The sequence below is a fragment of the Ascidia mentula genome, chromosome 6, assembly GCF_947561715.1.
Source record: "Ascidia mentula chromosome 6, kaAscMent1.1, whole genome shotgun sequence".
In the NCBI taxonomy this organism is placed as follows: Eukaryota; Metazoa; Chordata; class Ascidiacea; order Phlebobranchia; family Ascidiidae; genus Ascidia; species Ascidia mentula.
Genome location: NC_138571.1, coordinates 9,552,606 through 9,688,599, shown reverse-complemented (window position 1 = coordinate 9,688,599; position 135,994 = coordinate 9,552,606). Strand labels below are relative to the sequence as shown.

The following is a 135,994-nucleotide window of genomic DNA, read 5'->3' as shown; positions in this document are numbered from 1 at the left end:
AAATCGAACTCAAACCAACGCTTTCATTTGCACGGTTTATTATGTAGCAATCTGCAGCAATAACAATTACGTGTTACGCCCAGGAAACCCTCTTTATACCTCATAACAAATCACAGTTACGACTCATGCCACAAGAAATTTGCCATCCAGACAAACTCCAAACTTTGTTTCATTTCGCAGTATCAGAACCTAAATGTTTGGGAAATCTTTTGTGGGAAATTGCTTCATTCTCACGCAATGCCCAAGTTCAAATAACTTGATCTGTTTGATGATTCACACAAATATGACAATGTCACTATTCAATGACACTCTTCTGTTTTGTGCGCCCTTTCATAGGAGAAGGCGCAGATATCGAATAGTTTCAAACATAGGAGAATCCACAGATAACGTCAGGACAAGGTTCACATCACACAAACATATGTCACTGTGACGTCACAAACCAAAGGCTTATTTGTCCCTGATTATCGGAAGACCATAGGGTATACCAGCACGACATTACTCTGTACCCAAAAAAAGTCTCACGTCATTCAGAAACAGAGAGCCAAATTTTTTTGTTTTTTGTTTTCTAGCTTGTTATTCAGGTGGAAGACGTTTTGGAAACAAATTTACGTGGCCAGAGGGAGTTGTTTTTTACCAGCTGAGCGTAACAGGTTTCCGCTTCAGAAATCTTTTTCATAAATTATTGGCTAACCCATGTTAATCATCATGATTAAAATTAGAATTAAAATTAAAAACTTAATTGAAAACTTTATCTCATATTTTAATTGAAGTGGGCAAAGAACTGATTGATAACAATCTTATCCTTGAAAACTCGTCACTACTCGCGCATAAACGACGCAAAATTTCAACAAAGGTGGTTTCAACGTTTACCATTCTGTCAGCTCTACCCACATTTTATCCACTCTTCACACAACTGTGAATGATGTGAGGGAATCGGGGAATTACACTTGCATGGAAACAAATGGGGTTAAACTGGAAAGGAAAACTTTACATGTGTCTGGTAAGTCAACATTTTTGTTTCAAAACTCTTCAAGTTGTAACGCACTAATGACGGTTTCGGTCACAAACAGACGTGTGACAAACAAAGCACACTGCTGAACAACAAAAATCAATTTAATGACAACTCTTTTATCTGCCTCTGCAGTGATTTTTTCAGTGTTATAACAAGTTTGAAGGAGGAGATCGTCCCTTCTTGGTTTCGTCCTGCCTTACAGCGAAATTCATTCATTTTTTTGTAGTTGCTCCAAATATACCTTTGAACCGCCATGAACATGGCTGGGAACAATTAGAATAATAGAGACAAGTTGACATTGAACATATCATTGACATATGTGTTGGTTCTACATCAAACTACCCTGCATTTTTTTGAATGGTGTTTTGTTGGAAACATGGAAGCATAAAAACGAGGTCAGATTTTATGTACCCCATACACAAAAGCGAAGTTTTTTATTTTTATCACTGCGAGAACTTTCGTTTTTGAGAAATGTGTGTTAAAACTGCCCATAACATTAGCTGACAAAAAAGCACCGTCATTTCAACCGCACACAGAACCAAAACATACCTAACAAAGCGCACTAACAGGCAGACGTGCAACAAAACACAGCGGAAATCATGTTCGAAACAGCATCAGGAAACGACGTTTCAAACAATGCAAGTTTTGCACGTTTAGAGTATGACCAGCCGCCACATAGAAAGTATCAGGTTGATTTTGTCTGCAATGAACCTCTCTCAGTGAATTGCACTGTGTGGCTCTGCTATAATCTATTACTTTGTGTCTTGTTACGTGATAAGTTAACGAAAAATTTTGGTATCTGCACAGAACAAACTTTTGCTTATCTTGCAGTAACTTAGGTGGTTGTTGTAGAATCGATTTCTAATCACTAGAGAAGCATCTTATCGTTTCGACAAAGGGAAACGTGGAGTTTGCAAATGATTTTGCGTGCCACAAAATAGAACATCTAGGTTAGCTACGGCCCACAATGTCTTATAAACTATAACTTTTGGTCCTTTTAAACGGCCAATGATAAACCAGGCAACTCCTCAGACGGTCAACAATTTAAACGGACTTAACTTCGCGAATGGCAGGATTGTTTAAAAAATGGGAATTGAATATATTACAAAATCTACGCATAATGTTAATGAGTAGATATTAAGATGTATTGTCAAAAATCGGGCATAACTTTTAATTGATGTTTGTGTTTCAAACAAGAATGTTTGTTATCTTATAATGCTACTTACCTTATACAGATAACGCAGAAGTAATACCTTGTTTTTGCATAGCAAAGCAGGATACCCCGTGAAACCACGGGAGTTGATAGAGCAATGGGCTATTTAGCCCAAGATCGTGAGTTAAAACCTCTCGCACCGACTTGTTGGGAAAAATGGCTGATCCAGCTTGGCTGCAATGCCTTACCTGCGAAGCCTGAGAACCTTATAATACGGATTTGTTCTGTTTTGCAACATAAAATGGAATGGAAATCGGGGGCTAATTTTTTAGGAATACAAGTTCATGTAAATCTAGATCTGTTAAAATGCATGCCTACAGGGCTTGCAAGCAATGCTCGCAACGAAAGTTACTCTCAACAGTTGAAATAAGCGTGAAATGCACATCCAACAAAGAAGTTTTACAGAACTGTTACCACAACAAGCCAAGTGGTCATCGATCAAACCACGTTGCGTAGTAGTACAACTTCCTGCCATTATGTCACGAACATGTGGGACATTCTTAGCAACCAAACGACCAAACTCGAGTTACATCAACGCCTGACCATATATCAACAATGAAAGCAGATCCAAGAGTGTCACATTACTGCGTAATCACGTAAATGAAATACGACCTAATAACCGAATATAAATTAGGAGCACTTCCACCCAAAATTTATAGAAACGTTATTTGGAAATCACGCTGGCAACTAAAACCTCTCCACAGCCAATACTTGGAGCATCGTGTAGTGGGAGGAAATAACAGGTCCACATGTAGGGAATTGATTGATTACCAACAAAGATTGATCAACAGAAGCAATAGAGCCGATAATGCGTTTTTTTTTTATAGTGAGCTGCAAATCAGTACGTTAATATTAAACTGCATTCTGTGCATCTGTTAATCAGTTGTAGTAAAATGACTTCGCAAAGAAGAGACTGGAGTAATGAAAAGTGGGACAACTACTATCAAACCAAAGACACAGTGTGGCACGAATCGTCCGTAAATCGCGACCTGCTCCAGCACGAAGACAAACTTTTGCCATCCAAGGGGAGAGTGTTTGTTCCTTTATGCGGAAAATCAGTTGATATGAAATATTTGGCTGAAAAGGGACATGAAGTTGTTGGTTTGGATTGTTCAGAAAAAGCTTGTGTGGATTTTTTTGAAGAAAATTCTCTTACATTCTTGAAACGAACAGATCCTGGTATTCCTTTTACTATTTTTCAAGCAAACGAGCTTGCAATCACTTTGTACCAAGGAGATATTAATGATGCACAAAAGGATATGTTTGGATCGTTTGATGCAGTTTGGGACAGGGGCGGATTTGGTTCAATCAGTGTAGGAAGCAGAATCAAGCATGCCGAAGTTCTCAGCAGTTTGGTAAAAACAGATGGTAAAATTCTGTTGAACGTTTTCTTCTACGACGGTGAAAAATATGATGGAGTACCTCACCCTATTGAAAATGATATCTTGAATGAAATGTTTGGCTCCGAATTTAAAATTAAATTACTTGAAAAACGTGATTATACGTCATCTAATTTTCGTTCTAAAGGAGTTAGTGAAGTGTATATCTGTAATTATTTATTAGTTAGACGTGATTAAGAATCTTACGTGATGAAAATCAAACTGTTATGGCGACCGCGTTGAATGTGCCATGATAATGTGCACCGAAGCGTGCAGTGTGCCTTTTCTCGCGTGTTTCTCGTCGCTTTGCATGCGTTGTTAAACTCTTTTAGAGGCGCTCATAATAAAAGCTGGAACATTTCAGGATCTCAATGCGAGTCCAATTCATCTGTGCATCATTTCTGAAAACTCTTTGGCTCTTAATCTACGGAAACATCAATTCGGCAAAACCACTATGGATTTTCTTGGGCATAGTCTAGATCAACATAAAATCAAATAACTGTCAACAAAAGTAGAAGCGATTAGGCGGTTTTCAATGTCTCATTCATTAAAAGCTTTAGAGTTCATTGGTTGTTTTTCGGCTCTGCGACAACTTATAAAGTAGAAAAATGCAACAAAAGTGCCGGCGATCACTGTTACGTCATGCAAGGAAGTCGCATCAGAAAACGAATTTAAGATGGTGTAGGTAAACTGTGTCATTAGGCAAAAAAATACTTTATCGTAACGTCGCAAACCAAAGTTACACGCATATTTGTACATCATTATCGGCAAATCAAAAGGTACAGCAGCACCGGCATTACTCTGTATATACGACGATGGTGCGTTTCTTTGCTCAGTGATAAAATGCAAATTAACTTTTGAATGAGCAGAAGTAGTAAACGTGCAACCGAGAGAGATGGCGGGTAGTGATATATTTATTGCGGAAATATATTTATTGAGGTTTAAACACACCCATAGTGCAACGTTTATCTTCCTTGAGGCTCTTAGGTCCTGCTTATACCAATAAGGTATATATGCCTTTATTAAAATCGTAAAAACCACCAACAGGTAGTGTTCAAACAAGTGCTTCGCGTTGCTGCCACACACACATAGTCTCATGTCTCCACACCCAGAAGCGGTCATAGATATCATATTAGCGGACGCTAAAGGCGGTAAGAAGACCACGATAAAAATATGCAACAAAAGTACAAAATCTACCGAATTTAGCCTTTCTTCGATAAAAACGATCCTGCTGGTATTCCATGTTACAGCAATGAAACTAAAATGTCAACAAAATAAATTACTGTTTATGTGTTGTTAAAATTCTGCAAACATAAAAAAGAAAAATTAGCACAAGGTGGAATGCACACCGTTCCGTATGGAGAACAGAAAATTTCTCAGATTTCAAACAGGGCGATCGATGGCGCCGGTAAAACACTACCATTACCAGCGTAATTGATATCAAATCCCGAGAGTCTTTTGAAGAAAGTGGTTGTTAGGTTGTTGACATGAAAAACAAATATGGCCGTACGTCTCGCCTGGCTCTGATACTTCTTGCATCGCGTAGCCTAATAAGTCTTGGCTTGCAAGGTGAGATTGAACATGTAAGGATGGGTCCCATCATGCAGATAAATGCTGAGTTAAAAATAAGCCGTTTTACTGATATTGTAAACAAACAGTAAAGTGGTTTTCTTTATTTCAATGATATTTATGGCCGTATTTCATTTAATGTTTTCTGATCATAAAAACTCTGCAGCATTTTTTGCTTTTCATAATGCTTTTGAATATCTCTAAAATTGTTTGTTGTGCCAAGAACAGTTTAGAAACATCTGTTTGAATGGGAACATTTTGGTGCTTTAAAGCATAATTTTTTAGAAAGAAATTATTTTGTTGGGAGCTATTGTGCTGATACTTTTGTAAAATGCTCTTTATTCAACAAATTATAACAATCTCTTTCATTGATCAAAGCAATCTTAAATATCTCCGTTCACTCCGTACAACGACCTATAAAACGATAACAGTTATAGCGAGTCACGGACCCATATGTTAACATAATATCCGTGAGTTCGGTAAGATCGCAAAACGTGATCAATTACTTCTTCCTGTATGGACAAGTTTCCTGTTTAACGATGAGCACACATCTGTTCGTAATGGATAACTGCTTGCAAACTATGCCTCTCACATACAATACACGAACTAATTTTATTCGGTTCATTTACGATACTGTTGCGCTGTCTTTTTGACAGTCGTGTGGGCGTGATTCTTTGCATGAGGTGGGGAATTCTAGTAGTCAACAACGGTTCTAAAACGCTTAGGACTCTGGGCGAACGGAAACATTATTCTAACAAGCAAAAGCAGTCAGAAGGGGGCTAGTGGAGGGTGTCACTTATGTAAACAGGCTGTTTGTCTACATAAGCAGACGTAGAATTAGCAAACACGAAAATTTAGAAAAATCAAAAATACAACGGTCCTCACCGTACTATTGTGGGACCACAGAGGCACAAAAACGGGCCTTTTCAATCATCAGTTTTTATCACTTTAAACAAATTACACTGCACACAATAAAACATACAATTTTACCGCAGAAACATTTGCAGCAGAAACCCAACAATTGACACTAAAATTACTAAAAAATATTTAAATAGAAAACAAACAATAGTTTCCCACGACAAATACATATCGCTTTAAAATACATCATCAGTGTCTTATTCTTGTGTACGAAGATGCCTTTTAAAGGGAAATATATATAAAGACATATTCAACTCGGAGTTCAACATTTTAATGTTTGTGGTGTTAATTTGAAATACAGTTTTTTCCTAAATGAGATTGCCTATGGGTCCGTGACGAGCATGGTTATATTGTTTAATATCTAATTGTGTGACAAATTGCTTATTTTCATTATTTGGTTCGTTTTTTGTCCAAACAAAAATTTCAACTTCTGAAAAAAGAAAAGGAAATACCATTACAAAGTAGGGCTCACTACCACACACACATACACACGTTCGGCACCAGAAAATGGACACCTTGTGTTTTGAGTGAGGTCGTATCTTAAACGACAACGCGCCATACAAGCATTTGGGAGCCAACAAATATTTTTTAACTTAAAAATGTACTGATCTTCTGGCATAAACGAACTGTATTTTTACGATGTTTCGTCTGCCATGCGGCGAGACTTCATCAGGTATAACGCAACAATTGAATCACACTGAAACACGCAGGGGGATGAAAGAAAAAGAAAAAAGGGGGAACGTTGACACCGCTTGTCAACTAACGTGCTAGAGGCAGAGGCACCAAACATTGCAAAAGACACAAATTTTTTGTACTCATTTCTATATTAAATATTTTTTTATTATTTATACAAGAACTACACTAAAAGTGCATTAGAAACGGTCATGGTAACTGTGCGTAAAACTAAAGGTACATCTACAACAAACATATATCAAACGTTTTTCGGTTCTACGTCAACAAAAAAATGTAGAAAACTGCACAAAACGTAGCGGCGACCAAACTGTTTTCGCTGTGGTGAAATTGACATCACGCAAGGTGCTCATGTCGAAAAACTGCATTGTTTACATAGGAGAAGAAACGCGACGTCGTAAAAAAGTTTCACATCACACAAAAATATGTCACTGTGACGTCGTAACGCGCTAATGACGATTTCGGTCACATACAGACGTGTGACAAACAAAGCACACTACTGAACAACAAAAATCAATTTAATGACAACTCTGTTATCTGACTCTGCAGTGATATTTTCAGTGTAATAACATGTTTGAAGGAGGAGATCGTCCCTTCTTGGTTTCGCCCTGCCTTACAGCGAAATTCATTCACTTTTTGTAGTTGCTCCAAATATACCTTTGAACCGCCATAAACATGGTTGGAAACAATTAGAATAATGGAGACAAGTTGACATTGAACATAACATTGACATATGTGTTGGTTCTACATTAAACTACCCTGCATTTTTTTGAATGGTGTTTCGTTGGAAACATGGAAGCATAAAAACGAGGTCAGATTTTATGTACCCCATACACAAAAACTTAGTTTTTCATTTTTATCACTGCAAGGACTTTCGTTATTGAGAAAAGTGTGTTAAAACTGCCCATAACATTAGCTGACAAAAAAGCACCGTCATTTCAACCGCCCACAGAACCAATAACATACCGTATAACGAAGCGCACTAACAGGAAGACGTGCAACAAAATACAGCGGAAATCACGTTCGGAACAGCATCAGGAAACGACGTTTCAAACAATGCACGTTTAGAGAATGACCAGCCGCCACATAGAAAGTATCAGGTTGATTTTGTCTGCAATGAACCTCTCTCAGTGAATTGCACTGTGTGGCTCTGCTATAATCTATTAGTTTGTGTCTTGGTAAGTGATAAGTTAACGGAAAATTTTGGTATCTGCACAGAACAAACTTTTGCTTATCTTGCAGTAACTTAGGCGTTTGTTGTAGAATCGATTTCTAATCACTGGAGAAGCGTCTTATCGTTTTGACATTTGGGCAGAAGAGACATGTGGAGTTTGCAAATGATTTTGCGTGCCACAAAATAGAACATCTGAGTTAGCTACGGCCGATGATGTGTTATACACTATATTGGGCCTTTTTAACGGCCAATGATAAACCAGGCAACTCCTCAGACGGTCAACAATTTAATCGGACTTAACTTCGCGAATGGCAGGATTGTTTCAAAAATGTTAATTGAATATATTACAACATTCACCCACAACGGTAATGACTGGATATTAAGATGTATATTGTCAAAAATCGGGCATAACTTTTCATTGATGTTTGTGTTTAAAACAAGAATGTTTGTTATCCTATAATGCTACTTACCTTATACGGATAACGCAGAAGTAATACCTTGTTTTCGCATAACAAGCAGGATACCCCGTGAAACCACGGAAGTTGATAGAGCAATAGGCTATTTAGCCCAGGATCGAAATTAAAACTTCACCGAGAGCTTGATCTCGCACTCGCACCGACTTGTCGAGAAAAATGGCTGATCCAGCTTGGCTGCAATGCCAATATAAAAGGTTCACCTGCGAAGCCTGTGAACCTTATAATACGGATTTGTTCTGTTTTGCAACATAAAATTGCACGGAAATCGGGGGCTAACTTTTTAGGAATACAAGTTCATGTAAATAGAGATCTGTTGAAATGCATGCCTACAGGGCTTGCAAGCAATGCTCGCAACGAAAGTTACTCTCAACAGTTGAAATAAGCGTGAAATGCACATCCAACAAAGAACTTCTACAGAACTGTTACCACAACAAGCCAAGTCGTCATCGATCAAACCACGTTGCGTACTAGTACAACTTCCTCCCATTATGTCACGAACATGTGGGACATTCTTAGCAACCAAACGACCAAACTCGAGTTACATCAACGCCTGACCATATATCAACAATGAAAGTAGATCCAAGAGTGCGACACAATGTCACATTACTGCGTAATCACGTAAATGAAATATGACCTAATAACCGAATATAAATTAGAAGCACTTCCAGCCAACATTTATAAAGACGTTATTTCGAAATCAGTCACGTTGGCAACTGAAACCTCTCCACAGCCAATACTTAGAGCATCGTGTAGTGGGAGGAAGTGTCACGCTTACATGTAGGGAATTGATAAATTACCAACAAAGATTGATCAACAGCTGATAATGTTGTTTTTTTATAGTGAGCTGCAAATCAGTACGTTAATATTAAACTGCATTCTGTGCCTCTGTTAATCAGTTGTAGTAAAATGACTTCGCAAAGAAGAAACTGGAGTAATGAAAAATGGGACAACTACTATCAAACCAAAGACACAGTGTGGCACGAATCGTCCGTAAATCGCGACCTGCTCCAGCACGAAGACAAACTTTTGCCATCCAAGGGGAGAGTGTTTGTTCCTTTATGCGGAAAATCAGTTGATATGAAATATTTGGCTGAAAAGGGTCATGAAGTTGTTGGTTTGGATTGTTCAGAAAAAGCTTGTGTGGATTTTTTTGAAGAAAATTCCCTTACATTCTTGAAACGAACAGATCCTGGTATTCCATTTACTATTTTCCAAGCAAACGAGCTTGCAATCACTTTGTACCAAGGAGATATGAATGAAGCACAAAAGGATATGTTTGGATCGTTTGATGCAGTTTGGGACAGGGCCGCATTTGGTTCAATCAGTGTAGGAAGCAGAATCAAGCATGCCGAAGTTCTGAGCAGTTTGGTAAAAACAGAAGGTAAAATTCTGTTGAACGTTTTCTTCTACGACGGTGAAAAATATGATGGAGTACCTCACCCTATTGAAAATGATATCTTGAATGAAATGTTTGGCTCCAAATTTAAAATTAAATTACTTGAAAAACGTGATCATACGTCATCTTATTTTCGTTCTAAAGGAGTTAGTGAAGTGTATATCTGTAATTATTTATTAGTTAGGCGTGATTAAGAATATCACGTGATAAAAATCAAACTGTTATGGCGACCACGTTGAATGTGCCTTGAATAACGTGCACCGAAGCGTGCAGTGTGCCTTTTCTCGCCTGTTTCTCGTCGCATTGCATGCGTTTTCAAACTCTTTTAGGACGCTCATAATAAAACCTGGAACATTTCAAGACCTCAATGCGAGTCCAATTCACCTGTGCATCATTTCAGAAAACTCTTTGGTTCTTAATCTACGGAAATATCAATTCGGCAAAACCACTATGGATTTTCTTGGGCATAGTTTAGATCAACATGAAATCAAATCACTGTCAACAAAACTAGGAGCGATAAGGCGGTTTTCAATATTTCATTCAATAAAAGCTTTAGAGTTCATTGGTTGTTTTTCGGTTCTGCGACAACTTATAACGTAAAAAAATGCAATAAAAGTGCCGGCGATCACTGTTACGTCATGCAAGGAAGTCGCATCAGAAAACGAATTTATTTTTAAAGGAAGCTTTCCTCATATTGAAGATACCGAATGGATCAAATAAAAAAGAGGGTGTAGGCAAACTGTGTCATTAGGCAAAAAATTACTTTATCGTAACGTCGCAAACCAAAGTTACTCGCATATTTGTACATCATTATCGGCAAATCAAAAGGTACAGCAGCACCGGCATTACTCTGTATATACGACGATGGTGCGTTTCTTTGCTCAGTGATAAAATGCAAATAAACTTTTAAATAAGCAGAAATAGTAAACGTCAACCGAGAAAGATGGCGGGTAGTGATATATTTATTGCGGTTGGTCAGGTTTAAACACACCCATAGTGCAACGTTTATCTTCCTCGAGGCTCATAGGACCTGCTTATACCAATAGGGTATATATGCCTTTATTAAAACCGGAAAAACCACCAACAGGGAGTGTTCAAACAAGTGCTTCGCGTTGCTGCCACACATACATAGTCTCATGTCTCTACACCTTGAAGCGGTCATAGATATCATATTACCTGACGCTAAAGGCGGTAAGAAGACCACGATAAAAATATGTGACAAAAGTACAAAATTTACCGAATTTAGCCTTTCTTCGATAAAAACGATCCTGCTGGTATTCCATGTTACAGCAATGAAACTAAAATGTCAACAAAATAAATTACTGTTTATGTGTTGTTAAAATTCTGCAAACATAAAAAAGAAAAATTAGCACGAGGTGGAATGCACACCGTTCCGCATGGCGAACAGAAAATTTCTCAGATTTCAAACAGGGCGATCGATGGCGCTGGTAAAACACTACCATTACCAGCGTAGTTGATATCAAATCCCGAGAGTCTGTTGAAAAAAATGGTTGTTAGGTTGTTGACATGAAAAACAAATATGGCCGTACGTCTCGCCTGGCTCTGATACTTCTTGCATCGCGTAGCCTAATAAGTCTTGGCGTGCAAGGTGAGATTGAACATATGAGGATGGATCCCATCATGCAAACAAATGCTGAGTTAAAAAAACGCCGTTTTACTGATATTGTAAACAAACGTGGTTTTCTTTATTTCAATGATATTTATGGCCGTATTTCATTTTCTGTTTTCTGATCACAAAACTCTGCAGCATTATTTGCTGTTTATAATGCTGTGGAATATCTCTAAAATCGTTTGTTGTGCCAAGAACAGTTTAGAAACAACTTTTAAATGGGAACATTTTGTTGCTTTAAAGCGTAATTTTTTAGAAAGGAAATAATTTATTGGGAGCTTTGTTAAATGCTCTTTATTCTACAAATTGTTACAATCTCTTTCATTGATCAAAGCAATCTTCAATATCTCCGTTCACTCAGCACAACGACCTATAAAACCATAACGGTTATCGAGTCACGGATCCATATGTTAACATAATATCCGTGAGTTCGGTAAGATCGCAAAACGTGATCAATTACTTCTTCCTGTATTGACGAATTTCCTGTTTAACGATGAGCACACATCTGTTCGTAATGGATAACTGCATGCAAACTATACCTCTCACACACAATACACAAACTAACTTTATTCGGTACATTTACTATTCTGTTGCGCTGTCTTTTTGACAGTCGTGTGGGTGTGATTCTTTGGATGAGGTGGGGAATTATAGCAGTCAACAACGGTTCTAAAACGCTTAGGACTCTGGGCGAACGGAAACATTATTCTAACAAGCAAAAACAGTCAGGAGCGGGCTAGTGGAGGGTGTCACTTATGTAAACAGGCTGTTTGTCTACATAAGCAGGCGTAGAATTAGCAAACACGAAAATTTAGAAAAATCAAAAATACAACGGTCCTCACCGTACTATTGTGGGACCACAGAGGCACAAAAACTCGCCTTTTCAATCATCAGTTTTTATACCAATTACACTGCACACAATAAAACATACAATTTTACCGCAGAAACATTTGCAGCAGAAGCTCAACAATTGGCACTAAAATTATCTTTATTTAAATAGAAAACAAAGAATAGTTTCCTACGACAAATATATTTCGCTTTAGAATACATTATCAATGTCTTATAGTACGATGATGCTTTTCAAGGGGAAATATAAGGACATATTTCAACTCGGAGTTCAACGTTTTAATGTTTGTGGTGTTAATTTGAAATACAGTTTTTTCCTAAATGAGATTGCCTATGGGTCCGTGACGAGCATGGTTAAATTGTTAAATATTTAATTGTATGACATAATGCTTATTTCCATTGTTTGGTTCGATATTAGTCCAAACAAATTAATCCAACTTCTGGAATAAGAAAAGGAAATACCATTACAAAGTAGGGCTCACTACCATACACACATCATACATACGTTCGGCACCAGAAAATGTACACCTTGTGTTTTGAGTGAGGTCGTATCTTAAACGGCAACGCGCATACAAGCATTTGGGAGCCAACAAATATTTTTTAGCTTAAAAATGTACTGATCTTTTGGCATAAACCTACTGTATTTTTACGACGTTTCGTCTGCCATGCGGCGAGACTTCATCAGGTATAACGCAACAAGTGAATCACACTGAAACACGCAGGGGCACGTAAGAAAAAGAAAAAAAGGGGGAACGTTGACACCGTTTGTCAACTAACGTGCTAGAGGCAGAGGCACCAAACATTGCAGAATACACAAATTTTTTATATTCATTTCTATATCAACTATTTTTTTATTATTTATCCGAGGGTAAAAAAGAAATTTTTTCTTGTCCTGTTTAGTATATTGTGTCATTAAACACGAAACATGCGTATGGAAATAAGTGCAAGACAATTTCATCCCAACCTAGATACATGCGCCAACGAATATATTGTTGTGAAAAAGCCGATTGTTTGTGTGCAAATGTTTTCACCAAAGACCTGAACAAACTATTCATCCCATGAGATTTTTTGTGAAAAAAGTGACTCAACCTTTCCCTGCGAAAAGGAAAGCACGATTACTTCCAACCATATGTTAACTCCGCTATTAAACAGTAAGTTATTCTTGTTCCCAAGCCATCAGTTGCTTTGCGTGCTAAGATAAAACAAGGTAAGAGTGTTTATGTCACAAGTAAAAATGTAAACTATTTTTTGTTTCATTTGTCGTCATTTTAAGATGAACAAGCTCTTGCTAGTCGCTCTACTTCTTGGACTCGTCCTTATGTCGTCTGAAATAGCGGAGTCTTTTCGCATCAATCCCTTGACTTGGTATCGTCGCATCCGCAGACAAATCACATTTTGGCGTCGGGTTGGTGACCAAGGTTGGTTGGTCTGTTGGCTGATAATTTATTCCGATTAACTTTTGCAATAATTTTGCAGAACTTGAATCCAACGACATCTTTGAAGAATTTACCGACGAATTTGAGTAAAATGACGTAAGTTTTGGTTATTTTCATTTAGCGATGGAAGAACATGAACATATTTTGGAAATGTGATTAAAAATTCACCTTTTTTCTTTCTTTGGAAATGATTAAACACACAGGGTTAAGCTTCTTATGAATAACAACCGATTAGTTTTTTATCTTTCTCAATTATCATTAATTTTCAGAAAAGTGACTCAAATGCATCGGATATTGATCATGCGATGAATTACGGAGAAAAATATAAATTGAAGAAAAATAAATACAAAAAAATGTGAAAAGTTGTTTAAAGAGTGTTGGAAACAGGATTTTTTCGATAAAAGCATTTCGGAGCAAAGTGGAGTTAATTTTTATTTCTTTTCATAATACACAACGCAGGCATAGCATTTTTCTCTCTTTGAAATCAAAAATAATTGCACAGTAAACTTACCATAATTTAAAAAAAAATGGTGAAAAAGTAGCATAAAAAGGTGGCGGTGTTTTGACATACTGGAGATGAAGTTGTGTTTTGACCGTTGTTAACGAAATCAAAGCAAAGCGACAAAAAATATGTGACGTAGTTGAAGGCGCAGCTCCATACGCGCAGTAACTGGCAATTGCCAGCAAGCGGCGTGCAGTAATTGTGAGTGTATAGGATAGAGAATTGTCATGTCCGGTTTTGAAGATTTGGATAGTGTTAAAACAATTTTAAACCAAGAATAAAGAGAAGTAGAAATACACAAGGTTTTTACACATGCGAAAAATTTTGTACTTGAAACTCATAGCGAACACTGGATGACGATTACTTTTACTTCCAAGAATATATCGGAAAATAACTTTCTTTCAATTGGACATGTAAAAATTTTATTGCAAAGCTTTCTCGCTCAGAATGATAACGATACTAGAGGACTATTTTCTATAGTCAGCCAGCCAGCTGGTGGATTTTGACTTTGATGTCGTCATATCTGGTCGTGTGAGATTAAATAGCATGCGTTTGGTGAGCTAGAGGACTAGTTTAAATAGCGTCCGTGTGGTGGAGCTAGAGGACTATTTTAAATAGCATCCGTCTGGTGGAGCTAGAGGACTAGATTAAATTGCATGCACTTGGTGGAGCTAGAGGACTAGTTTAAATAGCATCCGCCTGGTGGAGCTAGAGGACTAGATTAAATAACATTCGTGTGATGGAGCTAGAGGACTATATTAAAAGCATCCGTCTGGTGGAGCTAGAGGACTAGATTAAATAGCATTCGTGTGATGGAGCTAGAGGACTATATTAAAAGCATCCGTGTGGTGGAGCTAGAGTACTATTTTTCATTTGAAATTTTGAATTATGGGTATTAAAGGGCGGGTGATTGGCAGCATTGGTCAAGCCCCCGACCCATATACCAAGAAAAAAACCTGATCGGGATTCGTGCCCAGGATATCCTGAGTTCAAATCCCGGTGCGGTCAAAAAAAAAAAAAAAAAATTATGGGTATTAAAAGTCACTGTCAATGCAAACATTTACACTTTTGTTCATTCAGATTTTGGTTACACTGGTTTTATTCGGATGGGAAATTATGCTTCGAAAGTTTCTATATTACCGAATAAAAATGTTTATAAAAAATCGTAGATTTCCCACTGACGACTTGGATCGGTTTGGGATTAAAGCGTTAAAATTCTTTCAAAAAGGGATGACTAGGACTGGCCTAGATTGCTACTTAATCACCCAACCAAGATGGGTTTTTTTTAATATATATATTTCGCCTATGCGGCATCCTTATATATTACCGAATAAACTCGAAGTAATCACTTAAGTCCCTACAGCGTGTTCGTTAAATTGAGAACGTATGGTGAAACTGTCGTTTCGTTATAGGCGACATTGCTTAAGTGCCGACTGTGGTCTTACTTTAACATCTATAAAGGTATTGGTTTTCTCTCAAATAATTCATTGATCCCACGAAATCGACTTTTAATATTATAATGGGAGTATAAACAATAAAAATCTTGGATTTTGTGGGAGATAAGCCACAATATGTTCTAAAGAATTAAAATATTAGGGTTTTTTTTGTTAGACAAGCTTAGTAATTCGTTCTGTTTGTTCATGTTCTAAATTCAATGTATTGTAGTCACTATCCACAAAATACGCGATATAAATAAAACAGTGATATGTGGGCTATATATGCCTAAATCGGGCTGCGACAAGGGGACTGCTTAAAACCACATTAGGTTTTGAACTTATACTGGGATGTGGTAATATTTCAAACACATTGTACAAGCTTTTCTTGTTTTGACTACACTTACCGAAAAGAACTTATAATAATTGTTATAACATGAAAGAAACCAAAGGGATACGAGGAGAGCAAAAACCTGTTTTGATTGTTTGTTATTGTCAGGTTAATTAAATTGGCGCGTTTTTGTCATAGTCTATTGATTTGTGTCGTATGGTAACAAAAGATTTTTAGGGATGCTTTCGTCACATACATGGCATTCATTAAAGTTGTGCGGTATTAGCATAAGAATTCATACGGAAATTATAACCCTGGAATTCCTCTGTCTGAAGCATACAGTGATGTAAAAAGTTTTAAAGAAGGTTTTAGTGTCGTGCTGCTTTCAGCATAAGGACTTACCATTTTCTGAAAACACATTTATATCTAGACTGATATAGATATAACAACAAAGACAAAATGATTGGAAAATATAATTCACTTTGCATACAGGATGTGACGGAAAATTTAAAATAACTTTCTTAAAGCGCGATGTAAATTTAAGATCATATGGGTGCTCCAAAAGCTGAGAATATTTGAATAAATTCTTGTATAAAAACTTGGGAATATCACATTAATTGTCAAAACAACTAAGATGGTTGACTCGGAGTGTCGCCTTATTAAGAAAGAAGGTTCTACCGGATTTTTCTTTTATGACAATTTGAGGCTTGACGCGGGCGATGCTGATCAATATTGCGTAGATGCTCACGGCGCAAGGTTAGCTGTTTTGAACTCGAAGGAAAAGTTTTTCGATGCGATAAACTACATGCCGCATACAAAGAATTGTGAGATTGATTACTATCGTATTGGCTTAACTGAAAACTGCAGTGGGGAAGCTTTAAATTGGATTACTGGAGAGGCTTTTGAAAAGGCTTTCGATTCACAAACTGTTGTCGATTACGAGTCAAGAAAGTCTAAAAAAGATTTTGGCGAAATTAAACTGGGAAGTATTAATATCTGGCTACGTAATGGAAACCAAAGCAAACCATTCATTTGCTTCAAACAAAAGGATTCGAGTTTCATTGCAACTGCAGACGATCCGAATTCAAGTCTCTGCCCTGATCCGCCATACGTTGCAATTGCTGTTCTTGTGACGGCGTTGGTAGTTTTGATTCTGGCCGCAGTTGCATATTTTATCTACAAAAGATTAAAACCCTATTCGCCTCCAGCAAAAAACTTAAATCAGTCGTTGGTCCAGAAGACAAAGGAATCGCCAACAGCTAAATGCCACGACCAACCACGTCATCAAGATATACGTCACGACATAGCCAATGATTCTGACAACATACATCAAAATAACGCTTAGAAATGCAACAGTTGCAAAATACCTTTGTACAAAATGTATCAGCTATATAATCAGATGTTTCTACAGAAAACATTTAATAAAGTTTTCCACTGTAAATTGTATCCGCTTGTTTGTATGTTTGCGCAGTAAGTGATATTTTATTTGGCAGAAATATATACATTAAATAGCTGGATATTGGTTTTATTCGTTGGTAACTGAAAAAGAAAACGAAAATGCAATTGGTTGCTGGTGCATAAGGAATTTTGGTGCCACTGTGTGCGTTGTATTGTTCATGCTGCAATACACGACAAATGTATATTGGCAACAATGAATCCATATGGTTGGCTTTAGTAAATGCAGAAGTTGTTCTTACACAAACAATCACTCACGTTAATTAAACCGACAGACAGGTGTAATTGCACTGAAGGACCAGAACTCCACACGTCTGTGGACCAGAGGGAAGTTAGTTGACAAAAAAAATCATGCTGCTACCTCGTAAGGTGGCCGAGTAACCCGCGTTCAAAGTTTTGTTAACTGGCGATTTTTTTGTCAACTAACATCCCTCTGGTCGTCTGTAGCACGATTTTCCTTTTCCTCCATTTGGTGACGTGCTCCTTTTTTCTTTTTTTCGTTTTGCTTCAAAGATTTTGTTTCACTGCACAGTTGCAAGCCCGGTAATTCCAATAACAGGAAGCCTACTGAAATGGTTCCCAACCTTTCTGCAGTACGCTCTTGTGACATACTAATTTGAATAATTCTTTATTCAATCAAATGTGAGTGGCGTGACATGCACGTGAGAACCAAACTACAAAATAAAAGTCACGAAAAACGAAATCACAGAATATATCTGTAAATTTTAATGTGAAGATTGTTTGTTCTAAATCACTGACACCCTTAAACCATCTCACGAATCCCCAGAGGGTCCACCGACCCCAGGTTAGGCACTACTGTTCTGGTGGTTCGGCGCCACTTAGCAGATAAATTAGTGTTGGTGGACTTCGTTTCCAGCACAAGGACGTGACAACCAGGATGCTCTTGCTTGTTAACCGACACGTCACAGTGATGACGAATTGTGACGCAACCAATTGATGGAAAACAATATCATGCCAAGTTTATGTGTGAAAAATACCACGTTTGTCCAGGTTATATTGAAAGAAACTGCTGTCATTCCCCAGGACATTGGCATGGACTTATTTTTCTGCTCACTCGATTGTAATTATGATAAACAACAACAAGGCATATGTCATCAGGCGCTGGATGAGTGACAGTCGGGCGGTTGTCACTTACAATTGTTTTCTGTTTGAACAATGAGCGGATTGTTTCAGTGAGTCATCATTGTGCAGGTGATTAACTGTGTTTTCCCCACTTTCATTTCAGTCCCCTATACTTTCAACATAACAAGCAATTAACGGACAGTTGTGCAACTTCGCTGTAAATGCGATCATGTGTTTCCTTTTCAAACCAAGCACATCATACAGAGGGTCATATTTGAGTGCACACGTTTATACAAAATATGTTGCCGTCCTAGTTGTCAGGATTAGCTAGATACAGGACAGCAAAGCCAAGAATTGGGTTAAAATTGTTTCGAAGCGGCATTAGATTAGCAACAATACAAAATACAAATATAATGTTTTTGTTGCTGCCAGGTATATTGTAACTTAATAATCTGTTCTTCTGGCATACATAAAAACGTAACTTTATTCCGACGTTTCGCCTGTTACACAACAAGGCTTCCTCAGTCGGAATAAAGTTACGTTTTTATATATGCCAGAAGAACAGATTATTAAGTTACAATACAAAATACTTTTACGATATTGAGTTTTGTCACATATGCTGATATATGAATGAGTAACAAAGAGTAGCAAGTATTACTTACAATAATTAAACAAATTAAACTTTCAAGTAAATCTTTCAAATAATATGATGTGTTTCATTGTAGAATGTATATCAGTATAACTTAGCTTTTTTTGTGCCTGTAATAACATTCACTGCTCAGAATTTTTTTTTAAAATAAGGCGAAGTATTTGAAGAACAAGCTTTTTTATACGAGATATTAAAATTGTTTTATTCAAACATATGAATTCATGGTTTGACTGAATTGTCGCTGGAGATTCGCTTTGCAGTTAACAGCTGTTTCCTTTCAAATTGACACGAGAGTCAGTTTCCTTTTCACAATCCTAGTGAAACTCGACTTACAGCTAAGGATTGTTAGATGCGTATAAGGTGGCAACTAAGCAAAAACATTGAAGGACCTTGCAACCAGCAAACAATTAAAATTTAAGTAAAAACAGATGATCAGAAAATAACATAGAATTACCGATAACGTGTTGTTATCAGTTGCAGAATAATTCTCGGTACACCGCCGTTTACAGCAGAAGGTAAAACACAAGCAAGCCCGAGCAGATTAAGTTGTGGTAACTGTCATTGACACCTTTCCTAAACTATCATTTGTTGACAAGCAATAACAAGTGGAAAGGAATCAAAACCCAAAACAGAAGTAAACCGCGTTTGCCGTCGCCATGACATGAAACTTTTCAAGTGGACGATTTTGTCGAGGTCGCGATAGCTGGTAGTTAACTTTCACGCAGATCACGTGACATCAATGATGTTTCTTCTAATTGAGTTATTGTCGATAAATCAGGAAACAAAAGCCCTAATTTACTCATGTCAGTGCTACAAGTTGTATCCGGCACACTTAATGGAGTACTTTTTCACAACTGGAACTTTTCTGGCCAATTTCTGAAGGCATTTTGTCGTCGTAATGTTTTGGTACCATTTACTTCCTAGCATAACAAATGGAGAATTGTTGTGACGTCATTTCAAGTGATTTGTCTTGGTTTGATTTTCAAAACAATGACAGTAAGGATGGCAGAAATAATTTGTTGGTAGACCGTCAGGTCAGAAGCCGCATTACGCTCTATAGAGCGTCTATAATCTAGTACAACGTGATGAAATACATATCAGCCGATCACTTACTTTTCAAAACTGTTAACAATAAAAATGTACATAACTGTGTTTTAACATCTGTTCTAACAGAAGAAGGTAGGAACAAAATAAGTTATGGTAACTCACAATTTGACGGCAACCAATCGCACCGGCCCTCTCCTGAAGTCTGGAGAGCAAGCCAGCTGGTGGATTTTGACTTTGATGTCGTCATATCTGGTCGTAGTTCTGGCGAACTTTGAATTTCGCCGCGTCAAGAGGTCGCATAAGGAGATCAACAAAAAGCAGCAAAAGCAGAAGATGTGGATTTATATATTCGGCGAAAATCCCATGTGTTTGGCAGCCGCAATCTTTTCTCTTTTGCGTTGCGCTATTTTGCAAATTGAGTTAAGTTTGGGCGCGAAAAGCAACACAGCCTGTACAGCATTTCACGTGTTAAACACGGCATTGAACAACCTGAACATTCTTGCCGTTTATATCACCCTGTGGACTCGTCAGCGATCTCTATACAACAACATAGCTCTTCAGTATCTCTTCACTACTTCGCTACGACTATTCAATGCTTGCGTGATATTAACTTTCCTTGTTGCCATGGTAGTTGTGACGTCACTGGTGTACGTGGGTCTTGGACTCGTGTCGTCACCAATTGGTTGCGTGTATGTTGCTATGGATGAAACTATACGTATAGCCATCATGATAATGTCGTTTGTTACAACTGTAGTCATACAGATCTGTATGCTGGTGCTGGTGCTCTACCCACTTGTACGTCACTACGGTCTGGGGTGGAACTGCCAGGGAAGGAAGGAAAGACGTGGAAGAATCAGGGTAGGTGTCAGTTGGTGCACACACTTTTTGTTTTACTTTGTTAAACGTATTTTATCGCAAGGTTTAAAAGAAACAAATTTATTTCAGGCGGTCGTCGTCCGTTTGTCCGTTTGCACTGCTGTTTGTGTGTTTTCTGATATCATACTGGGGTTGGGGGTGTCCATCTATGACTCAATGGTACACGATCGGTCGGTGATTTCATGGTTGGTGTATAACCTCAACATGACCTTGAACACAGTGGCCCTAGTTTGTTCGTTTAAAGATTGGCCCATTCGCCTGTTTCCATGGACAAAACCAGGCATGGGCCGCCGAAGCAAGCAGAATGACACGGTGAACAGCGTCGACAGAACAGAGCTTACGTCACGCATCACCATGGCAACCGGGAAGGTTTAAAGTGGCTTTGACATGACAACAATGCTAAATGATAAAAAAGCATTGCAATTTAACTTATCCATGCCTTGATATTAAGTTATTGCTTTGTATGCACAGTGTGTATGAATTGTCGCGTACAACAGAATTCCTAGGCTATATTTCATGCTGTCGTTCTATTTGCTTTTTACTGTGCATTTTTTGCATATTTGTTTGAAACTGTATTTTGCTTTGTCTGTAAAACGCTTACAGTTCAACATGAATTATTTCCATATACAGGAAAAAGTTTTGTCAATTTATGTAAAAGGACTGAACATCAGCGATCAACGACAAAATGACCCATTGTGCAGTAAAGCCAAGTATGTCATTTCAAACCATTTTAATAGTAGCGTGGGCAGCTCCACGTTCAAATTTTGTCATGTTCCACTTCAGGACGTTCCAATTCACAATCACTTCCTATCCCACGATGGCATCGATTTGCGACCCAATGTATTGACAATCGAAAGTGATTCAGTCCGAGCAGTAATGTTGACAACAGCCATGTTTAAATTATTTGGCCACTTTATTTTCAGTACAGGAATTTGTCATACCAATTCAAGTGGCCCAAGTTGCAGCGCCTGCAGAAATAAGCATTTTTGAAAGTATTATTTTGTAGTTTATCAGTCTGCAATAAGTCTTCGTACGTCTGCCTACAAAACTTATGCAAAACAATTTTTTTGAATTTTAAACATTAAGTTTAGTGTCTTTAAGTCAAGAATCCTGCAGCACACAAGAAGATTATTCCTTGGAAACCTTTTCGCCGACATTTGATTGACTGAAAAATTTACAAGGCGTCTTTTGTTTTGCTTGGTTTGTATGAGTTTGTCGTAAACACCGGATACACGAGTCGTATCGAGAATGTTTGTTTGCTGACATCTCACGTAGACTCCTGATACGATTCCATGTTGAGCACCAGACTAAAAGCTAGACATCGTTAACATACGATGTTTAAGATACAATGCTGCAAGGTTTATTGCTTTTGCAGAAATTTAAAACGTTTGAGCGTTGTGCAAGTTATCTAACCAGGCTTGGACAATTGCACAGAATTTTTCCAGCTTTTGGAAATGAGAATGTAATTGAAGTGGGGATATGTTTAGGTTTACTTAATTAAGATGCTGATTTAGAGCTTTTTTATTAAATTGGATTTGAAATGGTTTTACGGGCATATAAGCAAGTAAAGTTTAATTCACAATAAATCGCAAATAATTCTTAAAAACAAAATAAAAATAAAAAAACAGTTTAGATCTTTTATTTGACACTTTTGATGTTTAAACGGATTTTAGGTTTCAAACATTTTATGAAACAAAACAGAAAAAATAAAAAAGTGATATGCTGCGTTTTGGTTTATCTCTGTTGTTGGTGATGACGTATGTATTAGCCCACGTCATCTGCGGCGCCAAGGCGGAAGCTGAAAATGTAAAGTTGAAAAACAACTCGTACAGCGGAATAGTGATTGCCATTAATCCGGAAATTCCGGAAAATATGAGCATACTTGCACAAATTATGGTAAAGTTTATTAGATTTCGTGTGATGTGTTTTAACTCACATAAATTCTGTTCCAAGTAAAACAATGTCATTAAAAACATCCCAAATCTGTAACTAATTTAAAGCGTAATTGTATTGTTTGGACGTTGGTAAATATTGCAGTCCAAGCTTCATTTAATCAAGAAACATTTTTTCAAAGAAGTTTTTAATCACAGAGTGTTTGGGGCGAAACTTCGCAAGTTTTGTACAAAGCAACAAGAAAGCGAGCTTACTTTGGTGAAATCACAATTCTGGTGCCGAAAAGTTGGAACTCTTCCACTTACGATCGTGCTGTTTTCGAAACATACGGCAAGGTAGGTTTTTAAATCTAATGGACTCTGTTGTCGTAGTCGCGGTGCAACTGGCTTGTCTTAGTGAAACTATTTTTGGCATTGTTCGTGGTATTGAGATTAAACTAAATAATGCTACAACAAAAGCAAGGACTAAATTGATTTGGAAAGAGTCTTTAAACACATTATATTGTTAAATTTGAAATTGTGGAGATAGATTTCAATTGCTTGCCTTCGATCGCCGAAATGTATTTGTTCAATGACAACTTGTGTACGTGATCTCGTACACGTCCCAAATATCCCAACAGTATTTGCACACCACTGGCAAACTTTTTCTGTCTCGCATCACAAATGCAAACCTGCAAATACATATTCACGTTGCACCAAGCAACGGTTACTAAATACATATGAATGCTCGCAGCAATTATGAGAATGCCCATGCAGTTCCAACAATTAAGTATAAATTACGTCAAAAATTAATGCGAATGGACCGTAACAGCCGCAAATTTATCCCAAATGAACTTGGGGTATACAACGTATAGTGCTAGAATAAAACTTACATTTAATTAACATTTTACACACGGACAATAGCGGGAGTAGCAATTTTGTCTGATAAAACGAGAGGAAATAAATGTTGTTAGGTTTTTTCATAATGTACGTAGCGAATACTTCATTGTCTCTTAGGCTGACGTAATCATTGCCCCACCTAATCGTGTCCATCGAAATCGACCTTACACGGTTCAAACAGGTGGTTGTGGAGTGCCAGGGACTCACATACATCTAACACCTGAATATTTAGTGGGTGAAAAATATGTGGAAGACTTTGGACCAAAAAGTGAGCGTTTTTTTAAATGTTAAAAATTTTTCGATGCTTTTTATTTGTTGTACGTGTTAATATTCCAGTATATCTGTGGCATCTAATGTAAGTGACGGACAAGTAAAGATAAACGTTTGACATATGTTTGTGAGCGTTAAGATACATCACTATAACTTCGGAATTCAGGCAAAACGATAGTACACGAATGGGCTCATCTACGATGGGGTGTGTTTGATGAGGTTTCCGAGGATCAACCCTTTTATTTAAGTGCAGGAGGAGTTGAGTTTACCAGGTATAAAGAAATTGCTTAAGCTGTAATCTAATCCACTCACCCTTGCATGATACTCCAAAGTGATGCACAATGCCCCTTGAAGTTGTAAAAGTAATAATTTTCATAAGAATAAATTAAGTCAGATGGAAATAATTACATATTTAGCAATAACCAATCTTGGAAAAAGAAAACCTTGGAATGAAAAGTGATATGGTTTTAATTTATTTTAACTCTGATGTCATGTCGTGTTCCGTGTAGTTTTCTTTTTTGGAACAAATATGCAACATATTCTTAAGAGCAAACGTTTGGCAGATGTCCCCAGTCACTCGAGGGAGAATATCTTCAACCTAATTATGACACCGGAGAAGTTTTAGAGTGCGTGTATGACCCGGTGACGTCATTACCCAATGCAAGTTGTCAGTTTTTTCTATATGAAGATCAACAATCGGGATTGGATGTTTCTTTAATGTCTCACTATTCACCGGAAAATGTAAGTTATTTTCTTGCCTTTCTCTTTCACTTTGTTTACATAAATTTTCACTACATATATCTTGTAATTTTTCCAATATCTTGTCCTTGTTCCGGTTCGAAGCCACAATAACTCCAGATCACACGTTGCGAAGCTAATTTCTACAAAAAGCATTCATTCATATCAGTTTTTTACTTTAATGTATGTACAACCTAAACACAAGGGTTGAATTATCAAAATAGTTCCCACATCAGTTCAACAAAAGTTTTGTTTTTTCCACAGGTGGAATTTTTTTGCCACAACGACACTAACGACCCAGTGAATCTCCACAACTCAGATGCACCGAACGAGCAAAACAGACTTTGCAACAGACGCAGTGTCTGGGACGTCATGATGGATTCTCCGGATTTCGCGGGAGACAACAACCCTCCAAATCCGAACATTACTAACGTCAGGCCCATATTTCGCTTGGTTAAACCGTTTCCATTCAGAAGATACGTGATTGTTTTGGACACTTCGGGGAGCATGAGAGGAGTAAGATCGTCTTATTTGAAATGCGTGAAATCAATGTGCAAGTTTTTTTTTGTGAACTCTTCAGTAAACTTATACTTACTTTGGTTAACACTACACGACAGGATAGAATGTCAAGCATGAGACTTGCTGTGAGTCATTTTATTAACATCTTCATGGAAGCTGGAGACCATCTTGGGATTGTATCTTTCTCCTCTTTCGCGAGACAACGGTCGCAGCTGAAAGCAATAGAAACAGACAAGGATCGAGAGGATATGTCGAATCATATTCCGAAGAGAGCACGAGGGGCAACATGTATTGGATGCGGAATCAACGCTGCGTTGTCGGTAATGATTTAGGAACCTTTTGGCTCCGAATCTAACTATGAATAAGCTGGCCTGCCATGTAGACAACAGTAGCATGCTAACACTTATATATGTGACCCACTTACACTTGCCGATAAACATGTGACAAATTACTCGAAACAGTTTAATCGAATATATTCGATATGTTCATATATGTTCTGGTTTAAGGGGCGTAATGATGTGTTAACCAGGAAAATGTCTTTTTCATTCAAAATAAAACAAGCCTGGAAATATCAATATATGCTAACAACAAGGCGTTAGACTCTCAAGGCATATATGTGGAAATGTTTTTGCAGGTAATGGAGAAGTCATCGCCCGACGCGTGCGGCGACATTATCGTGTTTACGGATGGAGAGGAGACTCAAGCACCCCATGTAGCTGACGTTATAGACAAAGTTATAAACAAGGTGCTGGTTTAAATATTCCAATTTGAGAACAAAATTGGTGTTTGGTGAAGCGCACAATTATTCTATTATGATGTATTTTAGTAACTACACAAACATACTGTAGTACATACTAATTTTGCAATAATACAACAGTGCACCGTTAAATAACATTGACAGTTAACTTGAGGTCATCCTCGTTCAACGATTAAGCCCACACGACAAAAATAAAAGTCAACTTAGTGCAAGTTTGCATTAAAAATAAATCAGATTCTGGTCTAATGCTAAACCGAAACCACGTCACCGTATAATATCATTTGGTTAAACGATATTTTGAAAAGCATGCATTGCCAACCACTTATAATTCTCAAACGGGTAATGGTTAAAAATGACTGACGAAATTTATGAACAGAAATGCCGATTAAACGCCATCTTTTTCGCCAACCATGGAAATGCAGCATTAGAAAGTTTGGTAAAACAAACTAGAGGTCGATGGTTCTTTGCCAATGCGGCAGATCTGAGCAATCTGATTGGTGCATTTGGAGAACTTGCGTCCAATGACGACGGAGATGTTAAGAAACAAACTGCAGAGGTTGGACGAGAGTTCTTACTCCTATGCATAATTATTCACAGCGTTAAATTTATGCTTTACTGGCTGCTTTTTTTGAAGTTTTGTCTGGAGTTATCGAAGTCGATTTAATGGTAACCAATTTAAAGAAGAAAACGATAATTCACTTTTTAGTATCATAAATAGAAAAACACTCATGTGTGGTGCTAACGTTCCTCGATTTAAAATTACATAGACAAAATTACCAAAATTAGTATTTGACATCCACAAATGTATTAAAGGTTCATAGCTCTTCAAAGATAGTCGAAGCTGGAGCGGCATTTAGTAATGACGTCATAATCGACAGAACCATTGGAAACTACACTAAGTTCGCGTTTTCGTGGTCACAGGGTGACGCTCCTGGTAAGTTGCGTGTGCTGATCTATATATTATTTAGTTGCATTATAGTTGTTAGACGAATCAGCATGTTGGCCGAATGCGGCCCTCGGTTACTGTCTTTAAATCGGCAATATCAGAACACTGTAAGTGCTGTATAATTTAATGAAGAAACAAGATGTCAGCTGATTTGATACTAGAAAAATAAATTTCGCTTACGTAGTGTAGGCATCTTTAGTTTCTGGGAATATAAAAGACACAGTAAATGAAAACAAACGTCCTGCGATTTTTCCCGTGTCCGAGTCTTTGCTTTTCGTATTTATTATGTAGTTTTATGAGTTCAATGACGTAAATATGTGATATGAAAAACAGACGTGACCTTGACGTCACCACACCGATGTTCCTACACAACGGTGGAAAATTTTAACGGCAAAACGTGTGATGATAATCCCATACATGACGTCAATGATCGAATCAAAATAATTTCATTTGCAATACCAGGAACTGCAAAGGTAAAATCGTGTGCTTTTATTTTAAACATTTATTAACATGTGATCAAACTGAGAAATGAAATCAACTGTTTCAAGCACACCCTGCAATTTATGATGTAGTTCAGTGAAAAGAATATTGTCATTGCAACAAACTATAAGAAGCAGTTATGTGAACAGAAATTCTATTCGGATTATTATTTACGATATTTAATACAATTGCTTTCATTTAAATATGTTTGTTTTAAATTTATCAAAATATGAAATAAATTCACTTCGGTTTTCAGCCCGGCACTTGGCATTACAATGTTTCACCTACAACCACTCAAACTATAACCATAACTGTTTCATCAAAACTCAGCGGCAAGAACAATAATCCAATCGTTGTGAAAAGTGGGTCGAAGAAGGACCCAAACATTCCCGGATGTACTGTTGTTTACGCTAGGGTGAGTGACGTCATGCTGGTTTCAAGCAGTCATATTTCTGCCAATAAATTGAGTTATTATACGCGAATGTGCCTTTTTTGCATGACGAGTAAAAACCCGTGGTTAAAAAAACTTTTTGAAGTTCTTTAAAACTCTTGACAAACATCTCATTGCAGTGAAAAAGACCTGTAAATTTAACATTGCTAACAAAGACCTCTAAGTTCAACATACGTGTAATATCTTCATTGACTCTGTTGCGTCTTGACATGATTCTAAGTTGCCCGATGTTGCAGGTTACAGTAGGCGGAGTGCCACTGACTGGGCTTAATGTATTAGCGAAAATTGCAAAACCAGACGCCAGTGAAGTGAAACTCGATCTCCACGACAAAGGAGCAGGTGAAAGCTGACCCAAAAAATTGCTGCAAAAATTTGAATATTTTTTAACATTTATTAATTTTAGTTTGTTGACATTTTTGTACTAATTAGAGTTGGCATAATATTTTTCGAATTTTAAGGTGCAGGATTTGGTCATGTTTGCAAAGTTATTTATAGCCTGTCTGGACTACATTGCAATTGATTGACTAAAAAGAGGCCGAATCCCTGCTGTACAAAATCCTTTTGTTTTTCAGCTCCTGATACAAAGGCAAACGATGGTGTGTACACCAGATGTTTTAACGGGGCGAACGTTAGAGGGAGATACAGCATGAGGGCAAGTTTAATCACCACAATCGTAAAGTCCATCTCTACATCCCGATTACATGTATTAAAACTTTCAGATCGAAGTTACTGGAAAAAATGTTGAAGAAAACAACGAGTCTTTCGATTCTTTAGCTAATTTTATTCCGGGCTACATAAAAAGAAATGGCAAGTCGATAATTTTTGCTATGTTAATTGTATGTTCTGTTAATATCATCTATGTGCACATGTGTCTGACAGTAAATGACATCTAAGTGCAATGCATTTGTTGCTACATTTCAGGCACTGTCGTCCTGAACATAAATGGCGAAGAAAACAAACCACGTCCACCTACAGAGGAGGAGAGCACAGTCGACTCATCCTATATTGGCAGTTTCTCCAGAGTTTCGGCCAGTGAAGGATTTTCAGCGGAAGGGTATCACGTTGCCATAACAACTAAAATTCATATTTGAACTGTCTCCCCACGTGCACGGAAGTAGAACTGCTTGAAATTTCTTGATTTAAAAAGTTTAACTTTGAGTAAACCCTGTATCTTGTAGTACACCATTTGCTAATTTTATATAGAATCACGGTCGATCCTGACTTGGACGATCTGCCTCCAAGTGCTGTAACAGATTTGAAAGCGGAACAGAAAAACTTGACAGATCCAGAGGCGGGAATCTACCTAAAATTTTTGGCTCCAGGAGATGATTATGACTCTGGGAATGGTGAGAATTGATTCATAAAAAATTCACATTCATCTTTGCGTTACAAATTTTATCAGGCTAGCTTACACTAAACTTCATACATTTTAGCTTCCTCTTACGTCATTCGCTACGCTATCAATGACGGAGTGGCCAGGCTTTTGTCAATGGGGGAAGGAAACTTAATTGGAGACCTGGACATAATTGAGGGTGACCTTGGAAGTCCACAAGAGGCAGGAAATGAGGAAACTTTTCTTGTTCGTGTTTCCGATGTTTCCGCATCACAGGAACCGACAAAGTAAGAAGTTTTCTCAGAAAAAAAGTTTCCTAATTCATTGTATGAACTTTAAATTTTATTATTGCAAGAAAAAATACAACTTTTTTGCCATTAGGATTGGTTTTATGATAAGAGCGGTAGACGAAAGGGGAAATGAAGGAGCACCGTCCAACATCGCAATCCTCAATTTACTCACAGCACCGCCACCCGTTCCCACTCTTCCGCCTATTGTTAAACTTCCACCGCCTCGAACTACCCCTTCCCCTACAAGCCCACCAACCACCTCTCGATTAACTACAAGCACACGTGCAATGCCGGTTCCAGTTCGTAAGTCCCTACACTCCACATAATACTTAGCATTTGAAAAATCGCGTAAGAAGCTTGCTTTGTCATTTAAGTCAGTGTCCTATATTACCAAGTTTATTATCTATTTCAAAAGCATTGTGAAAAAGGTAGAAGCAATATGCCAACAATAATCAGTTTGCTGGAGACAGTTTTGAACACGGTTTGTCGGACAGCACGATTGGTTCCCAGGCATTTGCTTGGCCATAGTAGATCTGTTTACATGATCAGGACTATTAATTCCTAAGACTATCTCCGTTTACTTGATCGGGACTTCAAATAAAGTGCGATGTATGCTGACTGGCTATCAGCAGGTCCTATTAGGGTTTATCACTAATTTATATTGAAGATTGGACAAAGCAAGACGTTAGCCATATTTGATTGATACAGCAAGAGATATAACAAAAGTTGTCGTGCGTTTATAACAAAACAACGAGCAAAAGCCGTTTACTGAAAGTCCCGATCATATAAACAGGTCTAGTGTGTTCAATTGTGATTCGTCCCCGGTAGTTCGTACCTAGTTTGGTTCCTGACAGATGGACACGTCGAAACAATGTGCACAACTATTTGCATCTTATTGTGAAAGGAATATATTATAAACAAACACTTCAGACCCTTGATAGTGAAAGACACAGCCTTGCAATATTCCTTACTTTTCCGTATATTTGTCCTTTAAACGACTCTACCCAATAGTTTTAAAAGTAATTCAAAATATTTTTTTTAAGACGAAGAAGCAAATATTGGTCGAACAACCACAAATATGTTGGGGTTATTTACCCTCAGTACTCATTGTTAAAATTTTGTTAAAATTTAGCCGTTGATTTTTGGTACTCACGCAACTTTCCCAAAAATACTTCAAAATTATAAACTATGTATTTCTATGTTAAGTCCAACACTGCGATTTTGCAGACAGCTCAGAATAAAATCCATTTATATAAGTTGAAGAAACTGATGATAGCTTTGCGCGAAATACATGTTTCCAAACATCAACCGACTGAGCTGTCTGCCAGATAAGTAGTGTTAAACTCAACATAAAAATACATATCGTGACTCGGTGCGTGATCCACGGCCTGCCAGGAGATCTTGGCTCGAACTGGTCCAAATTAGTTTCTTATTCTACAAACATAATTATCAACAATATGTTTTACAAACGTCAATAAAAAAATTCCTCTTGTTTTTCAGTCAAGATGAAGCAAACTTTTCACTGCCAGAATCTTTATTGGTCGGCGTACATAGCTGCTCATAAAACAGCTTGTCGGTATCATGCTGGATCTGCGCGCTGGTATGGCTGTGTAGCAGCAAGAAGACAACTCATCTCAATGGAGTCAGTAAAAAGTTTGTTTATCATTTGAGTTCTTAGAAACCTTCTTAGAAAAGTGGTATTGCGACCATAGGCGTCGATTTAGGGGTGACTGGGGTGACATGTCACCCCTCACAAACAAACAGGGGTGACAAAGCATGCATTGTCACCCCTGGATTTCGTTTAAATGAAAAATTATTGTCAGAAAAACCACATACATTATACTATGCGTTAAGCTAGTTTCAAACGACCTTTACTATCACCGTCACAATCAGGACTAACACAAGTGTCTCGTGGATTGTTACGCAACAAAGTTACACGAAACGGAATTTGCGTCGTTTACCGATGTTTAGGGCGATACGAATGACGAAATTTTTTTTGCGTGTTTGTAAAACCTGGAAATGTCACCCTTAATATTTTACTAAACGTTAAAAAAATCGACGCCTATGATTGCGACCGCAAGTAGAACAAACCCCAGCGGTACAGGTGATAGGATTTGAACATTTCCAATTGATGCAAACACCATTTAATCTGATTAAATTTAATTAACTTGTTTCTTCTTAATTTTTGTAAAACTTTTTAAATTGCCAAGTAATAGAAAACTTTAACCAAGTAATATTGCGCGTTTTTAAACCAAAACTGCGAAAGACAACCTGGCAAACACTTTCCCTTCTATAATAATATACACACAAAGAACACTTGCTAAAACCAGGATCAGTCTGGTAAAAATACAGAATATTTATTTCACCCTATGGACATCCTAAGTGAAACACAACGCACAATAACGAAAAACATTCTTTTCAGTCCTAATTACAAGAGTACTTGCGGGGATGTCGACTACGTGACTGCTTGTCGTGAAGGCTACAACTATGCCTGCAGAAAAAGATCTTGCCACACTTGCTACTCTCGTGCCTACAAACCACATTATTCCCTTTACAGCAACAGACACTGGGGAGGAAAATAAAGTTAGCACCTGGACGTGTTGGTGGAACTTAGTGTACATAGTTTCAATTTAATCGATCGATAACGCTTTGTAATGAATTTGTGCAACGTTGATTCTGAAAGCGTGGTAAAAAATTTACAACTTACCTGATAACGAGATCACAATCTTCCGTGTATATATTTATGTTTTTATTCTTTGATAGTTAAGATAAACTCTCACATTAAAAACAAATGTAAACTACTTCAAGAGGTAATGTACTTCCTAATATTATTACAACGTAATAATGTCAGAACGATATGCAGCATGTATTAGTATGTAGATAGGTATTGCTTATGAGAACGGATTGTGCATGACAAATTCCAACGGAAATAAACTAGCAACTTTAATTATCAAAATTAGTCATGCAAACAAAAGTAAGTGATGTAAAGTAAAAAGTTCCAGTCATGAAAGCTAAAAACTAAGAAATACAAACTTCTAGGGTAAAATAAACTTGGCCGCTAGACGGCGCCTTGACACCATTAAACGTTGTCTGGGCGAGCGCTTATTGGCACCAGCATCAGTCAAGGATTGTACGAAGCTGCACTGATACTTATCCTAACAGCTGCAATGATACTTATCTTTACGCATATCCTAACATCCGGATGCAAGCACACGTGCATGAGAGATTATAGAGGAATTTTGTTGCCAATATGGGAAAATCATCACATAACAGAAATACTTTGTTGACGTATATGTCTCGCTGCAAGTACCGCCTGTTACTCCGTGCACGTATTTAAGTTTCAATTTGAGAAATAATGTCAAATCAGAGCATATTAATATTGTTTAAACGCATAACTTGCAGTAACCATCCTTCTTAAAATGGGTGACAAATTGTCATTGACATTTTGACAATGTAGGCCTGCCATGTATGAGTTTGTCAATGACAAACACAAAGATCTACCCACATGTGTTGATATAGAAGTTAAAGTAACAACGTTCTCTGTTACGTCATTCCAATTATGAGTGGGTTGTCCACCTGTTCTGACCTCTTTGTACCTTGCTTACTTCTGTGTTGTGGTTTATGGGTAAGCGAGGACAATGGTTTGAAACCACAGCAACTTATCACCTAACAATTGTGACAACCTGCGAACGTCGTTCATGTGCCTGCGTTCGGCAATTTCACTGTCATTCAGTCAAAAAAATCTCCGTATGTAAACAGCAAAGTCTTGCGGAATATGTTGTGTTGAAGATTTGTCGACCTGCGACTGGTTCAGTAGTGACAAAGAACAACAGAGAACAACTCTTGAATGGCTTTAGTGACTGTAGGACCATCTAAAATCTCCGAAAGTTTTGGTTACATGTGAGCATTAATATAACCCTTAGTTCTTCCTGTCTATATATTTGACACATTATAAGGAGACATGCTGGGGTCAAAGTGACCAACAACAATGCAATTGTGTTGAAAATTTTATTACAACTAAAGGACAAGAAAAACAGGCGAAAAAGTTGGTGAAAAAAGGTGCCCGAAATGGTTTGCACATGACCCAGTGATGGGCGCCACTAGTGTTGAAAACGCAAAAGAAACATACACATCAATTGTGTAGTGAAACCAAACCAAGAGAAAACAACTATTTACAATTGTATTGCTGTTGCATTGCATCGAAGATTTACTTTCACACAAAAGAAAGGTTGCGAAGATCGCAGAATTAAACACCAATAACAGCAGAATGCTGATCAACAGCCTGCTTGATCAGTTCCATGTCATGCCTACCAGACAACCACAAAAACACCAGCGTCTTACGAAAGTTACCAGTGACCATGAAACACAAAACAAAAAGTTACATATTTTAAAAGTTTTTATTATTTTGCTGGTGGAATTTCTAGGTGCCAGTGAATTTCTGGGTGCCAGTGAAACCTACAAGTTCTATACACATTTGAGGTATGGGGGCAAGCAATAACATGTTTACACCATCACCTTTTCACCGACCAGAACACAAACATCATATTCCTAAACCTTGATACAGTGGACACTTGGTAGTATTGCTTATTTAGCCATTTTGTTGTTTCAAATACAAGGCTTGTGAGTTTGGATGATGAAATTGTAATTTGCGAATTTGCTCTGGATTCAACTGACAAAAAACAACTCGCCAATGCCAGATTGGCTATTGTCGTCATTTGATTGTCTTGTAAAAATGAACATTGTGTGCATTGCAGTGGCAACAAAAGAGTACATAGCTTTCCTACAAAGCTTCAACAACAGCAGGAATAGTTGCTGTAATGTTTGGACTCGTTGTCAGTTCAGTGTTCGAGTCTTCTTCGATAGAAGACATATTTACATCCACAGGTGATGACAAACCAGAGTCGACAAAATCTTTTGTGATTGGAAGAAACACTAACAAGGATTTGGATATGGGCTTTCGGCAAATAGGGCAGTTCTGCAAAAAAAAATTGTCATGAAATAAGTCTGTTGTTTGTATTGACATGTGCAAAAGATGACATAGTTCTGAATATAAATCAAGATAGTATTTGGCAAAAAAATCAAGGTCTTAACATTTAAATACCTGCAGTACTTATTTCATGCAGACTGAACCTTACAACCATGTTGTCCATGACATTTTACAATCACATGTACAATAATAGAACTGAACCCACCTGGCATCTTTCTGCACATTGGCTGCAGCAAACTTGATGACCACATGGAACAAACACACTTTCAATCTCTGAATCAAGACATATCCGACACGATAAAGCGTCACTTATTGTCTGTAATCTTTCTTGAAGAAGTTCAAGTTCTGCAGAATTGTTTGTATCTTGGGATGAATGTTCCGATGTTTCTGTCACCGTCTTGGATTGCTGTGGCGACACAGATGCAACTTTCATTTGACGATGGTACAAAATACGGCGGGCATGGTCAAAAGCTTCACGAGATGTCCGCTGTACATCAAAGATGTATTGCTTATCTGAGAATCAAATAAAAAATATTTTTAAAGTTTGTTGTGAATGAAAAACTGTGGTAAGGTTTTCGCAGATTTGCTGAATTACGTAGAGTGACTGAAAAAAGGAAAGCAAACTATACTTTACATACCCATATCTGAAACGTTTGGTCGAAAGAGTGCCAGAAAATGACCCTTAAAGTCCAAGCTGTGTTGATGTATTACAGAGGAATGTACAGTATCCCAAGTGTAGAATGCCAACATTTCAGTGATCATTCTAAAAATTCACAACAACATTGTCCAGTGATTACAAAGCTTGTTATAAGTTTGACCAGAAGTTAAGTTTGACAAGCAAATATCACATTTACAGGCAGAAATTACCTGTATAGGGCATTGCCCTGGCTCTCTGAGCAAGCTCGAAAGACAAGTGTCTTTATGGAACCATTGTCTTGGTAAACATGAATATCTATCACTTTTCCGGAATGAGTTGCAAGTTGCACAGCTTGAAATGGAATGCTAAAACAATTAAAACACTTATTTAGACTAGTTGTCAATTGTCATGTTCTTTATGATTATGATAATTCTAATAATTGATATTGAATGAGGATGAAGGGTTAAAAATAAAAAAAATGCGTACAGGTACTTATAAATTACCGTTTTGCTACAGTGTCCCCTTCATTCGTTACTTCAATGCCTTGAGGACCGATCCGAAATGTTACGTTGACAAGATGTGAGCGTGTTATTACAGGACTGTTAGTCCCCCTTGCTCCTCCACTGGGAGGAGATATTTCTTGCTTCATCTGGTAAGTGTCGGTGCCGTATGCAGGTAAAGTTGCAACAGTCGACAAAAACGTGGATATGGCATTTGCTTTTGAGGTGCCTTTAAGTTTCATATGTTGTTCATGTATTCTAAAAAAAAACACTACGGTTTGAACAAATTCAACACACATATGAAATAAAGCAAGTTTTTTTGTCTACAAGGCATATTCCTTGTTATCTAAGATTTCTGTGTTTGCTATGTGATTAATAAATAAAAACTGGATCAAAAAACCAAAGGCCCATGGCAGGCTGTCGATCGCACACCGTATCAATAATTATATATTAAAATCCCAACAAAGCGATCTTTAGACGCTCAGATGGATTTATTAAGAGAAATATATATTTCGCCCAAAACGGCATCATCAGTTTCTCCATTAACCAAAACTTATTCAAATAGAATCAATTAGAATTGATACTTATTTTTCATCATAAAAATCACACATACCTATTGAAATCAATGGCTGATAAAGAACATTCACCCTGTGGGCAAAGTGTTGTGTATCCTTCCAACAATTCAGCCCTTCTTTCATTTGAAGTAATGTCACCTCTTTCAACTTGGGCAATTAATGCCAATATGGCTGGCAGCATTTCTTGGCCGATCTCCAATTTACCATCCATGAAGTCCTGCTTCAGTTGGAGGTAAAAAATTCTCCTGCAAAATAATTATATTTGTAATCGCTGCTAGTTGTATGGCAATTTGAGCTACACACAGTAAGTGGTAACTACTAAAACATCATCAATGCTGTAAAATTGGCAGAACAGTTTCGGATAATCTATTTAACATAAAGACTCAAGCAAGTATAATTACTTTAAAATTTCAATAGATTTAACTGCTGTCTATGAAAAATGAAAGTGAAGAATATAAATTATGCACCTCGTGGATTCTTGTAGAATAAGATGTGTCTCAACGAAGTACTTCACCCTTAATTTCAATCTGAAAGGAGACTGCCCAGATACTTTTCCAATAACTCTATTTCGCAAATTTAACCACAAAGGTTCTCTCCTTGGTCCATAATATTGAAGTCCAAAATAATCATTTTCAACAGTTCCAATAGAATGGCATACCTGAATTGCAACGACAAAAAAATAATTTTGACTAAATTTTATTTTTACAGACAAATTATGCAAAGTGTTTTACAAATAATTAGTAGCCTAATTTTTTTATTAAGTAACCGAAGTTTTCGCATGATTAACAGGACATATACAACCAACATACCTTGTCCAAAATCTCTTGTCCAATAGCATTTCTATCCACTTCAACCTCAATAACCACAGAATCTGGCCTTGAGACAAGACATAGGATTGTGCTTGATTGCCAGTTCGTTAAATCCAGTTGTAAGCTCATTGTGTTTGTGTAATCCAGAAAATGTTTTTACACAAGTCAGTCATAAACAGTTCATACTTAGTTTCACTTCCTACGAAAAAAAGCTTTATGTTTATATTTACAATATTAATTCAGTCTTCATGGCAGTCCATTGAACAATTATTGTGAACTACAGCAAAGAATTTTAACAACAATATTAAAAAATAATCAGACGTCTGTCACAAACTTCAAATACATAATCATATACTAAAAAGTACCATGTACCTTCCCTTCGAAGCGAGATAAACAACATTGCTTTACAAACACAGCACAAAACACCAACCTCCGACCTTCAGCACGAATTTCATGTGTTGACTTCTTTTGTCGCAACCTGGTTCTTATACTCGCTTGCCTGCCAGACCCAATGTGACGTAACAATCCCTTGCTTCTGATTGGCTTAGATGGGCACGTGGGCAAGCAATCCACGTGAAAAAAAGCCGGTTTGTCCGACAGTTACCTTCGATGTGAACGGTAGTAACCTAACGCACAGCGGGTTAATATAGTTCATTGTGCGAAGTAACCCCGGAGCGATCAAAGGTTGCTTTGCAGTGCGCGCGTTGACCAAGGAAGGGCAATTTCTGTTCGCTAGGTTCCGAAACGGAATTTAGTTCAATATGCAGGCAATTAAACACAATTGATTGCAACTTAGCAATTCGACATTAGCAAATCACAGTTTCCCTGTGCCAAATGTTCTCACTAAACTTATTATTTACCAGTTTTAACTAAACTTCTAACTGAACCGCCTGTTGGGAATAACATTATTCTTGGAATTAGTATAACTCCAAAAAACTGGTATAAGTAAAACACAAACTTTTAACCTGAATGGGAAATTTTATGGAAAACACAGAAACAAATTGGAACAAATGTTAAGCCGAATGCAAATGTATTTACCCAACTAAACCCAGTATTGAAAAAAGTTATTACGAGATCGGCGGACAATTTAGTCAATAGTACCAAGTCATATGTGATTCATATTGCACACTGTTTAGCGTGTGTCTATGTACCAATATATGCACTAAAACTAGCACAGAAAAAAGAATTTAATACAATGTTGCGACGAAGGCTAATTGGGTTACAAAATTATTGTGTTTAAAGTTCTGTGATTTACTATACGAATAAATTGTGCAATAAATTAGATTTTTGTCTATAAATTTGATTTGACGTTGCTCTTGTAAGTCGCGAATAAAAAGCACTCTTAAATCTTGGCAAATCAGAAAACAGTAAAAGCAACAAAAAACTTTCACATTGCGTTAATCCCATTTATATTCCGTAACTTCGTTATTATTATTTGTAACATTACATAAGTGAACATATCTTTAATGGGACTTACGCATACGCACAGTCGAAATGCTCTCACGCTTGACTGATTCCGGTTTCCGACATATGAAACGTTCTCATCCACATGTATTCAGCGTAACAAAGACTTGAAACCAAAAATGCCTCCAAAATCGTCGATGGCACGAAATAAACGCCTCAGTCGCGAAACTATTTTCTTAACATTATAGCGTAATCGGTATCTCCCCACACAGCACCAAAATACAAGCACTCTGCTGCATTTTGAAGCCGAAATTGGAATTATTTTGTTTTCCCGATTTTTGTGACATCGTGTGGTGTCTGTTAGATGAGGACTTTTGTTGAAGGCGAACACCGTTAATTTTTGCAACGGTGTTTTTTCAACCCGACTGGTCCAATCATACAATGTCACCACATAATCTCCATTTAATAAAAAGATAAGCACGTTTGCATAAGAAAACTAATCACGCAAGAACAACGTACGCACATTTCTTAGAAATATGCAAATTTGCATATTCTGAGAGAATGTCCACAAACAGAAATCTTACAAAGAAGCACGGCTTGACAACTTGGCTTTAGGCCAATGGTTTTAACCACAAAGCTCACCACATTGTTTTCATTGGTCAATACCGGATGTTTTGTCCACATGTGGTTCAAGTCAGCAAGAATTTTTGAACCGCAGTACCAACACACAGAATGTTGCTTGCCGCAGGCGTTTTTATCGACCGGAGTGCGGAAAGTTTGGCTTTGTTCAGTGGTTCCTCTTTTTGGCAACAACCTTCGCAGCAGCGTCAATGGAAAGTTTAAACGGTTTCGCTGCGAGTATTTTTAACTCACAGTGACGACTTGTAAAAAGTAATATTTTTAGCTCTATGCTTATATCAACCCTGTATAGAAATATGTGTGGAAAATTTGCAGCAAATTCTCCTGAAAGATTGTAAAAGAATTTTATTGCTTTTATGGCCATGTTATGGAAACCTACCATGCAAATAAAACGCCCCTTTGGTCGGTTTGTATCGGCAACGTGGCATGTGGATTGCTGTCGGTATTTACCACAAGGTGTTTACAAGTAGGAGAACATGCGCAACTTCAAAAGTTTAATGTCAGAAACAGAAGTAAGCCGGTTTAATGAACGTTGACTGTATGTACGTTGCATCATTTGTATTAATCACGGTAACAGTCATAAAGCTTGTTGAAGCCTAGATAACTGAATGCATTTTTTCTGACCTAGATTAGTCGGTAAACTTCCTAAATTAAGGAACAGACCTCAATATTAAGCCAGCTGACGGTTTTGCCACATTTGGAATGCTTGAACTCATACTGTACAATCTTCATAAAGATTGAAACAAACACTCATGTCTAAATAGGTTTATTTGTCAAAATAGAAGTTTTTCATTCACAGAGCATTCCAGTTACATTTTCCCCATGAGCCACCGGGCACATTTACGTGGGTGCCGCCACAAGCCCTGCTGGTCCTTTACCCAACTCTTGACCCCCAATGGTGCTTTCCAGTGGTTTGAATCCTAATTCCTCAACCGGAACCCCGAAGGCGAGAAGTTTTGATTCGTAAGTTCGCAACAAATCGTTGTGCGCCTGCGTTTATTCAATGAAGGCATTAATTGCTTATACATTAAAAATACGGCAATTTCTCGAGTTTAAGCATCATACTGTTATTCATTACTGATGCTGTCATGGCATATTATCAATACAAAACGGCTCTAAAAAGGCTCTGACATTAATATTAATAAATATCAACGATCCTGGTGCTATGCAGCAGCCTTTATCATACTGTTATGCTCCAATTTTACTTACAACGAAAGATACAATTTATTGCTAAAACTACTGAAAAAAATGCAACACTTGTATACAGAGTACTTACTTTGCAAACTCGGGCCAACTCATACTGTAGGTCTTTAATGGCACTGTTTTTCGAATCAAGAACATCCTGAAAATAATACAAGCGTGTTTAATAATCTGCAAAATCTTACTCAATGTGATACCTTGTGACGTCATAAATGTTTGCTTGTTTCGTAACTATCGATCTTAGTTGCGCAATTTTTACGACTGGTTTGAAATTCCCTCCTTAGTAATTACAGGAAAACTGCTAGGAGTTACTTTCGGTTAATGACCTAGTGTAACCTAGAGGTTACGACTGGCCATGACAAATTCCATACGGTAGAAACTCGCTTCTATTAATACGTACACGCTCAGTTGATGTTGAAAAAGGCAACAAGCTTTCGCCCACAAAAATATATAGTCATGCCAGATAACAGGGGGGGAAACCGCGCTTTTGTCACAAAAGCAAATCTATCACTTCTTAAGTCGGTCAAAGTTTAAATGCGAGTGAAATATATAATAAAATAATTTTGAATTTCACGTTCTTCGATGTGTTTGCTGTAATGTGAGTGCCAATTTAACTACTTAAACTGAATATACCACAAATGCACAATATTTGCCCTAAAACGGATGTAAAACCTCTCAAACAAAACACCAAGTTTTTACCATATATCAACAACATGGCGCATGTTACTTCGTGAAGGAATATTTTACAAAATCTGTTTCTATGGTCAATCATATACATAGCAAATCAATTGATCGAAAAAGTGTTACATGTTTTGCCGAAACCATGTTGTAATGAAATAAAATTGGAAACCTGGTAAACCGGTACTTAGTCTCGTGGCATTTGTGTACGTGACCAAACCGCCGGATCACATGACCACACGTAACAATTTGGTTTATGTTCAAACAAAGGCGGTCAACCGGAGGCGAGTCGTGTGTTTGTAGCACTCACCGCCACCCGGAACAGCAAATATTTAAACGCATGTAGGTTCAACATCAACTTTTAAACCCAACGAAACGCACATGATCCTCAGCAAACAAGCGTTTGTGAGTCACAGAAAAATTGCAATGTGTATTTTGGGCACACTATATTTTAATTCGAATTATATATAACTTGCCTCCTAAACCCAAACGGTTATTTTTCTGTATCATCAACTACCCGACAACAATCCAGTGGAGCCTTCATGAACTTAGAGGATGGATTAGCATAATACATGTATTGTCATATATCCATCTTGATGAAATGTCAAAACACATACTCGATCCAATGTGTTATTAAGTATTCTTGTTAATACCATATAACTTAGTGGCGGATTTAAAGGTTGTCTGGCACAAGGCGCCTGCATGTGGCAAATGCCATATTTTTGAGGACATTAAAACTAAATTGAACTTCACCGTTTTATAAATTTCCATATTTTGCATGTATAGCTATAACGTGCATCAGTAAAAGATTATATACAACGGAACTAGACTTAAAAGCTACAGACCGAAATTTAATAACCAAATGCCGTGGCTTGATTTAATCGCACAGGCGGGTTACGTTAGGTCGAAAACCCTGAGTAACCTCACTCCCAGACTGGCAACAACAAGCGTTCCAGTCCGCGGCCTGCGCCGTGTGCACTTGAGTAAATTTACACACATGTTAAATACTGGTTGAGTATTCGTATTATAGCGGGCGTGTTTAATCAAGCCGTAAAGTTAGTTTGGAGTTCGGCACCTATGATAACGTGGAGGTTATAGCACGTTAGTGGGAGAATAAGTTCGGTTTAAACGTGGTGGCTGCAAAATTTTGCTGTGTTCATTGTGGCTTAGTGATGCAACCGAACGTTGCGCTGCTATGGTTCCGTTGCCAATTCCATGGGGTGGCAAACACCACATTACGTCAGTGAAACCAAAACAGAAACATTTGTTTTGCATGTAGGCTGCGTATTTACTCTTTCGATTCCCTACCATCATGTGTTGTAAGACAGTTATTGTGTTACGTTTTCGAAAACCGTCACAATGAGTACCAAAATCTATTTTGTTTGAAAACAGTTGGGATGATGTAACGTACATGGTTACACGCGTAAACATTTTTTTGTCTTTGTGCAGTCACGTCAAACAGACCACTGCCACGATTTCCAGCATCAGACATTAAATCATATTGAACTGCACGTTCCAAGAATTAGCTGCACGCTCAAAGCAACTGATTTTTACACATACGACAGAACAACGACATGATATTTAATTTGTTTGTTTCTCCTGTAACACACAGGATAGATAATTATGACAAGTCCGAACTTGCCTCTATGACGGAACAAACCACCGCCTTCGTAAACCATTCATGCTTAACGAGGAATTTGTCGCAATTCTGCCTACGTCACGGTGAGATAGACGTTTTCAAGTACGAATTTTGTTGGCACATTTTGTTGTTGTTTACTAAAACCAAGTTTTAAGTTCTATTTTAATTGCGATAAAGCGTAAACACTTTAAAGCTGCGGTAGCCAAAGTGATGCAAAATGATGGTTTGAAATGGCTGAATATCAACTTACGCTTGATAAACCTCTGTTCGACAATTGAAAATTCAATTAAAAAATAGATCTGAAACGAACCACAAAACAAAACCCACATAACCCATATAAATATGCAGTGCTTGCATTTACGTTAATCGATATGCAGTACAACATTGGCAAACAAAATCGCAACGAAGCTAATATAACATATAAGGTGCATTACCAGACAAAACTGATGTACGTTTGCTGGTCTGCCCAAATCAATAATTCTAATCGATATTGGCCCCGTCAGCTTTTTGTTGTTGATTTGCCGGCTGGCTCATAGGAGGACTGTGGTTGATTTATGTTCAATTATACGGTAATTGTATTACGTGCTTCAGATGAACAGGAATTAAATATTTCTTCTTTGTGTCCCAGTTAAATGAATTGGACGTTTATTCTGCAACCAGTATGCGTTAAATTTAAACACCCAAGAAAGCAAAAAAGGTTTAAAAATACGTGGGTGTTTCCGTCTATTCTTACAAATTACACCACGGTGAAGTTTAAAGTAAAGTTTTAACATAACTTGTAAGAATAACCTGTCACATGACAAGCCTTTGTGACGTTTCACCTCTTAAGCGTCCTTCGCAAACCAAATCAATTGACAGAAAACCGTTCTGTTGTGATTCACCGCGAAAAGCTATTTCGTAATGCTTTGTGACAATACCAAACAATGCGGCGCATAACAATAACACCTCCATCGATGCTATTGTCGCAGACAAAGGTTCGAACGTTTTTTACGCGGTGTGGTAAAAATATCTTTCAAAACTATTTTCCCACTTAGCTTAAACCCTGCTATGCCAGAAGGTAATTCAATTTTTAAATACAAAAACCCAAGAAAACATGATATGCAGGAACTTAATTTGTTGGGGAACAAGCAAACACGAAGGCCTATGGTTTTGGCCTTGATCGTGTACACGGTTACTATGTGTTTTTTTAATTAAGGGACATTGTTTTCTGGAAACTGGTGAGAAGGATTGCTTTTTAAAAGCGACATGGCATTGCAGAGAAGGATAAGCAAACGCGTCAAATTCAATTAATTAAAGCTCGTATATGCCCACTTAACAAATAAAACATCGGAGAATTTCATGTAACGAAATCTTCCATGTAACGGAAATATCAATTTTGCTTCTAATTTCAAGTGGTAAATTTTTTCTGCGAAAGCTCTTTATCAGCACCAAGCGTCACAAAATTTTCTGACCCTTTAACCGCGCGATGTCGCCGCGAACACCAACCTCTAATTTCCTTGTGACAACAGTGAGAGCCGTGGGGTCGAGGTTTGACGCTGAGAGGACTTCGTTCAGCTGAGCTTCTTTCTTCTCAAGAGAGTCCGCGAGAGCAGAAAGCTTCTTTTCCAGGAGGAGATTCTTGAAGTTGCTCTTCTGTTGAACTTCGTGAATCGCTTTAACGAACTTTTTGTACAACTCGTCGCGTTCCGCTTGCGTCTGCGTCACGAAAACGTCACTGTCACATTTTTTGAGTGAATGTGATGCGTCATTAACGTAAGTAAGACTTAAGTGTGCATAAAAATACTCTGCAAATTAAATCTGGCACGTTGTAACACTTTCACTGGTACAATTATGAGGTACACTGCACAGAGAGCTACCCTGAAAACCGTGATTGGCGTGAAACCAGCAGACTGTTGAAGACCATTACGTCATCTCTTTTCCCGTCATTACGTGGTTTGGAGTTGTTTGATGTCTTTCAGAACTCGTCGTTTTTGTTAATAAAAAATCGCACTGACACCTTTTTGAGTGGTTTTAGAAGCTTTTGTTAAAATAAAAAAAACTTTTAAAAACTCGCGATATTTTAGGCCAAAAGTTTAGGAATAAGTTCGAACTATAAATCGGTTATGGATTTTTTAACCAATGTACATATGTGTAACACACCTTCTCGAATCTTTGTTCCAAAACTTCGTGCTCCCATTGTAAGCCTTTCATCTCCTTGTCCATCACCTTCAGTCGGGCTTTGGCGCTCTATCGAATATTCGAATTTTAGTGAATGATCACTGCAACATTTTCTCGCAAAATGTTGGGATACTTTGTGAAACAAATTCCAATCAAAAGATTGGTGAAAAAATCCAGGGTACAATGCCAAAAGATAGGACTCCAGTCCTACACATTTCTAATAAGTTGCAGTGTTCCTGTTTTTGGCACTTTAAATTTACAGATTTACAATGGCAACATTACTAAAAGCACACAATACTGATTTATGGTGTTTATGAGCTGAATTTTACACTGTCAGAACCAAAGGTGACTTACTGCAAGGGAAGCTTTATCCTTGTGGTAATTTGTGAGTTGCTTCCTCAGGTCTTCCACTTCTTCCTTCGCTTTCTGGAGAGGTTCAATCAACTTCCTGTTCTGTTGTTGGATCTCTCCCATCTCCTTCTCCATCCTCTCTTCCTTCTTCTTCATCTCCTCAATTTGTTCCTGGAGCAAAATAATTGACATTGTATGAAATTGACATAAAACCGGCCTAAATAAATGCAGGAAATATGTAATTATTGAGTGCATTTGTTGACAACCAAATGTAATTGTTATGTTGTAAAACAAATTATCCTGGATAAAAGCTTAAACCTATGTATGCCTATTTACATTAAAACCATTACTTCATTTGGAAATGGAAAGAGATAATATGTTTGGCATGAAATCTACATTGAATGTAATAAAAAAGAAAAATGGGTTTTCTTGTCAGGAAAACAAAAATTACAACTTATTCAATAGGTTTGTTGGTTTTGCAGCCAAGGCATTGCCGGCCAGCTGGATCAGCAACTTTTTCCTAACAAGTTGCATCAATATATAAAAAATCAAGCACAAGGATACACAAACCATCAAGCTATGTACAGGAAACTTTTCACACCTTAAGTGAATTAATTAGAGCCAAGTTGTTGAGAGTGATGTCATTGTAATAATTCTTTATATCGGAGAACGCCTTTTCATGATTTTTCATTAAAGCGTTGATTTGTCCGTTCTTTCGTTCTTCAATCTCATGGATTTCTGTCTTTCGACGAAGTTCTAGTTCATCTCGCAAGACTCGCATTTTCTTTTCATACTTGGCTTCAATCTCTGTTTGAATTAAGATGAATAAGTTAAATACAAAATTTTTTTTGTAACTTATTCACATAGCTTTATAAAAAAAATGCATGTGATTTCTGCATTTCAGCAGATTTCATTCTTTTAAAAGTTACTAAAGTTTATTTCAGAGTTTTGTTTCATTGGCTGCAAACTTACAGCAGAGTGGAATGTTTCATGTGGCTTTTATCAATTTTACATGGGTGCCTGTGTCGATAATCCTAATGTTTTAATTGGTGCCCATGCCATTTTAATCCTCGTGTTAATTGTTCATTAGAGAGCACATATATTGGCAAAAAACAAATAATTCGAATTGATTTGTTTACTGACACAAAAAAGTTTAGTTTTGTATGTTTCGGATTATGACTTTACAATTTATTTTATCTAATTTATTTTATAAACCTTCTGCTTTTGGGCAAAAATTAATGATTGTTTCAGAGATGTTGTGGTTAATGTAACTAGCAGCAAGTAGTAAGCACTACCACAAGTATATCATATATACAGTAGGGTCATTATAAATAACATTTTAATAAGAATAGATAATATATAGTATCCACACATAAATGGATCAATTATCAGATTACCTCTGGCTTGTCGCTCAAAGTTTTCTCTTAATTCAGTGATATGCTGGTCTTGTTTCTAGAAAATAATTAAACATTAACAATAAACACTGGTTGCACTATGCAAATAAATTATCACTTTATAAATGGTATCTTTGATCTTTGCAATGATAAGTTCGCATTACATTGGCCATAATAATAAGACCATTGCCATTGATGATGGTATTCAAAGCCTCAAAATCTATACATAACAGTGAAAACCTACAGCTGAATTATTCTTATTTTTTACCATACATTTAGCATTAAATCAAGGTACACAAATATACCGTTATTAAATCTTTATCAGCATCCTCATGTGCAAGTTCCTGTTCTTTATTTGCAACTTTTAGTGATCGTTTATCTTTTCTTAACTCCGACTCCTGCAGTCTGTGTTCTTCCTGTGCCCTCTTGAGGGCGATTGAGCTCTCTGTCTTTAGCTCGGAGATGTTGTTTTGGTGTTCATATAATAGATGCTTCACTTTTTGCTTGTAAACCTTAAAGATATATGAATAGCATTAGTGAAAAGCATTCTAAAGTGTTGTGTGCTATAAAAAGTATGCAGAGGTGATGTAGGTTAACATGGCTCGAAATAAGGTAATTTTAAACACAAAATTGTTGATTGCCGGTACTTACATAGATCTATTATAAAATATCACCAACATAAAGTTATAACTAGTAAAGTCGTAATGATCCATTTTTATGAACAATAAACAACTCTAAGTTACAATATATTGATGACCTTGATTCTTAATGTCAGATTGACGTTTCTTATGTTGTGAAAATTGTATTAGATGGAATAATACAGAGTAAAATATATGTACATTTTTAGTGAAAAAGGTAAAGCAATCAGAAGGCAACATTTTGTGTAAAATCCACTGTGGCACAGAAACCTGATGTGACCATTCAATGTATATACACAATAAAAAAGCTGTGTTTAAACACAAGTCGCAGTCTGCCAATGGGCATAATGACAACGAAATTATACAGGACATATATAAAGAATTCCCAAAAGAGCACCTTTATTTCAATTTGATGTCTTTCCTCAGCATCCTCCATCTCCCGATCTTTATTGCGCAATTCAGCTTTTTTCTCATCAAGCTGTCGTTTTGTAATCTCCCAAAATGTGTTCACCTGATACAATGTTAGAACTGTTATGTATTTACAAATTGGTAAGGGTAGGAAAGGCTCAAATAGCACATACAAATGCTGTAGTACCATCAAAGGGTTTTTCACCTGAGGTAGTGGTAGTCATACTCCCTTGGGGAGAATGAAGACTAAACCATGATGGTTTATTATCAAACACTTCATTCCAACTATATCAAAAAGTGGTGCAATGACTGGCTAGTGAATTCACAAGGTGTCACCAATGAGAACAGTTTAAAAGAATCATTGTACTAAGTTATGTTTCATAACAAATAAATGTCACACAAGTAATTTTTTTTTGATTTCATTTGCTAACTTTCGTTAAATTAGTCAAGACAATGATGAAGTCTCCTTAAAAACCGATTACTTTTTATAATAGCACATCACCCACCCAAAAACAGCATGGAAAGTAAAGTCATTTAAACTTGCAGTATTGTATCATTTAAAACGTTCTGCCTTAGCTGCTAATTTAAAAAAAATAAACATTAATCCTGTGTTCTGGCAGTTAAATGGCACAATACTGTTTAACAATAATACTTAATAATCCAGAATGACAAAACAACCTTGTCCCTTTCTAGCTGGAAATAGTTTCTTTCTTCTCTCTCACGATCAAGTTCCTCTCGAAGTCTCCCAATATGTTCCTCCAACTAGAACAGAACATAGGTTACAACTAAGGTAGCAAATGCCTCTAAACTAATAACTAGGGATACACCAAAACTTCAGTTTGCCATGTTTAATTAGCCGAAATAATAAAAGTCAGTGTTATGCAGTTGGGCAGTAGTTGTTCTTTAGTGTCAATAAAAGGCTGGATGATAGGAGTGGATCCCACTCAGTACATCTTTTAGTTAAATTTAACGCATTTAAAGAGATGGATACAAAAATTCTTTTGAGGTGAATTTATTCAGCAACTTTCGCTGAACATTCGGTTTCGGCTAAATAAAAAATGCTGTTTCCGTGCATATTAATATAACTACAAATAAATATGTACATACACATTTTTTTTCTAAAACATTTAAAAGCAATTTTTTCCTTTCTAAATAAATTTTTAATAAACCTGTTCTTTGCTCATTTCTTCAGTAGACATTCCATCAATAACAGTTGGGGTTTTCGGTTTTGCCGACTTCTTCTTGCCCTTTTTCCCCTTCTTACCCTTTCCTTTTTTAGGTGGCTGCAAGACAAATTATGTGATAAGTACAATCAGATGTACACCATATACTGATTCAAATAACTCACCATTTTGTTTCTTCAACGAAGACAAAAATTCAATAAATAATAACAGTTTCAAGCAGTATATCCTAAAAGTTTGCTGCATATGAAATCATAGAGTTATACACACAACATGAAAATATTCCCAAAATGCGTTTGCCATAAAACTGACAACAACTTGAAACACGTTTTGAACAAAAAACAAATTATTTGTATTTTACATTAGGCCTACTCAGAATATAAAAGAAAATTTTCTGCGGATTAAAAAACTATTTTGAGACTCATCGTTTTGTGAATTGGTCACACAAAATCTCTTCTTTATAAATAAAATCGTTGCCTGACTTCTGTTCAGCAACGCAACAATAAGAAAGAACATACAAATTGTCAAAAAGGTTGAAAAAAAAACAATGAACTTTATTTGAGCAATTGTTGTCATGGAAATTTGCTAACAAACTTCCGCTGGAGGGTGTCAAGAACGTGCATGTGAGTCCAAGGATATCGGTAACATGTTTTAAAGTTAGACCTTTTTTTGAACAAAAAACGTGATTTAACGCTGTCTTAAATATTAACAATAAAAATTCAAAATAAATTCAAATCAGTTTTCTGGACGAAATCGCTTGCCTAAACACGTGATTGTCGAGACATTTAGGAAGGGGACATATTTTTATCTACGGAATGGTTTATTTAAATTGAAATCATTTTCCTTTTTGCTATTCCTTACCCTGTGTGCAGGACAAGGTACAACGTATCGTTTAACAAATCAACCGACAATGACACAGAGCAAGATATAGCGGATCTACTCTAGAGTTAAACAAAAAGTCTGTGGTGGACGAATTTATAATTAACAAGCTGAAATATTGCTGCGTCGTCACCATAAAGGCAACTGCAATATGTTGTGCAATATGTTCAATGCATGTGTGTAAGCAAATCCTGTTAACCTTGTGAACTGTCAAGTACCACCCATAAAAGCGTAAAAATTGTTTCCTGTGCTTAAGGCTGCCTGTTTTGCAGTCTGTTTTGGTCATTCTAGTCTAATTCTATTTTCTTTTGGTTGTCACGTAAACTGCTTATGTGAAAAGGATTGAGGTTAACGGCGTGCCTTATGTAAAAATAAAAAATAAAAAAACAGTTATTTAAAAATCAGAAGAAAAGAGATTATTAGATTTCAGCCCCCGGGGATCAGGCCTTTGAGGATCAAGACAATAAAGTAAAGAACTTTATGCCAAATCAAGTTAAAAGCGCCACTTATACATCCATTGTTGCCGACACAGAACACAGTGCATGGTATAGCGTATCTGCTCTGTCGTTTGACAAAGCAAACCATTGTGGTCAAAGTGCACGACATAGCGAAATTACTCGTTTAACAACCTATCGTGGATATAAACCTAGTGTCAAGGCAGTGCAATGTATGACAAAATTTGAATGCAATTTAAATTAACCCTACTGTGGATAAAAATATGTCCTCTTCCCGAATGCCACGGCAGTCATGCATTTAGTCAACCGATTTTGTCCAGACAACTGATGTTGGATGACAAGAAAGCCGTAACGTTGCAGCCCCTTTGGCAAATCATAAAAAAATGCAAAACATATTACATATTCATTCATGCGAAACGGGAAAAAAAATTTTTGATTTTATTTAAAATTTTATTTATTTAAAAGTCCAAATTTTCACGTTTGGAGAACTGTAATCAGTATTTTTCCTTTTATGACAATAAACCCCAGAATAGTCCAAAAAAAAAATTTGTAAATTCAGCTAATTCGAGTGAAAAAAACGTTAGGTCAGCATTCTAAGCAAGTTCCTTGCAAGTCCAACGAGCAAGACATTCCCCCAGTTACTTGCACCATGACCAAGGGTGGTAGCGCCGATTCGGCACAAAAACGTGGCAGAAAAACCAAGCGAGACATAACAAAAAGGTTCTTAATTTTGATTGTTGGAGTTGTTCTTGTTTCAAGTGGTTACATCTGTATGCTGCTTCTTCAATCAAGTTTGAATATCGTTGATGGATTGGGTAAGTAGGTTTTTAGTAGCAGTTGAAAAGAAATACAGTTTAACAAAAAACTGCAACTTGGTTTTATGCGACTGTGTAACGCTGCTATTCCAGGGCCTTTTGTGCATTCATTTTTGCTTTGCAGGTACTAAAATCACAGCAGTCAGTTATGCATCATCCATACTATTCAGTTTATTGGTGGTCCCAATATGCATTAGGATTGCGGGACCGAAAAAGTCGTTTCTGGCAAGTGAAGCAGCTTACATCTTCTACGTAATTGCAAATTTTTATCCAAGTACGTTTAGTTTTACTTGAAGCGCATTGAATGGGTGCTCTGCCACAACCGCAACAACCATATTTGGGATTGGCTTGCTATAGCTTTTTTGTGTGAACGATTTCAGCAGTTGCTTTGTTGAAGAGATTAGCGAGTAGCGCTTTGTTTGGTTAAGCTGTTTGCAGTCTCTTGGAATCTATAGTTCGTTATTTCTGTCGGAAAAGACACGCTTCATTAACTGTGCGTGCAAGATGCTGTGCTAAATTTCTAATCACTATGTAGATTTAAAAGTTAAGTGTTAATAGTTGTAAACTATTCCCCGCAGAAGAATGGACTTTAATGATAGCCGGTGTGGTCGCTGGATGGGCAGAGGCAACATTTTGGGTTCCAGTTGCTCTCCTTTTTGTTTACTACGGCAAGCTGTACCACCAGCACTCGAACAAGAGCGAAGAAGTGTGCGTTAGAGAATTCAGCGGAATACTTTTGGGAATGAACCAACTTAACCAGGTGAAAATTTTTGCAGTACAAGTAAAAAATTTTCGCGTAAATAAATGGGTATTGTGTTTGATTTAGAAACAAATTATTATTATGTTTACCGCTGGTGTGCGACCGCAACGGGCATTGTTACGTATATTGTGTTAAACTTCACGTTATGCGGTGACACCATAGTATAGATAGAGCAGTGGTTCCCAACCTTTTTTGTCCTGTGCACCATTTCAGTCGATATTCAAATCTAATTCCCCCCTACAAATTTAGTTTGCTAAAATATCGTTTACAGCAATAACACATAGCACAGAAAACCAGTGTAAGAGATTAATTTTGTGACACAAATCCCCTCCCCACAAATTACAAAATTCTCCCCTAGGGGGAATTCCCTCCTGGTTGAGAACCACTGATATAGAGTATACCATGGTGACACAGTTCGGCCGAACATTAATATAACACGCCTCGTGGTAATTCGATGAAAACATTCGAGTAATTAACATCTAATCATAAGCTGTTGTCCAAAAACTAGCTATGTATATGAGACAATGGAGCCAATAATATAATTTATATAAGATTCAACTCATACCTGCAGTTAATTTGGAAAAACGAAAAAATGTAGATTAGGGATCCGAAACTTTTATCCCACAGGCCGCGTCCGGTCTGCAGCGTCCTTAGGAACTATATATGCCTAATATATGCTAACTTGCTATGGTGCAAAATAAGGAGTAAATGTTTACCAAACAAGATAATCTGAACGAAACAACCCCCAAAGAACAGCACAGAAACAGCAGTAAAACCATAAAATAGTTTCCTATATTTGATACTTAGACAAGCCAATTAATTCCGACCAATTTTAGATCGTGGGGAACATTTTTGTCTTCACATTATTGAACTACATCACATCAGCACAAGAATCAACCAACACCTCTTCACCGCCTCCAAGTCTGAAAAACGCATCTTACGTTAACCAGACAACACCGTATGTCACCACGAGCGCATCGTGGACGAATCCTTACGCTTTATGTGGAGCGAACGACTGCCAGGATATTAACACAACAATGCAGAATATCGACCAATACGTTCCTCCTAACAGAGTTGCGGTTTATGCCTTGTTGTCCACCTTCGTCGTTATCATGTTATCAGGTAAAGGCAACTTGAATATGAGGCAAATTATATTGAAAACTGAGGCGAATCTGCGTATAGTTTCGAATATTTAAACTGCTTTATAAGAATAATTATTTAATATACAGTATATATACATGTAATTTGCCGCCCAAAATACGTTTTACATGAACTAAATAATTCAGTTATAACAAAAATTTGTTTTGATTCAAAGAATCTGAAAATGATTGTCTGTCACGTAAGAATCAACGAGAATTGCCAACAATTTTTTTTGGTTTCGTTTTCAATAGCATCGAATATTGTACGTAGGAATGATGATTCACATTTTCTTTATGCCTGACTTTCCGGCTAACGTGGAACCACAGAAAAAACAGCGAGGGGATGAAGAAAAGTTGCAATGTGATGGCGGAAATGACGCACGAAATGAGTTGACTTCCCCATCCATTACTGAAAATACGGTATATATTCATTAACATCTGCAACAATTATAAATGTGCCATAGCCGGAAAGTTGTTTTTTGACAATTCAATTAGTTTGCATTCGTTTTTGTTACTTCGTAGGAAGGCAGCATTGTTAACCTTTTATACGCTGCAGTAACTTGCCATTCAGTTGCAAGGTTATTTGTACAACCAGTAAAATAATCCTTTTTCCTGTTCTGCGTAAAAACAGATACATTTTCTTTGTTGTATTGAAGGTTCTAGCCGAGATGTGGATTACGTTGAAAGATGTGTTTAGACAGGTCATTGACTGGCGACAAATTCTGATATATCCTGCAAATTTCTACACAGCTTTTAGTGTCGGTTTTCTTTTTTCCGAAGCAACGAGGGCATACGCTTCTTGCATAAAGGGAGTCAGCCAGGTAAAAAAATTTTTTTTTACTTTTGACTATTTTGCCTCTGTTATGATTATAGGCTGTGTGTATGAATGAATAATGTACATTTTTTGGCAATGTAACCCTATATATAAAGAAAGCAAATTCAGGTGAAAAGTCTGTATACTGTAGGTGGGAATCTGTTCCATGTTTTCCGCCGTCAGTAGCTGTGTTGGAAGCTATTTTGGCGGGAAGGCACTTGGAAAATTTGGAGTGACACGTGTCATGGGATGTATAACTTTAATTGATCTTGTAATGCACTTGGCCTGTATTTTTTGGATGCCAACAGAATCAACCTCGTGGTTAGTCTACGTCATTTTTACGTGGTTGGGTCTTGATCATGGATTGTGGAATCTGATAGTAACGAGTAAGTCAAACAACACCATACGTAACATGAAATTTTTATTTTATTTTTTTCCACAAAATCAACATATAGCTAATAACTTGTAGGCAAAGTTGAAGGTCAAAATTAACACTCGTTTGCCACGTTTGAGCCGTATTTATTTTTTTGCTCGAATTTGCATATGGTCAGGCACGTGATTCCATACGCAGATAGAGAGGCTTGTAACATCAGCAAAATTGCTTACAGCCACTGAATTTATACCACATCATATTAATTACTTACGATGTATATATGAGCCGAGTTGTACGATTTTCTTTGCAGAAAATTTTATTTTCGTTTTTGATTTCATTCGTCTAAGTTTGCAGAATAACACAAACTTCCAACAGAAAAGGCTACAACGTTTTATCTGTGACGTAATTTACCTCATCAAACTAATATCCATTACAACATTTTATTACGCGGCAATTTTAAATGCAGACGTGTATGCTGAATCGTTCGCAGATAAGAAGGAATTATGTTTCACTATGTGGTGTTGCATCTACGGGATTGGTTTCGCCATACAGTTTGGATGGAGCACAGCCTTGTGTGTGAAAACAAAGCTTCTGGTCCAAATTCCAATCTTACTTTTAGGAACAGCGTGTGTTGGTGGGTACAAGTGCTAACATTGTATACACAGTGGGATTTCTTTTCCTATATTGGCAAAAACTTTCTTTTTTTATTTCTTCTGTTTGCACGGTTTCTTCATATTGTGATGCCATGTTAAATACTGCTTATTGTTTTTGCTGTACAGTTATCCTTCGACGAAAAACAAAACAGCACCAGACTTCTGATGACCTTTGATCAACCAGAATGTACAAAATAATGAGTTTCAGGACCATATAATTCACAATTGCATTGCAGAAAAATCCTCACCAACAACGAACGATGCTTGTTCAGCAACTGCAAAATAATGCAACACTGAATTTACAAGTGAAAAAGGACATTAACAAACCATCAGTCTGCTGATTTTTTGTCGTTTAGTGTTTGCAGTAGAAGTGTTATTACTTTAACCATCCTACAGTGTATATGATGTCCATTGTATTAAACCTCTACACCTGTTAATTCTGCGTCCACCGACAAATGTCGTTATTGCAAAACCTATGTAAGATGTAAGGCAAATCCAACTGTCTCATATACGGCGTATGTACCAGACGTTAATCAATTTATCAAGTTGAACAAACTACAATTATCTCGTTGTTCGGCAAACGCCAAGAAGAAAGTGTTTTGTTTTACTGTCTATGTCGCTGATTTAGTGATACGTTTTATCTAGCGCACTGTAATTATTGCTTTGAAATAAAAACGCTAAAATAGTAAGCCATATCATTGCGCCAACATAAATTAGGAAGCTTTGTATTTTGCCATCTGCCCAATAATTCAAAGGGCCCCAAACAACTAACCTTGAGAGATTCCTTCAGTTTGCGTCGTATGAACATACATGGAGCCCTGTTTGCTAACAGTCATCTCTATATTCGCGCTGTTCCTCGTTCGATGACGTACTTCAAAAAATACGTGAACATTCATCCACCGCCGAACTTTAGCTACGACCTGAAAGTAATAATTCACAAAACTTCTAGTTGTAATAGTAAAGAGTGTGCGACATAAAAAATCAAACCAGAAATAAAAGGAAACCTTGCGGAAAACTATAAATTGTGAGGTTATTGGCACCAAATGTGAAAACGCTCAGAAAAAAACGCAAGTTTCCTGTAAGATAAAATACGGACCTTCATCAACAGGTAATTAAGTTATATTGCACCCAGGGGTCACCAAACTTTTTTCACATAGGCTCGTATAAATCTAAACAGTAATGATTGGGGCCGGATAACCGTTTAACACAACAAAATTTTTACCAAAATGGACTGAATATAAAGCGGATTTAATAGCAGTGATTTCTATGTTCAGTGTCAAAAAGCAGGATATTATAAAACTATGACAAGGTGCCCAAAATGTGGTGACAAACGTGTTTTTATGCCATTGCGATGTAAACCATTTTTACTGTTTTGGGGCCATCAAGTTCGAAAAAACCAGTCTTGCGAGCCGTTGGTGACCCCTGTTGTAGGCTATATAAGTACTTGCCTCTTCGTGACAGAAGCAGAATATAACGGCCACACTAAACCCTTGAAGGCTGTTGAGCACCACCTGTACGTAATCGACCACTGTGCTTGCAACTGGGTTGTCTGTGAAAGCCACCAGAGAAAGTAGCACGTGGTGCACTCCAAGAAGTGGAATTAGGATTAAGGTCGATCGTACTGCCTTCATTTTAAGTCTTCATTTGAAAATAGAAATGTGTCGATCAATGAAAAGTACTTGTTATTTAAATAATGTATGTTTAGCATGACACAATGAAGATAGGCTATGTGAAAACATTCAAACAAAGACAATCAACAAAAGTTTATTTACGATCAAAGTTAAATTTTCTTTTTATACGGCTTCTGGTCCACTGTATACCCGGCGGGCGCGTGGCGCAATGGATAACGCGTCTGACTACGGATCAGAAGATTCCAGGTTCGAGTCCTGGCGTGCTCGCATTTTTACGAAAAGCCCAGGGAGCTATACTTCGTTAATTAATTTTTGGTGCTTTGCATGGTAAAGCAGTATTGTACTTAAACGTTTCTGTTTGTTTTTCGTTACCAGCTTTGTTTCAAATAGTGCAAGTGCCTGAAAGTTGGACCATGTCACCCCCCCGATGGTTTTTACACAATTTTGGTACAAATTCTACACAGACTTAGACTACAGCTAAACTTGTTGAAAAAAACCCTTCAAAACCTGATAGGAAGGAAATAGACTATGCTAATTGGGACGTGTAGGTTACGAAGCTATTTACATATAGCCTATAATCGTATTCTGCAAATTGCGTTGTGCAAATAAAGATTTAAACCATTACGGCGTAATTGTTTTGTTGTAAACTTACAAAAGTCCTCTGTAATCGTTTCGACTTGAAGCTGAAGATGTTCTCAGTTTATTTGACAAAACTCGAAGAACATTTAGTAAAATTCCTGTGTTGATCTAAAAATTGGTTCTGTCAATAATTTCCATTGAAGAAAAAGTTCCAAAAATCCGGCCGGATATTGACCAATTTTCAATACCCGGACCCGGCCGGATAATACACTTAATTTTATCGGGTAGTTGGGAAGGCATTTTTGTCCTAAAAACGGACAAACATTTCGCAAATTACTCGTTTTTGGGACCCAGTCTGTGATACTCGCCGACTTCCGATTTTTCTGTTGTTTGTTATCAAAGTTTTTCGTGACGTGTTATACCATATTAATAAATGTCCACGTTTATTTGTAACAAACCGCGCCGGATCCAAATTATTGATTGATAATTAACTATCTTGATCCGGCCGGGTCAGGTAAATTGGAACTCGGAACATCACTAAATTCTTGTATATTTGAGAATTCAAATAACTTGATTTCTATTTTCGGGTATTGTTGTTTTTTTTGGTATAATTGTTATCATAGAAAAGAGGACTTATATAGCCTACTTACCAAAAGTACAGTCAAAACTGGTCCATGAACAATGTAGTGCGTAAACGAATTTTGCACGAAAGTCCAGCACCTATATACACAACAATTTTCTTTTTTCACACAAAAAACAAATTTCACGCAATTGTCTACTAATTTTTTTATATTTGTTGATGGGTTTGATTTTTGCCTCAAATAAAATAAGTCAACTTACCCCAAATCGTCAACAAACACTCTGTCCAGCACGTAGATTAACGTTGGAAGTAGAGGCACACCTGCAATCAATATTGGATAAAACAAAATATTCAGATCATCATAGTCGTAAACCCGATGTCCTTTTTAGCAATATGACACCCTCTGGCACAAGATTATTTCGGCGAAACAAAATATTCGAAATTTTTGCAAAACAAAATTTCCGAATCCAGAAATTAAAGCTAATGTGCACTCATTGTGCATTTTTGTGGTTGAAATTTGTTATTCTAAAATTTCCAATGAATCTCCTATGCTATGTTGGGCTCAAGCCATTAAACAATTCCTGTAGAAAACCTTACCCCAACCAAGAATTAGGAAGAAAAACATATTTTGTCTGGCGCGAAAGACAGCTGCTACAGCGTAACAATGCAGATAAATCCCTTCACAAAGCATCCAGTAATAGTTGCAAAGCATGGTGTATTGATGTATGGCATTCAACCCCTTGCACCAAAACTGAACATTAAAAACAATAGATAAGTATACTTTCAATTGACAGCAAGTAAAAGTTAGATTGCAATGGTATCGATCGAATAAAATTAAGCAATCTTCGATCGTGTTTCAATAAGCGTCTGTAATTTCTTGCCTTTACACAAAATGCTACTCTTAAAATCCTAGCATCAATCTTAAGCGTTTGGCTTTGATTGCATAAATTATTAATGTAACATGTTTACCTGGCTCAAACCTGCAGTCTGCTGGGTTGAAATCAACCATGCGATTGACGTCACAGCGCTTACGATGTACGTCACAAACAAGTTTTTGTGTATTGTGACGCGTTGGCATTTAAGAGACCTAAAACCATTTTGGGCACTTCGTTTTTAGAAAACATTATTTCTACGTCACCGTTGTTAAACAACCAACAATAAACCTAATAAACTATGTTAACCAGAAACCAACAACTATATTTTGAAATGCTTGGTCAACTTTGCACGCAATACAAATCAATGGAGCAGCAAAATGCATTTGAATTGAGTTTTATGAAATATTTAGTCTGTTCGTGATCTAGTAGGCGTGCGTGTAACTGTATCTTCAGATAACTCCATTATTCCAGTTTTCAACAACGTTAAGAACACTTATATGGCGTTATAGTCTCACCTAAATGTGGTGAATATGATCAAGGCGATCACTAGGAAGACAATAGATATGGTATATCCACACACAGTCAAGTAAAACTGAATAAACGGTGTCTAAAATGCAAAAAAAAGATAATAAAGTCAACACGCAGTTTGTCTAAATGCTTTACCGCTGTGTCGACTTGACTTTTGCAAGTTGTATAGTTTGTCCAAGTCCAATTACTTAACGGGTGGCGGAACCAATTTCCGGAAGCGTCACATTTTTTTGCGGCTAAACCTAAACAATATAGGAAGACATTGCAGCTGTAGAGGATTGCTTGGTGCTGCTGTGCATAGGATACAAACATTACACAAATTTATGTGTTGTAATTAAGTCGCTGGTGCGTTAACCCGATGTAAGACCGCCTCGTAATGACCCCCTGAGGGACATATTGAGTGCAAGAAGCATACAGCATCGATTGAACTGATCCCAGCATGGGCATCTGAATGTACTAACACAAATTTCAATTGAGCATTGACACATACGTATTTATTATTGATGAGAATACAACAGTTTGTACACATATCAATGAGAATACAACAAACGTTGTGTTCATTAAAGCAAACAAACGCAATGCCTGACCTGACGATGTGAAGTCGGATACGTAACTTGGACAAGCTTTTACTAGCGCTGTGTCCGTTGCTTGTGAATGCCAACACATCAAACCGTCCCAGATTTTTGGGCAACCATAGGAAGAATCTACGCAAACACCAACAAGCGTCAAAATATTAGAATAAGATAATCGTTCAGTGGTATAACACCAGCATATGGAGCATATAAACTAAAATTGGCTCATGGGGGCGTAATACAAGAAAAGGCATGCCCATAATGGCCAACACACTTTATGCTCACAAAACTATCGATCTAGTATGAATCCCAAATCTTTAAACTCATTAGTATGACCTTTCCAGAGACAGATAAAATCTGATATACGTCTCTAGTTATAGGCAGCTAATATGTCAAACGGATATCCAACGACGAAACTGACAAGAGGCCCGCATTAGAAATTTATTCCAATTTTGAAGCAGTAATTTGTCAATGTCCTGTCTCCTTTTGTAATATATTTGTCAGCTTTTTGTGGGGTCAGTTATTTGAATATAATACATAGGTTTACAAACTTACCTGAAATATTTTGGTCCACTTGGAAGCAACGAAATTGTGCCTCTCTCAATAAGTATCTGAAGTGATTCATGGCTTCTGACAAAATTGCTTTTAAAACGCAGAACAAGCCAAAACTAAATTGACGTCACGTGCGCTATAGTACTCTCTGATGCATTTTTCTCGATCCCTAGAGACTGAACGTGAAATTATAAAAAAAAACTGCTTCAGGTGTTTTATTTTGCCAGGCTACACGTCACGGACAACTGTTACGAAAACATCAGAAAGGAACGACTGCTGCAAAATTATAAAAGAGTAACTGACGACCAGCGTAGGGGTATATAATCTTTAAATAAAACAGAAGGAACGATTTATTTCCTAATATCAAATGGTTCTTGTCATTATTGATCCAACAAACCCGATGTGAACACTCATCCTCAACCCTCAACTAACGCAATAAACATTTCGTGAATTTGAGTTTGCTTCCCTATCAGACTGTTGTACTGCTGGCCACACTATAAAGGCAAAAGACGCTTGTCGTATATCGTAAGTCACAACCGAACCAAATAGTAAACCTACGGCAAGCCTGTGGTCTACCAATCACTGAGATAACAATGAGCAAGAGAAAAAAGACAGGCGAAAGGCTCGTCTGTTGCATTATTGCGTTTTGCAGCCCATGATCGAATGCAAAGGATAAAAAAAACATGTGTAATAGTTACCTTGTCTAGTGGACATATTGAATCTCTAACATCGGTGACTGTAAACTGATAAACCACACATTAAGAAAAGGTTTTAATGCGAATAAATTTACTTTTTATTGTCAAGCTAATTATAAATTGTCAAAGTTGGGTGCGATCCTCTTTAGCAAACAAGCCACGGGCATTATTTCAAACCAAAATAATTTTGCTACTTGGTATTTTTCTTTCGCATTTGCAGGTAATCATTATTCATTTCTCGCTGGCATAGTTGTCAGTATTGAGTATAGTAATAAAAACTAGTGATGCACCGAAATAGCTATTTTTATATTCGGCCGAAACGGAATATTCGAAAAAGTTGCCGAATAAATTCGGCCGAATAAACCGAAACTAATTTTGGTATCCATCTCTTTAAGCGCAAAAAATTTTAACAAAACATATACTGGATTAGATCTTATCCTATCATACAGCCTTTTTTGGCGCTTGAAGAATAACCTCGTCTTTTGTACCAAATGCCTAAAGTTGATTTTTATCATTTCTGTGAAAGTCAACTAATGAAATGAACATATTCGTACAGTTTAAACAATGATTTTAACCTTTTCTAAACTTTGCGTATCAGCGTTATATGCAGTAAAAAATAATTGCGAAAGCCTTAGTTTCGGCCAAATAAATTCGGCAATCCGAACTTTCGGTACATCCCTAATAAAAACGACATCGCAACAATTCCTATATTTGTTTTTATTGGCACAGGCATTTTGAAAAAATGACGGAGAAGCTCCCAACCTGGCTCAAAATATAATAACCTCTAGGATTATCCGTAAAAATATATTTATTTTGACCTGCATACCCTGAAACTCTTTGGCACAAACAAGACCTTTGTTAAGGCACAGTGGAAGACAATGCGGATTATAAGCAACATAACGTGTAATCTTATGCGTTGTGTAAAGCTTGAAACAAAGAACAACCCTTGGATTAGTGCATGTTCTTGTCGCTGTATGAATTGATTTTTTGCAATCGTTTACAATCAAGTGTTGGTAACGTGAAAGGAAAAATGTGCTACCTGTATTTTAATGTTTGGCCATCAAGAATTATACACAACGTTAGCCTGAATCCTACATTGCTACATACGCAATTTACCAGTTATTTAATTTTACAAGTTAATGACATCTTTCTATGAACTGAGTTAGAATTTCATTACCTCATAAAATGTCCGACGTCCCCGAGGAAAACTGCTGCTAAAGCAATTGTTCTGATAATTAAATGTGCACAATTATGAATCGAATTTTATGGATAAACTGAGGTTTTGATGCCAATTTAACTAGCCTTTAAACGGAACCCTAATTATAGTTCATTAGCACACATGGATTATCGAACTGAAAACTCCAAAAACTAAATTGATCAATTTAGCAGCAACTGTCCATGCATCCGTGTTCATTCAACCGTAAAATTCCACATCACTAATCGATTTGTGACAAACCCCGGGAGTACGTGACGGCTTTCCAGGTGGTAAGCGAGCCCTTTCCCATAATTTGCGGATAAAGTTCAAATTAAAAAAATCGTAGGTGATCTCAAAATGTTTGTTACTTCATCCCCTAGGTTACTTTGTAACACTCAACTAGGTGGTACGCGTCGAAATTGTCGTGATCGTTTCAAAACTGAGGGCAGGTGTGTTTTAACTGGTTTTTGCGGTTGTGCGAGAGGTGTAGATAGTTTTGCTGTGTTATTTATAAAAGAATATACAGGAGATAGTTTGTACTGTGTTATTTACAGGATAGTATACATTAATCGTATAAAGTGCACATGACACGATCATGGTAAAATTATAGGTACATCCCCAACAAACATATTTCCAAAGTGTTTTGGTTCTACAACAACTTAATAAAGTAGAAAACTACAATAAAAGTAGCGGCAAACAATAATGGAAGACCTTTTTGTTGTGTAGCAAATTTAACGTCATACAAGGGATTCGCAATAGAAATAGGCTCTGTTTGCAAAGGTATACCAATAAGTTTCATATCCCCAAAATTACGTTACCACAAAGGCCAGGACAAGCTTTGACAAAAATACTTCATTGTGACGTCATGAGCTTAAGGCTTATACGTTTCAGATTAACGGCAAAACAGACGGTACAGCAGCAAGTAATTTTTCTCTTCTTGAACAAACGGGTGGGTGTTTGTTCGTTCGGTAACTAAAAGACATCACTTGTCTTTATTGATGTCATAACCTTGACCTCACCTTTGTGGTGACGTAATCTTACATGTCGATTTTCCAATTGGTGATTTTGTGTTAGTCTTACCACTTATCTGGACTTAGGTGAAAATTATTTGGGAGACAGCCGACCCGCTCCAGCATGGGCATTTTGAGAAACAATAGACCAGGTCACCAGGTGCATAAAGGTAAATGACTTTCAAAACTCAGTTTTCAGGATTTAATTTTGAGGTAACTTCGTTGAAAAAACCTGACAGGAATAGAAAATCCGACTTTTAGAACAGAATTTGAAACAAGCACACCATTATCAAACTGTGTATTTCCGTTTGCTCAGGGCGCTCGAAAGCAAATTGCCTACAATGTAAAAGACGACGCAAAAAAACGCCAGTAGCTTAGTCCAAACTTAACAAAATAATGCTTTATTGACATGTGTGCGTGGTTTGATTTTTAACCAAATATACAACACCAACAAACAAAACCAAAAGCTATATTTTGAAGGCCTGGGACTAATTTGCTTCAACCCGCAAAGTAAAAGAAATCAGTTTGTTTAACACACACAGGCACTACAACAGTCAAATGTAGCAGGACAGACGAAAAAACTGTATGTGCGTAAATACCAGTGTTACAAGTACAAAGTAATCAGGCATATTGTCTACCGCCTTTTCTGAGGCATGATAGAAACAACATCGAAAGTTGTAAGCAGCAGCACATGTCGTTTTCTTAGCAAGGAAGAAGAAGAAAACAAGATGCATGTTTATACATCCAGCAATTTGTTTGCAGTTTCAGGAATAGTTTAAAAATAAAGTTTTATGTCTAACCCGAAATTCAACAGCAGAGAAATTATTTGCAACATTGTGCAAGTAACAATGTAATAAATATACAGGCAAAGAGACAAAAGGTTGAAAAAGGAATTGACCTAAAAGGAAACAAAATATGCTAAAAAATGCCAACACTTACAACGTTCGCAAAAATTTAACAACAATCTTTTTCTAAGAAAACAAATTTCTCATGTCCACCAAAAACTGTACAAAACTTTACAATTTCAAAATTTTGGATGACTAAGATACTCTGGGCAAACAGTATTGGCGCATTCAGACAATGCTTTTGAAAAGAAACGTTGAACTGGTTTATAAAATAAATCACAGAAAATGTCAAAATTATCCTAGCTAATAAATAAATAAACAATAACTAGTTTTCAAAATCCCATAAATCAGATTTTGCATTCCCACTACTTCCCGTTTTAGTGACAGGAACAGATTCTTGTTTGGCCTTGGGCATCACAAACCCAACAATGCTGCTGCTCTTGGGTTTACTCACAGCATTTGGTGCAGGTTTTAAAACCTTTTTTCCATTTCTAAGTAAAATGAAAACAAAAAATGGAATGATTGGACCTTTTGTAATCACTTAATTCGCCAAACAGTGAAATTAATTATTTTTTAAAAATTTTTACAAAGTGATTATTCCTACAATTTTCCTTTAGCAGAATTCCTCCAATTTTTATAAAATTACACTTTAAATTAAATTTTACGTCTATGACAAACTCCACCGGAAAGGTTTTTGCGATCAAAGTATCAATAGATCTATTGGCTTCATTGATGTGATAGGCCAAAATCGTAGAATTTAAGAAAATCATAGCCGCACACAAAATGAATCCGAATATTAATAAAATTAACTCACGTCAAATTGTGATCAGCACTTCTTCCTCTGAAATGACAAAGTTGGGACAATGTGAATAAAATTAAATTAGTTACATATAAATTCTTCAACTATTGTAATAAGAACAGAGCAACATCCTTTTGCAAGTTTTACACAAATACATCCAGCGATTACTACGAAACAATGTACTAGGGAAAAATGAAATGACATATACACATCCGAAAGTTACTTACTTAAGTATTTTCTTTTCAGCATTTATAACTTTCTTCTTCAGAGATTCTTTGTAAGCTTGAATCCCACCTTTCCAGGGAGTTACTGTCTCATTTTCACAAACCCAGATATCTTTTGCAACCTGCAACAAGGCAATAAGTTTCACTATAAGTTCAGTGGCAACAGTAGGCGTGCAATGTTTCAAAAACCTAAACTCAGACCTAAACCTGAAAAATCACAACCATTACTGCAATTCTCTGTTCTTCTGGCACAATTAAACATTTCAATGTCTTTTCCCTAAAGAGGCCTGGTTGAATAGGAGGTGAAACGTCAGTAAAATCACATGTATTTATGCCAGAAGAACAGATTACATGAAACACAATATGCCTGGCAGCAATGGTAACATGATACTGTACTGCTGTAATAGAAATACTTGCACCTTCCATTGGCCCAAATAGACAGATTGTTTAAAAAACATCCAAAACTGTGTAGAGTAAACTACAAACTGAAACAAGACAAATTTACCTGGTTGATGAGCCTGAAGTCGTGGGAAACTAAAATCATTCCGCCATTGAATTCATTGATTGCATCAGCCAGTGAGTCTATGGTTTCAATATCGAGATGGTTTGTGGGTTCGTCAAGCAGTAACATGTTGGGAAATTGAGAGGAAAGCCATGCAAAGACCACCCGACACTTTTGACCATCTGATAACTTGCTGATTGGACCAAGCTGTTAAATTGTACATTACAAAAATAATGTTCTGCAATCAATTGATGTATGTGAAAATGAAACAAGCTATTGCATTTTTTGGGGGTTGTTAAAAAAAGTTTAAAGCCATTGCAACAAAATATAACATGATGTAGAACCTGTTGCTTTCCGGTGATTCCATATCTTCCAACCAGTTTTCGTAGTTGTTCTAAATCTTTAACATCGGGATAACATTTAGACATATATTCCACTGGAGTCAGACTAATATCAATGAGGTCTTGTAAATGCTGGGGAGGAAATTGATCCAAATAAAACAACAAGAAATCAAATATTAACATAAGATCACTTCTGGTTTTGTCACTTCTTTAAAAAAAAATGTTCTGGGTGAAATCTACCTGGTGGTATCGGGCTATTTTCAAATGGCTGTGTCTTCTGATTATTCCATCCGATGGACTTAACTGTGAAAATCAAAATGCTTTTAATTGTAAACATGTACAAAAGATTATGCATCAATAAAAAGTACCAACCAACTAATTCTCGTGTTTATATGCAATTATTTCAATTAAAGAGTAAAAAATCCTGGTCCCTGCAAATACTTAAGTACAACTTAACAATTTTTAATAGTACGATTAAGCTTGCAGCATAAAAATTTGTGCTCCAGGATATCAGTTTTAAACAGACTCAGGCTTTGCAACTCACACACAAGTGCAGGCTACTTACATCCCCTGAAATAAGTTTAAGTAATGTGGACTTCCCTGCCCCGTTAGGGCCGACAAGTGCAAGCCTTGTATCCAAGTCAACTCCGAACTCCACATTGCGATAAATCCATGGCTGAAAAAAAAAAAAACAATGAGCTACAGGTGTGACTACATTACAAATATGGCTAAGCTCTGAAGAAGTATTGTAGTTACCGTATCATCGGAGTATCTGAAACTGATTTTTTGAACCATAAGCACTGGTGGCGCTAGAGGGGCGCATTCAGGAAAGAAAAAAGAAAAGCTGCCGTCCGAACGAACTTTCTGTGTGAGGCCTAAAACAACAAAATATATTTTTAATTTTAAATAAAACAAAAGTAAGGAACAAAAACAAGGGAACTTTACTGGTTACAAAATATAAATTTTTATCCAAACTGCCTTACAAATATACATTCTATCTTTCAAATATGATTTTCCGATGATTTCCATCTATTATACCATAAATATGACATATCAGCAGGTAGACAACAAAAGTACACAGTTGCCACACCTTTCTCAATCATCTTGGCTAAAGTTTTTTCTTTGCTTTGTGCTTGCCGAGCAAGTTTGGCACTACCATGCCCAAATCTTGCAATGTAATCCTATACACAAAATAAACTACATTAGTATACTGCAACAAAACAAAAATTAGATATAAGTAAATATATGACATATTATCTGATATATATGTCTACATAAACTTATATAACTGTTTTTCATTATAATTTAACAAAAACTGCATAAAGAGTCAAAATCTGTTAAGCATTACAAAAAGTTTCATTAAGTTTCAGAGTCACCAAACTATTGCCCACTGAGCTTGGGCCCCCAAAAGAAAAACTGCATGTATATTTCAGTTTTATTTTGTTAATCATTACATTTTAGGCACACTTGTTATCTGGTTTAGACCCTGCGTTTCCACAACTGAAATCAAGAAATAATGCTTTCAAATTCCCAGTACAATGAGACAATTTTGGTAAAAATTAATCTTGTCATGAACACTTTCCAGCATCACAGCTCACAAATTGCCCCTTGTAAAAAAGACCCTGGACCAGAAGTTCATTTTTCCATGAGCACCAGTTTTTGATGTTTTTTAATTAAAGTTAAACCTTCATGTGGTTGATTTCATCTTGCTCTTTTTTGTATCGCTTCATTTGATTTTCCTCTAACTCAGCACGGGTTCGGATAAAGGCGTCATAATTTCCCTGCAATGAAAACACTTTGTTGCCATAGCAGGAAACATACTGTTCTATCAGGATGCTTTTGTCATAAACCCTATGGAGCAATACACATGAATCTACTTGTGGCATACTTTTTGAAATAAGTCAAACAAATCAGATATGCAAAATGATAAAATTAAAAATAACATTTACCGTGTAATAATGCAGCTTCTTCAAATGCATAAAAATAATACGTGTGCAAACTCCATTAAGAAAATCTTGAGAATGTGAAATGAGGACTAAAATGTGCTTGAACCTGCATAAGAAAAAGTACATTCAGTATGTATATATTTCATTTTTGTTAGTTCTGTATCTGATTATTTTTTGTTTTTTTCTCAAAAGTATTTAGTTTTGTTCTGTGAAATGCAACTAGGTGTTTCTAGTTAACCTGATGGGATTAATTATAATGGAGAAAGCTTAGTATCACAGCACTAAAGGCCAGTTAAGCAGTAACCATACAACCCTTTGTACCATATTACTTACTTCTTGAGTTCTTCCTCAAGCCACACACATGCGTCCAAATCAAGATGGTTGGTTGGTTCATCCAACAAAAGTAGGTAAGGTTTCAAAAAAAGTGCTCTAGAATGAACAGGGTGCATACATCAATAAAAGACAAGACAAAATAACCTATCTTTGGATAAATATATTACATAATTTTGACTCATAAAGGTTTTTCAGCAGGCAAATATTCTAACCTGGCAAGAGATACCCGCATTCTCCATCCACCAGAAAAATCTGACAATTTCTTTTGCTGCATTTCACCAGTAAATCCTAGACCATGTAGAATTCTTGCAGCTTGCACTTCAGCTGTGTCTGCTCCAAGCTCATCCAACCTCTCATATATTTTCATTAGCTCGTCACTTTCAGCTATAAAAAAATCTTGCATTAGAAAATAATTTTCTTTTTTTATACATGTTATATTTAATTTTTTAACATAAATTGAGTTTGATTTGTTTTGTATTTTGGTTAAGCGTAAAAATATATGTATATTCAATTACAGCCATGACATTAAAGTGACTTGTTTGGTGCATAATTGCACACACATATTGATTATAGAAAAAATAATCACACATTTAAATAATACCAACATTAAACAGGACCCCTAATAAGAAACATGCTATTGTTAAATGCAAAGTAAAATATAATGTTTTTGTTGCTGCCAGGCATATTGTAACTTAATAATCTGTTCTTCTGGCAAAGATAAAACAGAACTTTATTCACCGACGTTTCGCCTGTTATTCAACAAGGCCTTAAAAGGTCATCAGATCGCCTTTGACAAGGCTAAAGTTTTGGAAAAGGAGGTGGACTATACAAAGCGCCTCTTCCTAGAAGCGCTCCACATCCACAAGAACAATCGATGTGTTAATGATAGGTAACAGTGCGTTTACTTCCCGGTGCTCTATAACAACTTACTGTAACTGTAGTTTTCCCGCCCATTTTTTATACATCACATGATTTTACAAGCGGTGTTAGCTTTATCCCCTTTTTCGTGTTGGCACGTTTTTTTGGTGTTAGTTGTGTGCTGTACCATTACCTTGAGGAAGCCTTGTTGAATAACAGGTGAAATATCGGTGAATAAAGTTACTTTTATCTTTGCCAGAAGAACAGATTATTAAGTTGCAAAGTAAAATCCCTTTTATGCAAATAGTTCGGAAATTCAATTCTATAGTTTGTTCATGGATACAAATTGGCACTAGACCTGGATCATTATCACATAATACACAATCAAAGCAAACAGTTTAATGCAAACTACACCAGGATTAATATCCTTTAACAACAAATACATATTTGCCCCCTGTTGCAATGCAACATCTTTTAAACATACGATCAATGTGCATGATTTTTTCAGCTTCTTCTTCAAGCCGATGTCTTTCATCATCACACTCCAAAACAAACTGCAGTGGTGTTTGATCAATAGATGGTGCTTCATGCTGAAGATGAAAACTGTCAATATGTTCGGGTATTGGCACTTCCCTGCCACCCAGTGTAGCCAACATGGTTGACTTCCCTAAAACATATATAGTTTCGCTATGAAATTCCAGCAGGCTATAATGTCGATTGAAAGCATTTTTGCTGGAAGATTATACTTACCACAGCCATTGGCTCCAATAAGTCCGTATCTATTTCCAGCATTTAACTCAAGGTTGGTATCTTGAAAAAGTACCTACACAGAAGTACATACATTAAGGAACCTTAAACCCTTACTCATATTTATTCCCAATCATTAAAATAGGAAACTTGAGTTGCCACAAGCATGGTTACATTTATTTCCAGGTTAAAATCTGCCAACTTTCTTGTTTCGAACAAAATATGCACTTGAGTTACCAGCAACAGTTACCAGTTTTTTTTAATTATCACATTTCTATATACCTGCCCATGATAAGTACATGAGTAATTGTGAATATGAAGGTCAGAGGAAATGGGATGGGAAGCTAACACACCCGTACATGACCTCGCCTCCTTGTCCACGTTCGGGGTTTGAAGTTTTAATGAGTCAAGTGTTAATCCATTCACTTCCCCGTCTGAAAATAGTTTATGTGCAAAATTGTACTTGTAGTTAAGTTACAGTCTGTAATGGAGCATTAACCTACACAAGAAAGACAACGTGACCAGAGGCATGACAAAGAATAACTCACTTGTTTCATCAGCTGCATCTGCACCTTCAGCAGGATTTTTTTTGTTTGGACGTTGTCGATTTTTTGCTGCTTCTTTCTTTTTCTGAGCACGACGTTTTGCTGCTTCTGATGGCATTTCACGATGAATAGTAATGTATGTAGCGAATTATCCAAGGCAAATTATATTTTTAACACAAGTCAGGTTTTAGCAGTTCTACGGAGATAAGAAGTACATACAATCTACCAAACATTGGCACATTATTAGGATTTTGCCAAAACACATGTTTTTTTCACTTCCTACTGTGTGGATAATACATAGAATAGCAATCAAGTTTCATGTATTATGGCATTAGTTCTTTCTTGCGCAGATTGCTCATAAAGTTTCACAAATATATATAATATGGCAATTTGAAGAATGGTTTCCATTTCATAAAGGCGAATCTGGACAATCCCCAGATTGGAGAGTTTGTTATCTGTAATTTCGTGGACGATCTCAACATTTTCGTATGTTAATGCATTAGCTAATTTTTATTGCGTGGATTATTTAAAAAAAATTTCAAAATTGCGCAGAGGATTTATCCAAATATAATGTTTTGGTTGCTGCCAGGCATATTGTAACTTAATAATCTGTTCTTCTGGCATATATAAAAACGTTTTATATATGCCAGAAGAACAGATTATTAAGTTAGGATTTATCCATTTCTACCAATTTAGCACATACATACTACAACACACATGGACATACAAAAAATAATACTATGTCTATCACAGTCCGGAAGATGGCAGAGTTACCCACATCCAAAGTTTGGTTATTTTTTGTTGTTTAACTAGCTTCCCTCTGGTGTTTAAAGTAAGCATTCAAATTGAAAATAGGCACTTTATAGAAATAGACACATTTGTATTTTCTGCCCTTAAAAATAAGCACAATATAGCAACCCCTGTCCAGACTATGTTGTACTTGAAATTTATGAAATATAACATGTTATTTAAGTGAACTTCCTGGTATCACACTAACACAAACGTTATTTTTGAAAACAAAAGACGAAAAATTAATTTTCGACAGCTACAGATACCTCATGCGAGAACACAAGACTGCGAAACTTAAACATAATTTTCATTTCTCAAAATACGGCACACAAAGAAACAAGCGCTTCCTTCAGCGATTGTGAAATTGGAACACATGGAAACAGCTGTCAATCAGCTGTTCGCCTGAGCGGGAAGAGAATTAATTCATTTAAGGGACTATTTGAGAAATATTTAAAGGAAAAATGCTTTTAAAGAGGACCAGCGATTTACTTTTAATTATTGACTACAATTATTCAAGAATTTATTCAAAAAGTTTATTAGTCATAAATTTAAAATACGCTTTCCTTGACATTTTGATGTAGGGGCATGAAAGAATCGTATGGTGGCATAAGTCGCACCAAGTATTACAAAAATACCTTCTCTTGCAAGTTTAATGGAAAAACATTTCCATTTTGCAGAAGCTTATAAAGTAATGTTTATTTTGATTGTGAAGACCACTCACAATAAAATCTGTTTTAATTGTGGCCGATCTTTTTTTCTTTTATGATATTACAGATAAATCAACATGCTATGTTTATCATAATAAACCACAGAAATAAAGTGCGTTGTACCCCACAGACAGGTGCGTTGTACCCCAAATATATTTTATAAAAGGCAAATATTAATGAGATTGAACCGCACAGAAATACTATAAACAAAATCCGCACATATGCAGTTTACGCAACGGCTAAAGTGAATGCACGGAAGTAGTCTGTTGAAATTATCCACAAACATACAAGCTACCAACCAATTTAAGTTAAAAAAAACAGATTATTTCCGAACAAAAGTTTTGAAAAGTGCACTTAATGCAACGTCTTGTTTTGTTTGTTTTGCAATGTCAGATCAATGTCGTACTGACTGGTCATGATGAAGACTTCAGAAGCATTGGTTAATGACCATTTGCCCTACTGTCGTTGTGTCCAAGCCACTAAAGGGCAAAGAGGATAGCGTCCACAGCTTGTTTTGCTTCTTCGCTTGATGCGTTTGAAAGACCAATACAATGTAGAAGTCGTCAGTCACTGTCACAGAAAGACGTTGTTGCTTTAGTCAGTTTCGTAGAGTATTCTAATTGCAGGGCATTTTGGAAGTATAGCGGTCATCAGTTATAAGTTTTCTTATTATTTATCCAGCTCAATGGTAGCTTTCATTTGAAACAAAAAGTTATTACTATTATAACACAGTATTAATACAGCGCTAAGCACAATGGATTTTTAAGGTTGACTTGGAGGATGCATGTTTACCAGTGCAATTAAACACTAATCTCAAGTACATAGTTGGTTACGGGCGGAGCGTTAGGGCTTATATTTTGACCACATTTGTTGACATACGAGGGGTTGCACAATCAGTCAACAGTTTTCAAACTAATCTAGAGTCAACAAATACTACCGAAGTGTTTTTTTGTTACAAGGGGCGTGTGTGTGTCACATGATATACAGGTTACAATATCTTATTCATGGAACAAAACGGAGCTTAGGGAAGACGATACGCTTGTTTGGAATGTTTACGACTGAGTTAGGTAGGCCGCAACTTATGTTTAGAAGGCAGGTATTTAACCTTTGCATGTGGCACTACACAACCATATAAGTGCGAAGTGAAGTGTTTGTATTGTAGCAGCTCTGTCTGTTTCGTCATATTGAATCTATTGTGATTCGTGAATGAAATAGAGTGTTTGGTGTTGGCTTTGTTTTCAACGAAAGGAAAAGTTTTACGGACTGTTGGTGTGAAAGGACAAGCTCAAAATAGAACTGGAACAACTGTGACCTGTCAACATCACAAGGCTCTGCCGAATGTAATGGCTTGTCGCGTTTTGTCACATACAATATTTGTAGAGCAGTTGAGATTGCATGTCTATATTTGAAGCTGGCATGACATAGGATAGACTTAATGTTGTTCAGCTAAAGTTTGTAGGCAGGAGCAGTAGTCACTTTTACTGTGTAGTGGTAGTAGCCATTAAAGCTAAAAAACGTAGTCCAAACCACTCACCTTAAAACTGAGTTAACCTGGGTTCCTGTAAAAAGTCATTTCAAAGCATGTGCGCTATACTGCAGTTCAATGGAATCCAGTTTTGATGTAACTGGTTAATTTTGTGCTGCTGATACGTGGCAATCTTAACGTTTGCCATATATACGTGGCAACCAGACTTGGACAACTAGACAATTCCTATTTGCTAGTGTGGCGAATTCGAGTAAAATGTCAGTTTTTTGATTCCAATTTAATTTGGAAAAACTGAGTGAGTTCTGATTCTCGTTCTAATCTAATTTTCGGTTTCACCCAAATTGCTTCTCTTTCCTGCGGCCTTATTTATTCAGGCACGGTTTCATAAACAGCACAAAACATATTAACCTGCCAATACAATTCTAATAAAAATTTCCGATACAGGCAGTGTTGCCAGATTTTTTTTACTAAAAGCGCCTAATTTTTTGTTTCAACACGCCCAAAAGCGCCAATTTCTGCAAAAACAAAACGCCCAAATGCGCCCAAATGTTAATGAAGTTTACACATATCAGTTATGTACATCAATGGTCATTTTATGCTTGTGGTTAAACACTTAAACCGTAAACTAAGACCGTGAGCCCTTGAGGATACAGGCTAGTATAAATTGAACTTGACTATTTATTTTTTTCTATTCATCAATTCGAATCTAATTTAAGAAAACCAAGCACCTCTAACATTTAATTCTATACTAATTTTAAAAACCCAAAGCAGCTCTAATTTTAATTCTAATCTTATTCCAAAAGCTACCAAAAATATGTGAAAGTCTGATGGCATCGTGGGGAAGTCCCTTTAATGACTGGAACTTTCTTTTCGTGTATGTAAGATTTCTAAGCGTTCGCAACTGAATGGCTTATTTTACTGATCGTCCCGGGAAAATTGAATAACAACACTATTTTTTTCAAAATGGTAACCATAACTTAGTCCAGAGGTTCCCAAATGAGGCGTCGTTTTAATGTTTTGGGGCGTCGCAAGCGTTCTTGGGGGCTTTGGAATAATTTTGCTTTTATAACAAACATCATAACCTTTCTGTTGTTGCAGTGGTAAAAATTATCATATTTCGCAAGCAAATTCGTTCAAAAAAACGTCAGCAATGTTCGGGTGCGTCGTCATATCGAGGTCACCAATTCATGAGACTTTGGAACCCCTGCTATTCTCGAGTGAATTAAGTAAATCATCAAATTTGCGATACCGTAAAAACCATGGCTTGCTTGAAGTCTGCTTATCATGCCACCATCTTAATCCACGCTACTTTGTTACGTCACAAACCCACGAACGGGAAAGGAAGAGATTCGATATGCAGTTTTACCAGAAAAAACGTCATTTTTGATTGCGCAACCAGCTTAAATTTGCCTAAAATCAAACAACCTATTAGTTACGGTGGTTGACAAGCCCAAACACTCATCGCAAATGCAGAACGTAGATTACCGCAAGATGACCTTTCCGAGTTGACAAATGCAGACCGGCGGATTAAGTACTGCTGCACGCAATACCGGGCGATTACATCTATATTGAGTAGAGAGGCTTATGCTGTAAAATCAATGCAACTTTCAGTGTTTTAGATGTGAAATCTGAAGATACGTTTATTGCGAGATTTTCCGATTTGTTGAAAAAATTGAGTAAAAAGTAGTTTTATGTCAGGGTCTTTTGTTTTCCTACAAGGTTAAACGGGTTAATTTCGTAGCAGCAGGTAGCTTGACCTCAAAATGATTCTAAACTCTTTTATTGGTTTGGTTTGGTTCAGGAAGTATCTCTCGACTATTAACCGCGAGTTTGGAACGTGAATAATTTAAAACACAAAGAGCGAGGTTGAATTCCGTAATCCCTTTTGAAAGGCATATAACCTTGCCTGGGGATTTTTAAGTGGATTCCAAACAAGGGATTAGTAAGCTGCGTACAATACTTTCCTTACACTTCCACGCAAATGCCTTACACTTTTGTAGGTCATGTATCTAGTCAATAGGTCTGAAGTTTAGGCAACAGGTCTCATTGTAAGTTTTGGTCGTGCACTTATCACATGTAATTTTATCGGGACTTTCATGTTCAGTTTATTGAAAATTTCTACAACGTATGGTATTTTGAATAAACCTCTTCAGAAATAATTTTGGCCATTATGAGTGAGGATTAAGGTTGATTGTTTGAAGGTAAAATTAATTTCGAAGCATTCAAGTGTAGAATACAATGTATATATTTTGAGTCGTTTTATCAGTGATCAGTTTTAATTCGTTGGATTAAGTGGATTATGGGGTGTAATAAGTCTTTTCGTGGCATTTTGTAATTTTACGTCCGTTGTATTAAAAATTATCCTTATACCTAACTTTTGCATCAGCATACACTTAACATACTTAATTTAGTATTGTTGTTATCTACCCTTAATCAAAACATTTTTAAGAAATGCAAGTTTTAATAATTTACTTAAGAACGTAAATTATTGTTATGCCTGCCAAATATATCTTGGCGACAAAAACACACACACCATATACAAACACTAAAAGCGCTACGGGGCTACTAAAGAGTTGTAAAACTACAATGTGTGCGTTTTGAAATTTACTTTCATTAGTACTTGAAAAACAAAGATTTTTTGTAAAAAGGTATGAGCGTAAAAACTTGGTGTAATAAGTTATCGCCTATTTTCCTTAAATGTGAAAATTACGGTTGTCTTTCTCAATGTGTGCGCCCACTATAGGCCGACGTGTGTTGGTCGGATAAGCAAAATGTTTTGAAGGCGTTATGCCTTTTTAATGTGGGGATAATGCATTCGCTCCATTTTAGCGAATATCTCAGGTGTTTATCTCCTAAATATTCAAAGGAAATGTAGCCTGATATCGAAGCTAAGATTTCTATTGATGTCGTTCAATCACGCGAAATAGCACGTTATTATAAGATTGCGACAAGCATTTAAATAAGTATAAATTGACTCCCTAAATGGCGTCTGTGTGTCCAAATGCAGTAGAAAACGTTGATAGCATCTTTGTTCGTTGCAGGCGTCGTCATTACGAGTGTCGTGAAATCTGTGTTTGTTTTCGTAGTGTAGTTAAACAGCCGATGCGGTGTTGATTCAGTAGACTATGGCTACAGTGCGGTGCCTTCGTTCGGACTAAAAATAGCAATCGACCTGAAGTTAATTGTCGTTTCACGTGTGAAGCGGGACCCAAAAATCTCCTGAGCGATGTAAAAAGTTCCTAAAGTCGCAGGGAACAAGGTTTATTTGCGTAGCGATCCCTCAAAAATTCTCCCTACAACTGCAAGCCTACACTGTCATGTTAAAATAAGACGTTTCGACAAAAACTTATGTCATCATCAGTTTGACTAACGCGATTGGACAGTGTTAATGACAATATGGGCCAGTCTCTTTATACTCAGAATTATGAGAAAACCCGTGAGGTGTGTACAGTTTAATAAAATAACGTATTTTACGGGGTGGCGTTTCTTTTGCATTGGCTAAACATGATTCAACAGTACTGCATATGTCAAAGATATTTACTATTTAGTTTAGTTTATTTATTTGTTCCGTACTGAATTAATGTCGTTTTTTTCATCCTGCTCAAAAACCCTTCCTGAGTATTTTTCTTAAGGTTTCGTTTTATGAAAGGTGAAAACGTTTTAAGGCAATTCACTTAGAAACTTAAGATGTGAAACCAAATACCGCATAACCCAATATAAAACAATGTTACGCAAGCGATTTTTATCGCCATTCACCGCTGTAGTATCGACTGTGCTTGTACTGTTCCTCATAAAAGTTGACCTTGTTGCCCAAATCTTGTACTCTTTTTCTATCGCCGAGGAAATGTTGCAACTTATCACATATATATTCAGCCTCTACTTCCCCCATAACATTTAATTATAAAAAAACATGTTATTTTAAAAGATTTGAGCACGTGCTTTAGAATACAAATTTTTCCCACAAACGAGTTTACAACGCCTTAGGCTTTCGTAGTATCCCATTACTTACGTAAATGGACGTTTAGACTTTCAGGCTGTTTGGATCGATCACGTAAACGGTTTCAACGTAAAACGTTTTATGTTCGACATGTTTGACCCAGTTTCACAACATAAAATATTAATTCAAGCTAAATCGTTGCATAAGCGTTCACTCACTGTTTTTTAAACAAGAAAGGCCAAGTTTTATAGTTTATTACAAAAGAATCTAATATCCAATCACATGATGCGAACCTGGAAAATGAACAATTTAAGTTTGAAGATGCTGGTTCGAACTTTGCGTGGAAATAACAGTTGTAGGCTCATATTACCAGAAGTTGTAGTTAATCGACTCTACAGTACATGTGTAAATTTCTGCCACATCTATATTGGTGAAGCCTTGTGTCACTTTCACTGTGACTCGGCGCGATTTCTTTGGGACGTCAATTGGTTGCGGCGAAGCCGACACGCGACCCTGTAGTTTTTAACTTGCCGATTTATTTTCACACAAAACAAACGCGCGGCGACTTGCCGACCTCGCCGGCCTCCTCGTGCTGGAGAGATCGTTTGAAGGTCGCTGTTAGTTTTTAGTAGCTGCGTTTACCCTCGTTTCTTGATCATTTTTCACCTTGCTCTCACGCATTTACGGTAAACGTTTCGGCCACTGCGCAACTATGGGGACCAAGAGGGCACATAGGGATGGGTGGACGCTTTCTGTCTCAGACTTGACTCGTCAGTTAACTTTATGCTTTAGATCAATTATGAAAAAGACAATCGCAAAAAACATTGCAAACTAGCCTTTTTTTGTACTCAAATGAGTCAAATCGCAAGATATCGCACCTAAAAATTTAAATAACGTTGCCAATAGAATTTAGGTATTAGGACAACAAAATTCTTGATGAATCTTAAAAGCTATTAATAAACGGTATAATATGTTTTTTGTATGAGTTACAAACAATTTTTACACGCATAAATAAGTTATGCTACAAGACCAGTGTCGACACGTTTAAGTAAATCTTGGTTATATAAGAGTTACGTAACTGGGTGTAGTTGTCTGGGACGAAGATGTTATATAAACGTAACAGGAGGAAGCAGCGGTTAGTGTGGGAAATGTAGAGGATGTTGTTGTTGTTTTAGTCCAGATACGAACTTTCCATGTAAGTTGTTGGGATTTTTCAATAACAAACGAACGAACGCTTGTTTGTCTCACTCGGTAATTAACGTGCAACGCAATTTCATAAATTTTACAATTGAGACATTGGTCCAATAATGCGTAAAAAGTACAGACATTTTGAAATTCAGCTTTGGATTTTTAGTAATATAACCCACCGATCACACTAACCTACAGCGCAGACTCTTTTTAGTAGTGATTTGTACAAGAAATTATTCATTTCTTATAGTTCTTAATGCGAGATTATTTACCTATCAATGTATGTAAGTTAAAGTCGCGTCCAAGATTTCAGCTGCAATCCTAACTTTGAATAATCCAAAACTACCTGCCACGCACTATAAATGTGGATTAAATTTCGTGAGAAAATGCCGATTATTCACAACAATCAAATGAGTTTCCAGGTTATTCACAGCTTGAGCAGGAAATTTATGAAATAAATAGATCACATTAGTGAAACCGTATTCTTCGCAAGATAGATAAACCACCACAATGTATTAAATAACGTCGTGATATTGACACATCATTTTTACGAAGTGACTTAAATCGGACGGAATGGTTTGAAAATGCGCTGATTTACTGGGAAATCTTGATGGAAAACTAATACGCTGCCCGCGGGTTTTCAGACAGAGGCCATGATAAAAAAAAACCGTCAACCTCTTTAACATTTTGATAGGAAATAATTAGCGACTGCACTTAAACTAAAGCAGAAGATGTTGTCCTGTCTGTTATGTAGGTGTTAATCGAGTGCATGTACACACTAAAAGAGGTGGCTCTTTGACACGTCTGGTTTCGCTGTTTAATTATTTACTTTCAACACCTTTACCTGTCATTTGAGAAGCCATCCACCTCGACCAGCGGCGTGCAAGTGATTTACAAGCATTATGCTAAAATAACAGCATACCTATAAAAAGGAACAGTTTGTGGACAGATAGGCATGCGAAAAATTTATCAAAAGAAAAACAGAACAAACTATTTTCCAAAGGTGAACTCTGGCGATACTTTTCGATCTAACTAAAAGTGGAGTACAAGCGTGTGAAAAGTTGCTGCAAAAACCTAATCGGCGATATTTCCGTACTTTTCTATTTCATCCGCTTCGATTTCATCCTCTCGCGATCAGATGGAAATCGCGATTAATCTCCCGACAGACGCAGGTGACGCCCTCGCACGAAAAAAGCATCAAATTACTTCTATATCTAGCCGCGTTTAAACTTCGTTAAATCATTTGTGCGTTGTGCTACCGAAGATACGCTTCGAAAACTTCTGGGAAGTTGTTATGTTGGCACTTTAAAGTGCAAAAAAATATATAGTAGTTTATAAACGATTGTTTGTAAAAGGCGTTTCTGTCAACTTATGTGCATAGTAGTTAATACTTGGAGATCTTTTCTTGGTAATTTAAAATTTTGGCCATTTGTGGGGTCGTAACATGACAGTCCGAATTAAGCTGGGAAAAGTTTCTTTTCAAAACTTGGAAACAAAATGTAGACATCTAGTGAAAATCTTTATCAACGAAATTGTTCGAACCACCAGCCGCAAAGTCAGCAGCTGATTTTAAGGTCTTGTGCTCAGGGCGTAATTTTATTCGTGTGATTTATTGCAAGGTCGGAGTCAACCAATCGCGCCGATAATTAATTCGCTTCGTTGTAGAAGCTGACTCGTCTTTGCTCCGTATAAGCTCGACACGCTATTTTAAATTGCCTTTACAAGTTTGCCAATCTTAATCAAAGTGGCATCGATCTAAACTTGCATCTAGTTCATTTGGTTTAATTACCAGCAGTTCGATCGGCTAAGTTTGCTTATGCCAATGACAACATACGAGGAATAATGGCCACGCTCTAAATCTCTGCGACCTTTGTGACGCAACAGACAACCTTTTTGTATTTCAAGGTCAATGTGCACATTTGAGCTCAAAGGCTTTTGCATGTTCTTTGGGACCTTGTGTTTGACCTTTGTTTTACATGTTGTCACATCTTGATGCAGGAAGGTCAATCAAATTGCGCTCAACTCCCCTTGTTTTAAATGTTGTCGGTCACATCGCGACATCGTTTCACTTTTCAGCATGTCGACCGCATATAAGTGCAAGACATGTGGAAAATCGATTGCAGATATGTCAATTTACTCAAGCCAGTTCGAAAAATTGTGCAAGTCCTGCAAATGTGCGTCTTGCCTTGCAAAGAATAATTTAACGTGTTTCAGTGGAAGCATCACATTTGTTTTAACCGTTTCTTTTATGACACACGTGGCATAAATTTTTGGGTTACGAAATGTTGAATTTGGCAAAAATAAGTTACTATTGCCTTTGCACAAGCTGCTGTAACAATTTAGACCTCTGTTGGTGGAAAGACATGTGTTTTATAAACCCGTAATTGATCAACCAAAGGACTTTTAAAACATGGCAATTTTAAAACAGGTGAACCCCCTACGTAGCAATCTCAATCATCTTCGTTCAATGGCGTACATGATTAATAACTATAATCCTATATCACAGATTAAGATTATTGCCTACAGTAATCTGCAGGCTTTAAATAAATGCGTCCCCGTACGAACTTCAAACTGCATAGAACGGAGCAAGTTATGGTAAATCCAACTGAAACAAATTTTCTACTAGGGTCGACACTGTCGTGTTTTTTGTATTGCAATTTCGAAGGCATGTCCGAGATAGGCTGACCATGCCCTCTTATCTGTCACAAGCAGAACGCTACAAATTACTCGCGTCTGTTGATACTTGGGCGAGAGAGCATCCTTTTTTCTTTTTGTGCCTGTAGTAGCGAGATGGCTTCGTTTTGAAGTCACTTCGTCTGTGCGGGTTAAGGCGACGGAACAGTCTCGGATATCATCTAATGTCACAGCTACGTGAAGGTGTAGTGCTAAATACAGTTTATGACCAATGCCCAGGATGTAGTGAGGCGAGTTCGAATATTAGTTGTTGCTGCTTTAATGAGTTATCTCAAAATGTATCGTTTTGTTTAATTTACAACTTCGGCGTTTTCATTCAGGTTAAGCAGAACTATATCTTTGCCTTATTGTACTTCATTTTAACCCAGCTTTGTACTTCCAAAGTGAGCTACGTTTAGTATTGCTTTCGACAGGTGCAGTGTTCAGTGCGGTTTATCACTAAAAGATCATGTTAATATGTTTGACGACCTATACACGGCGCGTAAACTTTGACAACGATCAAACGCAGAAACTTGCCTTCTAATCAACGCGACGCACGTCACTGTGACGTCAGAGAGGAATAGCGAAGGTTTAACCCGATTTTGGTTCAGACGTTGTTGAACCTCTGTGAAGCTTTTTAGGAACAGAAGCTTGAGATGGTGATCGCAAATCACAGGGAAAAAGTTTTGTTTTTGCAAAGCCCTATTTTTTAATGATTTCACTGGCCAGTGGCCGTCTGTATGCAGCTCAGTGAAATCATATTATTGGCTCGACATGCCTATCCATATATTTTTTGTCCATATAACTACTTTGATGAAGTGATGTCCGACTGACCTCATCTCTGGATTAATCGGCGGCTAGAATATTTCTTTTTGGCAAGTTTTAGTTACATAGTGCACCGTAAATTTCTCGCCCGTCGTTTTTTTAAAAAAAGCTGTTTGTTAAGTACCCTAATAACGATGTTGCCACATCAATCGAATATTTATTCTATGATAATTATTTTCGTGGTCAGTCCCGAAGGAAAGGTTTTAATCAAACTGATGTTCTAAACCGTCCTGACGCTGTAACGCCACAAACATCCCAAGAGATTTCCTCGAAAGGTTTGGACGCATTTGTAAAGTGCACCGGTTGACGAAATACGTACACGAATGTTGTGTTGTTTGGTCTGTTTGTGTTTACCAGCGGCCACCCTGTTTGCGTAAAAAAACATATTTTTTAATCGCATCTTAAATGGAAATTAAGATCAGTCTATTTTGGCTCAAACTGAAAGTGTGGTCATATTTTTTCTTGTTGCAAAAATTCGCTGAAGGTCTCTAAAGATATCTCATAAAAACTCAGTCATATTTTTAACATTCAACTCATTACTCGTCGTTAGTCAAAACAAGTGGCCTTCTACCCTTTGAAGCACAATTAGTGGCGTTCGTGACAGTTCGAAAGGCAATTAATCCATTGAACCGGCGACAGAGGCAGCTTCACGCCGACTTGAGGCCAAAATCAATTGCGATTAAAATTCCAAAGTTGAATAAAAAACACACCTTGTTTACAACCCAGTAGTTGGCCCGGGTTTAGATAGGGGAACTTGTGCCACTACAAGCAACCTGCGACAACCCTTCGTTTGGTTAGGCTGTGTAAACGGACTTTGGTTATGTTGTGCTCAAAAGACCTTACATGCGCTTACGAAGGTGTCTTTAACTCTAGACTTTGTTGTTTGGCTGCATGTATATTCAGAGCATGGTCAGATACAGTGACTTGTTGTTGACTGGCGTTTAGGTACAAAATATGAGTTTTTTTAATGTAGTGAAACAGTGCTGCAAACAGATGGCAACTGTTCCGACCTATTATTGGCTCATGCTTGTATATAATGAACTGGTATCAACATCTTCAAAAATATTATTTTTATACGCAGATCCATCTGTTGGTCTTAGGTTATGTTAATCTTGTAATATTCTATCTGAAGTTAAGGGATTGCCACAAGTCAAAGCATGACTACCAACCATTCCCTGATGTCAAACGTTACGTCATCAATCGTCGCTGACGCGAATATTACGTCAAACGCAACCGATCAATGTGTGACATACGAAAACATTGTGAAGGTACGTGCAGTTTTAAGGACACAACTCCATTCTCCATCAATCTTTAATTTGACGTCACGGGAGTGTAACAAACGATAATGAGAGACGACATGGGGTCGTAAATTGTTCAGGAAAATGCCAATGGAAAAAAGGGAGGGGGAAAAACAAAGCGCTTCCCCTAAGGGCAAGGACTGTCAACTTCTATTTTATCACTTGTATCCAGATATTGACTTTTCGTTTACAATCGACATGTCTCCATCGTGCATATTGTACTGACACTAATGACCAGACGCACGAATCATGTGGATTAAATTACCGAGAGTAAAGATAAACTTTTACCAAAAATATTCGCCTTTCAAAAAAGTAGATTCATGAATATATACATCTAGTAAAAGTATTGGTCAAACGTGGGCAGTCGGCGACTAAAAGCAAAAAAAACAACCATACAATAAATGGTACGTATCGATTAAATGATACCCAAAAATCTGGTGAAAAGTGGGCATAGAACTGTTGTTTCCCTTTCTCCCAAACAGAAATAACCTTTAGGCTGTTTAGCTCAAATCGTTGCTCATTTCAATGGGGTCGCACTGCGACAAATTTAGAAAGTGCAGTGTTCACCTTCGTATGAGGTCATATACATACGTTTGGTTGAGCGCTGTCTGTATCGCGTACATGCTGTTATATTGCCAGCCATGAGAATGGTTTGCCGTCGAAAGCAATAAATCCTATGATTTTGTAATTTGGTCGCACAGCGAGATGCAAAATGCTGTAGTCCTTTGAGGCTCCGTTGTCACACATTTATGACTAATTATAAGCAATTATTGCTAACTGTTTGCTTTTGTTGCAAAGAATTATAACCAAATGCGTTTTTATTAACCAATAAAGATGCGCATGGAATATGATTGGAATTATACGTTGATGACTATAACACTGGATTTGGTCTTCTTTAGCTATTCTCATTTAACAAAGAAGAAATTTTAGTCAAAAGATGTCAACCTGTCTCTAAAAAAGGGAAATTTTTTGTCCTCCCGGTTACCCGAAGCGCATTTATTATTTCGTTGTTTGCGGTTGACATTAATCTTCTGTGTTTATCACACATGAACCTCACAATAAACGTGTATCCAACGAATCGTTTGCAACCTGCTGTTGCAATTCCAGACTGTTAGAAACCTCCTTAAAATAGAATTTACCAGAAGAGGGTTGTTTCCATGTCTTGTTTTTGTTTGCTCGAAGCCTAACCACTAGCGTTTTATGTTTGCCTACATATAGCTATATAAATATAGAACACGCGCAAATTCACGTGCTATAAAATTAACAACACCATCTGCTAAAGTATCAAAAATTACGATCATTATTTTACCACAACATGTCATTTACTGAATAAATCGAGCAAATGTGCGTTAAAACAACGAACATAATGTCTGGTAAGTTGATGACAACCATCTTGTTTTTGTGCAGATGTGGTTCAGCTTCGACACGCTTCACTTGGTACGAGTCCTGATCACGTGGATACTTTTTGCATTCAGCATAGCCGGAAACACTTTCGTACTTTGGTCGCTACGAGGCAGCAGAGCGCGCCACTTCATTATGTTCCACTTGACCTTGAGTGACCTCATCTACACAATATTCGTCATGCCCGCTGGTGAGGATATGTTTACGTCTTAGTTTTTAAACCTTTTTGACTTCTTGTGTGGTTGATGCCGAATATATCGATTATTTTAGCTATTTTCGTTATTGCAAATTGTGAAACCGTAATCGATAAAGTTCTGTCAACTTTACGGCGTTTTAATATGAATGTAAGTTGTCAATCTTCTTTGGACGCATGTTGTATCTTCATCTCATGCACTATCCAATTTTATAGGCCGGGTGCGCCTTGACCTAAAACAACATTTTCAACCCTATCCGCATTAACTACGTCAAAAAAAGGTTCTATACTACGCCTCACATACGTCAGTTTAAGTTAATGTATAAACAAAATGATTTTCTGTGTTGTGTCCCTAATTATTGCAGTACGGTATAAACGAGTTACATACGCTGTTGCTGATTTGTTGGCTTACGTCACAGACGCTGTCTGGAACACAACAATGCAATGGGTGGCAGGCGAAGCAATGTGTCGAATTTGCCAAATGATGAAGCAATTTGGAATGTATTCAAGCTCATTCATGGTTGCTGTAAGTTCGATCTTACGTGTTTAGAAACTGCAGTATTCGCTAGATTTCCTTTACCGGTTGTCTAAATATACGATATGCATTGTCCCAAGAAAGAAAATTATATAGTTTTGACTTTTAAAAATATATTATTTATGCTAAATAATACTTTATATCGTTGGCTATTTAATAAAACGGAACACTTTACTTTCCGAGTCTAAAAAAACTTCTAAAAATCTTTGAATTCTGCGAAGAAATTGAACATCCATTATTTATAGCAACTGCAAAGTACAAGGTTGCTTCCACGCCGAAGCAACATTCAGCTTAAAAAACTTTATTGAAAAGTGTTCCATTTTCTTTTGTGATACGATCGGCCTTGCATCGCATTACGAGTCGACACCACTCAAAACCCTTCCATCTGCTCAACATTCAATCAATCACCCTTCCAGTCTCTCAACTCAAATTACTGTGGCGGGTTCTTAAAATACCAGTGTTATGTGTTTATCTGTTTGCCTGATCATCGAAAATATTGACGGGCCTTATGTGATACAACCCATATAATACCCCTAGCAGTTGCCTCGTGTTTAAGGCAAGCATTTTATAAGTTACAATCAGTGTTATTAGGTTTAATGTTCGGGCATTTGTTCAAAATTGGAGGCATCGATTTGTCATGCAAACATGCATATTGCGTTTACACATAATTAGGTGGCGGGTCGATAACAATCCTATCTGACAAATTACTTCATGTTGTTGTTGAACCAACGCAAATCTATTCGACAAGTTCCTATTTTTCTTTACCTGGTCCCTTGAAAATAGCAAGTTTGGTTCTCATCCAAACCGGGGTACTGTGCGAACTAACTTCCCAAGAATCTTCCCAAGAAAGATATAAATAACATAGAAGTATTTGTGAACTAGAACGTGCATTTGCCAAATTTACCTTAAATTAAAACTTTTTGGACTTAAAAACGTAAATACTCCCGATTATGCGAAAATAACCAGCTTAGATTCAATATTGAAATAACCAGTACTGACAAAATACATAACACCTTACTTTAAAACGTTATAATGTTGTATATGTTATAATGTTGTATATGTTGCACCACCATATGTGGAAAATAAGGCGTGCTTTTCGACCTCACTTGACAGTTGGGCTTTCAACATCCTTCTAATATTATGGATCAATTCTTGACAGCTGTGAAGGTGTGGTTGTTAAAATATTTCCGATATTGGCTTTAGGAAGTAGGTTGGATCGAAGTAATCCATTAAGATCTCCATTGCGAAGTGTTTTAGAGCTATTAAGCAACAGTACTGGCCACAAATGGAAAGATCCCAACGGCTGGGTCGAAGACCTATAGATTTGGGCCTGACTACTTAAATCAGCAAATTTTACCCAAAAACAAAAATTTGTATGGCTTAAAAAATATTGTGATCACTTTTCTTGTAAGCAATTGGTGTTTGCAAATACGGAATAACTGGTCGGTTATTGGAAAGTGCAAACTAAATTATCAAAACGTTTGAAAAATGTGATGGCCACAAAGTTGTTAAAAATATTGACCCGGAAGTGATTACAGCAAATGCAAATTTAGTATTGGTAACATGCATTATTGAGTGCGTAATATACGAAAATTGGCTTATGCTGTGGGAGATATTGATTCTCATTTAAAACGAAAAATTTAAAGCATATGTCTTAGTCTCTGGTTCAAAAGGCGGAAATCAAGCAAACAATTTTACGTGAGTTATTTTTTGTGAAAACGTTTGTAAATTTGTCGACTTTTACCTCAAATTTTTACACACTCGAAGTAAAATATTTTATGGTCATAAAACCAGCGATTTAAAAACGCAATACCAGTATGTCGATATTCTTAAAGGTAAACTGGGTTGCAAACGACTCTAGTATGTCAGAAGCGTTCTGCAGCTTTGATCCATTTCACGGTAATTGGTTTATCGTGTTGCGGGTGAGATAGCCGTGACCTCTCGCTCACTCCCGACTAACGTTTTGTGACTGAAGTAAACTTGGCAACATTTGTGGCAAGCTTATCGATCGCCTCCTTATATAATTGATTTTGCTATTGTGTACCAAGTCCATCTTTCCGCGAACTAAGCCCAGAATTTTGTGGTCACTTTAACCACCTGGGATCGCATCACGGGTTGTCATTTAACGTCTGTATGTGGGATAGAGATACCATATATAGTAGTAGTTTACGTATCAGGCTGCAGATACGTCAATCAATGTTGTTTTGACACCAATGTTAGGCTTGTAACTACTTTTTTTAAATGGATTAATAAATTTACATATTCTTATTTACATTGAAATAAAGCTTCTTACTACTCTGGAATGGAAAACTCTTGAGGAAATTTCGTGATTAGATTTGCGGTCTCGTGTGTTAATCTGGCAATGCAAAATTCACATTTGACTTATTTTAGTTGAAATAAATGTTACATATATACCGTAGCAAGTATGTCTATCAAGCACTTGAGCCTACCTGTTTTGACCAACCAACAGATACATACATGTATATCTATACGACCAGGTTATTGGAGTGGATAGAGTCACTGGAATTCTGTCACCTTTACCTGCTGAAAGTCAACGGAAACGTGGAGTTGTGATGGTGATTGTGGCTTGGTCTACCAGTTTCATATGCTGTCTTCCAGCAGTAAGTCTTTATACGAGTAACACTTTTAACAAAACAATAATTTTTGAAATAACGCTGAAGTGGTTTACCGCAATTGCTATTAGTGTGCGAGCTATCATCAGGGGCTGCGTAAACTATTTCCATAATAATAATGCAAAAAACGCATGGAAATGCTACAGAAAGTAACCAATGCGGTGTCGGTAAAATTACTTTTAACCTTTGACACAAACATTATGACAACGCATCTTTACAGTGAAATTCTTGCCCGTGTTGACCAAAGTGACCCCTTCCATCAATGTCACATTTAAGCAACTGCTGCCCTCTCGGGACTCGCATCAGCGGTTACATAATACTCGGCCGCGACAAATTTTTAACGGGCCCCAGTTTATTTATTTTATCCAATTGCAGCGGCCGAAATCCAGAAAAAAAATAAACTCGACTACGATGCTGCAATTAACGTACTGACCCCTTCTATGCTATTCCAGGGCGTCTTGTTCTCCGTACTCACCGTTCCCACTTGCGAGGGCATCAACGTTTACCAGTGCGTCGATTTCAAGGTTAGCAGAACTTTCTCTTTCGGTGTGAAATCATTGGAAACACAGAGAAATTTAACAAAGCTAGCGTTACCGTAAAACTGATACATGATGAGAAATATGTCACCATCCCTGCAAATAATTCCCAATTAATTATTGATTTCTTTGCATTAATGGATCAGTTGCAACTTAAAATATCTTAATAACCCCAACATATGGTTAAAGCCAGTGGTGCCAAACTGGCGGCCCGCCGACCAAAGCCGACTCGCCATCTCAAGATTGCGTTAATACCGAATAATGAAAAATGTATGGTGCCTACTATGATGTCATATAAGGTGATGTTATGACGTCAGGTTACAATGCCGCAAATTAAATGCAAACGAAAACATCCATAGGTCCATTATTTGCGAAATTATCGCGAAAAATCTAATAGTTTTTCACTTCCAGTCTGCAGTTCTTCCCAACCTTAATGGTATGGTGACGCTCTGACAAAATGTCATTATGCGTTGTCAAAAATGACGCCAATATATTAACCGCATTCACCGAAATCAATAAAACAGCCTAAAAACTAGCTTGGCAATCACACTTGTGCTTTCTACACAACAGGTGGTGTCCGATCGTTCGTTACTTCCACCATACTACTTGTTCACGATGCTAATGAGTTTCGTTCTACCACTGATTTGTACTCTAATCAGTTATTCTCTCATCGTTTGCGAGATCTCCAACATGAAGGAAAGGGATAGAGGTAACAAGCAACTGTTTGGTCTTGATTTTGCCTAACAAGCCTTACTAAACACTAGTCCTACCTAATTGAAGGCGAATACGACAACGCGCATTAATGATTTCTTAATAGCTTTTGTTAAACTAACCAGCCATAGGACTTTTAGGAAGCTTCAGGATTTAACCCTTCAAGGTTTCATGCAGTAACGTTGCTCCCAATCAGGTTTATATATAGATTTCATGCAAGAAACTTCTCAACTTTAATTTGAGTTTAATGAGAATTACCCAGCAAAAACAACGTGAAATTGGGAAATTTTACGCAAGGGTTTGTGTGGGCGGGAGTTACAGGTTGAACCCGACGTCACAGAAATTTTTATGACGTAGGAAGGAAACCTCCCCTTAATCCAAATAAAAAACAACATGCGAATCAAAACTGTCAGCATTATAGCAAATCTAACACGTCTATTTTTCCTCTTAAAAATGCTGCAAAAATAAGTATCGAGGGTCAGGAATTTAGCCGTACACTGTAAAATATGTGTATGAACAATAAGGCGTCCCATCCTGTATATACGGACCTTGTTGTTGAACAAAAGCGCTTATGTTACATCTTTCATCTCTTGACCTTTGTAAAGTCATTGCGATGAAGCGAATCACAAATAAACGTTCTTCGTCGTTTCTCCCAGGGTTGTACACGCGATACGGCAAATTGCTCTTCCATTCAGAATTCATGACAACATGCAGTTATTCCTAGTATAACGCCCCAAAACACGATGACTTATTTGTCGTCAGGTCGAGGTATCCGCTCGCTTTATCACACATATCGTTATACCACAGGGTTTAATGCTTGGCTCATTTAAATATTTGCGGCCGGACAATTGAAAAGATCTTTGTTTGTCTGTAGTTCAACCTACAAGGGCCTACAAACCGGTGTTTGTTTTGAGAACCATCCAAACAAATAATACCAGTGTGCATTGTGTTGGTTTTCTTGTATCTACTGCACTGTTATAAAAAAATATATATCAAGTGGTAAGATATGCATTTCTTGCGTGAAGAGTTCTCATATGGTAAAGTAGCACCCATTCAAAAAATAAAGTTGTTTTGTAAGATAGACCCCAAATGCCGTTTACTCCCACAACTGCCATGTAACTACATTTCTATCCTTTTATACACAATTGCCAAATCAATAAAAAAATTCCATGCAGAAACGTGAAAGCTTTTTAAACGTTGTATTTCCGCTGCATTTGTAAGCTAACCGGATGCATAAAGACACTTTATAAATCTCTAAAAATCTTTAATCTAATCACGGAATTTACGCCATCCATCCGGTCTTGGTTGTCCCCTCTTCCGCAACGCATCAAATCGCTGTAAGATGCCAAAACTTCCGTCACAGATATCCCACCATTCCATGTACAAATATGAAGTGGCGTTAGCGATGTCTGGTCGCACGAGCATGCGAGAACGTTACGTTACGTGACCCGTAGATTGATAAACCAAAGGGTGTACGCTTGCGGTTCAGATAATATCAGAAGTTGATATGGCGTGTACTATCATCCATCGACGATGGCAAACCAAGATGAGAGATCGAAATCAACTTCCAACATACCTTGTGTTGTTTGGTCCCGTTTTAAAGTGCTTGTATACAAGGAGCCGGAAGGGGCGAGAGGAAAAGATTTGAGATTGACATTATGTAATAATGCAATTGTTTGCGTCGCTCCATTGGATAAAATGCACCAAAACCCTTGTTTTGCGATTGTAGTAAAAACCCAGTCTTGTAATAAACAGCTGTAAACAATGCATCCAGCACACAAATGATTGTGTTTGATGTTATACGAATCTGGTGAAGAACCGCAATCGATTCTTAAAATAGCAAATTTGCTGTGTTTCGCCGTATGGCAGAAGAAACTTTGAATAAACTCGATAAAATGCATTACGAAATGCATTAAATGCATTATGCCTGACAGCAGCAGCACAACAAAATGATTGGAATTGATTTTCTTCACTTAATTCGTTGTAATGATATCGCATAAATTAGTACATTCCTATATTTCTTTTCTCAAAAATCTTTTTAGGAAGTTGTCTCGCAAAATTCCTTGCACTCTTCCAATGTATCTACTTTCTTTGTTCAGTTCTCATGGGAAGACGAAACAGCGTGAACACGGCGTCCATTCGCCGAGCAAAGCAGAGGACGATCATGATGAGAACTCTCGTTTCACTCACCTTCCTCATATGTTGGGGTCCATACTATGGGAAGGGATTGTACGACTGGTTTAGACCATCAAGCCACACCCCTCCCGCCGCTGTAAGTAATGTGAAAGTTTGTTTGTTTCAGGTTTCTACATTGCGTGCAATTGTATAATATTTCCTGGGCACTTGAAAATATTATTTTTGTCGTTTCACTTGTTCCATTAGTAGATTTCTACCATTGTTTACATTAGAAGGACGTGCCTTTGGTAGTTTAATGCTAAACAACCTAAGCTAAGATAATATGCTAAACATTATGTAAGGATCAATCGAGAAATCTATGACGTCATTTTCGTGCTTATTTGTTCACCTCAATTCTCTGGTCGATTAACAAATATTACCACAATTTACAAATGACCTTGTTATGGCCTGAAATCAAACACAACTACATAAAAACAATTGCTTTGATTGGTTTGGTTTGGTTTTGGACAAACTTACATAACTAAAGATATCAAGGGCGCGCGGTTAAATCAATATGACAACCCAAGATCTGCACTCTTCGCCGTGTTTTGAGGAAGATTTTGGGATATGATTGTATCTATAAGTTTGTGTATTCAAGGTTGCGCAAGTGTTCTTCCTTAGCCTTAATTTAACCTTGAATATTTTGTCTTAAATAAACAGAACATGTTTTCCTACGGATTTCGGAGCAGGAAATAGTATTGATTAGGATTAATACGTGCACATTTGGGATATGAGATTATTAGTTTGGACAAACCGACGCCTCTTTAATGTCAAAATCTTTTTATCGAAGCGTAAATATTGTTACGGTCACAGTCATTTATGCCATTAGCTATGTTGAACCCTTATAAGGTCTCACTTTATGGCAGACGAAACTTCGCAAAATAAACTACGTTAATTTTTTGCCAGAAGATTAGTTCTATTGTAAATTGCGGCATGTCTGGTAACAACAGCAGCACAATATTTATGTATCATGTTTGCCAACAACTGGATAAAGTTAACTTGTAAACTGTAAAGTTGTGTATTGCGACCTTGGACCTATACCTATAATTTCTTAGCTGTCGAAATGTCAAATCCAAAGTCCCATCTTCGATACCGAAGTGTGCTAACTGATAATGCCACGCATCAGCAATTAAGGTGTGATCAAAGGTCATTTTCAAGGTCGCACGTTTCCGCGTTAAGCCCATATCTAAAGCCAGTTATGACGTTGTAGGTCGACAAACACGAAACAAACCCAGGCTTGGAAATGACAAGGAATTTATGTCATTTGCATACTACGATCCGGTTTTATGGTTTATGTGACAAAGTCTGGTGTTGGTGATGGGTATATATTTGTTGTACGAAACTCAATTTGTTGACATTTTATTCCGCCAGATGTCACCCATATATTGCGTTATATACGAAAGCTCTTACACATTACCACGTACAAACAGAGCTACTAAATGAGTCTAACCGCAATTCCCACATAATAATATTACGAAAAAGTTGCCGTAAATCACCAGCAGTGTCAGTGAATTTAACCGATGCATGTAGTGTAAAACTGTTAATTATAACAAGACCTCTGCTTTTTTCCAAAACGTTAGGGCAAGAGAGTGTATATGTCCTACTTTTAACAACAGTTCAAATGGTGAAACCAATCTGACCCCAGTCTTAAGTGGTAAAGTTTATTCCGCAAGTCACTGACATGAGTCACAGAAAAAACCTGGACTTGAACAAAAGTAAAGTCTTTCCAATTCTAATTCAATTCTGCACTGCGGTGTACAGATAACACTGAGCTTAAAATAGACGACAAAGTTCGATTTCAGGAACCTCTTCAAATCGATTTGGGCAGAGTAATAACGTTATCCGAATACTGTGTAAAGGAAGATGCAAATGCGTTTTTGATAGCATTTGGTTTGTAATTTGCCCATGGGTGACCTACATACCAAGGTGGCAACCTGATATGGCCATGGTCATTACCTGCTGTTCATACGGGTTAACGACATTTCTAATGCGCAAGCATGTGTATTGAGAATTGTAATGGACTTTGAAGTTGCAATGCAGTGTCGATTTTCTGATCCAGCGAGTATTTTAGCAGCAATGAACAAAAGCAGGTCTTATGTAAGCGTCTAATATCGAACAAAATGAGCCGAAAATGCCTTTTTGGTTAATGTAATATCCTCAGCAATTTATTATTTTCCGCTTTTGCAATATGAACTGCATAGTTAATATGTGTTATGTGGAACATCTAATATTGAATTTCAATATTAAATTAGTAGTTCAGGCAGCGTATTTTACAAATGCAAACAGGTGTATGTGGTGTTGGTACAAGTACCGAACAAAAGTCTCGTGTTTCAGTTTAAAACGTCCAGTGGAATTGCGGTAAAAACGTAATCCAATTAATCAACCCTAAATGTGGGGAATTGTTTTCAATTGTTGGGAGCAAAAAGCGATTGGCTTGGATGCGGTGGAGGTAATTGATTAATTGATCGATACAAATCACCACCCTTTCTAACCTTCCGTCCGTCTGCCACCGAATCAACATGACTCACGAACAAAGTTAATTTTCGTTAGTCTGGATGTACACAAATCCTTGCAACCGTATGCAAAACACATGCAGCTGCTTTGAATAAACCCACAGGCAAGTTAAATGCAGCTTTAAACGGAAAAAAAATATTCGAAAATGAAACGGTTGTTTTTAAACATTTTCTTGGCGGTTCTGTTGCAAACCATGGCTGTTAGTTTGAATAATATATATAGGTGAACAACTACTAAAATCAATCTGGGCAAAACCTAGCAACATAAAAAAAATGAACTTCAGCTCAAATGAAGCTGTAGTTGCATATATCTGCTGGTGTTCTATAAAGTGGTTTGACGCATGAACTAAAAAAATTGTTCAATGTGTTTCAAACTTTACATCTACCGACTAGCTTGACAAAAACTTGTTGGTTGTTTTTTGAAACCTGTTCTCAATCGTTTCAGTTTGGGTTTAACCCGACACTGTAAAGTTACACAAACTTATGACAACTTGTTTTTTTGTGTGTAGGTGGATACAGCCATGTACATCATGATGTACTTTAACCCTGTCCTACATCCCTTGGTGTTCGGGATCTTCATGAAGGAGATCAGAACCAAGTTCATAGAACGACTCGCTTGCTTCAGGAAACACATATTTAAACGCGGGCAAGTGAGATTTTGCTTCTTCTGCTTAATAGAAAATATTTTGTTAAGAACCTGGAGCTGATTTAGGAATAAATGTGTAGTTATACCGCAATCTACAGGCTCATCAAACTGACGCCCATGTCAAAGTAACTAATGTAATAAAATCCTTTATACAAGCGTGTTGCTTCATATGAATTTACGTTAAAGTTTTTCAATTGAATAAAAGCAATGTCAAGTAACAGGCAGGTGTTCCTTGAAACGTAGAGTTCAAGATTATCATCTATTGTTAATTAACTCAAAAATGAACTATTTATCACAAACAGAGCACTCATGGCCTAATTTTGTTTCCAGGTCCCGTCGAATGAGTTCCGTGTCCCGGACGTCGTACAGCAGTTACGTCACAGCCAGCACTCAGATAACAATGTCACCCCGCAACCAGAACAACAACGCCTACAGGCTTCCCCCGCTTCGCGGCGCCACCAAACGGTCGTTACCTTCACACAACATTGAGCGCAGGGGGGCGCCGTGCGAGCAAAAGCTTATATCGCAGTCTGTTTGTTGAAGCGACGCGACAGCAGAAAGAAAAGTGAATTTTAAATCAAATACTGCTTCTTGGTTTATGGACTTGCTGGTGTTTGGAAGGTCGGTAATTTTCAACGGACGCACTAAAAGACACAATATTTTTACGTGCATCGTATGGCTTGTCGTTCGTACTGTTGCATTCAAACCCACTTTTATAACTTGTTGCAAAAAGTATAATTTTTGGATGAAGCGTGGAAATCTGAATAAGTTATTGCGCGCAGTTAATCCCTAACAGATAAAAAAGTTCCGCTTACTTTTATGTAAAAAGCCTTGATCTTCTGTTAAAAACCTTTAGGTTTTCACATGAAAATAGTCGAAAGTCTCAAAAATGTTATCCGTGTTCTGTCTGTTAGCGTACAAACTTCCAGCATATTCCGTTTTAAATGCCAAGGTGAATGCACCATGACACAACCAAATATTCTGTGAAAACCATTGTATTATACAAACCGTATCACAAGTCGTGATTCTTGTATCTTCACGAAAATAATATTGTAAGGAAAATGTGGATTTAAATTAATCTGAATTCATTATGAACTAAAACTGTACTTGGTTTGTTTCCTCCTTTTTATACATGCGAAGTGTTCAATACTGCATTGATTTTTTCGCTTCCAATACTGTACTGACATCGCAGGCATAATTGAATTAGTTCTTATTGTAGAGTGGGAAGAAGGCTTAAAATATTTAATGATTTTATTACTTTTCAATACGAATGATCTGAGCATTGTTGGCTATTTTATCTCATTTTGAAAAAGTTCCATCACTTTGTCGAATGTCTAGTTTAGAAAATGAGTCGTTATTCTACCCCGCAGGTCCGGATAGTATGTGTTATTTTTTCTGTTTATTTTCAAGGTGCAATTTCTCTCAAATGTTTTTCCTCCCGGCGTTGACTTCTGATTTACTTCCGCCATTTTGTCTTTTGTTTTTGAACGGACATAAAAGCAAACTCGAAAAAACATGGTTACTTTCAATCGATTTAAAAAATCTTTTTCGGTTTATTGCAAGCAGTAATCGCCAGTTAGTTTACACCAGGTGCTACAGTCACCATCCGCCCGTCACATTGGACTATTTCCATGTCCATAATTACCTTCCTTTCTTATAAAAAAGTAAGGGAGGTAATTATGGACATGGAACATCCTATAAACGAGTAACGTTTAGTCTGCCAGTTTTAGAAGAATTTGCGTAACAATTTAAACTAAAAAGGAGGCAAATAGGAAGTTGGGATATGAAAAAATCTTGAAAAATTTACCATCCTTGTTTAGTTCCACTTGGAAGTTAATAAAAGTCAGTATGAAATCTGTGTGGTATAATTTAACTTGGTTCGTCACAAGTGCAGTGAATCTTTCGTAACGCGTCGCACGCGGAACAGTTTGCATGATGAAATATAAACGATATGAGACGGCACACTAACACCAGTATGCTGGTTGATATTGAAGAGATGTGATTGAAGGCAATCCCGATGTGCAATTACCTGCAGCCAATCACAACAATGTATGAACTCACACTATCCATATCGGAATTAAAGGGATAATCCAAGCAAACGCCTTACTTATACACAAAGCATCCATGCTAGGATGATTCCTATTATTTCGTTGGTTAATGTCTGGTTGATTTTCAGAAGATGTCCGAACGAAAATTGTTCCTTTTAAATCCAAACCATTTTGCAAAATCATCACTACGAGGTTGATCTTTTGAAAGATTTTAGCCTCGAAAAACTTTGCAACTTTGAGTTCTTTTCGGCGACCACGAGTTTTTTCGATTGCGCAAAGAAATAAATTTATTATTGCTGACATCATTTTGGAAGAAAGCCAATAAATGTAAAGAAAACAAACAAGCTGGTATAAAACACATTAAACTTTTTGTTACGTCACCAACAGGTGATTATGTGACATACTAGAGGAAAAGGAAAGTTGCTATTCTCCTTACCGACGAATAAACTTGTTTTTACAACATGTCGGGGTTCATTTTCACGGTGAATAAACAGACTGGAGACTGAACTTAAACCGCATCCCAAGATTTTATCTTATCTTGCGCAGGAACAAGGCAGGTACCGTGTTTCACTCAAGATGTGAAAATACTCTTGATAGATTCAAAATGTTTCCATTTGACGCAGTAGAACAACAATATAAGAGGTACTTACATACAAAAATATTGATTAATATCTGTGCACAGTCGTTGGAGAAGGGTAAGATTTACATTAATTACAAACAACAGACGAAAAAATATGACGAAAAGTAAATTCATCACAGTAACATTAAGTACCCATGTGGTAACCTCGTTACATTCAGTTTGAAAAATTTCTTGCTACAGGTTTTACACTTCCGTCATAAGTCATGTTAACTTTCAATAAGTGGTAAAATACTACGATTACGAAATTTTCAATTAAGGTAGAATAAATGTAAATGTACATTGTTAAAAACAGGCAGCATGGCCTCAGTCAGGCGATGACTTCACTATGGTCGGTGTTACACCTCAGATGGAACGGAAATAAACGCAATTTGTGGTCGCTGAATGAGCTGAAAAGAGCAACAATGTTCAACACAGTATTAAACGCAAACACAATCGGCACAAAACTGGTGGAAGCCCAGTCTGGGGGGTTTACAGCAACGGCAAGAAATGACATATCCGATACTACACATATTGAGGTGGAGGCACTGAGGCGTACAATCACGTGTTTAAGAGTCGATCCTGGTCTACTTTGGCGCGCCCTCAAGTGGCGGACAAGCGGGACCAGGACGAGAGCTAGCAGAAGAAACATGAACACTGTAGACAATGCATAGACTATTGGAGTTGCGATTTGAACAAGTGGAGGGGCTGTAGGAAGGACGCAACCAAAACGCGATGCTGTCACTGGTTCAACTAGAAGTAAAGCGAATTCACAAACAGATATTAATATAAACCCGTATAGAGTGATGTAGTTTACAGCTCGAAGGAAAGTTGCCGTATTGTCCTGTGCGTTTGAACAGCCGTTAATGCAACGCTGCCGCATCCAAAGCACCAAATAAACAAGCACTTTGTGCAACACGGCGAGAAACGTACACACGGCCGCGTATATGATACACAGAGTATCAGACATTAGGGTGCTGCGGACTTCAAAGTAAAACCAACCACACTGAAAGAGAAAACTGGTTGAACAAAAGGTGCAGATTCGATTCGTCCACTTCAAGTTGTTCTGGCCGTACTTCAGTTGATAGCAAATAGCAGCAGCCATGATATACAAAGCCACAGCTATTAAAACAACGACCATCACATTTTCAGCTTGGCGACTGGCAAAGCTTGTTGTTCGTATTCTGGCATTGCGGGTTTCTGTAAAGTTTTCTTCATTTCCCGTCGATGATTTATGTTGTGTGAATGGTGTTGAGGTAGATTCCTGGAATTCACCACTTCCAGAATACGTTTCATTGACAGAATGTAGTGAAATGTTCCGAAACACCAGAGTTAAAACAACAGATTTTTCCATATTTTTGTCCCCAACCTTAATCGAAATAATAGGGAACAAGTTAAAGTACGTTCGTCCCTGTAAGATTTGTCCTTATTGTTGCCTGCCTGGTCGTCCTTTATTTTTCCGCATGTTAAGCTGTTTTAGCCACAAGCGTCCTTATTTTTAATATATACCCTCTACCCTAATTTAACATTTTAGCACTTTTTTTGTTCGCTTTAAACAATGCACTACAAAAGCGCAATGACCCTTTTTCTAATATATTTGGATAACCTTGTCAACTAAACCATTTAATTTTGGCAACCAAAAACATTTTGAACGTATAAAAAGCCGTAAATGAATGTTTGTAACAGTTAGTTTTAAATTTATTATAAACCTATTTCACTTATAAAGATTGTCAATATCCCTAATTTTGTATGTTTAGCACAACAAAATCGATTACTGAAAATTCATAGATAAATATATGTTTCTGTCCAAATATTACGCCTGTAAAAAAATAATATTTGCACCAGAACAGAAAAATATACACACGCTATACAAACGGTATTTATATTTTTACAAGTATTTTGTGTCGTTAGATTGCATTCCCTCGTCTCACTACAATAAATACCAACAAGGCATGTATATACTTTTATTATTTAAGAAATAGTTTCAAATATAGTTTCAAATATAATCTCATGGCAGTCTAAAACGCGTTATTTTGTGTAATAACACCAAACTTGTTGACAAACCTCTACCAGCAATTTTTTGTAACGCTCAAGAAAATCTGCGAGCTAAGTTTGTGAAACAAGTTTGAGAAAAAAAACCGAACGTCAGAATAACCACAAAAGCTTTTTTACCTGAACCACGTGACGTCATGACGCAGAATTTGCACTGTCAGGTTTCATTACAGACTTAAACAAACGCCCAGGGCCACGGGAGACTCTAAAATAACAACGCGGTGTATATCCCGCTGTAGCGTTGGGTTAATAAGAGGAATTTTGTTTGGCTGGAGGTTACATACCGGCATAAATGACAAATTGGGCTTAAATCGGAGTGGGAAAACCTGCAAAGAACTTGAATTTTTTGTGAACCAATCCAAACAGTTTTAAATAAGAGAGAGAATACGGAGTCACGTAATAACAACTTGAATTTAGATTCCACAAAATCACCTACCTTCTGTAATTTTTTACAAACCCAAGGAAAAAATATGAATAAAAGGCAATAAATTCTGCCCTTTGTCAGTCGTTCCGGCCAAACTAAAATATCAAGTGTCCCCTAAGGATTGTGTTAGGAAATTATATATCAAATCATTTTATTTTCCGGGCAACCGTATGCATAGGACTTACATACCAACATCAATGTTTTGCGGGGTCCACCTAAGATGATTGTCTCTTCTGATAGCACGTTTACTATAGGTTGCGCAAATGCAGCAGCCATTTTAGATACAGCCAATTATTAATCTCGCAGAAACCGTCCTAAACTTGTCGATAAACATATAATTGTCTCAGGTACAACATACGCAACTAATGGCTTGTTGTTTACATTCTCAAAATGCTGCTTAATTAGTTATGACCGCGAAGCAATACAGAAGGTTTCGCAGTGGGGATATCGTAGATTTACTCTGTCAGTTATATACTGTAATCAGAAAGGAATAAAAATAATCTCAATTCCTCAGGATATTGTAGGTGAGCGGCCTTGTGGTGTAACCTACTCAGATAGAGTCTTGTATAAACCCAACATGTCCTTCTCTGATCAATACAAAACCATGGCATAGAAAAACTGATTTTGAACACATATATTTATTTCCAATTTCGGTGTTTGCAATTAAAGCGTACGCATAGGCGTCTCAACATTGTTCATGGTTTGTTTTAAACCCGGCAACCCAGCCTTCTCAGTCAAGGGCTTTCAGTAGATTTCCATTACTTGCACACATCGCAATACTAATGGTCTTATTTGTAAACGTCGAGGAAGGGGATTGTAAGTGGTGCGGTATATTGTTTATTTCATTCAGTGCTGGGTGGAGATATGAAAGAAAACATGTAAAGTGTAGAGTTGACAAGACTTATTTATTCGTTTAAGGATATGAAAAACTGTGTTTCAAGTGCAGTTTTTTGCAAAGATGTTTTCCAAATAGTTTTTATTGTCTTAACCTAAAATCAACTAATATGACAAGTTTGAACAATTAACATACACAACTTACGTTGTTAACTGCAAAATGATACAATTTTCAGATATTAGTGTAGAATAATTTGAACCTGAACATCATGGCCAAGAGAACAACAATTTCCAAAAGTTCACAGGAAACTGCGAAAGGGGGGGCATTTGAAGTATCGACGAATTCATATGAAACTTTCACCAACACAACAGCAGTTTTTACCGACTACACTCCCTACCAATCCAGGGAAGCAGAAAAGATCATGTTTGTCATCCTGGTGATCATCAGTGGATATTTGAGTATTGTTTCTTTGTGGTATCAGATGAAACGTGGTAAACCAAGTTTAAAGTGGACCAACCGTTTGAGCACGTTAGCTTCCGCAACACTTTTTTTGCAATCTGTTTTGTTTGAGATTGAAATATTTTCAAACAGTCTGAGCGACCAAGTTTGCCAAGCTTACGTCGCAATAGCCATGGTCCTTTTGATATTCAATAAGTCGTTTGTGTATATCGTGCTGTGGATCCGTCAACAAAGCGTTTTACAAAATCCACAGGCTGTACAGAACTCTTCTAAAGTGGTCTTTGTTATCAGTTACTCAACTCTTGTCGGAATAATTTTGATACCAGTGCTACAGATCGTCTTCCAATTGTATAATGTCATCATTTTCTCATCACCAAACGGTTGCAAAGTCAAAATATCTTTCACAATTCCAGCGCTTCGATTTTCTGTTCCCATAACATACATTCTGTACACCTTGTTTCAATTCGTCCTGTTAGGTTTGGTTCTTCATCCGATTGTTGGGCATTTACGACGTAACAATAGCAGCACAAACAACAGGATGCAACAAACAGTTTTACGCCTTCTTGTTTGCACAATAATATGTGTGGTCAGCGACATCGCATTCTTGGTGTTCGTTGTGTCTCTTGATAGCGCTGTGTCCGTGTCCTTGCGGCCGATAGTCTTTGGTTTCAATGCTCTTATCAACATAGTAGCTTTGTATGGATCATTTACTGACTACATGGATCGTTTGTTTCCATTAATCTCCGTCATGAAGAAAACTGACCAAGAACAGGAAAACACAACAGATTTTCAAACAGCTCGTACGGTTGTCTGATGAGATCTCATGGAAGGCAAAGACCGTTAATTGTGATGTGAAAAATGTCACATGTATAAAAAAATTTACGTTGTGATATTACTAAAATATGAAAAAAATGTAGTTGTGAAATACTTGCAGTGTGTAGTTGTGAAATACAAATCACCTTTTTAGGTCTCACCTGCTGCACGCGCTTAATTAACCCCTTCCTGGGCACAGCCAGTGCATTCAGTCAATAACAAGCACTGGTGATGAAACAACGTTTGCCTTGCCCATGCTTTCCAAATGACTAAGAGCTTTGGCTTTTATCTATAAATTTGTATTAGTTTATGTATGTTTTTGTTCCAGTTTAATCTTCATATATTTGATAATTAACTGTCTAGTTGCAAGGTTTTATTATTGTACAAAGACACACATTAGAAATTATGATTACATAGGATGTTGTAACACCACTTTAATTCAAAATAATTGTGCATTAATGTTTCATTTGTTGTAAAATTTGTCAGTGAAATGAGAATAAATGCAAAGAACAATGTATGGCGTGATGACAGACAAACATTACTCGTTTGCAACAAAACATTACGCACATTCATTCTTGTGGAAGGAAACATGAAAAAGGACCAGATTTTTTTTAATATAATCATCACAAGGGACTGATGTGACATCGCGAGAGTTACCGGTTTTAATTTTAATTATTTATATCAGGAATAAACCAAGATCCAGTTTATAGTGCATGGTGTTTGCAGTATTTTTAATAAAACATTAAAATTGAGATGAACAAGGAAGGAATTGAGTTAGGCTACATGTCAACGTGACAAATCTAAATTCACCTTCGAGTGACTACAACACAGTTAATGCATCCAATTAGTGTTGTATTGACTTTCAATTTCATTGCTGGATAATTAAGTACTAATGGGAAAGTGATTGTTGATGTTTACTTCAACTTCGGTCACAGAGAGTTGTGTACTACGATTAATACGTCAAAGTCGCAATAGCGATGTTATAGAAATGATAACAAAACGAAATGATTTTATTACATCAAAAAGTTATGTCGTATAGTGCCAATATTCAACAAGTTAACTGCGAGCAGGCGTATTTCATTACAAACAGGAAGACCGATTTGCATTGAAACGTACGTTTAGTACGGACATGCTTAATGAAGTTCGGAGCTATAAAAAACGGGTAATTGTGTTTTTTAGTGTTTGGAAAAAAATCTTGCAGTCTGCAAAACAAAAACAAAAAAAAGTTTGTCACTAATAAGATTTGTACAGGAAAATGTGGCAATCGCTGAAAATGTTAAACTTGCGATTACTTCTTTGCAAAATTAAAATTCCGCAATAGGCAGTGTCAGCCACAGTTCTATAACTTTCTGTTGTTACTGGTGCGCTTTTTTGACAGGTTGGCAGTTTATAGACGTTGCAAAATTATACCCATGGTGTGCAATCGACGTATACCCGGGGTACAGTTTGATTAGAATGTATTTATTGGTATGCATCAGACAGATGGGCGTCTAGGGTAGGAAACTATACTCATTTCTCATGCATTAAATCGAAAAGCTTAATTAATATTAAAATCAACACACACAGAAACGATAAGCCGAATGCAATTAACGGCATGGGAAAGAAGGCAGAATGACAATAATGCTCTCATTTACCGTGTTCAATGCAAATGAATTCTATAGTTACTGCATGGAAGGTATACTTGTGTTCGAATTCTTTGTTAAAGAAATGCGGTTTACGTGAGAAACCACATTACGTGCTATAGGGAATATTGTTGTGTTTGTTTATGTTCCTAATTTTTTAATCCATGGCGAAAGTTGAATCGAATGAATTTAAAACTCGCATTTTTACTTAAAATCAAGTGGGAAAATTTACCAGAGTTTACAACATTTAATTATCTTAACATTGAAACGAATACAGGAAACTTTCTGCAAAAAAAACTTTCAGTAAATATTAGAATTCAAGTGTAGTTGAATATCATGACGGAAAGTACAAAGTTGGCGAAATCGCTCGAAGTATCGACAAAACCATACGAATCTTTCACCAACGCAACAGCAGTTTTCACCGACTTTACTCCCTACGAATCTAGGGAAGCAGAAAGGATCGTGGTTGTCATTCTGATCATCATCAGTGGATATTTGAGTATTGTTTCCTTGTGGTATCAGATGAAACTTGGTAAACCGAGTTTAAAATGGAGCAACCGTTTGGGCACCACAGCATCTGTAACACTTCTATTTCAATGTTGTTGGTTTATGATTGAAGTCATTCACGGCAATCTTACTGATCAGATTTGTAAAGCTTACGTCATATTAACCATAATAAATCTATATTTCAACAAGCCGTTTGTGTACATAGTGCTCTGGATCCGCCAGCAAAGCATTTTACATAATCCACAAACTGTACAAAACTCTTCTAAAGTGCTCTTTGCTGTCAGTTACTTGACTCTCGTCGGAATAATTTTGTTACCAGCACTGCAGATCATCTTTAGCTTGTACAACATGCTCATCTACGCAACGCCAATTGGTTGCATGAGCGATATTGCTTTCAGAATCGAAGCACTTCGGTTTGCAGTTCCAATGACCTACGTTTTTTACACCTTGTTTCAATTGGTCCTGTTAGGTTTGGTTCTTCGTCCAATTGTTGAACATTTGAGACGAAACAATAGCAGCACAAACAACAGGATCCAACAGACAGTTTTACGCCTGCTTGTCTGCACAGTAATATGTGTGGTGAGCGACTTCGGATTTTTGGTGTACGTTTTGATCCGTCCTGAGTCTGTATCAATTTCTATGCTTCCAATTGTCTTTGGTTTCAACGCTCTTATCAACATAGTAGCTTTGTATGGATCATTTACTGACTACATGGATCGTTTCTTTCCATTTGCCGCCTTCCTAAAGAAAACTACGCAAGGAAATGAGAGTGTTCCAGATAATTTAACAGCACGTACGGGGGTTTGATACCATGGACAGCAAATCATGTAAAATTGGAAAATGAAGGATGGCTTTTCCCCGGTCTTAATAAATCTACGTCAAGTTTTCCGAATGAACTGAGAAGCAAACATCTACACTCAAATTTTATTACCCTAATTTTATTAGTTTTATTTTGTTTTTTATTCTTCATTCGGCCACGTTTGCACGCAGGAAAATCCGAATGCAAATTTCTACTTTGTGAGTGGGTAATGATCGACTGATGCTTGCATCAAACGATTGTTCACTTCATCGCGCCACTTTTAATGATATTTGAGAAACGTTTTGAAAAACGTTTTTCGCAGATAAGGAGAAACTCGTTGTCATGATTGTTTTTAGTTGTAGTGTTGTTGGTATCTTCTTTTCCCGCGTCTATTTTACCGCGTGATAATTCTATTTTGATTGTGCTGGACGATTTGAAGTGGTTCAAGATTTAATAAATGTATTATTCGGATATGGATTGAATCTGATATCTGATTTATCTGCACAGATTCGGTGCATTACCATGCAAGTTTCAGAAACGCGAGCAGCATCCTAACATTGTCCAACCCCGTGCAAACCAAGCCATTAATCACATTTGGTGGACAGGCTACTTAAGCTTCTTCGTTAATGGCCAGTAGTTCCCAATTAGTCGAATGCAATACACAGCTAATGCTTTTGTTTATAAACCACAATAGGTCAAAGTAGAAGCTTTCATCTCAATCAATGCACGTAGTTATGAAAGTGAAGATGCACTGGAAATATTATGTGTATCGTAATGACATGTCAGATGATGTATCAATCAGAAAATCATTGTCACTTACTTTTTGATTAGCATTATAAGTACGGATAAATATGTGAGGCAACTTGTGCAGAAGTTTATTTAAAAAAATAGAATCCACATTTAGCTGATAAAAGGTTGAAACGTGCAAATTAAGGATAGTCTTTCTTTAAACAATAGCCGATCAGTATGTTTGCAGTATTAAGTATCAACACTTTTGAAGTCTTGACATGCAAACAACAAATTTGACAGTTTTGTGTATTGACGTTGATACAGTGAATTTCAGAATTCAAAAACTTTCAAAAATTTTAGGTAATTTAGGAAAATAAATCACAATTTTGCATCGGTCCATCATGGTTCGAAAAACAGCGTTTTATAAAAGTTCACTGGAAACAGCAAAAGGTTTGACGGAAGCGTTTGAAGTATCGAAGAAACCATATGAATCTTTCACCAACGCAACAGCAGTTTTTACCGACTTTGCTCCCTACCAATCCAGGGAAGCAGAAAGGATCATGTTTGTCATCCTGATGATCATCAGTGGACATTTGAGTATTGTTTCTTTGTGGTATCAGATGAAACGTGGTAAACCAAGTTTAAAGTGGACCAACCGTTTGAGCACCGTCGCTGCCATTGCTCTACTTTTTCAGTCTTGCTGGTTTGAGATAGAAATCTTCCGAAACAATCTGACCGACCAACTTTGTCATGCTTACTTCGTGGTAACCATGATTTTGTTGATATTCAACAAATCCATTGTATGCGTTATACTCTGGATCCGCCAGCAAATATTTTTGTACAACCGACAAACCGTACGGAAAACTCCTAAAATTGTGTTGGTAGTCAGTGACATAACTCTTGCAGGAATAATTCTCATTCCGGTATTGCAGATTATATTTCTCTTGTACAGTGCAGTTGTTTACGCCACGCCGGTTGGTTGCAGGAGTGACACTTCTTTGAAACTTGAGACACTTCGGTTTGCTGTACCCATAACATACGTTCTGTACACCTTGTTTCAATTCGTCCTGTTAGGTTTGATTCTTCGTCCCCTTGTTGGACATTTAAAACGGAACCGAAGCAGCACAAACAACAGGATCCAACAAACAGTTTTACGCCTTCTTGTTTGCACAGTAATATGTGTGGTAAGTGACTTCGGATTCATGGTGTACATTTTTGTCCGTCCGTCGTTGATATCAATTTCTCTGCTACCAATTATTCTTAGTTTCAACGCTCTTATCAACATAGTAGCTTTGTATGGATCGTTCACTGACTGCATGGATCGTTTGTTTCCATTTGGCGCCTTTCTGAAAAAAACTGACCAAGAAAAGGAAGGTGTTCCAGATAATTCAACACCAGTTTGACTTTAGGGAATTTACGAGTTGAGAATGCAAGAACATCGTGTCTTAAAGTATTGCGTGGATTAACATTTGTGGGAAAAATCCGTAATTACATGACCTTATTCAGATTGAAGTTGAGTACGGAAACTTCTGCAAACAAATTATGGAATGCTTCAAATATTGCAACACATTCGGGATAACATGTACCGACAAAATGGTTACAAGTAATAGATTAAATGCAAAGCTGTATATAGAAAAAAGCAACACTCTGATTCTTGTTGTATATTCATGTTTCAATTTGAAGATCAGTGTTTTGAGGTTTCATTTCGATTGATAATAAACACAAAGCATAACGCATTCTGACCATGTAATATTATTATCAGTTTTTAGCACGTCAACTTTTTGCGCAATAATGATGTCAGGTTGTCACATTACAGTTCGAACACCCGTTGATAGAATAGAACAACCTTTTATATTTCCGAGTTAAAATAGGCGCTTTAAGAACGTTGGTTTCTGCAACACAAACGCGCTTTATAATATTAACTTACAACGAGCAAAACGCTGCACTTAAAAGCACTAATTCAGTTGACGCATTATCTTTTCAGTAGTTAATTACATACCGCTCTCAGTACCGCGTAATAACAAATGTTACAAGAAATAACGGGCAACTAAAAAGCAATAACACGTTCAAAAACGTGCATTACTTTTAGCATTATTCAAGATATGACAAGGGCAATGAAGCACACATATTAGCGACGTAAACAATGCACTGCTACCTACCCCCAATCGGCACCCAAGCAAAATAATGACCCTACCAACGAGAACCTACGTTTACTATTATACCCGTTTTTACCACATTAACTAATCAAATTGACACTTTCGCCTGATTTAAGCAACAACGAAAACGCATTTGTTTTTCATTTTTATTCAGAATATCACTTCATGACAAGTATGTAATCATATTAGCATCCAAATAGTACTGAATTATAAACAAATACCCACGTACAAATGTACAAACGAAATACAGTAGTTCATTCAGACTGAACTAAATTACGTTTCCCACCGACATTATAACGGAGAAAGGACTGATAAAGAGAAAATACGATGTCCGTGAGTTGGAAAAACACTTTCGCATATTGGATTTTAAAAAAATCATTATAAGGCCCGCAAACCAGTGGTGAAAGTAAAAATAAATTCTTATCGGAACTTATGAATTCGCACGAAAACACAACCATTTGTGTTTTTGTAAACAAGGTGAGATTTCAAAAATAAGTGAAGAAATTTATTAACTTTAAGTTACACATAATTAATCGGAACATACCAGTCGTTGCATTGTTACCGTGTGGCGAACTGGGAAGAATTATTTTACCGGAACAACGTGTAGGCTTGCTTTCACCCCTGCCGGTCAACGTGTTGCCCTTCTATGGCTTTGTATATTACTAGATAGTAGTAATTAAACATAAAGGCAAAGTCTCCCACAATTTCACAGGTTTGTCCCAAAGAGTTAAATGAAATAACAAAACACATCTATTGGATCGTCGTTATGGTTGAATGGGTCCGATTTCTCTTTTTCAAACTGCTTCTTCTTGGTATTGTAAAAAACCTCCTCCTGTAATCAGCGAAAGACGCGTACAGTGCAACTGTGTTTATGACGGCGTTTAAAGAGTACACGGACGGGACAAAGGTAAAAGAAGCCCACGACGGTCGTCGCATCGACAGAGCAAGAAACGCAAAGTCCGTAATTACGCTGACTATTGTACAAACGCTTAAACGCACAGCAACTACTATCACATTCACTTTAGTCACCCGGGTCGGTCTTCGCCAATACTTGATCATCGGATACAGGACGAGACCAAGCAACATCAACTGACACAACACAAAAAGTGCATAGGTCAGTGGCACCGCAGTGGAGACGAATTGGACAGACTGCGTAAGGACACAACCCTTCGGCGAACTTCTAATGTTGTAGAGAAGATGAAAGACGATCTGAAGCAACGATAAAAGGATAATACCGACTAAGGTTGCAGAGCTTAAGGATCTGGTCAATAATGAGTTGATCTGTAACGTCGGAAGATTGTAGAAACTGCGTTGACGAATCCAAAACACCAAATACGCGAAAGATTTGTTGAAAACCAACATTACCACACTTACACCAACATAAACTTGACATGCTGTATCAGATAACGTTCCGTTGATCTCTATTTCAAACCAACAGCCTTCGAACAGCAAGGAAAGAGCAGCTACAGTGCACAGGCGGTTGGTCCACTTAAGCTTGATTTGTCCGAATGCAAACTGATACCAGCTTGCTGCAAGACTCAAATAAAAACTAATAACCAGCAGAAATCCAACAGTCACGTTTTCGGAGAGACGAGAAGCGAAAGGCGACAGATCTTTCTGCGTGTCGTTCCTTGGTTTCCATGTCACGTTTAATGCTGACGTTGGAAAGATCGAATGCGACATATATGCGTCATGAAAATTCCAACTTCTTCAAGATAAAAAAACACAAAAGCAAGATCATTCGTTTGTAAATATTACTGCATGCTCTCTCAGCTATGGACTTTGATACCTTTCGGAAAAGTTTCTTTATAGGTTTGAGTTTCTTTATACCTTTCGGAAAAGTTTCTTTATAAATTACAGAAAACTTACACACAAGAATTCACCATCCTGACGCAGAAATATATTTGAACTAATTTTAGTCAGCTCGCGGTAAAGGTTTAAAACGTAAAAATGTCGGGTATGAAGAAATGGGATAGAAGTGGAATTCAACACAACAGTCGAAATTTGTGGGTGTTAGTATTATTACGTACCCAGTAATTTCGCTTTTTTGTGTGCATATTTAATAATGTACACTGTGGGTGTATCCTAATCCTACTCAATACCATACGATGTTGGCATTCTCCTCTGTTATTAGGGCACCTTTAATTTGTTTTCCCATTAATATTTTATCAGCCCCAAACTTTCTTTAGCATTTCGTGGATAACATCTGTGGAATTAAAAACCACTTGTCATATAGTGCCGTCACTCCCAAGAAGGAAATTACGTGGCTTGGTTATAAAACGTTGTTTTATATCAGGTAGTTCAATCTGCACCGGGTCGCAAATATCCAGTATAATCGGGTCTCTTGTATTATGCACAGCACGTCACATGCCTTTGTGAAACTTCAATAGGACAAAACTATTCAATATTAAATAAACACTTTTGCGAGATAAATAGCAATACTATACCATCCTCTTTTACTTTAATAAACTATTTTTGATGAAAAAAATAACAAATAGACACTTTGTCTCCTCTAAAGAACCGACATTAATGATTCTGCGTCGTGTAGTGTATTTGATGCTTTTGTAGTTTATAGCACCACGCATGTTTTCTGACCTCCGCCTGAATCCATCGTTCCGTCTTCGTCCCATTTGTGTAAAGAATTAGGTCGGGAAACATGCGCGGGGCTACAAGTTCCACATACATTGCAGACCAGAAGAAACCATGCCACAAGGCTTTAGGACCACATGACAACTGACGATTCCTTCTTCAAATGTCGGCCGCTGCTAAATGTCGACGGTCCACCACCTTTCAATATATATTCCCTCTTATGCTTGCTATGTATTTTATTACTTTTTTTTCTTCGTTTTACATGGTACGTGTTAACTCTTAAATAGTACATGTTAACACATAATACATTTTGTATTATGAATTTATTGCATGACAACAGGAAATGCCCGTTCCGCTTCTTATCATGGTACTTAGCTTATTCCTTGTCGTCACCACTTGGAAATCAACAAACAATTTGCGAAACTGATTTAAAAACTTGAAACGTAAGTACATCGAATCGCAGTGTCGTGGGAAGGCAAACACATTACATAAGCTGGCATGCAAATTTCTATATTAGGGATGCATACATGGACTTATTAATATTCAAAAGCCCGACACATCACACGTACCATGTAATTACAGGCATGAGAAAATAATTAGAGTCATACGAGGAAATTTTTACAACTGAAAGGTTTTCGTTTATATCTTAGGCCGCTTCTTATATAAGGTGTTCTCAACATTTTATTGGAGAGAAATTGGTCTGCTGTACATGAAACCACAGTAAGGAGAGTAAAAACTGATTGTTGATTTCTACTGTACAAGAGGAAACTCACAAAAATAGATGACAATGTTGCCGTGCTGTTACATAGGAAAACTTTATTGATATACTTATAGATATATACAGGCTAAGTCAATGATTGAAAAAATTACGTAAGCTATTTAATACAATCTATAAAGGTCAGGTCCGAAGCTCAACATACCTTTATTTTTAAAATCTGCATTCAATTGGCAAGTAAGAAAAATTACGGAAGTGATGGTTACGGAAAGTTATTCATTCTCGGGATATGTGCAGGAAGGAAGCACAGATTCCAGCATAGCAGTATCTACTCAAGCCCTTTCCTTTGAAAACTCAATCAGCAACACAACCGCAAGTTTTACCAACTTCACGCCTTATAGATCCAGACCATCAGAGGAGATTATGGTAATTGTATCAATTATCCTGAGCGCCTACCTCGCTACGGCATCGTTGTGGTATCAGGTAGATCACGGCCAATCCAGTCTAAAATGGACCAACCGCCTTTGCACCATTGCCTCATGGACGCTCCTTTTCCAATCATGCTGGTTTTTAATCGACATTTACTCCACAATCCTGACTGACTGGCTATGCTTGATCTATAGTGTGTTAATACGTATCCTTTTGAAGTTCAACATGTCATTTGTGTACTTCGTGCTTTGGATTCGACAGCACTGTTTTCTCAGGAGCCGAAAAAGTCAAGTTATTGCTTCAAAAATCGAAACAGTTTTGAGTTTTGTGACGCTGGGTGGCATAGTTATTATTCCAATAGTACAAGTGGCACTTATTCTTACCAATGAACGAATTATCAGCACTCCGGTAGGTTGCAAAAGTGTAAAGACGTCCATATCTCTTGCCAGGCGAATAATTCTCCCCGGAATCACTATCCTGGACACTGTATTACAAATTGTACTTCTTGGTTTGGTGATTCGTCCACTAATAACACATTTAAAGCGTAACAAAGCTACTGGCAGCAAAGTTAAGATACAGGAAACTGTATTGCGGTTGGTTGTATCCACGGCTGTATGTGTGGTCAGCGACATTGGATTTTTGGTGACGGTTTTCGTGAGGCCCATGGACATGTCAATGTCCTTCTTGCCCCTGATTTCTGGTTTCAACGTCACAATAAACGTGGTGTCATTGTACGCTTCGTTTACTGATTACGCGGAAAGATTTGTGCCGTTTTATATTTCCACCAAAGCCCAAGAGAAAGAAAATAAAACGAAAACCAAGGACATGACGTCACGTGTTGTGTAATGTATTTGTGATTTTTGTGTATAAAAACACCACTTGAACCAAGTAGTTTCTCTTTTCTGAAAAATTATTCCATGTGTTTTTACCACGCAAGGTCGAAAAATTCGGACAAAAAGCTTTTTAACTTAGCATAAGGTTGATTAAACATTCGTTACCACGGCAACTTAATCATGTGGCTTCGTGTTGTCGGACACTTGAGGCCAAATCTGCATTTTGGAAAGTAGTGTAATACAACTGTATGTCCAAAATTGCTTATTTGAGTCCATATATTTGTACACGAAAAACTAGTCTACTTATAAAATATTTTGTGCTTGCTTTCTCTTTTGTACAAAAAATAATGTCTATTGTGATCTTTTACAAGCTTCTTTGAAAGAATGGTAGCAAAACACTGATATACATAGATGTTTTAATGAACTGTGAAATAGCATTTCAAACACACAATCACAACATTATAACAAGCAATCAAATGCAGGATCCAAATTGCAAAACAACTTGCACTGCAACACCCTTGCGTGATGTTGAAACATTACCAGGATGTCTATACGTGAGCAATATGGTACACAACAACAGCACTACGTTCAGCACAAATTACTTAGTAGTGATTACAGCCAATAGTTTTTTGATGTCTGTAAACTTTTAGAAATGTTTAAGAAAGGAGGATTTTGGTTAGTTCTGGTTTTTCACATGTAATATTTTGTAATTTGTAGTGATCCATGAATATGTTGTCACTGTCGCAACAATAACATTGTTAACAAATCCTTACAGACAGATTGATAATAAAATTATTTGAACATCTGACACAGACTTTTTATATGTCCCAGTAAAAATAGTATTCCATGACTGATTTAATGTTGCATTAAATTCATGACAAAAATCAACTTCACTAAACAGCAGTGTTTCAACATGCAACTAAAAAAGAGAAAGTTTAAAATAAAACAACACCACAAGTCTGAACTCTTGTTATTAATTTCTGCATGGAAATCAAACTGTTGGAAACCTTATTCCTGTTATTTTGTAGGTGAAAAAGGTGACAGGGAAATGTAATGTGAAATAAATGCTGATTGAATACATTATTAACTAGAATATTTTTGTGATTTAGCTTGGGGACACACAAAATGGAAGTTTACAGATGATGACACTTGTTTCCTCATCGAAACAAATAAATATCAAGTAACAGATTTCTAAGAGCAGATGATTGCATGTAAAGCCATGGTTTTAGTGATGATTGCTTAAGTTTGAAATAGCCGAACTGTGTCTTTACCAAGACTGAAAAAGAATCATCTTAAAATTTCACAGCCAAATTATCTTGTTACATCTAATACAGTTATTTGTTTCATACATTTAAATCCTAGTATTTTCGAGATTCATATGAAGTAAAAGATATTATTGTCATAACAAAATTTAAGAACATAAAAAACTTCTTAACACCGAAACATATTATTGGAACTTTTATAAGATGCCAGACAATGGTTGGTAGTCATAATTGGGTAAAAATGCCAAAACTAGTTTTATGATTAATTTATATAGATGGCAGCCTACAAGAAGACAATTTTGGCCGTCTGCCTTAAACAACAGCAAACGCTGAACTGTAATATAGTCGACGTGGCAACAATAATCAAACATAAATCACACTTTTGCGTAAACAATATTTGCACATTTTAGGTTTTATTACTTCAAGCTCCTATCCCCGCGCTGCAAGAATCAGTTGCAACATTTGAGAGATAAGTTTAATCACTGGGTCTAGCATTGTTATTTCTCAAATCGTTGTGTGGATTCTTCAAGAGATTTGGATCCTTGTCGGTGAGGCAAGTCTGCTTTTCTCCACAAAATCACCTCCTAAAGTTTGAAGTAATTGTATTGTATTAAACACACATAAAACATTGGTTTTGTTCATTTGAATAACAAAAAAAACCTGAAGCATAACACACAATACGAAAATTTACCCTTCCCTTAGGATGCGTGAACTGTTTTGCATACGACTTAGTAAGCCCAAAAGAACCATAGTTCGAGCTTTCATGGCTACTGAAATCATGCCAAACTGCCACAGCTTGCAAGCTAGTATCTACATCAGCCAACTAAACACACACTTCCCTACCACTGTGCACAAACTTTTAAGTTTCTTGTTTGTAGTTACAAACTTTCTATTCAATATGAGTTACACTACACTTTATAAATTAACCTATTTACACTAATTAATGTTTAAACGCTGTTGCTAAAAAGCAAAAAATGTCAAAACAAATCTGAGTGATGTTATTTTATGTTTATGAAATTTGCATAAATTTAAAGACACAATGGGCAAGGTTTAGCCCATGGGTTGCAGCTTGTCCATGACTGTTCTAATCTCTTAAACCTTATTTTGTCTGATTATATAAAAATATAAGTTTTGTAGAACTGATTATGCTCCACCAACAATCATACATAAATCTGCATAGTATATATAGCTAAAGATGCAAAGCTTTGTCAAAATTTTTTTCATGTAAATGTTTGGAATTGTCCGATAATCAGACAAAAATAAATAACAATCCATTTTAAATCAATTAAAGCACCTGTTGCTTAAAATATCTTCGATCTTCTTCATCAATTAACACAAGGTTAAGGTAATATCGGACAGAAAACTTCTTGTTTACTTCTCGCATTGAAGGTGTCAGGTCATAACCAGCAAGAAACAAACGAATCGGGATTGATTCGCCTAAAAAAGGAATAAAATCACGAAAGGGAAATTATAATAAATACCAAACCACGAAAAACAAATAGTTTTCAGAAAAATGAATATTTTACATTTACAGGTGGTCACCTTTGACTGGTGCACCATCCATGATTTCAAACTTTGCAATAGTGTCGTCTTCATGGTAGACATTGGGACCAGTTCCTGTGGACTCTCTTTTAATGATATGAACCTCCATATGCTTAATCTTTACCCTCACAAGAAGGAAGTATATTTTGCCAATAATGGCATCTTTGAGGTGATATCTACAAATGTATTCAAAAATGAATTAGGAATTAAAATCTTTTTCAAAGAAAAGATTTACTTTTCCAACTTAGACTTACTTTGCTTAAAAAACATATTACATTTTATAGTTTCCACATTTAACTTTTTTTGCTAATTTTTTTAATTTGCTCACTTTTGTTTGTTGTATTCAAACTCTATATGCAAGCAATCCTCAATTCCCACTTCCATTTTAATGCTGTTATTGCCATCTGGGTAAGTACTCAGCGTGTGAACAATAAACTCCAGCTCTTTGGTGAAGTCCGTGAGGCGTCTTCCAACAGTGACTTTTAAAATATACCTAAATGACACCAACAACACAAACATTGTTTTGATTAAATAAACAAAAATGTAACAAAGCTACAATAATAAAAAAAATTGCAACAGGCTTAAGTTTTTACAGCAATCACATAGGAAAACACACTATTCATGTGAAAAGGTTTTTTTCTGACAACGTTGGCAGAAATAAAGTCGTCAATTAGCTTTGTTTTGTCCAGATCGTCAACCACCGAACGGTACTTCAGCCTCGCATGACGTGCAGGACAGTGTAGGTAAAAATTTTGCGGTGTTCCGAATAATTCGCAAAAGTACCCTTTATGTTGGTTGTAGGCGCTAAATGGGGAAATCTCGTTCATGAGATTATCTGCATTAATGTCAGGAAATTGTGTTGCAATTGTTTCTCTGATGGCGCCCGTGGTTTTTCCGCTTAGTACCTTTTGCATAATTTTCTCAAATTGCTCACACTGAGTGTCGTAACAGGTGAGAAATGAAGATGTTGGTCAATCGGCCATGATTTTTTTGGAAAATTGGTTTCTTAATCTGCATCAGTTGACAGAATGTCAACCAAGTTACCCAACAATGTCTTGCATTTTTTAATCGAAATGTCTTTACTTTGAATGGCAACATGTACTGAATGAAACGATAAAAACAAGCATTGAAATAAGCGAATCATGAAATACGTGGAAAAAGTTTCCAGTGACAACAAATAGGATCTTGCTTTGTTTCTGGTCAAACTATCTGTCTCGGTGTCTGTATTCTAAGACACTTCGTGCAGCTAATCAAATATGTTTTCGTAGTTTGCCAAAAACACAAGGTTAACTTAACTTCCTCATTGTCATGTTTTCATAGTTTTCCCCCAAAAAAGGCAAGGCTCAACGAGTTGGACAGAGAGGACGCAAAGTTAACTTAACTTCCTCAATGTCAAGCGTGAAATTGTCAAATATGGCAAGCTGTTTTGGGGAACCTCTAATAAAGTTTACTACAGCATCCCGCTTTGTGTTGATAAAAATGCTTCGGCGTTTTCTGTGGATGCTGCATCAGCTGACAGAATGTCAACAAAGTCCCAACCATGTGTTGCATTTTCCAATCGTCATGTCTTTACTTTGAATGGCAACATGCATTGGATGGAATGATAAAAGCGAGTCATAAAATACGGAGAAAGGGTTTACACGATTTTTGTTTTGGGGCAAACCTTGCCAGACTGAAATGCCCATTTACAAAAAGAACATGTCGCAAGACCTGTGGTATCATCGTATAATATCCAAGAATGATCGTCTATCCAACTATCCAACTTGAAATTTTCTTTTGTGTACCTTTTAGTAGAAGATGTCGTTTCCTATTGCTTTCACCTGAGGCAGAGGTTTCTGACAACGAACTCACTTAAGGGTTGAGGTATTTATTTCTTCTGTTCATTTACTTTTTTTTGTTCATGGGAACAAAAAAGAATCAATTTTTGCTTGCTGATGGTCGTTTAGCCATTGCATAGTTCTAGACTTAAGGAGCTCGATATCTGTCAACTAGTATTTGTAGTTGCTAACCAATAAAAACTGTCTTGTAAGAATCAAAACTGTTTTAGTGAAAACCAGACAATTGACAATTGTATATAAATGCGTTAATGTTTATCTAATAAATTAAATTCATGACTCTTTGTTGATAGGTGCTTTTGCTGCGACGACATCAAGAAATGTAGCCGATAAATTTAAAAGTGATATGTTAAAGCATAAAAATTACTGGGGCGGCCCCTAGGCCGTAAAACCACAGGGGCAATGCCGGCATCAATGGGTGTGGGTGAATATATGTCCACAATTACATGGATTTATTAGGATTTATGGCAGGATTATGTATGTGCACTCTAATCACCATGTTTTCATTCAGTCAAACGTACCTTAACCTAACGTTGCTTCCAAAATACGATTCAAATGGTTTTTCTACATGAGGAAATTGAAAGGAAAACACTTTGCTCTGGTTTAAAACACCAGGACTCGCAAGTTGCTTTGTAAGAGTGGTGAAGTCATGCAGATTTGTTCGATCATACAAAATTTCTAAACAAAAATATATAAATATAATATACTATATTCATTATTTAGGATATATACTGAGCATTCTTACAGTTGCAAAAAATAACAACCAATGTTGTCTCTTACCAATCTGACCAATCAACTCGATTCTAATACCCTTATGATCGATCCTGGTTCCAGATTTCAGAGATACGCTGACTGCTCCTGATACAGTTTCCCCGTCATAATATACACTCAACTCTGATGTCTTTGTTTCAGAAACTCTGTGTTCAACTTTTTTTCTACAAACAAAACAATTATCCAAAACAATGCAGTTTTATTGTGTACAAATGAGGGATCCATAAAATACTAACAACCTTTTAAGAAGGACTTATTTAAAACAAAATATTTAAAAAAAGTGAGCTATTACCCACTTTAATATATCTATACAAAAAACATTGGCTGATTCTAACTATTTTTATACAATCAATATCAGCCGAAGAGAAGCTTTGCATGAATTACAAATCTTTTAATTTGGCACATAATATTTTTTTTTTTAACTGAACACTCTATTACGTATAATTGTAACATTCAAAATTTTACCTGAAAGAATATTTAGTATCAGTCATTTACCTTTTTTCGACACCATCCAGTAAAATTTCCACATCTTCAATCGAACCATAACCAAAAAAGTTCATGACGCACGTCAATGCAAAGAGGCAGTTAAAGTATAAAGTCTTTTTGATAAAACATACACTTTCTATTGTTAATTACACATAACATGTCCTCATGTTCGTTCTTCTTCAAATCAACACAGTAAGTGGTAGAAGCCAAAGACGTTATTGCCATACTATTATGATTACATACATAAATAATTACAAATTCATAGTGCAAACATTAATCACACAAGTGATTTTGCTGAACTTCTTGCCTTGTTGCACAAACTACGCCGCGTGTCGCGTGGAATTTGTCGCTTGAACATAGCTCAATCACTGATCTCTATGAACTACGTTTATGCTTATTGCATTATGTAACGGGAATTCTTGAAATCTTAAAAGTGCCGTCTGTTTGGATTCTGTTATTTTTTTCAAAGTCAGGACGGTTTTTTTTTAGATAAAAGGTGAATAACTTGAATAACTTCACCTCGAAGGAATAAATGAACCAGTATCATCTGTTGTTACAGTCCATCTGTGCCTTTTTGGAGCAGTAATACCTAACTGATGGTACGCGACATAACTTTTACCATTGAAGCCAGGTAATATCCAGAACTCTTTGTGATGATATTCGTCGTTAAACGAGAGTCCATGCGTACGCCAGGCAAAAAAGCACGCTGTAGTGATGCACGAAAATCAATCTTAGACAACACGTTTTTCTGCCACTGAGACCTTTTTTTGAGTTATATATCATATTCTAGGGGGGAGCGCCCCATTCCCGTTCCTGGATTCGTCCCTCAGAATGGAACGCAAAAGCTTTTTCCAGGTGGTTTAATTGACGTAACTTTAGTTGCACCATTTAACCTCAGAATTCAAAAGTTAATAAACAATAAATTTTTTTTTTATTGCAAAAGATTTGTAATCCATATCTTATGCGTGTTTAATACGTTATCAATAAGTAGCCTAGATTGTTCACGGCAACTGTGTGGGATTTTTAAGTGGTACAGGATTTGTCAACTCTGCGCCCTAATACTTTTGAGGTTAATGTGGTTTTCGAAGAGAAGACAATTGGAATTGTCGGATCGTCGTTGTTACTCTCTCCTTGACATTTTGTTCCGGCGTCTTTTCTATATCTTCGAACCAATCTAGTTTCCGCAACCACAAACCGTTACGAAGGTATGTAATAGATTTGACTCCTATGTTTAAGTATGCATGGCCACAATCATTATATGGAATTATTTGTTGTCTATTCTAAACAACACTCTTTAAAGTGTAGACCCACAACCAATAAAAATAAGACACCGTAAATAATAAATATCATTTTTCTGGATATATTTCGATCTTTCGGCTTGTTTTTATCTGTATCAACAAACCCGAGGAATGGAATTTCGCAATAGCAAAAAGCATTTCTGCACTTTTCTCGCCACCCACGCCCCTCGCGTGTTCGCTCGGGTCATCAGGTAATTATAACGGAACCTAAATTGCACCTTCAAATAAAACACATGGTAAAAACTCTCGTCTGTTTTGAAAAAGCATTAATTTTCATGAGTATTTTCTCGGTAGGCAGGTATTTAAAGTTTGGACGGTGTTACATCGCCACTAGTATGCTGTGTGTGTGTTTTCTATGTTGTGATTGTTTGACGTCATCTCAATGTGCCGTTGTTGCGTCACACGAACATTTGTCTTAGTGGAACACTGCTGCCTGCCACTGCTGTTGACTTGTTATTGTCTACCAGTGCTGCTGACCTATTGTAAATGTATTTTCTATTTGAATAGCCTATTGCATAAAGATAATTTAAGTGCCATTGTTTTCCGCTGACTGGTTGATCTGAAACCTCCCGAAATTTGTGACTCTGGTGCTATAATAATTCGGTAAGCAGAATTTGCTTATTTCTGTGTGTTTGTTTTTGGTCGCTAATTCTACAACTGTTTATGTAGAAACCGCAGCTCCGTCAGAATAAAGCGGATTTGTTAGTTTTCTTGGAAGAGGGTTGCGCGTTACGACTATTGTAGAAAACCCCCCTGTTACACTGTCCGGGCGCAGGAGTCACGCCCACCCGCACTGCCAAGGGCAGCGTAACATCGTTTCGAATTATTGGATTTATTCTCAGCCATCGAATTATTTGGATTTATTCTCAGCCCGTTTTGAATTATTGGATTTATTCTCAGCCCGTTTTGAATTATTGGATTTAATCTCAGTCCGTTTCGAACTGTTTGGATTTATTACCATTGGGATTTATTACAATTTGAAATGTGTGATTCTGCTTCACCGTCTTCGTCTTCCACAGTCGAGGACCCGGCGGTTTTGCTAGTATCAAGCTGCGCGCACGCATGGCAACAATCTTGTCTGCGTGTTGAAGAGTTAATGCTGAAAATTGACAACGCTGTGCTTGTTAAAGAATACCTGCCACAGTTGGAGAAGTGTTTTTCCGACCTGATTGATGCCTATGCGCCGCTTGCTGAAAACAGCGAAGAATTAGCTCTAGCAAGACAGGATTGCCAGCGCGCAAAACGTGAACTCGATTCTCGTGTTGCGGAGTGGTTTGCCAACGCCAAGAAGTCAACTGGGCGTCGGAAGACTATATCAAGCCGATCGTCGAGTTCACATGTTGACGTACATAGCTCTGTTTCCTCCACCTCCTCGATTACCCGTCAAAGAATAGCCGCTCGTGTTAAACTTCAATTGGCTCGGGTGTCACAGCGTCAAGTCAATGAAGATTCTGAACTTGCAAGGCGTCAAGCAGAACTTGATGCTGACCTTGCAAGGCGTCGAGCAGAACTTGATGCTGACCTTGCAAGGCGTAAAGCAGAACTTGATGCTGAACGAAGAAGAAAACAGGTCGACGATGAGGTTGAGATAGCCGAGGCTGAAGTACGTGCGTGGGAGGAAGAATCCATTGCTGGAGATCCCCTGCTGTGTGACCCAAGACACCCTCCCGTGACAAGTTCCTCTGTCGGGGGGCTTCGACCTGAGTTAAATATTGCGCCGGTAAATGCGTACCAACCTGCTGTCCCTGTCGTGCCACGGTCACACCCAACTTGCGTGGATACGAAGCCGTTTTTCCCGCAATCTGTCAGCGCACCCGTTGCTAAGTCATATCAAGGTCATGATCCCTTTCCGTCGAACATACAGGATGTTGTCTCTCCGTCGCGTAGATACGTCCCAGAAGAGGACTTCATACAACAGCGAATCGTTTTGCCTCAGCCCGCGGTCAGAAAGTTTGATGGTGATCCGTTGAACTACTGGTCATTTGTTCGTGCTATTGAGTCCCATGTTCATAGCCGAACGAAGTCCCAAGATTCACGGCTAGTTTGTTTGTTGCAATTCTGCGAAGACTTCATTGCTGCTAAACTTGAGATCTACAGCAAGGATAAGATCTCAGGATACTCGAAAGCCCGTTCCCGACTTGAATACGATTACGGACAACCCCATATTATTGCCAACGCATGTGAACGTCGGCTCAAACAATTTCCGCCAGTCAAGCAAGGTCGACCAAAAGACCTGATGGAATTTTCTGACCTTTTAGAAAAGTGTCGCAGCTCACTCGAAGACATTGAGGAGTACGCGAGCTTGAACTCCTTGGATACGTTAAGACAGCTAATTCGAAAACTGCCGTTCCGGCTTCAAGAGAAGTGGATCGAACGTTCCGTTCAAGTGCTCGACGAGACTGGATCCCAAGCTGGATATCTTGCCTTTACAAACTTTGTCGTGGAGCGATCGCGTATCGCCAATTCGTTGTTCGGTGTCGAAGCAGTCTACGAAAGCGTGCGCGAAAACCCCGTCCCTGTTTCGGTAAAGAAGGGTCCTCGTGCTGCTGCGTACAACGTCTCGTCGTCGACATCCAGTCAGCCTCGAAGTCAAAACCCACCTACTCCCGTTTCATGTGCGTGCTGTAACAAGCCTCACGACCTGTCCAAGTGCCCGAAATTCGACGGAATGTCTCCCCAGGATAGACGCGGGTTTGTTGTCACAAATGGATTGTGTTTTAAATGCCTTTGTTCAGGTCATCGTTGCGGGAAATGCACGATTCGCAAGCCATGCTCGGTAGAAGGTTGCACTGGCACTTTTCACCACACAAAGTTGCATGGCGCCTTTCAGAAGAGGCGACCCGGCAAGATTACAGAGAACCCTGCCCCGAAGCCACCGCCGGTAGAACAATCGGCAACGATAATGGAAGCTACAACGGACAACTGCGGAGTCTACCTCAACGTCGTTCCCGTAAAGGTCAGACACAACGACATCGAGGTAAATACGTACGCTTTTCTTGATCAAGGTTCTACGTCTACATTTTGCGAACAAGGTCTGATTGATAAACTTGGTCTGCAATCCAAGGATCGAAAGATTTGTCTGAGCACTCTGACAGATCAATCGCGAGTGTACCAAGGCTCCACTGTGTCCTTCACCGTCATGCCGCTTGATGACGGAGAGCCGTTGTTGTTGCCGGAAGTGCTGTCCATCGACAAAATTCCCGTGTCGCCGAATAGGATCCCTGATGCGAAGAAGCTTGCGGAGTTCAATCACCTCAAGGAGTTGCCCCTGCGTCGCCTGGAAGGGGGAACTGTGACGATACTGATCGGAGCCGATAACCCCGCAGCCTTCCACGTACAGTGTACACGTTCTGGACCGCAGGGGACCCCTTGTGCTGTAAAGACATCTCTTGGCTGGTCACTCTTTGGTCCCGCACTTGGTTCGTCTGCAAGGAGCCAAGCACATGTCCGTTTTTTAAAGGTTGCACAAGTCATGTTCCAACGGGAGATAGAGTGTTTGTGGAAGAGCGACTTTGGCGACGGGACATCAGTATTCGACATGCCCACATCCAGGGAAGATCGAATTGTTTATGACATGATGAAGGCATCGGTGAAGCACCAAGATGGACATTTTGAGCTCCCATTACCCTGGAGACCTGGAATCGAAAAGTTGCCACCCAGCCGCCAGATGGCGGAAAAGCGGCTGGTCGGTTTGAAAAGACGATTGTCTAACAACGATGTTCTGCGAAAGGGATATGTAGACACGGTGCAAACGTACATATCCAAAGGATACGCCGAAGAAATTCCCGACAACAAGGTCGTGACAGACAATCGCATCTGGTACCTGCCTCACCACCCAGTATTTAACCCACACAAGCCTGACAAGCTTCGTGTGGTCTTTGATTGTGCTGCCCGAAGCAGAAGCGTCTCACTGAACGACGCACTGATGCAAGGTCCTGATTTTGTAAACAGTTTGGTTGGCGTGCTAACCCGTTTTCGCTGTCAGCCGGTTGCCTTGATTGCCGACATCGAGGCAATGTTCCACCAGGTCCGGGTGGAACCCCGTGATCGCGATGCACTTCGATTTCTCTGGTGGCCCGGTGGAGATCTGACCTGTACACCGACGCCTCACCGGATGAAAGTGCACTTATTTGGTGCAACGTCCTCTCCGAGTTGCGCCACCTTCTGTCTGAGGCAGACCGCAGATTTATTCGGTAAAAACTTTGATCCACAGGTTGAATCCGTTTTGCGGCGCAATTTTTATGTGGACGACTGCCTCGCATCCGTCAAGGATATAGAAACTGCTATCGCTGTTCGTCTTCGTTTGAAAGACCTGCTAGCCAGAGGAGGATTTCGCTTGACAAAGTGGCTCTCTAACGAACAGCGCGTTTTGGAGTCGGTTCCCGAAAACGATCGAGCAAAGGTTGTGAAATCGCGTTGCCTCGATGATGCTACGCAACAGAGAGTCCTTGGTGTTCATTGGTCTGTTGCGGAGGACGCATTTCGGTTCAAAGTCAAACCGCCGAGCAGGCCGCACACACGTAGAGGAATCCTTTCAGTTGTCAGTTCACTTTACGACCCTCTGGGTTTCGTATCTCCCGTGATTCTAAGGGCCAAGTTATTGCTGCAGGACTTGTGCAGAATGGAACTGAATTGGGATGACGGCATTCCGGAATTGATATCCGATAACTGGAAGAGGTGGCTTGCTGAGTTGCCTCACTTAAGCAATGTTGTCGTTCCACGTTGCTTCAGGTCTTCGGAACTGAAACCTCCATTGAAGTATCAACTGCATCATTTCGCTGACGCATCTAAGTATGCGTATGGCGCCGTGTCATATCTTCGCATCGAAGACGATCACAGGACAGTGATGTGTTCTTTTCTGATTGGAAAATCCCGACTTGCCCCGTTGAACACGAAGACGATCCCTCGACTGGAGCTCACCGCTGCTGTGCTCGCTGCGAGGTTGGATCGCCTCATGAGAAAGGAACTAGACTTGCCCATTGAAAGTTCAGTTTTCTGGAGTGATTCCACTGCTGTTCTGTTAAGCATTCGAAATGCAACCAAACGGTTTCCAGTTTTTGTCGCCAATCGCCTGGCAGAGATTGAGCGACTGACCGACATTACGAATTGGAAACACGTTCCTACAAAATTAAATCCCGCAGATGATGCCTCAAGAGGTCTACCCGCTGATGCCCTTGTCAATTCGAGTCGCTGGTTAAAAGGCCCAATGTTTCTCCTGGAGCCAGAAACCAACTGGCCGTCGCAACCGCCAAATGCTGCCGATATTCCTGAGGAATTTAATCCGATGGGGAAGGCTGCAGCCTCCTGTACTGTTAACGTACATCAGCCGAAGCACCCCATGGATCGAATCATTGAACGTTACTCGTGCCTACACCGATTAAAGAAAGCCGTGGCCTGGTGGATGAGATTTAAGATGTTTTTGATACATCGAAGGAAATTATCAGTTGTCCCGTCAACTGACATTGGCTTGTCTGAGTTGAAGATCGCCGAGTTGGAACTTGTCAAGTACGAGCAGCGGAAAAGTTTTGCTTTACTTCTCTCTGCATTAAGTGGAAATTCTCGACTGAAAAAGACTGACTGCAGTCGTTCTGTGTACAAGTTAAACCCTGTTCTGGTTGATCAAGTGCTCCGTGTTGGTGGACGTTTAGACAAAGCGCCGATAAGTTTCAACGCGAGACATCCTGCAATCATGCCCCATTCTTCGCATTTGACTGACCTATTAATCCTGGCCCATCATGAAAGAGTTGGACACTCCGGGATGGGACACACCTGGACTTCAGTTCGACAAGACTACTGGATCATCAAGGGCGGTGTTGCCGTACGGCGCGTGCTTGGAAAATGTCTGTCTTGTCGACGCCGCAATGCTCAACCGGGTCGGCAGATGATGGCCGATCTGCCGTCGGCTCGCTTGGGAATCGCTGAACCTCCGTTCTCCAATGTCGGAATTGACTATTTCGGTCCTTTTCTGGTGAAGCAGGGTCGCAGCGAAGTGAAACGTTACGGTTGCATATTCACCTGCCTTACAATCCGTGCTGTTCATCTGGAGGTTGCCCACAGTCTGTCTACTGATTCGTTTATAGCTGCCCTTCGTCGTTTCATTGGGAGACGCGGAGCACCAAAGCATATCTTCAGCGACAATGGCACAAATTTTGTTGGTGCCGAGAAAATACTGAGAGAGTCGTTGCAAGCATGGAACCAGCTTCAAATCTCTGAATTTCTGCTTCAGAAACAGACGTCGTGGTCATTCAACCCTCCTGCTGCAAGCCACATGGGTGGCGTTTGGGAACGTATGATTCGTTCTGTTCGTCGGATCATGTCCTCGCTTGCTGGTTCCCAGGTGATGTCTGATGAAGTCTTGGAGACCTTGTTTGTGGAAGCTGAATCCATAATCAACTCAAGACCCCTTGTCCCGGTGACATTTGATCATAGGGACGAAGAACCGCTGACCCCGAATCATCTCCTGCTGATGAGAGGATCGCCCAACCTGCCTCCGACGATTGCAGAGAAAAAGGATTGCTATACAAGACGGCGTTGGCGTCAGGTGCAGTTTCTCGCTGACCATTTCTGGAAGAGGTTCATGAGAGAATACCTGCCGGTTATCACTGCTCGTCCCAAGTGGCATGATTCTCATCGCAACTTTAAGAAAAATGATGTCGTCCTACTTGTGTGCGAATCTGAGTGCCGTTCAAAATGGGCGATCGGTCGAATCATTGAGACGTACCCCGATGAAAATGGAAAAGTTCGCATTGTGCTCGTTCGGACGAGCAGCGGTGTCTTTCGGCGCCCTATCACAAAACTGTGTCGCATCGTTGATTCTGATGAGACCTCCTCAACCTTTCCGAGCGATGTCAGCTCGGTTTGCTAGATGAACTCCGGGTAACTGCTCGGTCTTCTGAAGATACCTTCGTACACTGATTTTTTGCCGCGGTGCGCACGATATTGGCGATGTGTTTGTAAAAATGTTTCATGTTATTCCCACATTTTGGGGGGGAGTGTTACATCGCCACTAGTATGCTGTGTGTGTGTTTTCTATGTTGTGATTGTTTGACGTCATCTCAATGTGCCGTTGTTGCGTCACACGAACATTTGTCTTAGTGGAACACTGCTGCCTGCCACTGCTGTTGACTTGTTATTGTCTACCAGTGCTGCTGACCTATTGTAAATGTATTTTCTATTTGAATAGCCTATTGCATAAAGATAATTTAAGTGCCATTGTTTTCCGCTGACTGGTTGATCTGAAACCTCCCGAAATTTGTGACTCTGGTGCTATAATAATTCGGTAAGCAGAATTTGCTTATTTCTGTGTGTTTGTTTTTGGTCGCTAATTCTACAACTGTTTATGTAGAAACCGCAGCTCCGTCAGAATAAAGCGGATTTGTTAGTTTTCTTGGAAGAGGGTTGCGCGTTACGACTATTGTAGAAAACCCCCCTGTTACACTGTCCGGGCGCAGGAGTCACGCCCACCCGCACTGCCAAGGGCAGCGTAACAGACGGCATTGATATACAACAGTGCTTCTCAACCTTTTTCAGTTCGCGACCCACTTTTAATGCAAGTTTTATTGTGCGACCCATACAATGAGATGTGACTAAACGAATAAAAAACAATTATAATGCAATAATTTCGTGATCTAATAGAAAACTGTAACATTGATAAATGCTTCGCGACCCACTTGAAATAGCTTCGCGACTCACCAATGGGTCGGGATCCACTGGTTGGGTACCACTGATATAGAAGGTGACAAGGCAAATGATTTTTAAAAATTGTATTAAAGCGCCATAAAGTAACAAATTTAAGTTCCAATCATCTCCGCAATGAGTAAAAACTTAATCGAAAGACAAAAAGCAGAGAAATAACGTATTGACAAAGCAAAGTCATCCCACTGCTGCGAAGATCTGAAGCAAATTTAGTTAGTATTTTGCACTCAAACAATTATTGGTTTCATGTGTGTTCACTCGTATTTCACTAAGTTGGGCATGCACTTCTTTTTGTTCAAGTTATGGATTGTTATTATAGTTAACCGTTTTGACACTGGACCTACATATGGCAATTAAACCAGAGAAATCCTATATTCAAGGCCCTCTGCAATAATGCACCTGGCGACTGTTACGCTTGTTTTCCAAAGACGAGAGATTGGGGCTTGCATAAAACCACAAAAAAATTTAGACTTCATTGATTCATTTTTCTGCAAAATCCAATCGCATGTTTGTTACTCTTTCACCTTTAATAATGTCCAGTCGGTGGAGATCAAATGCCCCAATAATGCACAGATCCGGCAACCAATTTTAAAAGATTTAAATAACTGTCTATTTAGTTCGGTTTACTACAATACCCGGCACCGAGCAATCAGCTACCTGATTTAAAGCGCCCAAAACCCCACTAAAACTGCCACAAACTAGCTCAAATTAGCCCGAGTTACAGCACACACATGTGCACTCACTCAACCGAAAAATTGACCTCTATGCATCACTGATTGCTTTGTGACGTCTCTCAGAGGACAGAATACATGAGGGCATTTCCCGACGACGAAACTTATTTCAATAGAAATACCAATATGGGTCCTAAGGATGCAATAGTTTTTGCTGGAGGTCGTGCAAGGAGCAATAGTTAAGAGTTCTAACATTTTTAGGGCTGTGCATAAGAGAACGGACTCTGCATAAATATTGAAACTTGTGTGAAAAGTTTTCCAAGAACAGGAAGCTATTTTTGGTTAGAACTGGACGAGGGTATAGCGACTGTCACAATATTCCAGCTCAAAGAAGGGACACATGGCCCAATTACTGAAATTGGGGTATTCAGCTGGTTAAGAAACACTGGACTAAATGATTATTAGAGCCAGATACACATAATTTTTGCATCCATTAAAATACAATATCATACGTAATCAAACCAAAATGTCATTTATTGCATCTCAGCAAAATGGAAAAACAATTAGGTAAGCTTTGCATACAGCGGTAACAGGAGGCAATCGGTCTATTGCAACAAATGGAGATGTATGTACGTACAGAAAGAACACTTCAACACAAAATTCTTCCTGATGATTATGTGTCACTACTACAAAGAAATTTACCAGACAATGAAACAATTAAATATTATTGTTAATGTACCAAGATAATGCTTGTTACAAATATTGTTGTTAAGTGGCACACAATTTTATATGCCACATGTTAGTACGTTAGTACATTTTAACACCAATTCAGAGGGATTTAATACAACGCAATGGAAATTTCATTTGCAGCAAAAATACATGACACTGTGCATATCATACAACACTAGGACTTTACATTGCTCAACATTTAAGTAAAACAAACGTTACATATAACATTATGTGGTTTATTTTAGTATTGCACCAACTTTTTCAAGATATGATGAAAAATCAAAAATGTTGCTTACAAAATTTGGCAAGCTGATTAGAACAAACAAAGTTGCAAACATAGAAATTTATTTCAATTACACTCAGTTGGCGTAAAAGTTATTTTTGTTTTTCCTGGAGAGCTTCTTTGTATTTCGATACTTCAACACCACCCCAATGTGCATTGTTCAGTGGTTTAAAATACCTTGACAAAATATGAAGCAAATTGCAAAATTATTTTAATCAACTACATGTCACTTTTATGTTCCTAACCAGTTCGAATGAGATAAAAACTAACTTACATCTACGATACCAGACTTCCGCATTAAAGGTTATTGTCTTGACACCTTCTTTTAAAAGCAGGACAGTAACCTTTAATGCTAAGTTAGATTTATTCAAGATAATTCAGCATAAAAAATCCTTCGTAATTGCAAGAAATTAAGAAATACTCTTGTACTGTGTATAAAACTTTTCTTGTTGGTTACCTTTGCATTAATTCATTACTAACATGTTGTTCCTTTTCTGTTATTCCATCTCTCAGTACTTGCAGATTTTTCTCCAAGTTCACCAAACTTGGGGTGTTAAAACAAACATATTTTAAATTTCCAGTCAGAAAGTTTTGAAGTGCAACAACAAGCTCAAAAACACTTTATATAGCAAAAATTTTAAAATTCAACTCATGAATTAGAGCTATACAGAAATTTTGAACAACATTAACAACAAATATGGCTTAATATCACTCAAAAAAATGTGATTTTTTACATGTACCTTGCTGTGCTGATAAGAGTTGTATGAATACCAGGTTGCTTCAAGGCAAAATCTGTAGCAATCTTGGAAATATCAACTCCTTTGCTCTAAAAAACTTATATTCGTTACGTGACATTTAAAAATGACAATTAAGGTTTTGGATAATTTCAATCAAGGAAATTTTGCTTGTGTTTCAGAAATTTATTTATGTTGATAAAAAAAAAAAATTTGCAAGTTTATTTAGAAATCTATGGCAAACTCTCAATGTACCTGAGAATAGGATGCAGCTTCTTGGCAAGTTTTTCTGATGTGATCTCCTGCAGGATGCCAATCACTGGGTCCTCTGTTTGTAAGAAGTCCCATTGACAACAAGGAGGCATTTATTACACCAATGTCACGAGACTAAAAAAACAAGCTTTTTTAATATGCTTGAAAAACATTCTTTTATCATATTTATTTTAACAGGTTACAATAACTTTACTCCATTTGCTTCACAAGAAAGTTAATTTAGTTTATTATACTCCAAAATTTAACTACATATTTGGTTAAACTATGTGAAGCAAATAACTTTTACTTTTTAGTCTAAGAGCATCAGGTTAATTTGTTAAGTAACCTCTTCTGGAACACTTACCTAAGACATTATCTCTATAGAAACAATTGTTACCTTTACAAGGTTGGCCGAAATTTAAACTTTTAAATTAAACTGTGAGTTAAATAATGCATTAAAATATATATCTGACCTCGAGAAAAGGAATAAAATCTTGAAGTGAATTGTCATTCATTGAACCATGACAATATGTTAATACTGTATCAATATTCACATTTGATCTTTCGATTACAGTTCTGAGAAAAGATATTAGGTTGATTTAATAGTGTTAACAGTGAAAGACAACCAAACCAACAATTTTGTACACAATGGTAGTAAATGATAAGTAAAAAAATCCTTGAAAACTTGTCAGAAAGTTTTTTGGATGTAGCGAAATGATTACCATAAATAATGCAACACAGTCACAGGTCATAAAACCAGTGCGAGTTTTTATGGGCACACTTTATTTATGATGCACATGCACCCAATAAACAGGTTTATGACCAGTTCTGTGGTTATTGTGATTTATGGGGTCATGGGAAAACAGTCCTGCAAAAGTACCAGGTTAATGTTTTCTATTTTTTTACAATTTCGGAGGAAAAAGATACAGCCGGTCATATTGCAGAAAACATTGACATGTTTTATTTATTTTGGACGTTTCAGCAAAATCTTATGCTATCATCAGGGTGATAAATACACTTCATTAATCACATAAATACCTGAAGTTTTCTAAAGGATACCCTGTAATGCCAATATATCTTGCTTTCCCAGATTCCTTTACTTTCTGCAAAGCTGGAAGAGTTTCATTAATAATGATGTCAGGACTTGGAGCAAATTCCATGTCATGAATCTTAACAACAAGTAAAATATTTAACAAACTTAATCTTACAACAATTAAATCTTACAATCTTAAAGAATTACTGCACCTGAAGAAGCGAGATAAAGCTCGCGAAAGCTCGTGCTATAATAAAGTTATTTAGCAGTCAGTCTCTTACAAAAACAGTGCACCAGCAAGCCTTATAGGCATAGACCAGAGACTGACACGGCAAGTTAAAGAAATTGAATCTTAAAGAAATTACTTTTAGACAAAAAAATGATATTGATGCAAGTAAATGTTCTTTTTAGATTAAAAGTTTGCTTTAAAGCCCATATGTAATTGCTGGTTACTGGTTGTGCTCACGAATAAACATACTTTATTTTTGAAAAGAACAAAATGCAGCAAGTTTTTCACAGGGTAATTTGATATTTATTGCTTCAAGATAACAAATAAATCATTTTTGTAAAGGAAGCAATGGTTTGCCTATTTTTGTTGAAAACTTTCTGTATTAAGGAACATAAATAACATCTTTATAAATTTTCAGGACAAACAATATATATAACCCATATAGCTGATGTATAATAGAGTAAAGTGGAGTAAATATGGGGAGCGGAAGGAGCGCTATTTGTGTGATAAAAAGTAAAACAAGGGGGTGCTTGTTTTCATGCAATGAAACTGAAGTTTAGAAGCAAATACAAGCAAAGATTTTCTGCATTTAGTTCAGGCAACAAATTATTATTTCAAAAACATACATGAGTTGCTGTTTTAATGCTAATAGGATATTGTTACAAGAGTAAAACCTGTATGATGTCAATGTAATCAAGGCCAAGACGAGCCAAACTTTCATCCACTGAGCGAATAACTCGTTCTGCTCGAAAGTCAAACATTTTGTCAAACTCTTTCTCATATCTTCCTACTTTTGTGTTGATGTAAAATGATTTTCTTGGCAGATTAGGCAAAACCTGCCAAAAATGCATATATATATATAATTAAAATTTTGGATCCGGATAAGATAACAGGTAAAGTGTTCCTTTTACACAAGAAGGGATGGAGGTTTTGATATTCATTTATTTATTTAACAATTAAAAAACATATGGATAGATACAATTTGTACATGTGCATTGGCATAAGTTCTTTTAATATAGACAACCATGGTAACTTTAAAAAAAAATCACGTACTTTTCCCAGAACTCTTTCACTTTTTCCATGACCATACCAAGGAGCAGTGTCAACCATGTTCAAGCCTTGTTTAATTGCTGTTTCAGTAACTTTTACCGATTCCTGATCATCGGTAGCACGAAAGACACTCCCCAAAGCTGAACAACCTGCAGAAGAATTAAAAACAAGCTTAAAGATCTATGCTGTGCAAATTGCACAGTAATACAAACTATCATTACATCAATTTCCGCATTATTTTTATCGGTGTCCGTGCCATTTCATGTATCACATTTATTGTTCATTGCATGTGCATAGTAACTTGCATGCACATCAAATAGTGATTTGATTTCATCCAATTTAACTCAAATATAGTAGTTCTGATATACTATAGGTTTTTCTGAGAATTGAAAATGACTTGAAAACTGATGCGTGCTTAATATTAATTTAAAACTATTGTTTGAAACTTTTCTGGAAATCGTTGCCCGAACGGAGGTTGGTGTAAAATTTCTCAACAAACAGGAAGTGTTCACAGCTGTGTGTGCTTCATAAAACTTTGTGAAAAATCCATGCTTAGGGCAATGCTTCTTTTAAAACCATTTGCGGTTAAGTTTTGTGAATTCCATTCTTCCCCCAAAAATATAAAAGTATCATTGCCAGCCCAACGACAGCAAGTTAGTTGGATACAATGTTGATATTAACAAATAAATTCCTTCATTTTTGCCTTCTGTGGGATTTAAGTTTTTTTACATTGAAACCTTTACATAATTATTTGCAGGGAAATCACAATTCACCAGGTAAAAAATAGATAGGCATATTAATAAAAAAAAAAGTATATGGCCGAAAAGATAGAAAATGTTTGATGAAATTTAAATGCTCACGTTGAAGATCTATAACTACAATTTCTGAGCAAAATATAAACACAAAGTATCAGTATTTCAGAGCCATATTAGAAAGTTTTTGATTTGTGTGGAGGCGATTGCGCGGACAAACTGACATTTTTTGTATGTTAATGTATAAGGAATTTTTTTTTAAGGATTGTCCATAAACTTTCAAAAATTAGTCATTATTTTCAATCATGGTTCAGAGCAACAACAAATATAATGTTTCTGTTATTAAATTACAACAACAAATAGTTTGCAAATTTTGAAAACCCTAAACCACACAAAAACACAACAAATTTATGTCTAACTTGGGTATATACATAATTCTGAAAAATAAACTTATGCTTCCAGGTACATATTGGTGATATGTAGTACATTCTTAAAACTTTCTTACCAAATGACATCTTTGGAACAACCAAATCAGTTTTACCGAGCTGCTGATATTCCAATTTAAGCATAGCATTTTTGTCATTGAAGCCTTCCACAAAAGTTGAAGGTCTGTTCGAGTTGTATATATAATATTGATATAAACATAGGCTACAAGTTATGTAAACTTGTTTAAATTACAATAAAGAGTGAACAAAATCCACAGCAAAAACAAGAAAAATCTACAAAAAAATTGTGATATTTGTCTAAAATTTAAGGTCAAAATTAAGTCAAATAAATTAATGAATAAAAAGTAAAACAGTATATAACTTACAATTTTTCCATGGTTTCTGCTTTCCCAAAGCTGGCACACAAGTTTCCCTAAATAACAACCTGTTACACATGAATGTACATTGTACTCTTCTTTTACTTTGCGAAAACTGTGAGTCTAGTCTCTGGTCCATGACATCACGTTGGAACTAGGGGGTTACCCTTATTTAAAACCAGGCATGAAATATGGGGTGCTTCTAAAACGTGCTCGTGCAACTAGGTGGAGCTATGTGTAACTTTGTGGAACTATGTATCGCTATGTGCAACTATGTGGAGCTATGTGCAAGTGGAGCTATGTGCAAGTGGAGCTTTGTGCAACTATGTGTCTCTATGTGGAGCTATGTGCAACTATGTGAAGCTATGTGCAACTATGTGGAGCTATGTGCAAGTGGAGCTATGTGCAACTATGCGTCGCTATGTGGAGCTATGTGCAACTATGTGAAGCTATGTGTAACTATGTGGAGCTATGTGCAACTATGTGGAACTATGTGCAACTATGTGTCGCTATGTGGAGCTATGTGCAACTATGTGAAGCTATGTGGAGCTATGTGCAACTATGTTGAGCTATGTGCAACTATGTATCGCTATGTGCAACTATGTGAAGCTATGGGTCGCTATGTGCAACTTTATGAAGCTATGTGCAACTATGTGAAGCTATGTGGAGCTATGTGGAGCTATGTGCAACTATGTGGAGCTATGTGCAACTATGTGTCGCTATGTGTCGCTATGTGTCGCTATGTGTCGCTATGTGCAACTATGTGAAGCTATGTGCAACCATGTGGAGCTATGGGCAACTATGTGGAGCTATGTGCAACTATGTGGAGCTGTGTGCAACTATGTGAAGCTATGTGGAGCTATGTGAAGCTATGTGGAGCTATGTGAAGCTATGTGAAGCTATGTGCAACTATGTGGAGCTATGTGTGACTATATGTAACTATGTGGAGCTATGTGTCGCTATGTGATCGACCCAAACCACCTGCAACTTATTATCCAAAACAAGCACGAGGCGAAAAGTATTGAAAATATGTCAAAGTAACGTTATATACGCCTTGGTTATGCTATGTCTTCCAACGCGTTTATAAACCGCCTTTTGCCAAGGTTACTCAATTGCCAATTAGCCCCATACACCTTTCCTTGCAAAATAGCTTGCAAACACTAGTAATGAAACAAATTTTTGTTCGTGATGTAGGGGAGACCGGGGATAGCTCGGACGGTTTTGGGAAAATTGCTCATATTTTTTTATTCAATTGTGAACCTCATTCTTAAATTTTATTTTGTTGTAAGTAGTAAAGCATTACTCAAAAAACAAAAAGTTTTTCGTTCGTTTTAGCTCACTAAAAATGTTTATTCAGCCCATTTTTTAAACAGGTCTCAAATGTCCGAAGTCACCCCGGTACCGGGGTAACATCGGACGTGACTGGGGATATATCGGACAGCAAGTTTTAACAGACATTTTTTTTGTTTATTTAACAAATAACTGACATCAAACTTGGCGCAATCACAGCATTGGGACATTAGCGCATAAAATATCATTCAAGCTTTCAGGAATCGGGGCGTGGCCACTTATCGTTTCGACCCTTCCACACGTTCATGCTTTGGGTAAATCGTGTACGTTTAACGGCAGCACGGATATCATAGATTTTAGAGTCAACAAACGATTTTTTATCTTTGGGACTTTTTCTTACTGCCAAAATTCAATCATTTCATCCAGCCTCTGTTTATTCTCTACTATGACCGATAATTTTTCATAAAACTCAAAAATTTTTGCCTTCTCGCGATTTTTTGCCATGATGTCCGAAGTATCCCCGACCACGTGACGACATAGAAATTCTTAAACTATGGCCGTATTTTTAAAGGTTACACAACATCATCATTGGCCTATCCAAGAATACATATTTGATTATGCAATCAACCCAAAATTACTGCATTTTGATTAACTGTGACAGATATATAACCTTCCACATACATATTGAAAAACTTGGTTTCACTGATAAATTGACTTTTTCGATTATAACTTTTTAAGCAGACATGATTTAATTCCAAAGTTCCTGTTAACGTTTGATGGAGACGTAAAGCTGCTGTAAAAGTGTCTTAACAATACGTAACTGTGACGTAAAATACCTGGTCCGAGGTATCCCCGTGTCCGAGGTATCCCCGTGTCCGAGGTATCTCCGGTCTCCCCTAACCAAAGAATACACGCTGTTGAAGCAGCGATGACACAATAGCAATACTAAGGAGAACAATGCAAGACAATGCCAAAATTAAGACTTCTGTTCATTAACAAAACTAGGCAAATATACGTTGAAGTACGGTAACAACATACACACATGCATAATACAGGGGTCGCCAAACACTTTTTCCAAGCGCCGCACACATGCGAGTGTAAGGATGATCGGAGGGCGGACAACTGTTTAAAACTGTTTTCTTGTATACAGGGAATTCAAAAGCAATAATTCCAATTTCATACAAGTGTCAAAAAAGCAGAATCTATAAACAAGATGTCCAAAATGTAAAATGTAGTGACGTATAGAGTAAAACCAAGATTTAACGTGCAGTATTCAATTATATTTCTTGCTTTGGGCGT

At 37.4% G+C, this 135,994-nt stretch overlaps 15 protein-coding genes and 1 non-coding gene across 17 annotated transcripts; 9 read left to right on the top strand and 7 right to left on the bottom strand.

The window, feature by feature from the left end:
- Positions 1-3,118: 3,118 nt before the first annotated feature.
- Positions 3,119-3,802, top strand: LOC145907142 (putative thiopurine S-methyltransferase). The gene has a single exon (XM_082994577.1). The coding sequence runs from the start codon at positions 3,119-3,121 to the stop codon at positions 3,800-3,802; it is 684 nt and encodes a 227-aa protein (XP_082850703.1).
- A 5,535-nt stretch (positions 3,803-9,337) lies between these two features.
- On the top strand, positions 9,338-13,826 carry LOC145907141 (putative thiopurine S-methyltransferase). The gene is made up of 3 exons (XM_082994576.1): positions 9,338-9,973; positions 13,574-13,718; positions 13,777-13,826. The coding sequence occupies exons 1-3, from the start codon at positions 9,338-9,340 to the stop codon at positions 13,824-13,826; spliced, it is 831 nt and encodes a 276-aa protein (XP_082850702.1).
- Positions 13,827-20,537: 6,711 nt separating this feature from the next.
- On the top strand, positions 20,538-21,487 carry LOC145907140 (uncharacterized). The gene is made up of 2 exons (XM_082994575.1): positions 20,538-21,100; positions 21,182-21,487. Exons 1-2 carry the CDS (start codon positions 20,570-20,572, stop codon positions 21,485-21,487), a joined length of 837 nt encoding a protein of 278 aa, XP_082850701.1. The 5' UTR covers positions 20,538-20,569.
- Positions 21,488-22,789: 1,302 nt separating this feature from the next.
- On the top strand, positions 22,790-32,616 carry LOC145905960 (calcium-activated chloride channel regulator 3A-1-like). The gene is made up of 21 exons (XM_082993298.1): positions 22,790-23,008; positions 23,203-23,340; positions 24,001-24,151; positions 24,320-24,425; positions 24,717-24,894; positions 25,156-25,407; positions 25,509-25,730; positions 26,045-26,155; positions 26,544-26,723; positions 26,981-27,101; positions 27,447-27,586; positions 27,850-28,008; positions 28,281-28,383; positions 28,617-28,696; positions 28,764-28,851; positions 28,966-29,098; positions 29,248-29,390; positions 29,478-29,664; positions 29,759-29,970; positions 31,168-31,309; positions 32,090-32,616. Exons 1-21 carry the CDS (start codon positions 22,832-22,834, stop codon positions 32,247-32,249), a joined length of 3,183 nt encoding a protein of 1,060 aa, XP_082849424.1. The 5' UTR covers positions 22,790-22,831; the 3' UTR covers positions 32,250-32,616.
- Positions 32,617-33,659: 1,043 nt separating this feature from the next.
- LOC145905813 (E3 ubiquitin-protein ligase MYLIP-like) lies at positions 33,660-37,619 on the bottom strand. The gene is made up of 9 exons (XM_082993101.1): positions 37,548-37,619; positions 37,176-37,374; positions 36,834-37,024; positions 36,405-36,611; positions 35,795-36,049; positions 35,522-35,656; positions 35,293-35,417; positions 34,860-35,167; positions 33,660-34,642 (listed from the first exon to the last, which is right to left on the bottom strand). The coding sequence occupies exons 2-9, from the start codon at positions 37,302-37,304 to the stop codon at positions 34,448-34,450; spliced, it is 1,545 nt and encodes a 514-aa protein (XP_082849227.1). The 5' UTR covers positions 37,305-37,374; positions 37,548-37,619; the 3' UTR covers positions 33,660-34,447.
- A 2,349-nt stretch (positions 37,620-39,968) lies between these two features.
- LOC145905667 (dynein regulatory complex subunit 4-like) lies at positions 39,969-49,106 on the bottom strand. The gene is made up of 12 exons (XM_082992924.1): positions 49,032-49,106; positions 48,853-48,966; positions 48,362-48,445; positions 47,673-47,786; positions 46,943-47,149; positions 46,641-46,695; positions 45,845-46,050; positions 45,247-45,414; positions 44,875-44,961; positions 44,221-44,430; positions 40,495-40,560; positions 39,969-40,208 (listed from the first exon to the last, which is right to left on the bottom strand). Exons 1-12 carry the CDS (start codon positions 49,032-49,034, stop codon positions 40,059-40,061), a joined length of 1,464 nt encoding a protein of 487 aa, XP_082849050.1. The 5' UTR covers positions 49,035-49,106; the 3' UTR covers positions 39,969-40,058.
- Positions 49,107-50,868: 1,762 nt separating this feature from the next.
- LOC145905949 (protein unc-93 homolog A-like) lies at positions 50,869-55,363 on the top strand. Its single transcript, XM_082993282.1, has 9 exons — positions 50,869-51,013; positions 51,138-51,287; positions 51,592-51,773; positions 52,610-52,895; positions 53,184-53,332; positions 53,569-53,733; positions 53,878-54,112; positions 54,566-54,733; positions 54,879-55,363. The coding sequence occupies exons 1-9, from the start codon at positions 50,971-50,973 to the stop codon at positions 54,926-54,928; spliced, it is 1,428 nt and encodes a 475-aa protein (XP_082849408.1). The 5' UTR covers positions 50,869-50,970; the 3' UTR covers positions 54,929-55,363.
- Positions 55,364-55,657: 294 nt separating this feature from the next.
- On the bottom strand, positions 55,658-60,142 carry LOC145907139 (calcitonin gene-related peptide type 1 receptor-like; the record flags this gene model as incomplete). Its single annotated transcript, XM_082994573.1, has 11 exons — positions 60,073-60,142; positions 59,533-59,649; positions 59,081-59,187; positions 58,933-59,024; positions 58,512-58,629; positions 58,140-58,293; positions 57,803-57,863; positions 57,613-57,682; positions 57,036-57,130; positions 56,201-56,390; positions 55,658-55,672 (listed from the first exon to the last, which is right to left on the bottom strand). Coding segments are annotated over exons 1-11 (1,089 nt in total), but the record flags the coding sequence as incomplete, so codon positions are not given.
- Positions 56,578-56,650, top strand: Trnar-acg (transfer RNA arginine (anticodon ACG)). Its single transcript has one exon. It is a non-coding gene; the product is annotated as a tRNA-Arg (tRNA).
- Positions 60,143-63,262: 3,120 nt separating the features above from the next.
- LOC145906766 (ATP-binding cassette sub-family F member 2-like) lies at positions 63,263-70,327 on the bottom strand. Its single transcript, XM_082994217.1, has 17 exons — positions 70,113-70,327; positions 69,847-69,998; positions 69,568-69,640; positions 69,302-69,484; positions 68,172-68,343; positions 67,960-68,055; positions 67,630-67,732; positions 67,366-67,461; positions 66,771-66,861; positions 66,437-66,555; positions 66,246-66,356; positions 65,921-65,983; positions 65,684-65,812; positions 65,343-65,546; positions 64,841-64,959; positions 64,629-64,655; positions 63,263-64,305 (listed from the first exon to the last, which is right to left on the bottom strand). The coding sequence occupies exons 1-17, from the start codon at positions 70,225-70,227 to the stop codon at positions 64,140-64,142; spliced, it is 2,019 nt and encodes a 672-aa protein (XP_082850343.1). The 5' UTR covers positions 70,228-70,327; the 3' UTR covers positions 63,263-64,139.
- A 12,491-nt stretch (positions 70,328-82,818) lies between these two features.
- Positions 82,819-95,838, top strand: LOC145905970 (gonadotropin-releasing hormone receptor-like). 2 transcript variants are annotated; one of them, XM_082993312.1, is made up of 9 exons: positions 82,819-82,982; positions 84,420-84,603; positions 85,026-85,132; positions 87,640-87,762; positions 88,227-88,298; positions 88,881-89,019; positions 91,121-91,293; positions 94,219-94,355; positions 94,686-95,838. In XM_082993312.1, the coding sequence occupies exons 1-9, from the start codon at positions 82,872-82,874 to the stop codon at positions 94,894-94,896; spliced, it is 1,257 nt and encodes a 418-aa protein (XP_082849438.1). In that variant the 5' UTR covers positions 82,819-82,871; the 3' UTR covers positions 94,897-95,838. The 2 variants fall into 2 exon arrangements, with proteins under 2 accessions (XP_082849438.1, XP_082849439.1); XM_082993313.1 differs by having other exon boundaries at positions 94,219-94,359.
- A 7,722-nt stretch (positions 95,839-103,560) lies between these two features.
- LOC145907138 (uncharacterized) lies at positions 103,561-104,538 on the top strand. The gene has a single exon (XM_082994572.1). It carries the CDS (start codon positions 103,561-103,563, stop codon positions 104,536-104,538), a length of 978 nt encoding a protein of 325 aa, XP_082850698.1.
- A 3,627-nt stretch (positions 104,539-108,165) lies between these two features.
- On the bottom strand, positions 108,166-109,098 carry LOC145907137 (uncharacterized). The gene has a single exon (XM_082994571.1). The coding sequence runs from the start codon at positions 109,096-109,098 to the stop codon at positions 108,166-108,168; it is 933 nt and encodes a 310-aa protein (XP_082850697.1).
- A 3,288-nt stretch (positions 109,099-112,386) lies between these two features.
- On the bottom strand, positions 112,387-118,051 carry LOC145907470 (vacuolar protein sorting-associated protein 26B-like). Its single transcript, XM_082994873.1, has 7 exons — positions 117,887-118,051; positions 117,401-117,555; positions 117,142-117,298; positions 115,114-115,278; positions 114,786-114,961; positions 114,538-114,680; positions 112,387-113,827 (listed from the first exon to the last, which is right to left on the bottom strand). The coding sequence occupies exons 1-7, from the start codon at positions 117,949-117,951 to the stop codon at positions 113,741-113,743; spliced, it is 948 nt and encodes a 315-aa protein (XP_082850999.1). The 5' UTR covers positions 117,952-118,051; the 3' UTR covers positions 112,387-113,740.
- Positions 118,052-120,157: 2,106 nt separating this feature from the next.
- Positions 120,158-126,040, top strand: LOC145907136 (uncharacterized). Its single transcript, XM_082994570.1, has one exon. The coding sequence runs from the start codon at positions 120,158-120,160 to the stop codon at positions 126,038-126,040; it is 5,883 nt and encodes a 1,960-aa protein (XP_082850696.1).
- A 2,050-nt stretch (positions 126,041-128,090) lies between these two features.
- Positions 128,091-133,552, bottom strand: LOC145905517 (uncharacterized). Its single transcript, XM_082992743.1, has 10 exons — positions 133,415-133,552; positions 133,109-133,212; positions 131,855-132,000; positions 131,476-131,637; positions 130,578-130,708; positions 130,013-130,115; positions 129,543-129,674; positions 129,294-129,379; positions 129,011-129,097; positions 128,091-128,730 (listed from the first exon to the last, which is right to left on the bottom strand). The coding sequence occupies exons 1-10, from the start codon at positions 133,423-133,425 to the stop codon at positions 128,646-128,648; spliced, it is 1,047 nt and encodes a 348-aa protein (XP_082848869.1). The 5' UTR covers positions 133,426-133,552; the 3' UTR covers positions 128,091-128,645.
- Positions 133,553-135,994: the final 2,442 nt, after the last annotated feature.

Excerpts from the sequence above, each read along its gene's own strand:
- LOC145907142 (XM_082994577.1), top strand. The coding sequence starts at position 3,119 with ATGACTTCGCAAAGAAGAGACTGGAGTAATGAAAAGTGGGACAACTAC.
- LOC145907141 (XM_082994576.1), top strand. The coding sequence starts at position 9,338 with ATGACTTCGCAAAGAAGAAACTGGAGTAATGAAAAATGGGACAACTAC. Across the intron at positions 9,974-13,573 it reads CTTATTTTCGTTCTAAAGGA|ATGAACAAGCTCTTGCTAGT; the intron begins GTTAGTGAAGTG and ends CGTCATTTTAAG. Across the intron at positions 13,719-13,776 it reads GCGTCGGGTTGGTGACCAAG|AACTTGAATCCAACGACATC; the intron begins GTTGGTTGGTCT and ends ATAATTTTGCAG.
- LOC145907140 (XM_082994575.1), top strand. The coding sequence starts at position 20,570 with ATGTGGATTTATATATTCGGCGAAAATCCCATGTGTTTGGCAGCCGCA. Across the intron at positions 21,101-21,181 it reads GTGGAAGAATCAGGGTAGGT|GCGGTCGTCGTCCGTTTGTC; the intron begins GTCAGTTGGTGC and ends AATTTATTTCAG.
- LOC145905960 (XM_082993298.1), top strand. The coding sequence starts at position 22,832 with ATGCTGCGTTTTGGTTTATCTCTGTTGTTGGTGATGACGTATGTATTA. Across the intron at positions 28,384-28,616 it reads TCTCCACGACAAAGGAGCAG|CTCCTGATACAAAGGCAAAC; the intron begins GTGAAAGCTGAC and ends TTTGTTTTTCAG. Across the intron at positions 28,697-28,763 it reads GAGGGAGATACAGCATGAGG|ATCGAAGTTACTGGAAAAAA; the intron begins GCAAGTTTAATC and ends TAAAACTTTCAG.
- LOC145905813 (XM_082993101.1), bottom strand. The coding sequence starts at position 37,304 with ATGAGCTTACAACTGGATTTAACGAACTGGCAATCAAGCACAATCCTA. Across the intron at positions 37,025-37,175 it reads GACAAGAGATTTTGGACAAG|GTATGCCATTCTATTGGAAC; the intron begins GTATGTTGGTTG and ends GTTGCAATTCAG. Across the intron at positions 35,657-35,794 it reads GGGGACACTGTAGCAAAACG|CATTCCATTTCAAGCTGTGC; the intron begins GTAATTTATAAG and ends TAATTGTTTTAG.
- LOC145905667 (XM_082992924.1), bottom strand. Across the intron at positions 47,787-48,361 it reads TCCAGCTAGAAAGGGACAAG|GTGAACACATTTTGGGAGAT; the intron begins GTTGTTTTGTCA and ends ACATTGTATCAG. Across the intron at positions 40,561-44,220 it reads TTGTCACAAGGAAATTAGAG|GATGTTCTTGATTCGAAAAA; the intron begins GTTGGTGTTCGC and ends TATTATTTTCAG.
- LOC145905949 (XM_082993282.1), top strand. The coding sequence starts at position 50,971 with ATGCTGCTTCTTCAATCAAGTTTGAATATCGTTGATGGATTGG. Across the intron at positions 54,113-54,565 it reads GTGGAATCTGATAGTAACGA|ACGTGTATGCTGAATCGTTC; the intron begins GTAAGTCAAACA and ends TTTTAAATGCAG. Across the intron at positions 54,734-54,878 it reads TTTAGGAACAGCGTGTGTTG|TTATCCTTCGACGAAAAACA; the intron begins GTGGGTACAAGT and ends TTTGCTGTACAG.
- LOC145906766 (XM_082994217.1), bottom strand. The coding sequence starts at position 70,227 with ATGCCATCAGAAGCAGCAAAACGTCGTGCTCAGAAAAAGAAAGAAGCA. Across the intron at positions 66,556-66,770 it reads AGCCAAGATGATTGAGAAAG|GCCTCACACAGAAAGTTCGT; the intron begins GTGTGGCAACTG and ends TTGTTGTTTTAG. Across the intron at positions 66,357-66,436 it reads TCAGATACTCCGATGATACG|CCATGGATTTATCGCAATGT; the intron begins GTAACTACAATA and ends TTTTTTTTTCAG.
- LOC145905970 (XM_082993312.1), top strand. The coding sequence starts at position 82,872 with ATGACTACCAACCATTCCCTGATGTCAAACGTTACGTCATCAATCGTC. Across the intron at positions 84,604-85,025 it reads AATATTCGTCATGCCCGCTG|ACGCTGTCTGGAACACAACA; the intron begins GTGAGGATATGT and ends CTTACGTCACAG. Across the intron at positions 87,763-88,226 it reads TCATATGCTGTCTTCCAGCA|GGCGTCTTGTTCTCCGTACT; the intron begins GTAAGTCTTTAT and ends ATGCTATTCCAG.
- LOC145907138 (XM_082994572.1), top strand. The coding sequence starts at position 103,561 with ATGACGGAAAGTACAAAGTTGGCGAAATCGCTCGAAGTATCGACAAAA.
- LOC145907137 (XM_082994571.1), bottom strand. The coding sequence starts at position 109,098 with ATGTCGCATTCGATCTTTCCAACGTCAGCATTAAACGTGACATGGAAA.
- LOC145907470 (XM_082994873.1), bottom strand. The coding sequence starts at position 117,951 with ATGAACTTTTTTGGTTATGGTTCGATTGAAGATGTGGAAATTTTACTG. Across the intron at positions 117,299-117,400 it reads CGAGTTGATTGGTCAGATTG|AAATTTTGTATGATCGAACA; the intron begins GTAAGAGACAAC and ends ATTTTTGTTTAG. Across the intron at positions 114,681-114,785 it reads GGATGGTGCACCAGTCAAAG|GCGAATCAATCCCGATTCGT; the intron begins GTGACCACCTGT and ends TTCCTTTTTTAG.
- LOC145907136 (XM_082994570.1), top strand. The coding sequence starts at position 120,158 with ATGTGTGATTCTGCTTCACCGTCTTCGTCTTCCACAGTCGAGGACCCG.
- LOC145905517 (XM_082992743.1), bottom strand. Across the intron at positions 129,380-129,542 it reads AAGCTGCATCCTATTCTCAG|AGCAAAGGAGTTGATATTTC; the intron begins GTACATTGAGAG and ends TAAGTTTTTTAG. Across the intron at positions 129,098-129,293 it reads ACTCTTATCAGCACAGCAAG|TTTGGTGAACTTGGAGAAAA; the intron begins GTACATGTAAAA and ends TAACACCCCAAG.